Below are 144179 nucleotides of genomic sequence, written 5' to 3'. Positions count from 1 at the left end.
GATTCCATTTTTTTTTTCTTTCTGGTATTATGACACTTATTACCTGTCCGGTGGGCTGCCAATAGTGTAAGTAAGGAGGGGCTTCCCAAAGTATCACACATTATTTAGGTATTCAGCTCTCAATCAAGTGGAGAGGGTTACCTGTCCAAAACACCCCCCCCCTCATTTTTTAGCAAGGGCGCATCAGATGGGGGGATGGGGGGGTGATGACTCTGATAAGGGGACCTTATACTTTAGGCTTTAAATACTCAGTTCCCAAAATGTTATACTGATCTTGGCCAAAAATGTTTGTGTCTAATCTGCTTGCAATGTTGATTTATAAAATTACTAATTTTTGTTCTTGTTTCACTCCACAGTGTCCTTCAACGCCACAGGAATGGCAGACTGCGGCCTCCCACTTTGCCAGTCATTGGGACTTTCCCAATTGTGGAGGTGCAATTGATGGGAAGCACGTCCGCATCATCCCACCACCCAACTCGGGGTCGTACTATTTTAACTACAAGGGGTTTCATAGTATTGTGATGTTGGCAGTGGTGTGAGTTATGACATATGACATATGAGTTTTTGTATGTGGACGTGAGGAAAAATGGAAGGATGTCGGATGGTGGAGTGTTCTCACGGACAAAGTTCTACTGGCGTATCCAGAGTGGCAGTCTAGGCTTGCCACCCCCAGAGGAGAATCAGGAGGGACTCCCGTTCATCTTCGTCGCGGATGAGGCGTTTGCCCTGGCGAACCATCTGATGTGGCCTTTCCCGATGAGGACCCTCACCCCGAACCAGAGGATTTTAAATTTCCACCTGTCCAGAGCCTCGAAGAGTGGTGGAGAACACCCTTGGAATGCTGGCCAGCCGGTTCCGCCTTTTTTTAACGCCTATCCACATGGCGGAATACAAACTAAATCACATTGTGCTGGCTTGCTGTGTTCTTCACAATTTCCTTAAAAGACATTCTGCAAACTATGCGGTCTCAGTTGTCCAAGAAGCAGACTTGCTGGAAAATGATAACCTCACAGGCCTTGAAGCTGCTCATCCTGGCTTGCCCCCCCAAAGCGCCCGTGAGGGTAGAGGGGCCATTGATATGCCAGACAATGTCTGAGCAGCATTTTATGAATACATTTTTCTTGGAAACTCCAATATTTGTTTACATTTACTGCTTGGCTTGGTTTTAGGTGTCTCCTAGGTAAATTAAATTTTTTTCTTGTTGTGCCTTTTTCACCAACAGTGCAAACCCAAGTTGTGAGCGAGATGAGGGGACAGTCTCTTCTTCAGATAATGTTATTATGTTGTGGGTCTGCTACACACACACCTTGTTTTTGGTAACTAATGTATGTAGTGCATTACTGACCAAAATCGTGCTTATTTTCAGCACCGTGGCAGGAAAATGGCATGATTGTCAAAATTAACACATCACTGTGGGTGTTATTTACTAAAGGCACATCCACTATGCACTACAAGTGCACTGCAAAAGTGCACCTGAAACTGCACTTGGAGTGCAAAGTGGAGTTACCTTTAGTAAATAACACCCATTCTCACCGAAAACAACAATTTTAGTCCAAATACATCATTTGCGCAATGAAAAAGGAAGCCACACATTGTTCATAATTTAAATTCTAAATCAAAGCACACTCACATGTGCGTTTAGAAAAGGGTTTTACAGCAAACCAACAAGTTGGGTGTATCAAAAACATTATTTCAGGTAATTTTTGTTTACTTTGTGTTTTTGTGTAAATAGGCATTTATCAAAGCCTAACATACAGAACACAGAAACTTACAAAGTTCAACTTTGAAAAGTGAAGACAATATCAGACATGAGTATGTACAAACTGGACTGATATTGCCTTCATCACATGGGGTGTCACCCCTGGAAAATCCAAATTTGGAAGATGCACAGAGTGTGTCAACATATGCTATCTCCCATCATGGGGGATCAATGTACATGTTTTGGGGCTGCAACCCCTTCATCTCAGCCACTTTCCACAAAACACGTACATTGATCCCCCATGATGGGAGCGCATGTTGACACACTCTGTGCATCTTCCAAATTTGGATTTTTAAAAAATACAAAAGTTGTGCTTTGGGTAAGGTCCATAATTCCCATCATAGTCGGTCCTGTTCAATATGTCCACCATCTCCAACATCTCTCCAAAAGACATATTTGAGGCCTTAAATCTTCTCTTCCAGGATCGGGACGTTTCAGGCTCCGAGCTTTCCTCACCCTCCTCCTCCTTAGTGGAACTCTGATTGCACACCTGCGTTCTTTCCGCCATGTGCTCTCCCCAATGCGCCAAAAGCGAAGGGGCGGGGAATAGTGTAGAAAGAACATCAGGGGCGGGCGGAGTTTCACGCATGCGCACTGTATATAAAACGCAACACGCTTGTGTCGTCCATACGATCTGTGAACAGAGTGAGGAGCTGACGCAACGATCGTGCAAACGAAGGTAAAATTTTGAACTTGGTACATCACTAGACTAGACTGTTTCTATCTAGGCTGATGTTGGGAAAAGATTAGGAGGGTTTATCATGGCATTATTAGTATTTTAGGGTTTGTCTTGTGTTGTGTCTTGCAGAGAAGATGGATCCATTCAAAAACCCAAATTTTATGGGTCTATTCCTGGAACTGTACAGGGAGATGCCCTTCCTGTGGCAGATCAACAACCAGTTTTATTACGACAGAAGAAAGAGGAACGCAGCGCTGGAGAAACTTCTTTCTTTGGTGCGGATCATGGTCCCCACGGCAGACATGGCTTATGTGAATAGGAAAATTGGTGTAATGAAGAGTACATATCTCAGGGAGAGAAAGAAGCACCTGGAGTCCTTGAGATCAGGAGATCCAGATGCCATTTATTACCCCAGGATGGTTTACTTCCAGAGGCTGCATTTTCTGGTAGACCAGGGGGTAGCCAGGCCACCACTCTCCAGTCTTCCTTGAAGGCTTCTTTCACCCCCAGCTGAGGCTTCCAATGTCCAACCTGGGCCTTCCAGGCAGCAACATGTGGTGGGGCCCAGCTTGAGACAGGTATTGCATTGTTGAACATATTTCTTGTGGTACATTTAATGATGTTAACTAGATGTTCTTATTGATCATTAAGTTGTGATTTAACAAAGTGGTTTACATATCAATAGACAGTAGTGACCAAAAATGATTGGGACGAGAATGAAAAATGCTGGGCTCAGAATGATAGTCTGTTCTATTTGGTAACATTCAATTTGCAAAAGTCATGAGCTAAAAATGGTGTGATTGATGAGCAAAAAACTAAAACTATGTCCCATTTTCATACACAGGAAGACCTCAGCCGGGGGGAGGCTGTGGCAAGTGGCAGCCAGGAGGTCGACCAACGCTCTCCTTCTCCTCCTCCTGCCCCAACTAGAGGAGCCCAGCCACAGCCTCGAAGGATGCCTGGAGGGAAGTGCCTAAGGAAGATGAGAGAATGGTGGCCTGGGTTCAGTCTGGTCTGAAAGAAGATGCAGCCTCTTGAAGAACCACATCCTGGGGACATAAATGGCATCTGATTTTTCCTGATCTCTAGGACTTCTGGACCAGACTTCTCTCCCTGAGATATGTACTCCTCAGGCCACCATTTTTTCTTTTTCTAATTAGTTAATGTCTGCCCTGGGGGCCAAAGGCTGCGCCAATGTAACAAGTTTCTCCAGCGCTGCCTTCCTCTTTTTAGTTGTTTGAGACCTAAATAAAGGTTTTTTTTGTTTGAAGAAATACTTGCGTATGTGTATTCCTTCCAAAAGGACCGTTTATTTGTGAGCAGGCAGGTACATTTCAAAAATACAAAGTGAAATGAATAACAAGGGGCACCAACACTAAACAACCTCTTGTAGATTAAAAAAGAAAAAGAAAATATAAAAAAATATAATAATGTTGTTGTGGTAAGTTTACACACAAAACACACCCCAAAAAATTGAAAGATGAGCAAACTGTCTAAAAAGGAGATGTTTATGAAAAAAGACAAAAACAAAATTCACCCAAAAAAGAATAAACAAAAAATAACATTGTGTAGATCTTACGAATTCAAAAATTGTATTGCTGAAATGAGTAAAAAAGAGTCAGGAAATACGTTCAGGAGAAGTGTGTGTGACTATGAGCATAAAAAGAAGCAATGTGCTATATCGATATATCGAACGAATGTGCTATATCGATTACGAGCACTAGTTTTACCTGAGCGAGCACTTCCGTGTCCGAATTGGATTGTGAGCATACGTGGCACCTTGTCCATCGGAGTAGGCTACACATGATCGGAGTATGTCTGATGGGAGCATTTTGTCAGAAAATATTTCCGGCAAGTTGGAAAAGTTGGTCCGTCGGATATCCCGACGGAAACAGTCTGATGCAGACCACACACAGTCGGAATATCCAACAAAACGTTCCGATAGGAAACATTCTGACGGAATCTTGAACCATGTGTATAAGGGCTAATAGGGTTCTAAAGTCCACACGAAGTTTAGGTCTGTTTGCAGGTTCTGGTGCGAACCGAAAAGGGGGGTGTTCGGCTCATCCTTAGTTGGTAGCTGTGCGCTAGCTGGCCATTACTTATCTATGAACCGCAAGGCCCACTTACTCCACCCATCTTCTTACCCTCGCCTTTCTTTAGCTTCCCTCTTTCACATCTTTTCTGTTTTCCTACATGCTCTCTTTGCCACAAATTGGCTACTGAACATAGTTGTTGCGGCAGCTGACGGTTATTGTTTTTCATGGAATGAAGTGACTATGGTCTAATGATAAGATCGATAGATACTGTTCAGTTAATGCTATGGGTCAATCCGCTCTCTCATCACCTATGTTTGATGCCAGATGACCACATTGAGCAGCATATGTATTATTTCTTTTTGGATTACCATACATACTCATGGGCTCTATTATTGTATAAGAAATTGCGCAGCTGCATCTGCTTCCAATTTTGCTGTATCCTTTCTACTTTTATCAATAAAAGCTTTTGAATGTGAAAAAAAAAAAAAAACTTTGCAAAGACACATTCCTAAGTTCAACTGTAATGCACATCAATGGCCCATTTAGACCTTGTTTGGTAGAAAACACCAGTTGCCTTTCACTAGAAAAGTTAGTTTGTTAGTCCAGTCCTGGAAATCTGCATCTGCTTTTCTATTTCCCTAAAAATTGGGTCCCTGCAGCTAGATGCGCACCCGCCGTGTATGTGAGATGCGCAACTGCTGTGTGCAGGGAGTTATGTACCCATGGCACATATCTGGTTCCTGGAAGTGGTGGCCAGCACACAGGAATGACATCACACCCCTACAGGAAGTAGCTTGCACTGCTGCTAATTTCTTCCAACCACCATGCCCTGCAAACTGTTTTCTGAGGAAGTGATGATCCTTATTTGCAAATTAATTCAATTGTTATAAAAGTGCCTATTTAGACTTGATCCAATTTACCTACCAGCATGTTTTAGAGTGTGGGAGGAAACCGGAGTCACAGGAAGAACATGAAAACTCCAGACAGATGGTGTTGCGGGTGTGATTCAACCCTTTTTGCTGCTAGGTGAAAGTGCTAACCACTACAACACTGTGCTGCTCAAATATATATCTATAGATGTAGGTTCTTGTGTCCACCAGCAGAGAGAAGTTGGGTAGATGCCACACTCCCAATAATGGTCTAGCACAGGGGTCTTCAAACTATGGCCCTCCAGTTGAGAACTACAATTCCCATCATTCCCAGTCATGTCTGTGAATGTAAGACTTTTACAATGCCTTATGGGATGTGTAGTTCTGCAACAGCTGGAGAGCTGTAGTTTGAAGATTCCTGATCACTCTAGCATGTCTTGAAAAAAGGTGGTTTCTCATGTGTCTTGTATAATGCCCAAGAAATATCATTAGGAAAATACAAGTGGGTCATGGCACATCTACATTCCAAATTTGGCACTTAAGATGTTCATGCACTATGCAATATGATTGCCCAATCTCTGTACAACTCGATATTGTGGCAAAATAGGTAATAGGAAGACGTACTTGAACAATTAATTAAAATTATAGGAAATAAAATAGGCTTTTGCACTAAATCTATTTTCTTTTTAAGATCTAACCTATTTGCAGTATATGGTCACCTTTTAAAGATCAAGATCTGAAAATATAAATGTATTGGGTTTAGAAACACTTATCTGTTCTTTGTAATGTATTGAAAGATTTGGGTAAAAATAGAAAAAAAAAACACATTTCAAAGATATATTAGAAGTAATAGGAATGAGATTAGTATCAAAAGGGTTAATTAACTGAGAACACCTACTAACTGCCTAACAAGACACATCCAATGAGATTAAATTAACCAACTGTATTGGGCGTGCGCTATTATCAATGAGAAAACAGAAGTAACCCTAGCACCAGTTGCAGTTTACGTATTTATTATCGCTTTGCAATTCAAAGTGGGCCCGGTTCACACGTTCAGTTAATGACTTTTCCAACGCAACAATTAAGGTATGAACTGGCGCAATGCATTCTTTTTAGTAAATCAGCCCCATTGTCCAGAGATTGAAAGATAGATAAATTCAATAGATAGATACATCAAATAAATATTAAGTATTGTACTTTTTGTACACACAAACATTTGTTTTGTTTCTATTTTGTGTTCATTTTGCTGACTCTCTGCAAATTTGTAGCTCTGTAAACAGAAGAGATCAGCAATACATCACTCTCAAGTACAGGAGCTCTCAATTAACTGTGCAAATAACTAAACACATCTCCTACTCAAGGATTTGATATTTGCAGCAGGTCAGCAAACCAACCGTGTTTTTGCAAGCGCTTTGTTTTTTCATAACTTGCTTAATGGATGTAAATTGACAACAAGTGATATGATTTAAATCAGACCCGTTTGTTGTGTTTATGGATGGTCAGATCAGAATATTTTATAACTGTTAGAGATTTCCCAGGAGGCTAAATGAGCCAAGGATTTCTTCCTAGCACAAATCGGATTTACTTTAGCACAACATTTTCAGGTTTTACCTCAAAAATGTATAACAGGGATATGGTACTCTGGTGTGGAAATAGCACCAGATTGTAATGCACTACATTGCTATATTATTCTTTAAAACGCCGTCCTGATTTTTTTTTTTCCTTAACTGCTTATCGACCAGCCGCTGCAGTTATACTGCGGCTGGTTGGCTCCCCTGTGCGAGCCGTCTTAGCTATATATCGGCTCTTTAAGATGCTGTAGCTGGGGAGCGCGCAGGGCAAACGTGATCGCTCATGACAGATCGAGAACTGGGATCTGTGTGTGTCAACACAAACCGGTTCTATCGGGGGAGAGGAGAAAGATTGTGTATTACTACTAAGTAGGAACAAGGTACACCCAAACCTCCATGATACTCTATGCCGCCCAGAACATCTCTGTCTCCTCCTCAACATACCCTACACACCCGTAGCCTCCATGATCCTCTCCCTATGCACCCCACCCTGATGATCTTACCTACACTACACTGAACATGATTTCATTATAACAATACCTCAAATAACCACGACCCTACTACATCAACCACGTACAGGAATGAACCTTGTGAGTAATACAACAGGCTCTGTACAGAAATTATGCTAGAATATACACATGGGGCCGAATATAGCTATACACCTTAACTTGAGCCAACTAACTCACTAATCATAACACACATACCAGACAATAACAAAATGACAGAGGTAAAACTCCAGACCTATAGTCATGCCAAGATCTGAAAGAGACACAAATGATAGGTCAGAGAAAGTGTGCACAACTTGTCTTGGTTTTGAGGGACTAAATGTGATATGGACTTTGAGAATGCCTGTTCTTCCTGCTACAAATATAAAGTTGTCTGTGTAAAATGTATGTTCAATGTACATTGTAACTTTCTTTATGTAAACAATAAAAAAAAAATTGGGAAAAAAAAGGAACAAGGATCTCTCTCCTCCTCTAGTCAGCCACATTCTCCTCAGAGTTAGAACACACATAAGGAACACAGTTAACCCATTGATCGTCCCGTAGTGTTAACTCCTTCCCTGCCAGTGGCATTTATACAGTAATCAATGGCTATTTATAGCACTGATTGCTGTATAAATATTAATGGTCCCAAAAAAGTGTAAAAAATGTCCAATTTGTCTGCCGCAATATCTCAGTCCAGATAAAAATCACAGCTCGACCTCCATTACTAGTAAAAAAAATAATAATAATAAAAATGCCATCAATCTATCTCCATTTTGTAGACGCTATAACTTTTGCATGCACCAATCAATATACGCTTATTGCTATTTTTTTTTACCAAAAATATGTAGAATATATATTGACAGTGAAAACCCTTCTGTCTAAGCACTGTGCTACATGTGCCATTATTTTAAATACAGACCTGCATGTAAGGTATATACTTCCTAAGTCCTTGTGTTGCTTAATTGATATCTAAAACCATTAGTCTTAAAAGGAGTCAACATATTTGATAACATTAAAATGCTTCCTCTCTGTCCCACAGGCACAAGGTGATTTGAGTAAATGGATAAGGGTGTGTTTATAAACACATAACCCTTTTATAGAGCAATCCATGGGGGATAATTTTTTATAGGGCACCTGATAAGTGCCAAAAAGGCCTGTTTTACCCCTAAAAGCCCACAACCTCACTGCCCACCGAATAGGACAGGGGGGGGGGTAATTTGTTGCTGCACTGCCATGAAACACATCACTACCATGACATGTGTATATCTGCATAAAATTACTTTTTCATCTTGGGGGGAGGAGTTTGTTGAGCAGTAAAAACATGGCTCAACCACCTATTTTACTGCTGCACCAACTGTAAGTGTAAAAATAAGCATAACAAAGAGCCCTGATGGTAAAATGGTTTGATAGAGGTATGTCTGTGCCCCTAAGGCTGTAATAGAGATGTGGCTGTTCAGTGTTTGCACATGTGTACATGTGTATTGTCTTGTTGAGTATTAGTGTCAGGAAGCTAGTTATTAGGTAATTAGGACAGGATATAATCCCCAATCCTCATTTAATTAATAGCTATGATGGCAGGTGGGTGTGGAGAGGCGACTCGTTGTACATCTTGCGGCATGTATGCGTTCCTTGATAATCCGATCGAGGGTGAATACTGCTGTGCAAAATGTAAGCTCATTGTTTCCCTGGAAGCTCAGGTTCGTAATCTGGGGAAGCAACTGTCAGCACTGATAAGTCCCTCCATACTAAAGGAGAGCCAGGAACGTACACGGCAGGGGCCAGCACAGAGGCGGGTGGAGACCAAGAGTTTCAGTTACTAGGAAAGAGTAGATGGGTGACAGTCAGGAAGGGCTGGAGCATCCCAATAAGTACGCTCCATTGCGTGACATTGGTGAAACCAGTAAGGGACCAGCACTGCTGGAGCTGAGGGACTCCCCTAGCTGTCGGAGGCAGAACGCCTCCAGTGAGAGTGGGGGGAAGCAGTTAACCCATTGATCGTCCCGTAGTGTTAACTCCTTCCCTGCCAGTGGCATTTATACAGTAATCAATGGGAAAAGAAAGACAGATTCTGGTGGTAGGGGACTCAATTCTTAGAACAGAGAGGGCAATCTGTAACAAAGACCTGAAGAGCCGAACTGTATGTTGTCTACCGTGCGCTCGGATACGGCACATCACAGATCTCGTGGACAGATTACTGGGAGGGGCTGTTGAAGACCTGGCTGTCATGGTGCATGTTGGCACCAATGACAAAGTTAGAGGCAGATAGAATGTCCTAAAGAACGATTTTAGGGACTTGGGAGCTAAATTGAGGAAGAAGACCTCCAATGAAGTATTCTCAGGAATACTATTGGTACATTGAGCCACATCAGAAAGGCATAGGGAGGTTAGGGAAGTAAACAAGTGGCTGAAGAGCTGGTGTAGTGGGTTCCTGGAGGACTGGTCTGACTTCTCAGTCGATAACCAGTATTATAGAAGGGATGGACTGCACCTAAATGAGGAGGGTGCTGATCAGCTGGGAATGAAGATGGCCAAAAAGTTATGGAGGTTTTTAAACTAGGCAAATTATTCTTTACTTACCTTTTATTTCAGATGTTTCTGCTGACTTCCGGGTTGTCCTCCCGTGGGAGTAGGCGTGGTTATCGTCCTCGCAATGGTCCCTGGGAAATTTCTAAGCTATTTCCCAAGAATCCATGGGGGGACAATGAAATTGTGAAATCTCGCGAGATTTCGTTAGGACGCCGGTCACGTGACGAGGGCGTGTCCGAATTTGCCATTTTTAAAGTGGGCAGGCAGCTGTATCTGCCATTACCACTATTGCACACTGAGCATGTGCGAGATGGAGCGGAGCATGCTGGGAGCCGAGCGTCATCGATACACAGGAAGTAAATGCCTGTGGGCTTCAGACGCCCACACTTAAAATGGAAAACGCCAGAGCACTTTTTTAAAAGTCATCCCGAGGAAAAGAATCGTTGCGCCGGGGGTCAAAAAAACGCCGGACGTGGATCCTAAGCGAAGGTAGCAGTCGCCCACCTGTAACACAGGTAAGAAAAAAAAAAAAAGAGCGGAATCCCGCTTTAAGTATAGTAGCAAGTCCTAGTCGAAATCTCGGAACACCTAATAAGAGGATAACATGCAACGGATCTAAACTACGTGGCATGTTCACCAATGCCAGGAGCCTGGAGAACAAGAGGGAACTAGAGATACTGTTGTACGAGGAGGATTTGGATTTTGTGAGAATTTTAGAGACCTGATTCAACAGCTCTCATGATTGGCTGGCAACCATTCAAGGGTATACCCTTTATTGCAAGGATAGAGAGGGTAAAGAAAGGGGGAGGGGTATGCCTATATATATATCAAGAATAATGTGCAAGTGAATGTGAGAGATGAGATCACTAAGGGAGCTAGGGAGGAGGTGGAATCATTATGGGTAGCGCTCCAAAGGGATGAAGCTAAAGGGAAAATACTGGGAGTATGCTATAGGCCCCCTATGGGAAGTGTTATTATAATGGGGGATTTTAATTATCCAGACATAGACTGGGCTGAGGGAACCACACATTCATCTAAGTCTCGCCAGATCCTAAATGTCTTGCAGGACAATTTTATGGGTCAGATGGTAGACGCACCAACTAGAAATAAAGCTTTACTGGATCTGATTACCAACAATACAGACCTGATAACAGATGTGGAAATACGGGGCAATTTAGGTAACAGCGATCACAGGTCAATTGGCTTCAGTATAAATCACACAAATAGGAAACATAAGGGGAATACAAAGACACTGAATTTCAAAGGAGCCAACTTCCCTAAACTACAAACCTTGCTAGAAGGCATACATTGGGATAAAATCTTAGAAACAAAGAACACGGAGGTGAGATGGGTTTGCTTTAAGAGCATATTACATAAGGGCATTATCCAATGCATCCCATTGGGTAATAAATTTAAAAGAGCGAACAAATGTCCTGAATGGCTTAACTCCAATGTAAATGCATATAAAAGCAAAGGAGAAAGCCTTCAAAAAATTCAAGGTTGAGGGATCATCATCAGTATTCAGACATTATAAAGAATGCAACAAGAAATGTAAGGGTGTAATAAGGATGGCTAAGATAGAACATGAAAGACACATAGTAGAGGAGAGCAAAAAAAATGTAAACAGTAAAAAAGGGAGGACAGACCTTTATTGGCATAAAGAATGAGGAAGGACATCTGGTTAAAAAGGATGGGGAAATGGTGAAGGTATTGAATTTATTCTTCTCCTCAGTCTTCATGAGGGAATCGGGGGGCTTCAGTAACCAAAACTGCAGTGATAATCCTCATGACACATCATAGGAAGCGCCTCCATGGTTAACAGAGGACAGAATTAAAATTAGACTTGGGAGACTTAACATTAATAAATCACCGGGACCAGATGGCTTGCACCCGAGAGTACTTGGAGAACTCAGTCAAGTGATTGAAATGGTACCAGCCAATGTAGCAACAATATTTAAAAAGGGGCCAAAATATATCCCTGGGAATTACAGACCAGTTAGCCTAACATCGATAGTATGTAAACTCTTGGATGGGATGATAAGGGACTATATACATCATTTTAGTAATGAGAATGGTATCATTAGCAGTAATCAGCATGGATTCATGAAGAATCGTTTTTGCCAAACCAATTCATTAAGCTTCTATGAGGAGGCGAGTTGCCATCTAGGTAAAAGAAGGCCAGTAGACGTGGTGTATCTGGATTTTGCAAAAGCATTTGACACAGTCCTCCATAAACGTTTACTGTCTAAAATAAGGTCCATTGACATGGACCATAGGGTGAGTACATGGATTGAAAACTGGCTTCAAGGGAGAGTTCAGAGAGTGGTGATAAATGGGGAGTACTCGGAATGGTCAGGGGTGGGTAGTGGGGTCCCCTGGGATTCTGTGCTGGGACCAATCCTGTTTAATTTGTTCATAAATGACTTGGAGGATGGGGTAAACAGTTCAGTCTCTGTATTTGCGGACGATTCTAAACTAAGCAGGGCAAAAACTTTTCCGTAGGATGTGGAAACCTTGCAATAAGATCTGAATAAATTAATGGGGTGGCCAACTACATGCAAATGAGGTTCAATGTAGAAAAATGTAAAATAATGCATTTGGGTGGCAAAAATATGAATGCATATACTGGGGGGAAAACCTCTGGGGGAATCTAGGATGGAAAATTACCTGGGGGTTCTAGTAGATGTTAGGCTCAGCAATGGCATGCAATGCCAAGCTGCTGCTAACAAAGCAAACAGAATATTGGCCCCCACAATAGAGATAAAACTTTTTCACAGAAGGGAGTTTAACAAGACTTTTGGCCACTCATTCAAATGATAAGAAAAGAGGTTTAACCTTAAATTACGCAGAGGGTTCTTTACTGTAAGAGCGGCAAGGATGTGGAATTCCCTTCCACAGGCAGTGGTCTCAGCGGGGAGCATCGATAGTTTCAAGAAACTATTAGATAAGCACCTGAACGACCACAACATACAGTACATACATACAAACATGCATACAATACACACATAGGTTGGACTTGATGGACTTGTGTCTTTTTTCAACCTCACCTACTATGTAACTATGTAACTACTATGTAACAATGGAGTATAATGATTTAATTTATCAGAACATTACAAAGTATGGGATTAACTGAAGAAAGGTATGTGGTAAGGGATCAATAATGATGATGGATTTTTTTGCAAGTTACCTTTGGGTAAAATATAGTATCTGTTCTGTCATGCATATGGCTTTATCATTAACCCCTTCATGCCTAAAACTTTTTCTGACAGTTGTTTCTTACAAGTTAAAATGTGAAAGATGATGTTACGCCAAATAAATAGATACCTAACATGTCATGCTTTGAAATTCCGCACACTGGTGGAATGGCAGAAAACTACAGTACTTAAAAATCTCCATAGGGGACACTTTAAAAATCTGTACAGGTAACCAGTTTAGAGCTACAGAGGAGGTCTTGCACTAGAATTATTGCTCTCACTCTAACAATCATGGTGACACCTCACATGTGTGGTTTGAACACTGTTTACATCTGTGGGCGTGACTCACGTATGTGTTTGCATCTGCACAAACTGTCCCTTTAAATTTTTTTTTTTTTATCACTTTTATTGCTGTAATGCTGTGTACACACGACCGGACTTTTCGAGGGACTAGGTCCGACAGACTTTCGATGGAGTTCTGACGGAGTTCTGACAGAGTTCTGACGGACTTTCTGAATGAACGGACTTGGCCACACACAATCACACCAAAGTCCAACGGATTCGAACGTGATGACGTACGACCGGACTAGAATAAGGAAGTTCATAGCCAGTAGCCAATAGTTGCCCTTGCGTCGGTTTTTGTCCGTCGGACTAGCATACACACGAGCGGATTTCTCAGTAGGAACTGAGTCCGGTGGAGTTCTGGCGGAAAAATTTGAAACATGTTCCATTTCTAAAGTCTGTCAGACTTTTGCAAATCAAAAGTCTGCTGCAGCCCACACACGATCAAATGGTCTGCCAGAATCGTCCCGTCGGACCTTTGATGTTGAAAGGTCCGGTCATGTGTACGCGGCATTACAACAAGGAATGTAAACATCCCTTGTGACAGTAATAGGCAGTGATAGGTACTCTTTATTAACCCCCCTAGCGGTAATCCCGAGTCTGGCTCGGGGTAGGAATATACTCATAGGAGCGGTAACCCTGAGCCAGACTCTGGATCGCTTCGCTCGATGCAGGGAGAGTTACTCACCTTGTCCCCTGGATCCAGCGATGTCCGCCGCGCTGTATGATCGAGCCGTCCTGCGCTCGATTCACAGTGCCGAATGCCGCCGAGCTCTGTTCCCTGCGGCGTTACGGCGCACGGGAGCGGAGAACGGCGGCAAATTCAAAAAAGTAAAAACACACAAAACACACACAGCACTGTAATCTTACAGATTACAGTGCTGTATTAAAAAATACACACCCCCTTTGTCCCTAGTGGTCTGTGCAGTGCCCTGCATGCACTTTTATATTATAAATACAGTTTTTTTCTGCCTGGAATTTGGAGATTGTCCATAGCAACCAAAAAGTGTAAATTTTTCAGTGTTTTTGGATTTTATTACATTATTGAATAATTTTTATTATTCTTTATTATATTATAAACTTTATCATACCCAGGATGTCTGCTAGACTCTGGTTTGAACAGATTTAAGAGCGTTATTCCTAAGAATTACAGGACTACAAAAAATAAGCCAGATTTCCGTGCAAAATAATTGTACCGCTTTCAGCACCTAATTCCAGACTGAATCATACCGCCAGGGAGGTTAAGGGATTTGGGGTTCCTCCAGATCCCTTCTTTGCACTTAAAAGCATTCAAAACATCAAGTTTGGCTGTTTTGAATACTGTAATTATTTTTAAATCTGGCGCCTTTAAGTCTTCAGTAAACCAGAAGTGATGCCATGACGTCACTTCCGGGTTACTAGATCCAAAACCCGATCAAAACCAATTCCGGCCTTTATTGGGTCTCAATCTAAAAAACAGTACCAGGGTAATGCCTGCAGCTGCAGGCATCACCTTGGTACAACCCCTTGAAACCAAAGGTTGCATATTTGCGTTACATTAGCGTTAAGGGGTTAATGTTATTTTAATCATTTTTAAAACCAAATGAATGTGATGTGATGCATGTTCTCCAAAATAACAAGTTGTTGAGCAATATTTTCTGGTCATAAAAATAGCCACATGCTGATCTCTTTTTGTTAGCAGATTTTTTAAACCTGTTTTTTTTCCTTCAGATTTACCAAAACCATATAATATGAGGTGAAACCTTAGGAGTTTCAATGTGTATGCAATCAGGCAGGCCCTTGCACTACATGGTTTTGGTAAATCTGAAGATAAAAATCAGCAGAAAATCTGATAGTGTGTATGGGGCTTTATGCCACGTACACATGATTAGAATTTCTTACAAATGTTTGATGTAAGCTTGTTGTCAGAAATTCCGACCGCGTGTAGGCTCCATCGGACATTTGCTGTCGGAATTTCCAACAACAGTTTAAGAGCAGGTTCCCACATTTTTCGACAAGAAAATTTGTTGTCGTAAATTCCGAGCGTGTGTACACAATTCCAACACACAAAAGTCCACGCATGCTCAGAATCAAGCAGAAGCACTGGCTATTGAACTTCATTTTTCTTGGTTTGTCGTACGTGTTGTATGTCAGCCAATCGGAATTTCCAACAACATTGGTGCGACGTGTGTATGCAAGACAAGTTTGAGCCAACATCCGTCTGAAAAAAATCCACGGTTTGGTTGTCGGAAATTCCGACCTGGGTCCTGCCCCAGGGGATAATAATGCTTAAAGTGAAACAATAAAAGTGAAATATTCCTTAAATTTTGTACCGGAGGGTGGGGGTGTCTAAACTATGCCTGTAAAGTGGCGCATGTTTCCTGTGTTAACACAAAATTAAATTTCTAGGTGACATAACGGAGTGACCACCGCCCCTCTGATGCTACAGGGAAGCCATAGGGATGTCCCCGTGGATCAGAGAGGGTCGAGGTCACCCGGGAACATCACCGCGTGTCCCCGTCCTCAGTTATAACAGAACTGTCACCTGAGAGGACTGTCATTACGGTGGGTGCCTGTGCCTCCCATGGAGGTGGATCAGTGATCATCTGTACAACTGCCCTCTCATTTTTTTGTCACTCTATCAGCTCCGCAGACTATAGCCGGCAGCTCTGCTCTGTGTATTCTGATGGTAGGGAAGTCTCTCCACTATTAGAATACAATCGCACAGTGGGGAGAATTCCACTATTCACATAAAATGGGTGGATGGGGGAATTGGGTCTGCTTCAACCAGCTGGTTGAACGAAAGAAAATGACTGTTGTATGGGCTGCTTTAGAGATGCATACAATTGAAAATGTTAAACAAAGTACCTACAGCAACCAACCATACATTTTCTTAAGTCTATGCTTTTGGGATGAGTGGTAAAGGATTAGAACCTCTGCCAAGTTGTTACTGCTGTCTGGGTCTCCAGTAGAGAGATTGCCCTCACTTCTTGTTATGGTGACAACGGTTTTCACAAGACAGGAAGCAAGGGAAAAAATGCAACAGACAAAAATAAAAAAAATGGTCCTAACTTTCACCCACTTTACTAAAAAAGGCATTTTAATTTAAGTTTTTATATTTATGTTAAAGATTTTCTCTTACTTCCTGTCTGGGGTCTCCAGGGTATATACACATTGGTTTACTGCTTCAGTCCAAAAGTATCTATCCAGCATGAACATATTAATTAGGTGTGAACTGTAAGGCCTCTTGCACCAGTGGTGGCTGGTGCTCCAAATTTTTTGGGGGTTCATAAACAAACTGAAAAATACTGAAAAAAACCCCATCAATTGCAGCCTCACTGTGCCCATCAAATGCAGCAATTGTGCCCATCTTATGCAGCCACTGTGCCATCTTATGCAGTCACTGTGCCCATAATATGCCACCACTTGTGCCCCATCAAATGCAGATACTTGTGCCCCATCAAATGCAGATACTTGTGCCCCATAAAATGCAGCCACTTGTGCCCATCATTTGCAGTCACTCGTGCCCATCAAATGCCGCCACTTGTGTCCATCATATGCCACCACTGTGACCCCCGCCCCCCAGCTTCTTCAGTCTGCTAGGCATCCAATCGGGCGCCTGTGCCAGCAGCCAATCAGGTGATGGGTATTAGACCCACACTACCTGGTGGAGAGGTGATTCAGTATTGGAAAAGCAAATCTTCATTTGCTTTTATAACACATCTGGGTGGACTGTGAGCACAATGCTCTGCACTCCAAGTCCACCATTTTTGAAGCCTATTAGAGCCTATGGCTCTAATCGGGTGCTTCAAAAAACACCCCCGCCACTGGAATTCAGGCATCCGGCATCCGAAAAGGGGCAATTCATGAATCTATCCATTAGTCATAAAGGGGGTGGCTGGAGAGAGGGGACGGCACCTGAGCGCCCTTAATGGACGCCCTTAATGGCCCTGTCTTGCACACTGCTGCCTGAAAACACTCAGTTTTCAGAAAGAAATACTTTTTTTATATGGATCTAAATGCAGCCTATTGTTTTCAATGTGCCTGTACACACAGGTGAGTAAACATGGGCCACATATTGATTAGTAGAAATAATACAAGAGTCTGAATTACCAGTCAGTATTTTTGCGTGTATACTTGCACATACGCACATACTTGCAAATACATGCAAATACATCCAAATGCTTGCAAAGACACACAAATGCCATGCTTCCTGCTTGTACAGTATACGCATTCTCACAATTATGCACAAATCTTCACAAACATACAGTATCTCACAAAAGTGAATATACACCCCTCACATTTTTGTAAATATTCTATTATATCTTTTCATGTGACAACACTGAAGAAATTACACTATACTACAATGTAAAGTAGTGAGTGTACAGCTTGTATAACAGAGTACATTTCCTGTCCCCTCAAACTAACTCAACACACAGCCATTAATGTCTAAACCACTGGCAACAAATGTGAGTACACCCCTAAGTGAAAATGTCCAAATTGGGCCCAATTAACCATTTTTCCTCCCCGGTGTAATGTGACTTGTTAGTGTTACAAGGTCTCAGGTGTGACTGGGGAGCAGGTGTGTTAAATTTTGTGTTATTGCTCTCACGCTCTCATACTGGTCACTGGAAGTTCAACATGGCACCTCATGGCAAAGAAATCTCTGAGTATCTGAAAAAAAGAATTGCTGCTCTACATAAAGATGGCCTAGGCTATAAGAAGATGGCCAAGACCATACAGTGGTTTAACAGGATAGTTTCCACTCAGAACAGGCCTTGTCATGGTCAACCAAAGATGTTGAGTGCACATGCTCAGCATCATATCCAGAAGTTGTCTTTGGGAAATAGACGTATGAGTGCTGCCAGCATTGCTGCAGAGATTGAAGGGGTGGGGGGGGGGGGTCAGCCTGTCAGTGCTCAGCCCATACACTGCATCAAATTGGTCTGCATGGCTGTTGTCCCAGAAGGAAGCCTCTTCTAAAGATGATGCACAAGAAAGACTGCAAACAGTTTGCTGAAGACAAGCAGACTAAGGACATGGATTACTGGAACCATGTCCTGTGGTCTGATGAGACCAAGATAAACTTATTTGGTTCAGATGGTGTCAAGCGTGTGTGGCGGCAACCAGATGAGAAGTACAAAGACAAGTGTCTTGTCTACAGTCAAGCATGGTGCTGGGAGTGTCATACTCTGGGGCTGCATGAGTGCTGCCGACACTGGGGAGCTATAGTTCATTTAGGGAACCATGAATGTCAACATGTACTGTGACATACAGAAGCAGAGCATGATCCCCTCCCTTCAGAGACTGGGCCGCAGGGCAGTATTCCAACATGTTAAGGATGCCAAACACCCCTCCATGATGACCCCTGCCTTGCTAAAGAAGCTGCGGGTAAAGGTGATGGATTGGCCAAGCATGTCTCCAGACCTGAACCCTATTGAGCATCTGTGAGACATACTCAAATGGAAGGTGGAGGAGCACAAGGTCTCTAACATACACCAGCTCTGTGATGTCGTCATGGAGGAGTGGAAGAGGACTCCAGAGGCAACCTGTGAAGCTCTGGTTAACTCCATGCCCAAGAGGGTTAAGTCAGTGTGGGAAAATAATGGTGTCCACACAAAATATTGGCACTTTGGGCCCAATTTGGACATTTTGATTTAGGGGTGTACTCACTTTTGTTGCCAGTGGTTTAGACATTAATGGCTGTGTGTTGAGTTATTTTGAGGGGACAGCAAATTTGCACTAGCACTGCACTACTTTACATTGTAGCAAAGTGTAATTTCTTTAGTGTTGTCATATGAAAATATAGAAAAAAATATTTACAAAAATGTGGAGGGTGTACTCACTTTTGTAAGATAATGTATATACAGTCCATCTTTAATTTTTTTTTTTCTGCCAGGAATGTTTACTCATTACTCATACATCAGTACAGTGTGAAAGACACCTAAAAGTATGAACACCTTACTTTTAAAACCATACGAATCCAGTTAATTTATATTGCATGCATGTTTGACAGCATACTAGCAAACTACTAGAAATCATTGTGTTACGTTTAGATGGCATAGTGTATACTGCTGCACTGTTACTGGTTAATAGTTACAGTAGTTTGAATTTTATTATTCTAGAGACATTTCTGTACATTATGGAAAAACTTTGAGTGTAATGTACTCACTTATTCCCATATAATACTTTTCTTTTCCAGATAATGCAATACTATAATACTTGTAATCTATAGAGTAACTATAATATTTGTCATTTTAATCAACTCCCATGTTTTATATCATAACCTCATTTTATATATATGTTTTTTTTTATGAGAAATGTCTCATATATTTATTAGATGCAATTAATTACACATAATGTTGTTAGCTTCAAGTTGTGACTTAACATTTTCACTACATCTCTATAATATAAATATCTGATTTTGTTTATGCTGCATTTTATATATATGTTCATTGCTGTAATGTAGCATTGTGCTTTTTTAAGACTGTCAATGCACATAAATATATTATGAGAACTGCATATGGAACATTATTGACTACATTGATTATATAGTCAGATGCACCACACAGAGGTGGCAGTTATTGTAAAGAATCAATGCTGTAGAACATAAATGTAATGGGAACAGTTTAGACAAAGTGGGTATTCACTGAGCTGAGCACTATTGTGCATCTTAAGTGAGAAATGAATCCTTGACAATAATGTCACTGTGATTCAATTAAAACTAAAATCTTGGCAAACGGTTCTTACCTTTGTTTCTAAGATGTATACAGCTTTTTTCACATAGTTCAGCTGGGTGGATGTCACCACATACAGCTAATTAATACATTGGTGCCGTCTCCCTACCCTTTCACAAGGGCAGTCTGCCTGCTTCATCAGTTCAGTCACGTTTTTTTGAAGAAAAATACAGATTCAGTTTACATCAGTTTTTCATCAGTTAAGCATCAGTTTTTACATCCACTAGGTGGAGTCCTCAATCACTTGAGTCCTGGAGCCTTTTTTTTTTCAATTGTTTTTAAATTTTCTTGTTAACATGATTCAAAAATAAATGTAGGCCTGAAGATTACTTAAAACCTGAAAATCTTAAATATTTTCTGAAAGCAGACATCCTAGAAAATTTGTGATAGTTCCAATTTTTTTATGCCTTATCATATTAGCGCAACGGTTTCTGAAATGCAACATTTCTGTAAAAAAAATACACTAAAGTTAATTTTAGGGCACAAAAATGCAATTACCCAATTTTTGGGGAAAAATATTAAAAGATGAATTACCCAACACGTCAAGCATTACACAGTATGCACCCGTGAAACAGCAAAAAAAAACCTTTAATTCCCTATATTTTCCATATATGAGGCTTTAAAAGCCCCTACAAGTCATCAGCTTAGAGTTACTCAAGGGCTCTGGGGCTAAAATTATTGTCCTCACTCTGGTGTGCATGGTAATACTTAACATGTGTAGCACAGTCACCATTTTTGTACGTAGGCGCCCCAACGCATGGGTTTTTGTATGTATGCGTGCATATGTGGGGGTGGAGGGGGCTCAAAATTTATTTTTTATGTGTCTTTAAATGTTTTATTTTTGTTTAAACATGACCAATAGCCCCCTGAGTGATAGCATATAGGTGACAGATCTTCGTTATGGCAAAAGGGGAGGGAGCAAGGGGTGTGTGAAAGTAGAGGGGCAGGAGAGGAGCAGTGTTTACAGTAAGAGGCAGTGGGGTTAATTTACTAAAGGCAAATAGACTGTGCACTTTGCCATTGCACACTGTAAGTGCAGTTGCTCCAGAGCTTAGTAAATGAGGTAAAGCTTCACTTTGGAAAGAATGCCCAATCATGTGCAAGGCAAATAAAAAAAACAGAATCTTTGCTTGCACATGATTGGATGATAGAAGTCAGCAGAGCGTCTGCTCATTTACTTAGCTCTGGAGCAACTGCTCTTGCATTGATTTTCATTTTTCATCCGTCGACAGATGGATGAAAAATGGACAAACAGTCCGCATGTGTGAAAAGCCTAATGCCGCGTACACACGATCGGACATTCTGACAACAAAAATTCCGACGGATGTTGGCTCAAACTTGTCTTGCATACATATGGTCACACGGTGTTGTCGGAAATTCCGAACATCAAGAACGAGTTGACTTACGACGAGCCAAGAAAATTGAAATTCAATAACCAGTGCGGCTCTTCTGCTTGATTCTGAGAATTCGTAGAGCTTTGTGCGTCGGAATTGTGTACACACAATCGGAATTTCCGACAACGGAGTTTGTTGTCGGAAAATTTGAGCTCCACATCTCAAATTCTGTGTGTTGGAAATCTCGATGGAAAATATCCGATGGAGCCTACACACGGTCAGAATTTCTCCCATCGCACATTTTCCGCCGACCGTGTGTATGTGGCATAAGGGCTCATGTGCACTGCAGCTCCTAAACTTGTGTTTAGAAGCTTTTGACATTCTTTTGCGAAAGGTCCTAAACTCAACTCCATAAAGCTGTATTCATATTTCAGAGTTTGAATTGCCGGCATCTTTCCCGCAATTCTGCCCACAATTTCAAAGTGCCCAGGTGTGAATGACAAAGCACAGAAGGCATATTTTATATTCCATTCATTTGAATGGAACCTAAAATTGCGGTGCGGTTCTCCCGAAGTTGTTGCAAGATTAATTGCACTGCAATCACGGCAAGCCGCTTCACATGAAGCTTGTCGCCCAAAAGTAGCTCCTGAACTTTTTGGCCGACAAGCTTCACACAATGCATTTTGCCACAGAACTGCACACTAATGCCCTGTACACGCAACCGATTTTCCCATTGGAATAAACTCAGAAGGTATTTGTGACGAGTTACGACAGAATTCCTCTGAAACTGTCTTGCATACACACGATCACACCAATGTCCGATCTTCAATAACGAGGTGACACGTACGACAGGACTAGAAAAAGTAAGTTCAATAGGCAGTAGCCAATAGCATTCCGTCTCATACTTGCTTCAGAGCATGCGTAGTTTTTGGTCCGTCGGAACAGCATACAGACAAGCGGTTTTCCCGTTAGGAATTGGTTCCGTTGGAAATATTTAGAACATGTTCTATTTCTAGGTCCATCAGAATTGAAAAAAAAAAAGTCAGATGAGGCATATGCATCACACGAGTACACATGAGCGGAATGTCCGACAGAAAAAGTCAGACGGAATCTTTTCATCTGTCGGACATTCCGCTCGTGTGTACGCGGAAAAGGTTTTAGGTTTTTATAAGGTGAGCTCCTGCGCTACTATGGAAAAGTAAAAAATGCCTAGATAGGTGCTTCAACACCGTATGAGTCAAACAAATCTCAAAACCAGGTAAAAAGTATTGTAAAGTGGTGTTGCGCTCCTAGCGTGATGATGTTAGTCATTAATGTGATATAATGAATCAATGAATATAAAAGTGGGAAATTACTCAAATATAAAGTGAATACCATATAAAGTTCTAATGTGCTACTAGTTACCCACAATATTCACAGTGATCATAAAGAAATAAAATGGTGGGATAAATAATCAAACATGAAGGTATCAACATAAATAATAAAAATAAATAAATAAACAAGTGTGACACATTGGTATAAAAAAGGTCCGTGATCCACAGCGATTTCACTACATACTGTATATAAACTTTCACTTCAGTAGCACTTGGCACTTTAGATTTGGCTATTGGTAGTATTGTGGATCACTGACCTTTTTTATACCAATGTGTCACACTTGTTTATTTTTTATTTATTTTTATTATTTATGCTGACACCTTCATGTTTTATCCCACCATTTTACCTCTTTATGATCACTGTGAATATTTTGGGTATCTAGTAGCACATTAGCACTTTCTATGGTATTGTGTTATTTAGTAGCACAGCAGCACGTTATATGGTATTCACTTTATATTTGAGTACTTTCCCACTTTTGTATTCATTGATTATATCACATTAATATTTTTTTTGTAAATAGTTTTTATAACATTTTCAGAAGATACAAGTAATATACATTATTAACCAGATAGAGATACAGTCGTACACACCAAGACTTGTGCATAGAACTGCAAATAATATTCTAACAAATAGCATATTAAAGAGATGCAGTCCTCAGGTGAATACACCATCTCTAAATCGGTTGATTAACTGAGGTATGCAATACCAAAGAAAGGAGAAATGTCAGGAAGAGAAATTAGGGGAGGTAGGGAGGAGGGAGGGGAGGGAAGGGGCAGAACTATGGTCTAACCAGTTCACAGGAGTAAGAGTAGGAGTAACCATTCAGAGTTTTGAAGTACTATGAATAATGTTCTAATTATTTCCTTTAAACCATGTTGTCCATACCGTCCATTGACTATCAAACCTTTTCTTGTTACCACTTCTACTTGCCAGTAATGACTCAAAGATATAATGAGTTTGAGTGTTCGCAAGAACTTCTGATACGTTGGGTGCTGTGTCCGCCTTCCAGTGTTTGGCTATCAGTGTCCTAGCTGCTAATAAAATATGGGGGAAAGCTTCAATGCCCACATTTAGTATTGCCAGGCATGGGTTTGGGTGAGTTATAATTCCAGTCATACTAGATATTGATCGGAACACAGAGTTCCAAAAGCTGGTTAGGTGTCTACATGCCCAGTACATATGGAGCAGGTTGCCTGGTATGCCACACTGTCTCCAGCATAAAGGGGAATTCTGTCCTCCAAATTTAGAGATTTTATAAGGCGTAAGATACCACCTAAGCACTATTTTCTGCGACAGTTCCCAATGATTAACACACCTAGAGGCTTTACAGAGCGATCTGAATGCATATTGCCACTGTAAAATTGTAATATCCGTATCCAGATCACACTCCCATTTCATGTAGGGCTGAGATTTAATAAAATCTAGTTTATGTTGGAATAGATTATAAAACAAGGAAATGCCCTTAGGGGGTGTAGGTTTTGTATTGAGAAATCGTCACATCTCTTTAGGGAGATAAATATGATGCGAGCGAAGGGAGCCTAGAAAATGGGCTATTTGTATATATTTGTATAGATCCTTGAGGGGAAGGTTATATTTAGTTTTGAGAGAGGCGAAGGTAACAAGAGATTCGTTGAGGTATAAGTCAGCAATAAAATTAATTCCCTTGTCCTGCCAATCTGTGAGAATGAGATTCGGGATAACATGAGAAAGAATTGCTACAGGTATAGGAATATCTAATAAGTTAGTGGATGAGATAGGGATTTTACATAGTTCCCTCCAAGAAACCAATGAGGCCTGAATAGTGGGTGGGAGACCTCGTAAAGGGAATGGTTTCCAAATATCTAGGAGGAGTGTATATTTCATGTGTTTATTAGGACTCAAAGCACGTTCAATCCCACGCCAGACATCATCAGGCAAAGGATCAAACCATTCTTTAACTTGTGTGAGAATGGCCGCATGGTAATAGTCCTTAATGTCAACTAGTCCCATGCCTCCAGCTGTCCTGTTTTTCACCAATAAAGGTTTAGAGCATCTAGGCCTTTTAGTTTTCCAAATAAATCTACAGAGTAGGGCATTCAAAGCTTTAAGGTGTGTGTTGCGAATCGGGATTGGTAGAGTGCGAAATATATATATAAAATTTGAGGGAGAAGTAACATTTTAAATGCGGCTAAGCGACCTGACCAGGTCAATTGTATGTTGGCCAATCTGTTGGTTTCCCTAGCTAATTTGTCAATAAGGGGCACGTAGTTGACTTCCCCCAATTCTTAAATGTTTTTTGAAAGTTGTATGCCTAAATAAGTGATAGTGGATCTACTCCATGTATAGGGGAAGGAATTAAGTAGCTGGAATTTTAGAGAATTCAAAACTCCCATTTGTAGGATAATTGATTTAGTAAAATTAACTTTATAAAAAGAAATATTGCTGAACTCATTAAGGGTGTCGTGGGCGTATTGTAGTGACGTTCTCGGTGAGGTTAAAAATAAAATATCGTCTGCAAACAAATTTAGGATATGTGACCATCCATGTATGGAAAAGCCCGAAATAAGCGGGTGGGATCTAAGTCTTTCTGCTAATGGCTCTATGAGTAGATTGAAGATAGAGGGGGAGAGGGGGCAGCCCTGTCTCATGCCATTAGACAGGTCGAAGATATCAGACAGAAGGTTAGATGTATAAATTTGGGCACAAGGGGCAGAATACAGTGCCAGTATGGTGGATAAAATAGGACCTGCAAACCCAAACTTCTGAAGTGTGCATCTCATATAACCCCAATGTATCCTGCATTCAAAGAAAGGAGCAGAGAAGGTGTCCGACAGGCCCGGGCATACTGCATGATATTAATGACTCTCCTCGTAGCGTCAGAAGCCTGCCTACCAGTAGTGAAGCCAGACTGGTCAGGGCTTATAAGGGAAGGAAGAATAGGAAGTAATCTGTGAGCTAGGATTTTTGCATAAAGCTTAACATCCGTATTAACATCCGTATTAAGTAAAGATATTGGTCTAAAGTTGGCCGGAGAAGTGGGTTCCTTCCCTGGTTTTGGGATAGTTACAACGTAAGCATCTCAAGGGGAAAAGAGACAGAGGACATCGCGGTTGAGTACACCGCTTGTAAAGTAGGAGCTAAATTAGTTTGAAATATTTTGTAATAATCATTGGGAAGTCCATCTGGACCCGGTGATTTACCCAACGGGAGTGTTCGTATTGCTTTTATCATCTCAGACTCTGTTATTGGAGCATTAAGAGAAACTAGTTGTGTTTGCGAGAGAGAGGGAAGATTAACTTTGAATGAATGAATGAATGAAATACTTGTATAGCGCACAATGCGAACTGAATCGCCTCAAGGCTTTAGCCAAAAATTGTTGGATATTAGCTTCTGTTGGTTGGGGAGTGTTGGAATCATTGTTGAGGTTGTATAATGACGAATAATATTCGGCAAATGAGTTTGCTATGTCCTTGGGATTGTAAATCTTATGCTTATCAATGGGATGAATCAAAAAAGGGATTTTTGACTTGGCTCAAACCGCTTTGAGTCTTTGGGCTAAACATTTGCCCGCTCGGTTGCCAGCGGAGTAGTGGGACAATTTTAGAGCTTGTATATGTTTATCATACTGCTCCAGGAGTAGAAGCCTGAGATCGGATCTAAGTTGGGATAGTTTCTGTGCTACGTGTGTATTCGTGTTGTTTTTGTTTATAGTTTCTAAGGTTTTGATATCAGTCATAAGTTGACTTCATTTTTGCATCCTCCACCTCTTCTCCCATGCTGAGATTTGCAAAATGATTCCCCTTATAAATTCTTTATGAGCACACTATATCAACATAGGGTCAGTTACAGAGTCAGAGTTCAGATCAAAATATTCAGACAAACTATTGGTTATTTTAGTGACATGTGGAGCCATCTGAAAAATACGAGTGTTAGCTCTCCAGATATAAGCAGGGCTTGTAGTGTGCCCCTCCACCACCGTGATTGATACAGGTGCATGATCCATCCATGTAATGTCGTGGATGGTGGAGGAGGACACAGCCTGCAAAAGCATCTTATCAACTAGAATCATATACCTTCTGGAGTAAGAGTTATGTCTAGCCGAATGATAGGAGTAGCCTCTATCTTCTGCATGCAACAGGGGTTGAAGTGAAAGAGGTGGTCATTTCGCTTTAGAAGTGGTGTCCAAAAAAATCGGCGGTGATGTTATGGTCTCCGCATATCACCAGTGACCCTTTTTGAACATCAGTGATCTTGCGATAGAGTCTCCTTAAATGGATTTGGTGAGAGTTTGGGGTGTAAAAGTTAGCAATGGTGTAGAGTTTGTTGTTTTCTCCTATGAGTATGAGATATCTACCTGCTGGGTCTACATGGGTTTCTAGTATATTGATAGCTACAGAGTCTTTGACAGCAATGAGTGCACCCATCTGTTTCAAAGGAGCTGAGGCAAAAAACATATGAGGGAAATGTTTACGGTGGAAACGTGGGGTATTTGAGGCCAAGAAGTGGGTTTCTTGGAGACAGAGGACGTCGGCCTGGATTTTAAGTGCTTCCTTCCAGACTGAGGCTCTTTTGGCTGAATGGTTAAGGCCGTTCACATTGAAAGAAACTATTTTAAGAGCCATAGAAAAAGGATCAGTGAAAGCTTAAACAGTACCTTAGCCGTGTCTTTCATGAGTCGTCTTGCGATTGGTTTCCGGTGAGCAATTCCAGATATCTTCTTCCAATATAATATGGATGGAATGGTTTCCGTGGAGGTCAGACCAATGGATAAGGAGTAGGGTTTCAAGGGGAGAAAAGGACAAACTATAAAAAAAATAGAAGTTCAGTATAAAAACATTTGCAATCGTGACCTTGAGGGCAGCAGATTTGCCCATAACTCGGAGGGGGGTAAATTCGCAACTGTATTCTCCATAGCTCAACAGGAACCTAATTATACAGCCTTATATTAGGTTTTGTGATGGGGTGTTTTAGAGTTGAGCTGTTTGTTGACTTTTCTTCAGTCATACTGGGTATTTAATTTCTCAGGAGGTGAAGGGCCCGAAGGGGATTGTGCAGGCAGAATGTCAAAAGCCCGGAGCAGCTCAAGTCCTTCATCAACATTCGTTACCACTGACGTGTTGCTGTCATGTGTTACCATAAGCTTAACAGGATATCCCCAACGGTAAGGGATGTTATGGTTACATAAGGCTTTAGTCACCGGCAACAAAGATTTGCGTTTCTGCAACGTAAATTGCGACAAGTCCGCAAATAATTGAAGATGTGCATACTTTTCTGGAAGATGTTGGGACTTGCAGAATGCAGAGATTAGTTGTTCTTTCGTTTGATAGAAATGTACCCACATTGAGACATCCCGAGGGATGTTGTCCAGGAGGTGCGATGGCTTAGGGAGCCTGTGTATATGGTTGATAGGGGTTTCAGATGCTAGGATGTCAGGCAGGAGAAACTTAATAAGATTGTGGGCATACTGCTGAAGTTGTGCTGGAAGGATAGTCTCAGGGACCCCTCGGATCTTTATATTATTCCTTCGTGACCTGTCTTCAAGGTCAGCGACCTTTGACCTGAGCCATTCTATCTCACATAGTCACATAGTTAGTAAGGTTGAATAAAGACACCAGTCCATCTAGTTCAACCTGAGTGAGTGTCTACAATTGTCCCTATCCCTGTACATCGCACACTCACATTGGTGCTCACCCTCAAGGAGCCACAATCCAAGGTCCCCATTTATATACTAGGGGCCAATTTTGGACAGAAGCCAATTAACCTACCTGCATGTCTTTGGAATGTGGGAGGAAACCGGAGTACCTGGAGGAAACCCACGCAGGCACAGGGAGAACATGCAAACTCCAGGCAGGTAGTGTCCTGGTTGGGATTTGAACCAGTGACCCTTTTTACTGCTAGGTGAGAGTGCTAACCACTACACCACCAATCTCCTCAGCCTGATCATTGTGGGCATCTATCAATGTGTTGCGGGATGAAGCAAAGTCCCCCATTTTTCCTCTATATGAGTAACTCTCCCCTCTAATGCTCCCATCTCTGTTTTGAAATTATTCACACATTGTAACATATCTGAATGCATAGAGCTGCGAAGGGACACCAGCATGTCCTTAAGAGTAGTGTCAGACACAGGCTTACCCGTCGTGGGGAATGCAGCGAATGGATCCACTAGCTCTCTTGTGTCCTCCATGGTATCTTGGTGAGTACCCTTCTCCTGTGTGACCTCTGCTAGCCGAGGTTTCGATTTTGCTGGGCTGCGAGAGAGGGGAGTAGAAGCGTCCAGGGAGCCATGGGTCAGCTCTGCCTGTGAGCCTGGGCTGGATGCCGCTGACCGCGAGGTGCCGGAGGAAGAAGGCGAGCCAGTGCCATCTTGATTCGGGCCGTGATTCCACGGTGGGAAGAAATCCTGAGGTTTCTTCAGATGTGCCGTACCCTTCTGTTTGCGAGCCATCCGGTGGGTTCGGCGGTGACTTCAGGCTGGTTTTGGGCGGATGACTGGCCAGCTGTGTCTCCCCTAAAGGTGTGGGTTCTGTCGGCTGGAGCGGAGTTTGGAATCAAGCGTCCATCTAGTTGCGCGGTAGCTACGCCCCCCTCACATTAATTATTGACATCATCACGCTAGGAGCGCAACACCACTTTACAATAATTTTTAAAAGATTTTAAGTGTCATTCAAATTAATGGCATCTGAAATATGGCATCTGAAATGTGCCTTCTGTGATTTGTCATTCACACTTGGGCGCTTTGAAATCACGGCTGTGAATGCAGCCTCAAAGCCTATGTTTGCATGTATATATAGGCTTTTAGGATAGTTTAGGATCTGCAGCAGTTAGGGGAGGTTCAACCTTCCTCTCCTGAATGCAGAAAAATAGTGTTCAGGATAGGAACAGTTTGACTGCAGGCAGAAAACATGCAAAAATTGTGATAAAATCATACCACCATTTTGCGGCGTTTTCCGGTTCCCCACGGCTGGCGGTCACAATAACCTAAGTGTACATGAAGCCTTAGCTTTCAATGTAAGCAATAAATGAGCAGGTACAGAGTGATAAGGTAATTTCTTTGCTCACTGTGTTTTCTCCTTCTATCAACACATCTTTGTCAAGACATTTACATACAGCACATCTGGCTGACTTCCAGTCCTGTCCCTTCCTATCCCACTCTCCTCTGTACAGGGTATTTCAAGAGGCTGAAATCAAATGAATTCAGGTACTTATATTAAAAACATACAAATTTTACGAACTCATGGTAAAATACGCTCTACCACAACGGATGGTGTGAAAATAATGGGCTCTGACAAGTCAGAGAGTGTGTGAAGGGAATGAGGGAGTAAGACTGAATACGGAGCTACTCACATTTCTCCAAAATTCACAAGGCAATGACAAAAATCACCATATTTAAATCGTATGTCTCTCCTAGGAATTAATTCATGGGTGGTAATACATTGACAAAAAATAATCAGCTTAAGACACATTAACAAAGCAGATCAGCTAGAAAGGGATGCAGCAGTGTCATCATCTCCCTTTAAAGTGCAACTTAAATTCTGTTGAGAAAAAAAAACATCCTCCCTCTGATCAATGTACATTGCATGGGGTTTTAACAAACTTTATTTCAGATTCCTATCTTTTATGATTCTTAAGAAATAGCTGTTTGTTTTTTGTTTGTGTTCATGTCCCGAGTGAATCTGTATGGGAGTGATTTTATAATTATCAATCAGCTGCTGTATGCTGTATCTTTAGGGCTCTAATGAGGAAAGTGGCAGAGCCTGCATTCCTTTAGATGTGTTTGGGAGTATCCAACCAAAAATTACATTCTTAGTGCAAATAATGTTTAAAATCTGACTTGTATCTTAGTGCAGACTTCTGGGAAAATCAGTGCACCAATCACAAGCAGGAAATTACATTTCTGGGGGGGCGGCTTTCTGTACACCATCTGTGCACAGTATGCCTTCAGGTTGCCATATTGCAGATTGAAAAGGAAAGGTATTTGTTAATAACGTTCAGTTACAATATGACTTGTGTTGCATACGTTATATATGTATATATATTTTTTTTTATTTGCTATTTTTCCCCCACGAAAGTGGAGTTAGCCTTTATGCTAAAAACTCCTAATTGAGCAGTTGTAAAACATTTTTTGGTACCCTGCTTTTTTTTGATACCCTCATGGTTTGAGTACATACACATCCTGAATCCTTTTTTTTTTTTTTTAACTACCAAAACCAAATTCTATACGTAATGTATAATTCCTGGTGTAATAGAGTTTCATACATGTGGTTACAGTAATGTATAAGAAAATAACAAATCAGTTAGACAGCAAACACATCTAAATTACAGGGTTCTGCAGGCTAATGGAACACATTAGATCTCCTAAGTGATATATGCATTTGATTTATATCATATTTGGTCTCTAACTGATTTTATTTTTAGTCTGTACAGCAATATATTGGTTGTTAGATAATGTAAAACCTTGTCATATGGAAATATAGACACATTCAGAAAAATTAGCATTAAGGATTTATCTGTCGACCATAATAAACTCAACACTCCCCACCAAAAGAAAGCTCTATTTCTTAAATAGACGGTCATAAATTACATAAACTTAATTTATGTACAGCTTTGTATGACCACCGATTGTCATTTAAAGTAACGCAGTGCCGTATAGAAAAAATGGCCTAGTCATGAGGGGGGGGGGGGATCTTTCAGAGGTCAAGTGGTTAATAGTAAATCACTGCTTATATGTTACTATTTCCTAGAATTAAATCTAGCAAACAAAATATAAATAGCTTGTAACATTAAGGGGCTCATATATAATGGAGGAAAAATGTTGCTATGTGCTTTCCATTACACACACCGAAGCCCACCCATTCATAATAACCAGGCAGCATTGTATTTCCAGTAAAGCCCCATGGGGCAGAAAGAGCTTCATTTTTAGAGGGATGGTCATACAGTGCCTTGAAAAAGTATTCATACCCCTTGACATTTTCCACATTTTGTCATGTTGCAACCAAAAATATTAATTTATTTTATTTGGATTTTATGTGATAAAACAAACAAAAAGTGGCACACAATTGTGAGGTGAAAGGAAAATGATAAATGGTTTTCATTTTTTTTTTACAAATAAATACCTGAAAAGTGTGGTGTGCATTTGAATTCAGCCCCCCCCCCCCCCCCCCGAGTCAATACTTTTTAGAACCACCTTTCAATGCAATTACAGCTGCAAATCTTTTTGGGTATGTCTCTACCAGCTTTTCACACCTAGAGAATGACCTTTTTGCCCATTTTTTGCCCGGCATACAGACAAACGGGTTTCCCGCTAGGAACTGGGTCTGGCGGAGCTCCGATGGGAAAATTTTAAGACGTTCTATTTCTAAAGTCCGTCGGATTTTTGGCAGGCAAAGATCTGATGGACGCCACAAACGATAAAATTGTCCGATGGATTTGTTCCATCGGATCTTTGCTGTCAAAAACTCCGGTCGTGTGTACGTGGCATAAGTTTTCCATTACACATAGCGTTTTGCATTTAGGTCAAAAAGTTCAATTTTGGTCTCATGTGACCAGAGTACCTTCTTCCACATGTTTTCTGTGTCCCCCACATTGGTCCTCACAAACTGCAAACGGGGCTTCTTATGGCTTTCTTTCAACAATGGCTTTCTTCTTGCCACTCTTCCATAAAGGTCAGTTTTGTGAAGTGCATGACTAATAGTTGTCCTATGGATGATGGATTGAACAGTGCTCTGTGAGATATGTAAAGCTTGGGATTTTTTTTTATAATTTAACCTTGCTTTAAACTTCTCCATAAGTTTATCCCAGACCTTTCTGGTGTGTCCCTTGGCCCTCGTGATGTTTGTTCACAAAGGTTCTCTAACAAACCTATGAGGGCTTCACAGAACAGCTGTTTTGATACTGAGAATAAATTACACTGAGGTGGACTCTATTTAATAATTAGGTGACTTTTGAAGGCAATTGGTTCCACTAGATTTTAGCTAGGGTATCAGAGTAAAGGAACTGAATACAAATGCACACCACACTTTTCATGTATTCTTTGTAAAAACAATTAAGAACCATTTATCATTTTCCTTTCACTTCACAATTAAGGATGAGCCGAACACCCCCCGTTTTGGTTCGCACCAGAACCTGCGAACAGACCTAAACTTTGTGTGAACTTTAGAACCCTATTAAAGGCTATGGGACTCGAACGTTCAAAATCAAAAGTGCTAATTTTAAAGGCTAATATGCAAGTTATTGTCATAAAAAGTGTTTGGGGACCTGGGCCCTGGCCCAGGGGACATGTATCAATGCAAGAAAAGTTTTAAAAACTGCATTTTTTTCAGGAGCAGTGATTTTAATGCTTAAAGTGAAACAAAGTGTAATACTCCTTTAAATTTCATACCTGGGGGTGTGTATAGTATGCCTGTGAAGGGGCACATGTTTCCCATGCTTAGAACTGTCCCTGCACAAAGTGTCATTTCTGCAGGAAAAAAAGTAATTTAAAAGCACTTGCGGCTGTAATGAATTGTTGGCTCCCCGTAATACAGAGAACAGTCATTGAAAGTCATTGATAAAAAAAAACAAGCATGGGGTTCCCCCATATTCAATTACCAGGCACTTCAGGTCTGGTATGGATATTAAGGGGAACACCGTGTCAAATTAAAAAAAAAGACATGGGGTTCCCCCCAAATATCCATACCGGACCCTTCAGGTCTGGTATGGATTTTAAGGGGAACTCCATGCCAATATTAAAAAAATGGCGTGGAGTTCCCCTAAAAATCCATACTAGACCCTTTATCTGAGCATGCAACCTGGCAGGCCACAGGAAAAGAGGGGGGCGAGAGAGCGCCCCCCCTTCCTGAACCATACCAGGCCACATGCCCTCAACATTGAGAGGATGCTTTGAGGTCCCCCCCAAAGCACCTTGTCCCTATGTTGATTAGGACAAGGGCCTCATCCCCACAACCCTGGCCCGTGGTTGTGGGGGTCTGCGGGCAGGGGGCTTATCAGAATCTGGAAGACCCCTTTAACAAGGGGACCCCCAGATCCCAGCCCCCCTGTTTTAAATGGTAAGGGGGTACAAAAGTACCCCTACCATTTCACAAAGAAAGTGTAAAAAATAGTTAAAAAAGACACACACACACACACCATTGCAGAAGTCCTCAACGTGATTGGACGTAACTCTGACAATAACAAAAAACAATCTGTGTCTATTGAACTTATATCATAACAGTCCATTCACCCAGGGACAACACAACTTCCAGCACAACTTTGGGAGGCAAGGCAACTTGGACACGACTTGAGTCTGAATCACAGAGCGACTTACGAGTTTAATGTAAAAAAAACAGCATGGGTTCCCCTTCAAGAGCATACCAGGCCCTTCAGGTCTGGTATGTATATTAAGGGGAACCCTGCGCCAAAAAAATAAAAAAATTGCATGGGGGTCCCCCTCGAAATCCATACCAGGTCCTTCAGGTCTGGCATGGATTTTAAGGGGAACTCACCGGAGCAAGAAGAAGCAGATCGGAGGAAGAAGATGAAGAAACAGAAGGATGAAGAAAAGAAGAAGGAAGAAGACTAGAAGAAAGCAGATGAAAGAAGACTTTAATAAAGTACTTGTCAAAGACTGTCTCCTGTAATTTTTAACACTTTTTGTCACTTTTTTGGTGAAATGGTAGGGGTACTTTTGTACCCCCTTACCATTTCACACGGGGGGAGGCCAGGATCTGGGGGTCCCCTTGTTAAAGGGGGCTTCCAGATTCTGATAAGCCCCCTGCCCACAGACCCCCACAACCACCGGCCAGGGTTGTGGGGATGAGGCCCTTGTCCTCATCAACATGGGAACAAGGTGCTTTGGGGGGACCCCAAAGCATCCTCCCAATGTTGAGGGCATGTGGCCTGGTACGGTTCAGGAGGGAGGGGTGCTCTCTCGTCCCTCCCTCTTTTACTGTGGCCTGCCAGGTTATGTGCTCGGATTAGGGTCTGGTATGGATTTTGAGGGAGGCCCCACGCCATTTTTGGGGGCGGGGTTCCCCTTAAAATCCATGCCAGACCTGAAGGGCCTGGTATGGATTTTGAGGGGACCCCCACGCTATTTTTGTTTTGGCGCGGGGTTCCCCTTAAAATCCATGCCAGACCTGAAAGGCCTGGTATGGATTTTGAGGGGGACCCCCACGCTATTTTTCTTTTGGCACAGGGTTCCCCTTAATATCCATAACAGACCTGAAGGGCCTGGTATGGAATTTTGGGGGACCTCCACACTTTTTTTTTCTTAATTTTTTTTTTCTTAATGCTAATGCTAACATGACCTGTGTGCAATGCAAATAGCCTAAAAAAAAACCATAGAAGTCGTACAACATTAGAATCCTACTATAGTTTGTAGTTGAAATATTCGACCGGGAATGTATGATTGCAGCATCATAAGTGAGTTTCGCTGCTCCGTCAAATCTTCTTTAAACATTCGACAGACACCATAAGCCTTCAATGACAGATTCAACCTTAATTCATTTGGATTTTCGGACTAATGCAATTTTTTTACGAAAAACAAAATAAATAAAAATGAATTTCGGGAGTAACTAAATAAATGTATTTTACGGACGAAAGCGAAATTCCGAAACAAAATATTTTAAGTCTGCACATGTCTAGTACTTGCCCCCCCCCCCCCCTTTCCTGCCCAGGCCAATTTTCAGCTTTCAGCACTGTTGCTTTTTAAATTTTGCGTGGTCAGGCAACGCTGCGCCCCAACAAAATTTTTTTCATTTTGTTCTCACAAATAAAGCTTTCTTTTGGTGGTATTTGGTCACCACTGGGGTTTTTATTTTATTTAATTTTATTGTTTTTCTTTGTTTCTGTTATAACATTTTTTAAATAAGTATGTTTTCTCCATTGATGGGCACCGATGAGGCTGCACTGATGCACACTGATAAGGTTGCACTGATGGGCACTAATATGCAGCACTGATTGGGACTGATAGGTGGCACTGATGGACACTTATAAGTCGCACTAATGGGCACTGATAGGCGACACTGATGGACACTGAAAGGCCACACTGATGGATACTTATAGGGGGCACTGATGGGCACTGATAGGTGGCACTGATGGACACTAATAGATGGCACTGATAGGCATCACTGATGTGGAGACACTGGCAGGCATTACTGATGGGCAATGTCATCTACAATAGGCACTGATTGGCATAATTTATGGGCACTGATTGGCATCCCTGGTGGTCATGGGTGGGCATACCTGGTGGTCATGGGTAGGCATCATTGGTGGGCATCTCTGGGCATGGGTGGGCATCCTGGGGGGCTGCACTGATAATAAATCAGTGTAGATCCCCCTTTCAATAGAGCAGCTAATTGGCTCTTCTCTACTCGCGTCTGTCAGACATGAGTAGAGGAAAAGCAGATACACAGCTTTTCCTGTTTACACTGTGATCAGCTGTGATTGGACATAGCTGATCACGTGTTAAAGAGCCTACGTCAGAGGCTCTTTACCTAGATTGGAGTTGTGGTGTGTCATACTGACACACCACCGATTGTCACGCTGCCGACGGACACGCAATTGCGGCTTATTCCACTAGACATCATATGATGCCTAGTCAGGATAATGCAACCACTTCCCAGACGTCATTGTGCACAGGAAAAGGTAAAATGAAAATTGTATGCAAGAGGTTATATATACTGTATGTCCTAAAGTTTGTTCCAGATGGATCTGTAAACCTAAATATAGAGATAGTTACTGTGGCAATCTATTAATATAAAGGACAATAGAGAATTACAAAAAATCTTTCATCCTTATGAAAAATAAAACATTTATACCCAGAGATGAACATATAGTCCATCTCTGAGGGAAAATTAATTGTCCAGTAGGAAGCAAAAACCTCAAGTTCTAGCAGTAGAAATTCCATTTGATTCAATAGTATAGGGAATCTACATATAAACAGGATTGCACAAATTGGTATCCGATAAACTGCAAAGCAGTAATTCAGGCAAAAAAAATTATATTTTAGTATAATCTGGAATTGTGACATACCTATCACAGTGAGAAAGAAAGGACATATCTCAGTATTCAGCCACTTATAGATTTATATGCTTATCACCTTTGCCCTACCTGTATTTAGTGTACCCCTACTCATTCACATGGGGGGGCAGGATCTGGGGGCCCTCTTAGTAAAGGAGGCTTCCAGATCCAATAAGACCCCCACAACCACCACCCAGGGTTGTCAGGAAGAGGCCTTTGTATTAACATGGGGACAGGGTGCTTTGTGGTGAGGTGCAGAGCCCCCTTTGCCCCAAAGCACCCACTCTCTCCAGGTTGAGGGCATATGGTATAGTATAGTCCAGGAAGGGGGGTGCTCGCTCGTCCCCCCTTTCCTGACCTGCCGGGCTGCATGGTCGGATAAGGGTTTGGCATGAATTTTGGGTGGACTCCCACACCGTTTTTTTATTTTGGTGTGAGAGTTCCCCTTAAAATCCATACCAGACTCGAAGGACCTGATATGGAAATGGGGGAAACCCTACACAGTTTTTTTTGTTTTGTTTTTTGCCATGGGGTTCCCCTTCAAGATCCTCAGAGCACAAATTGCATGCCACAAGTTGAATCAGTTAAGATGATGATCTGACTTGGATGTGACTTAAATTCAAATTAATGGGCTGAAATTGTACACCAAGTAGAACTAAAATAGTACAGGAAACTTTTTCAAAGTTAGACCGACACAAGTCAGACCAGATAAGACGATTCTCATTGGGAACCATTGATTTATACACATGATTTTGACTCATGCTCCCGTATGTCACACCAGTTTGATCCAGACCTCAAGATTAATATTAATCTCAAATCAATGAGTTTAATAAACATACTAGCATTTAGCACACTGCAGACGGGAAAAAAAAATATTTGTAAATATACGTTCTAATGTGATTTCTGAAGGAATTAAGGTGAAGTTTTTCATACATTCTTTCAGACTGGGATCCCAGCAACATTGTTTTCTTTTGGGATAAACATTTGCTAAACACAGAATTTACCTGGGATTTACAAGCATTGAATGATAGGGTCTGTCCCAGGCTTATTGCAATCAGAAATGTGTTAAGCAGATGATAGTATATTTCTATCCACTATCATGTTTTATGCACACAAAGCAATCCCTTCTGCTGCAAACAATTGCCTCCTTCCTACATTGGTTTATGAAAAGATTATTAACTTATTATTTTCTTTGCACATTACTTTTCAGTAAATATCTGATAACTTTTGAAAGAGACTCTGTATAGTGTCAACAATTTTACCCAACTAAAACTACCTTGTAAAATTATAAGTGATCACATTTGTATGCAGTTTTGATAATTGAATCAAATTATCTAAAAAAAAAAAAAAAAAAGTTTGCCTTTTTTTTTCTCCCATTTATTATCTGATTTTGCTTAATATTTTGGAATATTATTATTATTATTATGCTGGAATGTTGAAAAATAGTTTCCAATGAAAAAAAAAAGCGTATAGATGAATGTATTTTTTTTTTATATATATATATATATTTGACGTGAAACCCAAGAGTTGAATGTTGTGCATTGGATATTACCCACGTACACTATGATGATTCTTGATCTTAAAGCTCATATCTAATTAAAAAAAAAAAATTTGACCCACTACACCAACTGCTAGTTGCTCACTAGTTGTTATTTGCAAAAAAACTAACTAAAAGTCATAATTACTAGCATAAAACTACAACCACATGACAGACTGGGGCACAAATATGTTGCCCAAATGATGATTTAATATTTTCTTGATATGATTTGGTAAATGAGAGTTCTTGGGCCATGAGTGAAAGCTTTAACACAACAACAGAAAATTATTGGTAAATAGTATGAAAGTCTAACAAAAAACAACCTATCTACTTACATAAAAGAGACATTATTAAGAGAGCTCTAACTTACTAAATACAAATAATGAGAGGGAAAAGATATAAGACAAATATTAGCACCTGCATTTTGCCCCTCTGCCCAGCCCACCCAAGTGCAGTATCGATCGATCACTGTCACTTACAAAACACTAAACACATAACTGCGGCGTTCCCAGAGTCAGGCCTGATCCCTGCGATCGCTAACAGTTTTTTTTGGTAGCGTTTTATACAGTCGCTGACAGCCTAGGTGCTTTTTTACCTGTGAATCTCACTAGTGTACCACTAAATTTAGAGCCCAAAATGGCTAAGCGAAGGTACACTAGTGAAGAGGTCTACACATTTCTGAGCATGGCAGATAGTGAAGAGAAGAGGAAGTCACTCATCTGTCAGATTCAGGCTCAGTGAAATAAAAAATTAATGCCCTTAGAAATTCTGAAGGCGGTGCTTGGTTTTCGGGGTCCCGTACGTGGCCAGGCTCCCAAAAAGTCCCCCACATGTGGTATGTCCATATTCAGGAGAAGCAGCAGAATGTATTTTGGGGTGTAATTTCACATATGCCCATAGCATATGTGAGCAATATATCATTTAGTGACAACTTTGTGCAAAAAAAAAAGTTTGTATTCCCGCAACTTGTGGGAAAATATAAAATATTCCATGGACTCAACATGCCTCTCAGTAAATGGCTTGGGGTGTCTACTTTCCAAAATGGGGTCATTTTGGGGGGGTGTGCTATTTTGGCATTTTATGGCCTTAGAAACTGTGATAGGTAGTGAGGAGTGAAATCAACAATTTGCACCCTTAGAAATCCTGAAGGCAGTGATTGGTTTTCGGCAATGGCGGAATTATAGGGGTCGCCACGATTGCCATGACAACCAGGCCCCTTGCTGCAGGGGGCCCTTGAGGACCCCCTGTACTCTTCGATAGGGGGGAGGCTGAGAGGAGCTCCCCTGATCATCAGCTGAACTGAAATCGTCACTGTGCGGGGACCTCCTCACATTAGGCTAAATGAAAGCACAGTGTGCTGTGCCCTTTGTCTCCCCCTACAGTGCAGTACCCGGCAGGAAGAGCAAAGGTAAATGTCTGGCGTTTTTTCTTTTTTATAAGACTAGCTACTGCATTTGCCTTTATATGTGTGTGCCTGCATGTGTGTGTATGTGTGTGAGCATGCATGTGTGTGTGTGTGAGTATGCATGTGTGTTTGTGAGTATGCACGTGTGTGTGTAAGTATGCATGTGTGTGTGTGAGCATGCGTGTGTGTGAGAGCATGCATGTGTGTGTGAGTATGCATGTATGTGTGTGAGTATGCATGTATGTGTGTGAGCATGCTTGTATATGTGTGTGAGCATGCTTGTATGTGTGTGTGTGTGTGTGTGTGAGCATGCATGTGTGTGTGTGTGAGTATGCATGTGTGTTTGTGAGTATGCACGTGTGTGTGTAAGTATGCATGTGTGTGTGTGTGAGCATGCGTGTGTGTGAGAGCATGCATGTGTGTGTGAGTATGCATGTATGTGTGTGAGTATGCATGTATGTGTGTGAGCATGCTTGTATATGTGTGTGAGCATGCTTGTATGTGTGTGTGTGTGTGTGAGCATGCATGTATGTGTGTGTGTGTGAGCATGCGTGTATGTGTGTGTGTGTGTGTGAGCATGTGTGTATGTGTGTGTGTGTGTGTGTGTGTGTGTGTGTGTGAGCATGCATGTGTGTGTGTGTGAGTGTGTGTGAGCATGCATGTGTGTGTGAGCATATATGTGTGTGTGTGTGAGCATGCATGTGTGTGTGTGTGTGTGTAAGCATGCATGTGTGTGTGAGCATGCATATGTGTGTGTGTGTGTGTGTGTGTGTGTGAGCATGCATGTGTGTGTGTGTGTGTGTGTGTGTGTGTGTGTGTGTGAGCATGCATGTGTGTGTGTGAGCATGCTTGTATGTGTGTGTGTGTGTGTGTGTGTGTGTGTGTGTGTGTGTGTGTGTGTGTGTGTGTGTGTGTGTGTGTGAGCATGTATGTGTGTGTGAGCATGTGTGTGTGTGTGTGAGCATACATGTATGTTTGTGTGTGTGAGCATGCATGTATGTGTGTGTGTGTGCGCTTGTGAGCATGCATGTATGTGTGTGTGTGTGTGTGTGTGTGTGTGTGTGTGTGTGTGTGTGTGAGCATGCATGTGTGTGTGTGTGTATGTGTGTGTGTGAGCATGCATGTATGTGTGTGTGTGTGCATGTGTTAGCATGCTTGTGTATGTGTGCATGTGTGAGCATGCTTGTATGTGTATGCATGTGTGAGCAAGCTTTGTGTGTGTGAGCATGCTTGTATGTGTGTGAGCATGCTTGTATGTGTGTGAGCATGCTTGTATGTGTGTGTGTTCATATATGTATGTGTATGTATGCATGTGTGTGTGCATGTATGTGAGTGTGCATGTATGCATATGTATATATTTGAATGTGCATGTGTTTATTAGTGGCGGTGCATCCAAAAGGCACACAGGGACCACACCCTCTCTCCAGCCACCCCCTCTATGACCAATGGATAGATTCATGCATAGCATAGCATGAATCTATCCATGGCCACCGCTGCCACCCCCATATTTAGGTGTACAGTCCCTTTTGGGGTGCCAGGCGCCTGAATTAAAGCAGCAGGGGGTGTTTTTGCAGCACTTGATTAGACCCATAGGCTCTAATAGGCTTTAAAATAGGTGAACTGCGAGCACCATGCTTTACGCTCACAGTCCACCCAGGTGTGTTAGAAAAGTGAATTAATATTCACTTTCCTGACACTGAACCGCCTCTCCACCAATCAGGTGTGCGGGTCTGTTACCCGTCACCTGATTGGCTGAAATGATAGGCACAGCTATTGGACGCCTATCAGGAGGAGAGGATGGGAGATGAGGATGGCAGGAGATGCATGGAGGAACCCGCTCATGGCCGTTACCCGCTGCCCTACCAAGACAGGGTAAGTGGCAGGCAGACAGCGAGCAGGTGGTGGGGATTCACAGTGGCAGCATTTGATAGGCACACCAACAGCATTTGATGTGCACAGTGGCGCCATTTGATGGGCACAGTGGCAGAGCTTGATGGGCACAGTGGCAGAGCTTGATGGGCACAGTGGCAGCATTTGATGGGTACACTGGCGGCATTTGATGGGCACATTGGTGGCATTTGATGGGCACAGCGGCAGAGTTTGATGGCACAGCGGCAGAGTTTGATGGGCACAGTGGTGACATTTGATGGTACAGTGGCTGCAATTGACGGGCACAGTGGCTGTGATTTATGTTTTTTTCTGAATTTTTCAGTTTGCTTGCGCCCCCCCTAAAAATTTTGAGCACCAGCTGCCACTGGCTTATATGTGTGTGCATATGTGCATTTACATATGTGTGTGTGTTTTTATATATGTGTGTGTAAATAATATATATATATATATATATATATATATATATATATATATATATATATATATATATATATATATATATATATATATTATAATTATGTGTGTGTGTTTACATGGATGTATGCACATTTTATGTAAAATGCTGTTTCTCCGAAAAGAGATCCATGCTCAGATCGCATTTCAGAGGCATTTGACAGCCGGTAGAGAGGCAATATGTTCCCTACTGACCACCTGTTTTAACCCCTTAAAGGCATTGTCACTATGCTGCAACTGCATGCAATGCACACAGTTGCAGGGGGGTTGCAGTGCAGCCCCATTCACCTAGGGGTGTACTTCAAGGGTGCCCTGACTGGAAAAAGATTGTGAAACACCGACATAGAGGAACCGGTCTCTCCATTTTCCTCCTGCAGCCGCTGAATGCCTGTGGGTGGGAGAGGAGGAGAAGTGGGGGGGAAATGGAGAAATCGGTTCCTTTATATACAGCCACCCACTTGGGACCGGGCCCTGGTGTTCCACCATCGGGCTCTGAGAAAAGAGCCCTGTCCGGAGGTCGGGGGGGGGGGGGTCCTCCATGGTTTCTTGTATCGGGGCCCTGAAGGTTCTAGTTACGCTACTGGTTTTTGGGGTGTAGTATGCGGCTAGGCTCCCAAAAAGTCCCACATATGTGGTATCCCCGTACTCAGGAGAAGCAGCAGAATATATTTTGGGGTGCAATTCTACATATAACTATGGCATGTGTGAGCAATATATCATTTAGTGACAACTTTTTGTAAACATTTTTTTTTGTCATTATTCAATCACTTGGGACCAAAAAAAAATATTCAATGGGCTCAACATGCCCCTCAGAAATTTCCTTGGGGTGTCTACTTTCCAAAATGGGGTCATTTTGTACTGCCCTGCCATTTTAGCACCTCAAGAAATGAGATAGGCAGTCATAAATTAAAAGCTGTGTAAATTCCAGAAAATGTACTCTAGTTTGTAGACGCTATAACTTTTGCGCAAACCAATAAATATACGCTTATTGACATTTTTTTTTACTAAAGACATGTGGCTGAATACATTTTGGCCTAAATGTATGACTAAAATTTAGTTTATTCGATTTTTCTTATAACAAAAAGTAGAAAATATATTTTTTTTTCAAAATTTTCAGTCTTTTTCCATTTATATCGTAAAAAATAAAAATTGCAGAGGCAATCAAATACCATCAAAAGAAAGCTCTATTTGTGGGAAGAAAAGGACGCAAATTTCATTTGGGTACAACATTGCATGACCGCACAATTACCAGTTAAAGCAGTGCAGTGCGAAATTGTAAAAAGACCTCTGGTCCTTAGGCTGACAATTGGTCCGGGGCTTAAGTGGTTAAAGTGGTTGTAAACACTTACAACACACTTTCACCTACAGTTAAGCCTAGATTAAGGCTTACCTGAAAGTGCTGTAAATATCTCCTAAACCTACACGGTTTTGGGGATATTTACAATTCCCCGTACGAGGATTCCTTCTGCGCATGCGCCGATGTATTCGGTGCATGTGTCCTTTTCATTAAAGGACATGCCGCGACTGGCGGCTCCCGGATGCATGCGCATGAGTGACGTCATGCAACTCTGGCCAGTCACAGAGCTGAAGTCCTCCACCCTGGAAGGAAGATGGATGCTTCCAGCCAGCAAGGAAAACGGGGATATCGCAGGCTCCTGTGTCAGGTAAGTGACACATAATGGGCTACTGTGCGATGCATAGTAGCCCATTATGCTTTGCTTTGCAGGGAAACAAAAAGGAAGTAAACTCATCAGGGTTTACTTCCTCTTTCACACACTGTAACCAGAGCAACATAATGTTATCATAAAAACATTGTAATACTCTGGGGAAGTAATCAGTATTTTTTTTTCTACACATTATGATTGCTTATAGAAATGAATTTCATTGCCATAAGCAAGCATTTTTCATTCACTTTGTTTTGTCTGATTAGCTGTGATTGACCACACCTAATCACACGGTACAGATGGGCTGTGATTGGCCCAGTCTGTACCATGTGATCACTGTGACCAGTCACAGCTAGCAACTCAATTGTACACAATCGCCCAGAACCGAACCCATGTATGTTCAGATCATTACAGGTTGTGACTAGGGGACAAAATGTCAGGGGAATAAATCTCCAAAAAGAGACAGAGATAGCAATATATTCTAAGCGAGAAAACAGAAATACAGAAATGTAACTACTTTCTGTCTGCCCACCCACAGTAGTTGTACTGGGAGCTGACAGCTGCAGGATGGGCAACATACCTGTATGTCGTGGCTTTTCTTCTGGGTACCGCTGACAGGTGCTGTGATTGGACACAATGATTTTAAAGTCAGCTGATTGGCTGCAGGCAATCACAGCACAGAGTTCTGTCTTTATAAAACAAGAACTCTGTGTACTGTGAACAGTAATCTGGCTGTTTTTCTCCATGCAAACCAGAGAGAAAAAAACAGCCAGATAGCTAGATAAGTAAAAGCAACACACATTACACATATTACACATTGTTAGTCCACAGAGTTAACCCCTAGATTGCCCCTAGATGTTAACCCCTTCCAGGCCAGTTTCATTAGTACAGTGTCAATGTACAGTATTGACACTGATAACTGATTTGGTGTCACTAGCGATGTCAGTGTCAATTAGTGACCCTCCCAGATGTTTCTGTTATTGTCAGATTATCATCTATAGTTGTGTGAAATCCAATAAACAGTATATACACTAGTTCTTAGATGATATAACTTCCACACAAACCAAATATTATACACGTATTTGGATTTATTTTTTTTACCAACGTCATGTAGCAGAAAAAATTTTGACCTAAACCTTTAATTCTTTTTTTTATTATTGGATATGTTTTATAACGGAAAGTAGAAAAAAATTTTTTTTTTGTTTTTTTTTTTAAATGTTGGTCTTTTTTCATTTATATTGCAAAAAATTAAAAACCCAGTGGTGATCGAATACCACCAATAGAAAGCTCCTTTTACGTAAAAAAAATTAAAAAAAAAAAAAAAAAATGCCTTTTAAAGTAGCACAGTGTTTAATAGAAAAAAAATGCTCTGGTCATGAAGGGGGTGAAGTGGTTAAATAACCATATTTGAAATTTTCAGTCACTCAAAACTCAGTTTTGGATAGATGTTAAGTATTTTAAATGCCCAGTAGTTTTATATACTGTCTCATGTGAGGCAGTGGAAATATATTTGAACCTGAATTTTTAACACTATCCACATGCCAGGTCCAAAATGGAGAAGGGGGGGGGGGGACATTCTCCCCAATTGGAACTTCCATTAATACAAAACAAAAAATAAGAATATAATGTGAATAAGAAGAACAGAGAGGTATGGGTGTGAAGCTCAATAGCTAAGGAGTAGGAAAAATAAATTACATAACGTATTATTTCCTGAAAAATAATACATGGGGACAGTATTTTTAAGCCCACCAAAGCTTTCTGTAAACTGTTCGTGTAAACTGTTTAAGTTGAACACCGAGCTCACCCCTACTCATGATACCTCCCCTTATTCCTCACACAGCGAGATGGTTGGAGATGAGTTTGTCAGAGGCTTCGAATTTGCCTTAGTTTTACCATGGATTAAAGCGGTCAAAGAAGCCCCTTAAGTGGGAAGACACTGCCACTTCCCCGGCTAAACAAAGGAAATTCCCTAAGCATCCAGGGCTTCAATTTCCCTGTCCTTTTATAGTTAAAGGATATAATTGTGGAAGCAAGGTAGACAATGAAACGTCTTTGTCAAGCAAAAACTCCAGATTAATCCACTTCAAGGCAGAGGAAGTGTAGCATCTGGAAAACGCTCCCCTGATAGATGCAGTATTGATGCTATTAGCTAAACATGCCACTCTTCCTTTAGAAGACTCTGTATCCTCTGAAGACAAGCTTAATAGAATGGATCAAGACTTTTTGAAGCTGGCAGTGGTCATCCTGGGGGAAGCTTCTGTTAACCCGATCTGCCTGTTGGCCCGGACTGTGCTGTCTACAGTTACGTTAGGCTGGTCTTACGATTACGCTCTTAGCTCATTGATCTAGTACCTAAGTGAGTCTGGTGTAGGATTCCCCTTTTAGGGCCTTTTTTTGGTGACAGACTGGTTAGCGCCATAGTCCGGGCCACGGATGGGGGGGATCAGGCTTCTTGCTCTAGGGTGGGTGTCTGCTCAGCCAGAAGAGGCTCCAGCGAAGAAGACTCAGTACCAAGCATTCAAGAGAACGCGATTTTACAGGCTCGGCCTGGGTTTCAGCTGGGATTGGAACAAAACTAAGAACATCCTTCCAAAGTGCGCTAGGAGCCAGGCGTCCAGCGGACACAAGCCGGCTAAAGTCGTTGTGAGATTGGGCCCGTCAAGTGGGTCAGGTGGGGGCATGTCTGCTTCTCTTCATGCATGTCTGGGTGGCCTAAATCTCAGATTAATAAACTGTCAAGATGGTCTCTTTAGGCCACGCATGGTCCTTCACCAGTACTCCTCCCCCCAGTTTTACTTCTACTCAGCAGGTGTCACTGTCCTATGCGGATTCACTGATGACACAGGGAGCCAGGGTGCCTGTTCCCCGAAGGGGGAAGAATTCCAAGGGGTGTACTCCCTTCCCTTATTGGTGCTAAAGGAAAGCAGTTTATGGTGTCATGTTATAGATAACCTACCTAATCAAGTTTGGAAAACATGAGAGACTTTCTGACTATCTGTTTATCCTGTACTCCGACAATTACAAGGGAAGCGAGCTTTGACCAGATTGATCGCAGCCCAGATTGTCCAATCCATCCAGTAGGCTTCTAGGGCTAAAGGGCTTGGCTCCCCCAGAAGCGGTGATGGCTCATTCCACCAGGGGTATGGCGGCTTTGTGGGCAGCAGCCTGGCGAGTGGCTTCTGATGTCGTCTGCAAAGTGGCCTTGTGGTCCTCCATTAATACCTTTATGTCACAGTATTGCATATAACCTGCTTTCTATCTTCTGTGAACTTTGGTTTAAGAAACCTGTCGGTTGACGGGTCAATTTAATCTTTTTTATTCAAACATACCCACTCATGTGGTTTGGCTAGTTATTTACCATCCCTTATTATCAAATACTTACCATAAGTTTCCTTCCCTGATGGACTCCATGGCAGATGGAGTTCCCACCCATTGGTCAAGAGTTGGCTTGTTACAGAACGCAGTCTCTAGCATTGAGCTCAAATTTATGGGAGTGGGGTCCTATAGCATTGGAAAGGGGGTGGGGTTAACCCCCGCATGTAGTCTGGCATGCAGTCCGTCAGAAAAGGAAAATTACAGTAAATATTTGATAATGATTTTTTTTTTTTTCAAAAAATTTAGGAAAAAATAAAAAACCCAGGAGTGATTAAATACCACCAAAAAAAACTATATTTGTGTGAAGAAAATGATAACACTTTCACATGGTTACAGTGTAGCATGACCACGCAATTTTCATTCAAAGTGTGACAGCTCTGAAAACTGGAAAATGGCCTGTGTAGAAAGGGGGTGTAAGTTCCCTGTATTGAGGTGGTTAAACAGCGCACCAAAAGGGCCGGTGCTACCACGGGCAAACTAGGCAACCGCCAGAACACTGGTTTCCCTCCATGTCTGCCTGCTCTGTAGGCTGCAGCATGTAACTAACTCAGTCTCAGGCAGCTGCTCCGTCTGATTGGTAGTGTAATTAGAGGTGCAGTGCAGAACTGGAGCCATCGCTAGAGGAAACAGAGCCAATGATTCCTGTATAGCGCCACCTCCTGTCACATGGGCAGGGCAAAAAGGGTGCAGTTAGGGGTGGAGCCAATGCGGACGGCAAAATGAGATTTTGCCTAGGGTGTCAAAAGTTCTTGCACCAGCCCTGGGCACCAATGCAGACTTTTCTTTTACATGTATGAAGACATTCTGACACTAATGCAGAAACAGTAAAAACACAGAACATATAAAAAATAAAGAAATCAAATTTATCTGAGCTATTGTGCTAAAAAGAAATATATAATATTGTCCTTATAAATCCAACTTCATAATTTTAGCCTATTAGATAAAAGTGCATATTCAGTATTTGGCCTACAATTCTGTTTCCATGGAAATATACTGCACTGACATATCTGAATGTTTTAGAAAAGTAACAAGTAGTGTAGAAAATATTTTTAAATATTTTTCTAGTTCAATACAATCATTTAACAGGGAAGCAAGATGTTTATACTGTTAGCAACAGTGTTGATTGACTTGGATAAGTGCCATTAATTAAATTGTCCTAAAGTCTTTGTTCATGGCTGTGTTCTTGAGTCCACTCCCTTGGCTGAGAAGCAACGCCACACATGAATGGTGTCAGGATGCTTTACTGTTGGCATGACACAAGACTGATTGTAGCAATCATCTTTTCTTCTCTGGACAAAGTTTTTTTCCAGATGCCCTGGACAATCGGAAAGGACTGCTAATGTATCAGGAGGCATCAACCATGTACAGTCACATCTGGCACTCCCAGGACGCCGGCACATGGCTCCGCAGTGTGGGCTTTTTTTAACGTGTCCGCTGCTGACAATAGTGTTGCCATCTGCAGCCTTTGCAGTCAACGCATAAGTAGAGGTAAGCCCAACACTCACCTAGGGATGACCGCCTTAAGAAGGCACAAGAGCTGCCATCACCGAGCCCAGTGGGAGCAACGCCATCAGAATCCACAAAGCCACACTCCAGGCTCTCATGTCCAGCCTCTTCTACTTCTCCTCTCTCCTCAGAATTGTCATCCACTCCACCTTCCATCATGCCGTCCTCACGTTTTTCTGGAAAAGGCAGGCTTCCGTGGGCCAAAAGTTTGAGCTTAAAAAAATAATGACGCCGGATAACCCTCTTGCCCAACAGTTGACCGCTGGCTTGTCAGAACTGATAGCCTGCCAACTACTGCCATATAAACTGGTGGACTCTGAGGCCTTTTGAAAATTTGTGGCCATTGGAAAACCACAATGGAAGGTCCCAGGAAGGAAGTATTTCTCACAGAAGGGCATCCCAGAGCTATATGGCCATGTTCAGCGGCAAGTGAATGTATCTCTGGCACAAGATACATCTGACCACAGACACGTGGTCTAGAAAACATGGGCAGGGAAGGTATATAACTTTTACTGCCCACTGGGTGAACCTTCTGACGGCCATCAAGCATGTAACCCGTGGCACCCTTGTAGATTTGGTTTTACTGCCACGGATTGCATGCAGGCCTGCCTCTTCTTCTCCTCTTCCTATTCCATCTTCCCTCTCCTCCTCGGCTGACTCCTCCTTTTCCACTGCTAGCGTCTCTTCCACTGCGCCACCCAAGATCCCCAGAACCTATTCGACATGCAAGGTGAGACGTTGCCATGCTGTGCTGCGTCTGTTGTGCCTGGAAGCCAAGAGCCACACTGGCCCTGCACTCTTTTCAGCTTTGCGTTCACAGGCAGATCAGTGGCTAACACTGCTCAATTTGACAGTTGGTAAAGTGGTGCCAATCTGCTTAACACATTGAAACAGGGCAAAATAACACATGTGCCATGCATGGCACACGTCTTAAACTTGGTCGTGCAGCAATTCGTTGTCAAATACACTGGGGTCCAGGACATCTTGCGGCAGGCAAGGAAAATCTAGGCCCATTTCAGATGATCTTACAGTCCATGGCTCGCCTTACTGACATTCAGCGGCGACACAATCTGCCGGTCAAGCGTCTTATTTGTGATTGCCCAACGCAATGGAACTCAACCTTCTATATGCTTGATAGGCTGCTCCAGCAGAAACGTGCAGTTAATGACTACCTGTACGAACTCTGCAGCAGAACAGGTTCTGGGAGCTTGTTTTTTTTTTTTATCCGCGCCAGTGGCTGCTCATGCACGATGCATGCATGAGATCACCAAACTGGTCAGTCGCAGCCATAGCACCATCAGTGACATCGTACCTTACACCTTCTTTATGGAGCATGCATTGCATCGTGTCATTGATCAAGCCATGGAGGAGCAGGAGCAGGAAGATGAGGAAGTCGCTGGATGAATTCCCAGGGGGGCTACAGTCAACAACAGGAGTCTGAAGAGGAGTCAGAGGAGGATGGTGCCGGGGCGGATGAGGAGGTGCAAGAAGATCATGCTTCAAACCTTTCTGGGATCCCTGTTGTCCGTGGATGGGAGAAGAGAACGAGGAGGACGACATTATCCTGGATGATGAGCAGGAGCCAGGCCACCACACCGCTTCCAGTTTAGTGCAAATGGGGATCTTCATGCTCCAGTGTTTTAACAGGGACCCCCGTATAAAAAGCATAAAGGTCAAGGACCAGTACTGGGTGGCAACGTACTTAGACCAAACGGTACAAACACAAAATGGTGGAAATGTTACCACCATCACAGAGGGCTGTCAGAATGGAGCACTTCCAGGCTTGCTTAGAGAAATTCTGCATTTGCGTGCGCTGGCAGAGGAATTCCCACTGCCAGAGAAAGAGTTGTGGGTACCAATCCAACAGTGCCTGCAAAAAGAGGGCAGTTTGAAGATGTGTTGGTCACTTCTGATATGAGATCATTCTTTCAGCCGACCCATCGACAGGTGTCATCCGGATCCAGCATCAGGGAATGCCTAGACCGACAGGTGTCCGACTACATTGGGTTAACGGCTGATGTGGACACTCTGAGAAGCGATGAACCCCTGGACTACTGGGTGGGCAGGCTTGACCTCTGGCCAGAGCTTGCACAATTTGCAATGGAACTGTTGGCTTGCCCCTCGTCCAGTGTCCTGTCCGAAAGGACGTTCAGCGCAGCAGGGGTGACCGATAAGTGCACTTGCCTAGCTCAAGACAGTGTTGACTACCTCACATTTAGTCATGGATCTCGGAGGAATTCAACACTTGTGACCAGTAGACCATGTATATACAAAACTCTATAAACGATTTATATAATCTAGAACACAGACCTTTTTTCTACCATTGGCTCACTTGAAAAAAAATAGCACACCGTACTATATGCCCGTACCCTCCTGTTTGAAGAGGTTGAGCGGTGTCATATTTTTGGGTCCAGCAGCAAGTTGCTGGTGTCAGTGCTCTCTATCACAGTGCTGGCGTCAGTGCTCTCTATCTTGGTGCTGGTGTCAGTGCTCTCTATCTCAGTGCTGGTGTCAGTGCTCATTCTCTATTGCTGTGCTGGTGTCAGGGTTCTATCTCAGTGCTGGTGTCAGTGAGGGAGATAGCAGCAGTGAAGCCAATCAGCAGGCAGTGCCAGAACCATGGCTGAGGATCAGCACTGGACTGGCACCTCAGGACCACCGCAGTGGAGCCCTGCATAGGTGGGGGTAAGGGCCGGGCAGAGGAAGGGGTCAGGGGCTCAAGCACAGGTTGGCACACTGGCACAGGACTGCGCTGCCCTGACTGTGGCACTGATTATCTCCTGCATCCCCTTCATAGCCTGGCCTGACCTTGCCTCTCACCCATGGCCTTCATGCACTCCTGAATTGACAAAATTTCAGAGATAAAAAAAGATTGCTTGTTGTTGTCGATCTCAGATTCACTTAATACTTCTGGTATGTCAGTGTCCATGTTGTGAGACTATGTGTGCACAGCTAGTAAGTATTTTGTGGCTGAAAATATGACCTGGAGGTTTTTAAGGTTCGCCTGCTATTAAAGTGAATGGGGCCCGCCGCGAACCTGTGGTTCGCGAATGTTTGGGCATGTTCGCGGATCACATTCGTGAAACGTCCCGTCGGAAGTTCGTCCATCACTAATCCTATGGAGAGGTAGGCCAATGAGAAGGGAGTTGCAATAGTCAAGCTGAGAGATAACAAAGGAATGAATGAGTGAGTAGCTTGGTAATTTCATTAATTAAAAAGGGGCATCTTTTAAAGATGTTATGAAGGTGAAGTCTACAAGCTTTTACGTCGACAGAAGGGCTCGTACAGGCAGAATCACATACCTGTACTTTGTCCTTTAAGAGGTGGCCATGTGCCTGCGGCAAGCTCCCTGAGTCAGGTCGCGGGTCCCACGGACTCGATTGCCGTGGGGATACCCGCGATCACCTCACAGGGGGGAAGAACGGGGAGATACTAATGTAAACAAGCATCTCCCTGTTCTGCCTAGTGACAGCGTCACTGATCTCTGCTCCCTGTGATCTGAGCAGAGATCAGTGACGTGTCACACACAGCCACGCCCCCCAGAGTTAGAAACACACCCCAGGACACACGTAACCCCCACACTGCCACCTAGTGGTTAACCCCTTCACTGCCAGTGTCATTTACACAGGAATCAGTGCATTTGCATAGCACTGATTTCTGTTTAAATGACAATGGTCCCAAAAATGTGTCAAAAATGTCCGATGTGTTCGCCATATTGTCACAGTCAAGATAAAAATCGGTGATCGCCTCCATTTAAAAAGAAAATATGTATTAATAAAAATGCAATAAAACTTTCCCCTATTTTGTAAATGCTATAACTTTTGCGCAAATCAATCCATAATCGCTTATTGCGATTTTTTTTTTACCAAAAATACATAGAAGAATTCATATTGGCCTAAACTAAGGAAAAAAAAAGTTTTTTTTATATATATTTTTGGGGGATATTTATTATAGCAAAATGTAAAAAATAATGCGCTCTTTTTTGTTTATAGCGTAAAAAATAAAAACCGCAGGGCGTGATCAAATACCACCATAAGAAAGCTCTATTTGTGGGAAAGAAAGGACGCCAATTTTGTTTGGGAGTCATGTTGCATGACCGGGCAGTTGTCAGTTAAAGCGACGCTGTGCCGAATCGCAAAAAGTGCTCTGGTCAGGAAGGGGGTAAATTCTTTTGGTGCTGAAGTGGTTAACAACGATTGGATTTGGGGCTGAAAGGACAGGTCAGAGTCTAGGATTACACCTAGCACCCTGGCATGAGGGGAGTGATTAATGGTTGCATTATTGATTTTGATAGAAAAGTCACGGCAAGGGTAGGGGGAAATATTATCAGCTTGGTTTTAGAGAGATTTTGTTTAAGGAAGTGGTGTGACATCCATGCTGATATGTCAGTAAGTTAGTCAGTAAGAATGTGAGAGGAGACTGGAGTGAGGTGAGAAGTAGACAGATAGATTTGGGTGTCATCTGCATATAGATGGTATTGGCATAAGACGGGACATCACACACCAAAGACAGGCTAACCTCTGAATGATAAACAGCCTCCACCTGTCATTTCACAGGCCATTCCCCTCTGATGCATTTTGCCCCGCACATGGGGCTAAATTCTAGAAGCCTCACAATACACAAATACACGTCAGAGGCCTGGGAAATACTGTAGAAGTAACAAGAGATGTAATACTCAAAATAAAGTGTACACATAAAAAATAAATAAAGCTAAAGTCCTGAATTTATAGTTGGTGAATTTCTTCTTTCACATACCATACTGCATTGTCTTAAACATTTAACAAAATGTCAAAAAAGTGCACAAAACATGTAAACACTACAACACCATATCTAAATATGCTTCCATTTGCATATCATTAATTATACCCAAAATATTCAAAATATACACTTCAAGTATATATTTCATAGAAAGAAAAAGAAGGTGGTACTGTGATACGGATATATAAATGTCCCAAAAGGTCTTTTACATATGCTAGGGGGTTGTAGCTGCCCCTACAAATTACTTATACCCATAGGTAGAGTAAAAGATAAGAAAGAAAAAAAGTAGAAATGTTGAGTAATAATATTAAGGCTAATTTTTAGGTTCACACATTAATCACCATTTAACTATTTGTTTTAAAAGCATTTGATCACAACCATAGAAACAGGCTTTGTCCATTACGGGTTTTTTAAACCCCAATATATTATTATTTCACTTGGTAAATTCAAATATTTTTGGTTCGGTATTTTTAATTTCTAGCACAGAGGGTCAAACACAAATTATATTTTTAACGCAAATGACATTTATTTTTTCACACATGGTACATTTTGGAAAAATAAAGAAGGCAATTTCTGGGTGAAATAAATACGTTTATTTACACCTTTCACAGGGTTATATATAACCCAGTTCACCAACAACCGACAGAGGGTTTAACACAGCACTTTGGTGTAAGACACCCGTAAAAATACCCTTTTTCTTATTTATCATTTTTATTTAACTTTAATTTATTACAAGCATGCAATATCTTAATAATATAATTTATTCAGTATCTTTTCTCAAATTAGGGGGTAAAGCAATTTGTACTTTTTTCTTTTATATGTTTCATAGAACTTGGTTAGTGCCAGGACAGTACAGTATGCAAGCATGAATAGAAGGTAAATAGAGAGAGCTATGCAGTGGGTCCCTTTTTCAATCTGCTGCCAAGAGTACTGTTTTGATCTGCAGCCTCTGCCTGCAGCTTATCAGCCATGATAAAAGTAAAGGTTATTTAAGTAAGTGAGCTGGCATTGGACATCCACAATTGTCCTGTTTTTGAAGTGAACCCCCAAGTAGCTGAATAATTATTTTCAATTCTCATCACTGTACAGATCAATAATTTGTATTTTACACTTATATGTGTTGTATGATCCGTGATAAATAATACATGATTTGGTCAGTCTATGAGAAGCTACGCAACCCCCTTTTTAAAGATTGCTACTTAAGACAGGTAATAAAGATAAATTAACCTTTACAAATCTCTTATAAACATCCAATCTTGATTTTTGCTCCAAGCTTGGATTCATAGGCACTTTATATTTTGACCATGCCACAATAATAGATTCAAAACTGGTAAAGGCTGCCCACAAAAATTCTATGATATGAATGATTTCACAATATAGTTAGGCCATTGTGATGTATATGGTTGATGTAAAGATTAGTAACTCCAGTGCAATTGTTGGTTAGTAGGGCTATTGCAAATAATTCCATGCTTTGGATGGGGTTCAAGATGTTTCAAAGCCTGTGAGCAGGGAAACATACATGGTTGCTATACCAGTAAAATAGAGGCAATTCACTTGACAAAGTAACTATTTACTTTGCAAGGTGAATGTTAGTAAATAACGTTAAAACTGTGTTCCCTTTATTTAATCATGTGATGGCAAAAATGCAGTTAAATTTCCTTTAACCTCCCTGGTGGTATGATTATTTCGGATTTTAGGTGCTAAAAGCGGTACAATTATTTTGCATGAAAATTTGGCGTTTTATATTGTAGTCCTGCAATTCTTAGGAATAACTCTCTTAAATCTGTTCAAACCAGAGTCTAGCAGACATCCCGGGTATGATAAAGTTTGAAAAATGAAATCATAAATTATAATATAATAAATAACTATAAATAATTATACCAAATAATAATATAACAATAATAAAAATTATTCAATAATGTAATCAAATCAAAAACACTGAAATTTGCTCAGTTGCAGAATTGTCACTGTCATTACTTTTCAATATTTGATGATGGATCTCACCACAAATCGCTATCGCTCAATTCTGCGAGTGATTCCAATTTATTATCGCTGTTTTCTAGCTGGTCTAAAATCATTTTTGATGTAAAGTGGCAGTTTTGCTTGCTATGGACAATCTCCAGTTTCCAGGCATAAAAAAACTGTTTTTATAATATAAAACTGCATGCAGGACACTGGGCAGATCACTAGGGACAAAGGGGATGTGAAATAATTACACACAGCAATGTAATCTGTAAGATTAGATTATACTGTATGTATACTGTGTGTTTTACTTTTTTGAATTTGGTGCTGATCTCCGTCCCCCAACGCTCGCAGGGAACGGAGATCAGCTCCGTGATAGATCCGGCGGAGGGCCAGCTGGGGACATCGCTGGATCCAGAGGAGAAGGTAAGTAATCTCCTCCTGTATTCAGGGATGCGGTCCCGAGTCTGGCTCGGGGTTACCGCTTTTGGTACAAAACTTCCACCCCGAGCCCGACTCGGGAACACCACCAGGTGGGTTAAATAATCAAGTATTTAAAGTGAAAACCGGTCTTATTTACCAACATTCACAAGTGAACATAAATTTTAAGTGAATTGTAGACATGTGCAATTAGTTTTGATCTGAATTCCTTTTTTCAGTGAAATTCGACAATCTAGTTAATTCGGAAATGTTCGAATTAACGGAAACCTTTCAACAAACTTTTCAGAAAATGAGAAAATTTGGAAATTCAAAATTCAAAAATTTGAAAATTTGAAAATTCGAAAATAAGAATGAAAACCTGAAAATTTGAAAAGCCGAAAATTTGAAAATCCAAAAAATAACTAACTAATAATAATAACTATTCATATTCAATTATAGGTATTGAAATTTCCTTTCAAATTTGGTTGTTAGTAATAAATACGAATTTACCCGAAGTTTACGAATTATCCAAAATAATGAATGCCACATCTAAACAAATGGAATGTAACAAATTAATAATAATAATAATAATAAATAATAAAAACGTGTTATTATTATCATTATTATTATTTATTATTATTAATTTGTTATGTTTCATTCGTTTAGATGCAGCATTCGTTATTTTGGATAATTCCTAACTTCAGATAAATTCATTATGTTCACTAACAGCCAAATTTGAATGGAATTTCCAATACCTATAATTTATTAGTTATTATTAGTTATTTTTTGGGGTTTTTGAACCTTCAGATTTTTGAATTTTTGGATTTGTGCTCTTTTAGAATTTTCAGATTTTCATTCTTATTTTAGGATTTTTGAATTTTTGTATCTTCAAATCTTCAGAATTCCTGAATTTTCATATTTTTGAATTTTGGATCTTTTCAGAATTATCGAAATAATGAATACTGCATCTAAATGAATGGCACATAACAAATACGAATTTATGAATGTATGCAAAATAACGAATTTCGATCATAACTACTGACCCAAAAAATGAAAACAAATAAAATAAATGAAACTAAAACAAATTTTTTTTTGGCAATGCACATGTCTAGTGAATGGCATTTAGTTTTTAGTAAATCATGTAAATGTAATGAATATACATTTTTTCTTTAATATCTTCAGCTGCGTTTCTGAACCTTTTTTCTGTCAAGGAAAATTCTGCACAATCTTGAGGCAACTTTTTCTAAAATGTAAAAAAAACAAAACTTTTTTTATTTTACAGAACGCAGCGACATCCACAAATGTAGGACACCCAACATTAGAGGCGATTTTTTCTTCCAATGCATATACACCTTTGCACACTAGTATTGACTAGTATTTCAGGGTTTCTCCCTTAATCTCTCTCTTGATCTCAGCTAATGTGACCCCAGTGCTGATGGAGAGCGACAAAGGAGGGGCAAACAAGGATGCCGTGCAGATACCCGAAATCCTCCTCATCAAAAACCGATTATGTCATTGGTGTAGGACACCAGTGGCTACAAGGTCGTAATGGTGCACAATGAAAACGTATGGCTTTGGGTAACTAAGAGGCAGGCTAGATCAACCAGCTGTCTTGCATAAAAGTTTTTAGACAATTTTAGGCATTTTAAGAAGGCACCCCTAAAGAAATCTGAATACACCCCATAACTTTATATTTGTAGATGAATATACAATATTGCATATACATATTTCATATTCCCTATTTCCAGCCAGCAGGTGGAGCTCTAGGCTCCTTTTCAAATGTACTGTGTACAAATCTAATATACATGCTTTGTTGGAAAAAGAAAATTATCGATGTCATGGGTAAACATAGCATTAAACATTTTTTGTTGTTTATATAATAAAACAAATACATAAATTTAAAGACTTGCAAACTTCTAAAAAGTAGTTCCTAATCTGCATACTTGTTCTGTTTTAGTAACTCAGAAGGGGTTGAAGCCATTTGATCAGCATGACAGCAAAGCAACTAGCATTTTCAGAAGGGAAGGTCATCAATGGCACTTTCCATATTTCTTTTTATACAGGCTTTTTTTTTTATCATGAATGCATTATTGTTTGAACTATATTTTAGCTCTTAAATTTTTCACATGCGGAAATGTTTTGTCAGTGGTACTGATAATTCTAATAGGATTAATTTCATTATGTTTAACAGCACTCTGAAATGCTTGGACTAGTGTGTATATCTTTGATGCAGCACCATGCAAACTGTGGATTGTTTTCTGTGGTTCTCTGCTGTGTTTTTCTTCAATCCGCTTATAGACAGGAACACTGCTGATAGCAGAAAAATACTCTCCCTATAAACTGCCGCCTCATCCAAAATATATTTACTCAGTATAAGACTCTTATGTATCAAATAACTTGCACTTAGACTGATAAGAAGTTTGGAGGAGCTTACAAAAAACATATTATATTTAGTAAGATATTTACATAATGCTGACGTAAGCCGTAGCAAGCAGTTTTATAGAAAGCGCTAATGATGCTTTTTACTGGAGACAGTAGAGTTTCAAGTAACCTGCCGCTTAAAGGACACCTCTGCCTTATAGTATGAAGAAGTGGTAAATGAGTGGAGTGTGTAAATTGCAATAGCACTCTCGCCTAGGTACACTGCAAATTTCCACATACTTTAACTTTACATGGCAATAGATTATTTCTACAAAGTTGGTCACAAACACATACATCTATCTATAGAGCAGACCTTTCCTTTCCTATACTTTTTTAAATGAATTGTGTACTTTCTCTTCTTGAAAAACTAAACACACCTGGAAAATGTAGGGTCATATTTATAATGATAAATAAATTATTGCTTTCCTAATGATTCACTGCTGTGGATACATTACTGTACTTATAATGTACTCCCAATGCCCAGATGATAACTCCATTGATTCCTCACATCTGGATGGCTGCAACTGTGCTTATTCTTTAGAAAACTCGGAATGTTTAGCAAAACTAGTGTCATTGGTGTATTAAAGGTTTATATAATCTTAGGGGCACACTGAAAAGAACATTTTGGGACAAATGGTGGGCATTGCTTGATATAACAATGGCATATCCTTATAAGGGGATTGTTCAAGTATTTTATTAAAGATTATCAAAAAACATTGAATGTAATAAGTAAAGAGAAATTGTTTACACAGTAACATTAAAGCGGAGCTCCACCCTAAAGTGGAACTTCATCGGAACCCCCCCCCCCCCAGCCGGTGCCACAATTGGCACCTTTCAGGGGCAGGGGGATGCAGATACCTGTGTAATACAGATATCTGCACCCACTTCCGGGCATAGATAGCCGCAGAATCTGCGGTTATTTATGCCACTTCCCTTCACCCCCCCACTGTCTGCTGGGAAACACACAGATCCCAGAGACAGCAGGGACCGTCTGTATTGCGCAGAGTGACTCGTGCATGAGCAGTAGGGAACCCGGGAAGTGAAGCCGCAAGGCTTCACTTCCTGATTCCCATACCGAAGATGGCGGCGGCAGCACCCAAGGGCCGATCGACAGTTCGGCTTTGGGTGCCGACATTGCGGGCACACTGGACAGGTAAGTGTCCATATTTTAAAAGTCAGCAGCTGCAGTATTTGTAGCTGCTGATTTAAAAAAAAATAAAAACGGTGGAACTCCGCTTTAAGATAATCTTATTACAGGAAAGTATATATCTAGTCATATATGACATTATATTATTGTTTAGTTAAGAATTAAATTAAGATAGATCAATGCAGTAAATTAATAGTTATCTATCTAAACAAGAATCTACCTTATACTGTATATATACATTTATGTAGCGTCGCTAGTATATTTGGTGCTCTTTTCAATAGTGGAACATTAGGGTTAATCTACTGCTGATTTTGGGCCTACTATCAGCATAATGTTATGGTATGTCAACCCACTATAATGGAGTTTACCTGAATTAAAAAGGTAATATGAAAAATAAGGAGGGGAAGGGGTTTACAACAAGGATGGGAACAAAAGCAAGTAGGAAGATGGAGGGATAGAAGGTCTCGAAGGTAAGTTACTCCCAGAGGATAATGATATATCTTCACATTAAATCCTCATCTATAAGGGGATTGTTATAAAGAACCTAAGCTTATTTGATTTACACTCTGTACATGCCACATTCTTTGAACCAACAAACTATGAGGTTGATTTACTAAAGGTAAATCCACTCTGCACTACAAGTGCACTGCAAGCGCACTTGGAAGTACAGTCGCTGTAGATCTGAAGGGAAGATCTGACATGCTCATTTTATGCTGATTTTATCATCCAATCATGTACAAGCAAAAATGCTTTTTTTTTTATGTTCCTTACATGTTCCCCTCGGATCTACAGCAATTGCACTTCCAAGTGCACTTGCAGTGCATTTGTAGTGCAAAGTAGATTTGCCTTTAGAGAATAACCCCCCCTCCCCCCCTGCCTTACACATTGGGGTTGATATACTAAGGGCAAACATACTTTGTACCTGGCAAAGTGCAGTTGCACTCTGCAAGAGCAGTTGCACCAGTGATTTGTAAATGAGCAGAAGGGCTGCTTCTTTCCATCATCCAATTATGTGCAAGCAAAAATACTGTTTTTTTTTATTTTCCTTGCACAGAATTGGGTATTCTTTTCAAAGTGAAGATTTACCTCATTTATTAAGCTCTGGAGCAACTGCACTCGCAGAGTGCCACTGCACTTTTTAAAGTGCACAGCCGATTAGCCATGAGTAAATCAACCCCATTGCGTAGAAAAAAATTAGCCTCACAAATGCACAGGGATATGCACTGTGTAGTGATAAGTGTTCTCTTACATTGATAGTCAGTAGTAGGTACTTAGCCCTACAAAGGCAATCAGTGGTAAGAGCCCCTTTACCTGATAGTAGTGCCCCTTTCTTTGGTGGCCAGTGGTGATGGTCACTTTAATCTGCTGGTTAGTGCCTCATTTTGGTGATGAATTTGTTGATGGTCAGTGGTGACTGGTCTCCTTAACCATGTGCTCCGTGATAGTTGCTCATTTCGTTTGGTTATTGGTGATTGACTTTTAAACCAAGTAATCATTTCTCCTCTTAATCTGGTAGTGAGTGCCCCTTCTGTTGGTGGTCATCAGAAATTCGGTAACAGGTTGTTGGTGTTTAGTGGTTGCACATCTAACTGAAATGTTGCACAAGTTTTTGCCTGAAAAAATAAATAAAACAAATCTATGTCTGATGGTTACATAGTATACTGCATTAAAAGTGTAGCATGTCACCACACCTAAATTTCTATAAGGCCGCGTACACACGGGCGGACTGTTCGCCCAACTTTGTCCGCTGAACAGTGTTTGGGCGGACAGTCCGCTCGTGTGTGGGCTTTCAGCGGACAGTTTCAGCGGACAGTTTGACGAACAAGGTTTTTCGGAAATTCCGTAAAACTGTCCGCTGAAACCTTGTTTCAGCGAACAGTCCGCTCGTGTGTAGGCTTGTTCGTCAAACAAAGTTGCACGCATGCTCAGAAAGGATTTTCACGCCGAAAGTTATAATGCAGTGTATATGACGTCGTATTTTCCGTCCCGTCGTACGTGCCGTTCACGTCATCGCGCACGGTTTCAGCAAACTGTTCGTCCGTCGTGTGTGGCCATGTCCGTCCATGCTAATTTTGAGCGGACTGTTTGCCGAAACTGTTGGACGGACAAAGTTGGGCGAACAGTCCCCGCGTGTGTACGCGGCCTGAGTCTCATAAAGCACACTGATGTAATAAAGCCTGCATTTACACCTGAGCAGAGCCTAGACAGAGCATATGCTTGGTGATTTTTAAGTGTGTTTTTCAGGTGTATGTCAGGTACGGTATATTACAAGCATTTTACAGGCAGTCTTGGACATGTATTAAGCTTGAGTGGTTTGTTTCCTGGACTCGGCAAGGGAGGAGAGAAAATCTTCATGCATAATAACACACGCAAAAATGCCCAAAACACACATATCATTCATTTACAGGTGTTCCCACTAAAGTCTATGGGACTAAAAACACTAGAATGTACTAAAGAAAAGTCCACATACTTTTTTGAGCATAGGGTTGTAGAGCATAGGTCGGTGATGGCGAACCTTGGCACCCCAGATGTTTTGGAACTACGTTTCCCATGATGCTCATGCTGTCTGCAGTGTAGTTGAGCATCATGGGAAATGTAGTTCCAAAACATCTGGAGTGCCGAGGTTCGCCATCACTGGCATAGGTCAACTGAGCATACAAGTGAGAACCGGGATAATTTCAAAGAATGGGATTCTGCCTAGACAGGTGTAGTAGACTGTCATACAATTTTCTTGTACAATTTTCCTTTAGATTGATCAAAACCATATAGAATGAGGTTAAACTTAAACACTTTCAATGTGTATGCAATCAGGTAGGCCCTTGCATACTATACAGTAGTTGAAGGTAAATCTAAAGGAAATTAAATTAGAAAATTGGGGACAAATGAGGGGTACACAATATGGATAGGCTGAATTGAATAAAACTAAGGAGCTTGGTGTACTAACTATGCTTGTCTGAGAGCGCTGATTGGGTGCCAGTTGGTAGCTGTTTTTCCCGCATTCTCGTATGACAGAAACTGGAAGTTTGACCGGCCGACATGTGACCCGTCAAATGTTGGCAGCTTCAACTGAATACTGCCCAACTCGAGTGCACCAGGCTTTAAAGCAATTATATACCCCTGTAGGTGATTTTTACCTACAGGTAAGCCTATAATAAGTCTTACCTCTAGGTAAAATGAATATCTCCTAAACCTGTACAGTTTAGGAGATATTCACCTTGCATGTAGCTGCTGATGTGCATGCACTCTGAATGTCCAGTGGACGCTGACAGAAAATCAGAGCCCCTTGCCAGAAAGAGGACTTCCACATGCATGCGGAGTGACGTTATGGCGGCTTTGGCCACTCACAGCACCAGAGCCGCGAACCTGGAAGAATCGCCTAGGCAACATGTCAGCTCCTTCAGCGGTGACTGGGAGGTGATACTGGTGTGGCATTCTAAGGTAAGTATTTCATATTGTGAAAAAAAATAAAAATGTGGCAATACAGCGCTGTCTATTAAATATCACAAAAAATAAAAGATTGGAATAAACCATGACTAGAAAACAGAATATTGAAAATAAAACCACTAAAGTGAAATGTAAATAAAATGAAATGTGTTAAAAGCTGCAACTCAAATGTGAGATACACATAATAATGTTCAATAAAGAGCTGCGCTGCAATATGTGAGTAACTACATAATATCTAGCTCATATAGTGTAGAAATAAATTAATAATAGTGTAAATAAACCTTATTCAATTACCCATATAAAATTGTATATATATAAAAAAGATTAAAACTTCAAGCAAAAGTCCACTAAATATCTCATCTGAATCTTATTATGTATGGGGCATATTCAACATTATAATTTAAATTGTGTCTAAATGTAAGTATGAAATGAAAAAAAAATAACCACGATAATATTGAAAATAATAATAATAATAATAATATTGATAATATTGAAAAAAGGAATGAAAATAGAAATAAAAAAAAAATAAAATAAAAATATATATAAAAATAAAAATAAAAATAAAATTAAAAATAAAAATAAAAATATAAATAAAATTAAAAAAAACAAAAATCAACAAAAATAAAAATAAATATAAAAATAAAAATAAACCAAAATAAACAAAACTAAATAAAAAAAAATTTAAAAATGAAAATAAAAATGTAAATGAGAAATAAACAGAAAAAAGATACAAATATATAAAAAAAATGATAAATATGTATCTAAATGTTAGAAGGTCACTCAATAAAAAAAGCTAAGTATCACTAATAAAACAATTTATATCGAGTTCGATATTCAAGCCCTTTGGATTTAAAACGTCTGTTAAGTATATCCACTGGGTTTCCCGCTTTGAGAGTTCACGGACCAGGTTAATGCCCCTCCAATGGGCCTAACCTGCTCAATCCCCCAAAAGCGCAATCCGGTTGGGTCCCTGTTGTGTTGAAGTTTAAAATGGAGAGATACGTTATGATCTTTATAACCTATTTTAATGTTATGTATGTGCTCTGCTATCCTAACCCTATGCTATCATAGTGTATCAATGCATTTTAAGGAATGTCATCAACAGGACCCAAGCCTCTTGCAGTTTTGTGGCATAGATCACGTCCATCCCTCTTGGAGGGGTTCAAACCGAGTGAGGGATCTTTCCCAGAGGGAAACAAAATGGATCTTTCTGATGAGAAGTTTGACACCAATGGGAATGAATATCGAATTGGATGTCAATAGCTTTATTAATAATTCTTGATACCTGAATAAATGTTTTAGTGGGGGGAATAGGGGTTGGATTCTTAATTTGGGAATGATGCCCTTATCAGGTTGTGTTACTGGCGCTGTGAGATCTATGGGAGAAGGGCCCCTATAGTTTTGACCTCATTCTTGGTTAGCCTGGGGTTGCATATTAATAGGGATTCAGGATAAGGAAATCTGTATTTTAGACCATTAGTAATTGGGGGGTCAGAATATTGGCTTTTAATTTTTGTTCATCTGTTCCAAATATAAGCTATTAGAGAAGTTTATAAGTAACCGTTATTATATTTAATTGTGCTATATATATGTGTGTGGAGGGATGTGCCTGTGCACACTCACATTGGTGACACAGGGATACGTTATATTTCTTAATATATATTTTTAATACATTTTTTATTTTGATGAGGATATGGGAATCCGCTCTATTCCTTTAAATAGCACTCAGTGTGAATCTGCATATATGGGGGCTTTAATGTAATAAATACGATAAACCTTTTGGCATAGTGCTAACATATTAAGGAGACATATGTTCTCATGTATGGGATTTGATAAGGGACTTACATAGCCACTGATACATGGGGAGGGGCTCTCTGACAGTGATGTTTATTGTTGCTAAACCTGGGAGATGCGCTACCGCTGGGTGAGCCGCCTCTAGGAAAGGGAGGGTCTGCCTGCTTGTGTATCTGCGATATGTGGCTGGTTGGCGGTGGGGACTTGGAGGATGTTGCTGCCATCCATACTTGATGTTTAAGGTGAACTGCGCATGCGCGATCGAGCGGGGTTGGCGATGATGGGGAGGGAGCTGAGAGCTCTGTTGCGTCACGCTGCCCTTAGGTAATACAATGAGGGGGATGGCGCTTGCGCAGTATGGCACGCACTGAGTGGTGAGGATTATCAATGGGAAGTTGCGAGGCTCTGCACATGCGCGACCGAGGGAAACGTACATAAGGGGGATAGGTGATTAGTGGCGGGATCCTGGGCGTCACGCTGGTTCATTGCAGTGTACACGTTCGGTGAGTGAACCTGCGCAGACGTGGGTGGGATGTGCCGGACGCTGATTGGCTAACTAGACTGTGCGGGCACCCAATAGTATGCGATGGCGGAGGCGTGGTTAGCCTTGGTATTATTATGGGATGGTTGCCATTAAAATTAAAATAAAAAGGCTGAACTGGGAGCCAGATAGCCAATCCCATGATTAAGTCTTATGACGAAACATGTCGGGGACGTGTCTATCTGGCAACTATCTTTAACATACTGAGCATTACAGCCGAGGCGGAAGGAGGGGTCTGATACAGGAGATAGGACTGGGGGACTGTGGCGCTGGATTCAAACTGTGTGCTTCGCTGTCAGGTACCAAACAGCAGAAAGTAAGAGTGAGAGACAGTATTTGTGCTGCTAATCTAACCAGTATCTATTGTGACCACCAATGCCTTGGAGGAGAGTGCGCTGTTGCTGAGGATTTAAGTGATTTTGAAGTGCTGTCGTTCAAGTTGTGTTCATGTGAGTGCATTAATGAGTGGTTTTTATTGAAATTAAAGATTTTTTACAGTGTTGCACTATGGAAGGTCTCTCTTTTTCTTTGAGGTGATTTGAGGGGCAACTCCATTGATACCTTAAGGGAGATTGTATAGTGATTGATTGCTGAACATCTGCTGACATCATTTAAGAGATCTAAATGCCTATTCAGCCTAGCACGAGAGTGCTGAGCGCTGCAGTTGGTGAGTGCTCCAACGAGGGGGGTCACGAACACCGAGGGTGTGGTGAAGGCTTTCATTATATGGACACTGACTAATATTTGCACAAGGAAAAGACTTCTTATCTTAGGATTTCTTCCTATGGACTATTTTGTTTCTCCCTTTTTTTGTGATATAGGAATATAAACACTTGCATTTATATTTTGTTGCTTTATGATAACTATATTTAGTACAGTATTCACAATTTTTTCACAAAATAACTTAATTTATCCTTTTAAGGAATTGTACATGTTTAAGCAATTGATTTTGTGCATGTGGACCTATATAGATTCCGAGGTAAAACACGGTATTTTGGTTGAGGGGTAGAATTATTTTTTCACGAGTCTAGCGCTACAAGGTGGTTTTATGTGATAATTTTTATTCTTTAAATTATATTCACCTTCTGGTTTATTTAGTTATATATTTAAGTGGCGGCTGGGGGAGGGTTGTATTTGGTGCAGTGATGATACACGTAGTTGGCGAATTTTGAAGTGTGTATCCAGTTTTTTATATTATTATTATTATTTATCTGATCTATTTGAATAATTTTTGGGGATCATAATCATTGGTCCAAGGGTTTTAGTGGTGTTAAACTCTTTTAAATTATAACTCATCCTGAAGCGCTGAGTAGTGTGCTATTGTAGTTAGGGACGGATAATTTTCAGCACGCAGGCTTTGCTTATTCAATTACCATATAGCATTAACCCATGTGACATAAATTAAATGCATAATGGTGAAAAATACATACAAATGCAGATTTTTTTATAAAGGCATAGACCGTAACTGTTAAAGTCTAAAAAATTGTCTCTACAAAACACTCTATGAATGAAGGGTTAATTAGTCCACTCTTCGAATTAAACAGTGTTTCATAGAACCTCCACTGTGATGTTAAACACAACACCCACGAAGAAGTGCCACAGGAAAGTAAAGGGATCCTCCACCAATGACAATACTGCCGCTCACCAGCTGCTTTGATCCCTTATAAGAGATCTGATGTCGCCTGTGGCTTATCACCCAGCCAGGGTCCCTGTATCAAAGAAGGCAGGCACCGTTTTCCAATGCTCCACTTATGCAGGCAATAATTAGTCTCCTGTGCACACACCGCTCATTTCCCAGCTCCTCCTGGACACAGCTGGGCAAGGCAGATTGATTGGCTTTGTCTGGGATCCTCTGAGGTTGTCTTGTCTTGTCTTGTCTTTTGTCTGCTCCTTCTTTAGTCCTCTTTGTCCTCCTCCTTCCATCCAGCTCTTCCTCTCGCCTCGTCTGTCCTCACCCTCATCCCCTGGTGTCTCCCTGTACTTGTAGGGCACAGCTTGCTGTGTTGTCTTTGCTCACTCCTCCAGTCTGGGATGTGTGTGGAAGGAGTAATTAAATATCACATATTGCAGCGCAGCTCTTTATTGAAATTGAAAGTATTTCATATTGAGCTAGTATCCGGTGCATACTAGCCGATTATGCCTTTGTCTAATGCCCCGTACATATGAGCGGAATTTCCGTCTGAAAAATCTCACATGATTGGATAATTAGGGCTCATTCACATGGGCAAAAAAAATGATGCGTTTAGATGCATAAAATATGTGCTCAAATACTTGCGTTTATCCACATTTATACGCATTTCTGCACATTTATACACGTTTATGCAAGTGTGTGCATAAAATCTGCAGATCTATGCCCTGCTGCCCTGCAGCTGTGTCCTACTTTTTTGTTCATGACTAAACACAATGTCAAAAAATGTGCTAAAAACAATAATTCTCGCCAACCCCTATAGCACACTACTCTGCGCTCTTGGGTGTTTAGCTACAATATTTACTCAATATATCATCTATTAGACAGCTGCTGCTTTAAGAACAAAAACATATCAAAAATACACAAAACATGTAACTCAAACTAAAAAGTCCACTTTTTATGTATAGCAGCGCATGCACATTTTTTTTCAAAACATGCGTAAAAGTTCAATTCAGTGTTCAGGAGACAGGGTGCTTTGTTCTATCCACTTGCTTTGTGATTGAAACACAGCTTCCACCATATAGATCACCACTTGTGGAACAAAGGACGACCCCCTATGGGGATGCACTCACCAAACATATGAAACCAATAAGCCTTCAAAATGCCATTGCAGTTTTCTCCTTTTACCACCAGTTATCTCCTTTGTTGGAAATCGGCTTTCACATATAGGAAACAAAAATGCCCAGACATAGCATAATACTGTATGACAATATTTATTATGTAAAAGCAAAATCTGTATATGCGTACCAAGTGGAAAACTGTTTAAGCGTTTAAAAATACTGTGCCTTACTCCGCTGAGTCGAATCCGTCCGAGGAGAAACGATCGTTTTCAACGTGCACCTAAAAATGTGTGCTTCCGTATTTCCTCGGATCGTTGAAAAATCCCCGGGCATTTGCCAAATTTCAACCCTTTTATGGCATCCAGAAATTCTGGTTCTGCCAAGGGCTTATGCAGATCAGAGGACTATTTTGGGTAAGGCTGTTTCCGCAATGTAGGCCTTCACATTGTCCGGGAGGGGAATCCAGGGCTACCTGAGTCGCCAGATGGTAAGTTATATAGCTGGGAATAAAACTGAAATGGAATGGTGAGGGGGCCTAGGGTGGATAATACATGCTAAGAGTTGAACACACTTGTTGGCCATGGAGTAGTGGTAATTGCGACCCCTATTACTCGCTATCAAGGAATGAGAGTCCAACAACTGAACAATTTGGCGGGCATTAGAAATAGTGACAAAGGTGGAGGGTTCCAGTGTATGTTTATGGGTGGATTCAAGGTCTGCGATGATAGCTAGTAGGTGACGGATGTCATCCATTCTGATCTTTTACAAGTGAAATCCGTTTTGTATAACTACACCCCTAACCACACATTTCAGAGCCTCCCATTGGATAAAAGGAGGTGGTGGAATTATTTGAATGATCAAATACAAATTTTGAATCACTTTGGTAAATTCACCTGCGCACACGGAGTCCCGTAGTAGCTTGTCGTTGAGCCGCCAGGATGCGCCTCTACAAGATGGCGGTGGGCGGGCGAAGGACAAGTAGACAGGGGAATGATCAGACCAGAGGGTATGCTCCATAGAAGATTGTAGCTGGGTGTCTAGTAAGGATTGGAATGTGAGGAAGTAATCTAATCTAAAGTGAAGATAATGTAATAAGGATCTGATGCATGTGAGAGAAGATGTGGACATGGATAACTTACCAGAGGAAGTGTCGGCAGGCGGGGAAAGGGCAACATTAAGATCACCACAAACATTGATGCAGGGACCTTAAAGGAAGACAGTCTAGTGAGAGTGAAGGAAAGGAAGCAAGCCTGGCCCATGTTAGGAGCGTAGATATTGGCCACTTGTTTTAATTTGAAAAATATAGAGCAACCACTATCATCAATGTGGAATCAAGAACTTCAGGGTTAAAAGATTTATGGAAAGCAATGGAGACCTCTTTTGATTTAGAAAGTGGTTTAGAACTGTAAAAACCACATACGATAGTAGCGGTTGTGAAGTGCTGGGATGGATCCTGAGCGAAAGTGCGTCTCCTGGAGTAGCAGATTATTAGATCGCATTTTGTGGAAGTGGTAGAGGATTTGGCTTTGCTTCTCTGGTGTGTTAAATTCCCTACAATTATATGATGCTAAATTAAGAGGGTGTGTGTACGCCATACTGGTTTGTGCGGGTTATAAGGGGAAGGGAGGAGGGTAGGATAGGCCAATTGTTGGCCAATATCTCGTCTCCCAGCAGAGAGAGGAGGAAAAGATAAAGAGAAAGAAGGAAGAAAAAGTGAAAGGAGAGTAAAAGAAAAAAAGAAAGCAGCAGTTGTAGGCAAATAAATAAAGAGAGACGTCTCTGGCCCCAGTGTCAAAGTTGTAATAACAGGGGGAATCATGGTACACCCAACAACTGAAGGCAGAGACCTGGGGATCAGAGGGGGGGGGTGAAATTACATGAACATGCCACTAGGTGATGCCATAGAGTCAAAAACAAAAAGACATAACATTGGACTAAGTGAGACATTTCTGGACCAGAAACAGTGGCTAAAATTGGCACCAAGTATACCTGGGGGGGTATGAGGGAGACATGGAGTGTCTTCCACATCTCGGGCTCCACAAGGCAGGAAGCTAGGCAGGAGTATAAAAATATACTATGGGAAAACAGTAATAGGTAACAGTTTAAAAAGAAATAAAACTCCTTATATACTGTATATATGTATATAAACATCTTGTAACAATAGGTGACATGGGGAGACGAGGGAATCATGTCATTAGAGCAGCCTATAGGTCTATATCTATTGGTAAAACATACAGGCATCTTCCTCAGGGGAGGGAGAGGCAGAAGCCTAACAACGGGTAGTATGGGAGGGGAAGACCTAAATAACAAGTAGTAAACTTCAAAATAAGCCTTTAAACGAGTGTATAATTATGTCAGGGCTGGGCTCAGCCCTTCCTTCTCTGAGCTGGCTGCTCAGCTGTCAGCTAATTGCCATCTTCCATCTCTCTCCAAAGTTACTCAGCTGTTGATGATATCCTGCTCACAGTCCTGTCTACTTAAGCCGTCCAGTCCTGAGGAGCGCTGTCTTAACCTCGGTCAACATCACAGAAACTTTCTCCTGTGATCCTGTCCGAGACTTGCTTTGCTGACATCCTTTCTGGCTCCAGATCCTGCTTGCTGTTCCACTACATTGATCCCTGACTTCTGGCTTGGCTTACTATCCATTCCGTTTACTGATCTTTGGCTGTGTTTTGACTATGTTTGTTCTTTTTACTTTGATTATTAAACAAGTGGGATTTTACTGTACTTCTGTCATGGCCTTATTTCATGGTTTCTGACAAACTACAGGAGAACTTGGTAGCAGGCATATACTAATGGATTGTCCATAAGCAATAAACGGCTAGAGGTAGCAAAACACTGAACAGTACTCAAAACAGAAAAAGAAAGGTGGTGAACAGCAAAGGGATATACACAGGACATCATGGGAAATCGCAGGAATATATCCTGTGACAAACGGCCGGCCCATCAGGGGGAGGTCAATTGTTGGGGTCCTTGTGTGAGGAGGATCTGAAATGCCTTGTTTTTGCCACTGTGGTAGGCAAGGCAGGCCAGGAGTAGTAGGATTGAAGGGCCAATCAGGCAGGGAAATGCACGGAAGTTCCAAGGTGCTGAGGAATGCAGGCATGTCTCCAAGTGTGCGAAAGATGGCCATCTTGCCCTCATGGTTCACACCTAGATGGAAGGGAAAGCACCCCTGATATTTCATCTTGTGTGACTGTAGAAGCTGTGTGGGCTTTCCTCATGGTTAGGGTTTGACCCGAGAAGTCTGGGAGAAGCATCACTGGGGTATCATTGAAAAGGATAGTGTCCTGTGTGCTGGCTGCACACATGATGGCATCTTTTATGTTATAAAAGTGGACCCTACAGAGGTTGTCACGCACAAATGAGGGGTCAGATTTCCTGGGACCAGAGGTCCTGGTAACACTAGGGTTTTCTTTGAGTAATTGCAGCAGCTGGTTGAAAATGGCTGTCACGGCCATGGATAGATCTTTGGGTTCCACAGTCTCAGGTATCCTACGTATGCGGATGTTATTGCGCTTGTTTCATTTCACGATATTATCCTGTTGATAAGAGAGGTGCTGCAGCATGACCGTGTGGGTGTTGCAGATTTCTTTGTGCGGCGGCACGACCACATGGAGGTCCTCGGCAGTGCGTTCTATATCCTCACATCGATCCTCTATGTCTTTTTAAGCTCAGAGATCTCCTGTTTGTAGGTTTTTTTTCAATCCGCCTGACACACTGTTCAAAATCTGCCTTTGTATGTAGATAGTGGATGTAGTTATGCTGGAATTTCATCTGGGATTCTATGTCCCATCCATCCTCAGATCCCAGGGAGGAATTGGAGAGGCTCCCGGAACATCTTGAGGAGTGATCCAGGTCTCCAAAGGGGGGGTGGTGGGTACGAGAGCTTGCCTGTGTGTCCAGGGCTGGCTCAGAGCAGGCCGGGAACTGAGTCGCTGGCGCCACCTTGGATCCAGGTTGGCACTGGGCCACGGCCAAAGAACTGGTGAAGAACTTTCCTAAATCAGCCCCAGTCCCCTTCTGCTCTTTATATGTATCCTTCCTCATGTGTGTGGTGGAAGCGGAGTTTTATGGAGGTGAGAAGCCCTGTAAAGCCATGGGATCCGGAAGCCGAAACACTGCATATCCTACAGCTCCATTTGGCAAACTAAGCGCACCTATAGTGCTGCATTTAGAGGCATACAAAAAAATCTGTTATATGAATCTAAATGCATTTGTTTTCTGCTTGTGTGAATGATCCCTTAAAGTGAATATTTAAACAATTTACTTTTGTGAACAACCACAATTCATTTAGTACATCATTTACCTTTATTCTTTTTGACAAGTCTATGTTTGCTGCAGTTTTCTGCAGTAGCTAACTGTGTTTTACTGCTGGGAACTGCTCAGATATGAAAAAAAACTCAAGGAAGATCACTGTGGAGCATTACAAAGCAGAAAGTAAAGGCTAAATCAAGTACCTATAATTATTATAGCAGCGTTATCATAACGTTTTATGATCAGCTTTCTTGTGTATGTAGTACACATAAGTAGTAAGTTATTGACAGATGATGTGAGAAGACAGCCCCAGAAACCGCAGATTGAAATCTTGCTATGTTGTATCAAAACACCCCACCGCAATCTGCAACGCGCTCCCATTTGGAGTTTACACTCACCAGAGGGTTGTATGTATAAGGCATGGACTGACAAACCACAGTATAATGCCCTGTACACACGATTGGACTTTCCAACAACAAAATTCATCTGATTTTTTCTGACGGATGTTGGCTCAAACTTGTCTTGCATACACACGGTCGCACAAAGTTGTCCGAATTTCTGATTATCAAGAACACGGTGAAGTATAACACGTACAACGGTACTATAAAAGGGAAGTTCAGTAGCACGTGCGTCACCCTTTGGGCTCTTTCTGCCAATCTCATGTTTATCACGTGTTAGTAGAAGTTTGGTTAGAGATGATTCACGCTTTTCAGATTTGTTAAATTTTGTTAGGTAATAGCAGAATGTAAAAATGTGCTTCCATTTGTTCAGTGTGTATTTTTATTTTTGGATTATGACACTTCTTACCTGTCCAGTGGGCTGCCAATAGTGTAAGTAAGGAGGGGCTGGCCAAAGTATCACACATTATGTATGCATTCAGCTCTCAATGAAGTGAAGAGGGTTACCGGTCTAAAACAACTCCCCTCCCCTTTCAATTTTTGCAATGGGCCATCAGATGGGGTGAGGAATCTGATAAGTGGACCTTATACTTTTGTCTTTAAATACTCATTTCAATAAATGTTATACTTATGTTGGCAAAAAAATGTTTGTGTCTAATCTGCTTGCAATGTTTATGTGCAAAATGATTATTTTTTTTTCTTGTTTGACTCCACAGTTTCCTTCAACGCCACAGGAATGGCAGACTGTGGCCTCCCACTTTGCCACCCATTGGGAATTGATGGGAAACGTGTCCACATAGTCTCACCCCCCAACTCGGAGTCATACTATTATAATTACAAGTGATGGATGAACTTCTGATGGGGCGTTTCGCGAACACAAATTGCAAACGCGGCCAAAAGTTTGTGAACCGCAAAGTTTGCAGCGGATCCCATTGACTAATGGCAGGCGAATCTTAAAAACCTCCAGGTCATATTTTCAGCCACAAAATACTTACTAGCTGTGCACACATAGTCCCACAACATGGACACTGACATAACAAAAGTATTACGTGAATCTGGGATCGACAACGACAAGCATTCTTTTTTTATCTGTGAAATTTTGACAATTCAGGAGTGCATGAAAGCCATGCAGGAGAGGCAAGGTCAGGGCAGGCTATGAAGGGGATGCAGGAGATGATCAGTGCCACAGTCAGGGCAGCGCAGTCCTGTGCCAGTGTCCCAGTGGGCCAAGCTGTGCTTGAGCCCCTTCCTCTGCCCGGCCCTTACCCTCACCTATGCAGGGCTCCACTGCAGTGGTCTGGAGGTGCAATTCTAGTGCTGATCCTCAGTCATGGTGCTGGCACTGCCTGCTGATTGGCTTCTCCGCTGCTATCTCCCTCACTAACACCAGCACTGAGATAGAACACTGACACCAGCACTGCGATAGAGACTGAGCACTGACACCAGCACCGAGATAGAGAGCACTGACACCAGCATCGAGATAGAGAGCACTGACACCTGCACCGTGATAGAGAGCACTGACACCAGCACTGTGATAGAGAGCACTGAGACAACACCAGCGCTGAGATAGAGAGCACTAACACCACAACAGCACTGTGATAGAGAGCACTGAGACCACACCAGCACCGAGATAGAGGGCACTGACACCACACCAGCACCGTGATAGAGAGCACTGACACCAGCACAGAGATAGAGAGCACTGACACCAGCACCGAGATAGAGAGCACTGACACCACACCAGCACACTGATAGATAGCACTGACACCAGCACCGTGATAGAGAGCACTGATACCAGCACTGTGGTAGAGAGCACTGAGACCACACCAGCACCAAGATAGAGAGCACGGACACCACAACAGCACCGAGATAGAGAGAGAGCACTGACACCAGCAGCGAGATAGAGAGCACTGACACCACATCAGCATCGTGATAGAGAGCACTGAGACCACACCAGCACCGAGCTAGAGAGCACTGACACCACCCCAGCACCGAGATAGAGAGAGTACACTGACACCAGCATCGAGATAGAGAACACTGTCAGCAGCACTGATACCAGCAACTTGCTGCGGGACCAAAAAATAAGACACCGCTCAACCTCTTCAAACAGGAGCGTATGGGCATATAGTACGGTGTGCTTTTTTTGTACAAGGAAGTGAGCCAAAGGTAGAAAAAAGGTCTGTGTGCTCGATTAAATAAATAGTTTATAGAGTTATATATACATGGTCTACTGGTCACATGTGCTGAATTCCTCCGAGATCCATGCCTCATTGCTGAACGTCCTTTTGGACAGGACACTGGACGAGGGGCAAGCCAACAGTTACATTGCAAATTGGGCAAGCTCTGGCCAGAGGTCAAGCCTGCCTACCCAGTAGTCCAGGGGTTCATCACTCCTCAGAGCGTCCACATCGGCCATTAACCCGATGTAGTCGGACACCTGTCGGTCTAGGCCTTCCCTGATGCTGGATCTGAATGCGACCTGTCGATGGGTCGGCTGAAAGAATGACCTCATATCAGAAGTCACCAACACATCTTCAAACCGTCCTCTTCTTGCAGGCGCTGTTGGATTGGTACCCGCAACTCTTTCTCTGGGAGTGGGAATTCCTCCTCTGCCAGCGCATGCAAATGCAGAATGCAGCATTTCTCAAAGCAAGGCCTGGAAGTGCTCCATTCTGACAGCCCTCTGTGACGGTGGTAACATTTCCACCATTTTGTGTTTTTACCGGGGGTCTAAGTACGTTACCACCCAGTACTGGTCCTTGACCTTTATGCTTTTTATACGGGGGTCCCTGTTAAAACACTGGAGCATGAAGGCCCCCATTTTCACTAAACTGGAAGAGTTGTGGTTGCCTGGCTCCTGCTCATCATTCAAGATAATGTCATCCTCCTCGTTCTCCTCTCCCCATCCATGCACAACAGGGATCCCAGAAAGGTTTAAAGCATGCTCTTCTTGCTCCTCCTCATCCGCCCCGGCACCATCCTCCTCTGACTCCTCTTCAGACTCCTGTTGTTGACTTGTCTGAGATAGAGTAGCCCCCCTGGGAATTCATCCAGCATTGCGACTTCCTCATCTTCCTGCTCCTGCTCCTCCATGGCTTGATCAATTGTACGACGCAATGCACGCTCCATAAAGAAGGCATAAGGTACGATGTCATGGCTACGACTGACCAGTTTGGTGATCTCATCAAATGGCTGCAGAAGTCTGCAAGCGTCGCGCATGAGCAGCCACTGGCGCGGTGAAAAAAACCAAGCTCCCCAGAACCTGTTTTGCCACAGAGTTCGTACAGGTAGTCGTTAACTGCACGTTTCTGCTGGAGCAGCCTATCAAGCATATAGAAGGTTGAAATCCAATCACAAATAAGACGTCTGACCGGCAGATTGAGTCACCACTCAATGTCAGCAAGGTGAGCCATGGCCGTGTAAGATCTTCTGAAATGGGCCGAGATTTTCCTTGCCTGCCGCAAGATGTCCTGGACCCCAGGGTATTTGACAACGAATCGCTGCACGACCAATTTAAGACATGTGCCATGCATGGCACATGTGTAATTTTGCCCTGTTTCAATGCGCTAAGCAGATTGGCACCGTTGTCAAACACCACTTTACCAACTGTGAAATTGAGCAGTGTTAGCCACTTATCTGCCTGTGAACGCAAAGCTGAAAGGAGTCTAGGGCCAGTGTGGCTCTTGGCTTCCAGGCACAACAGACGCAGCACAGCATGGCAGCGTCTCACCTGGCATGTCCAATAGGTTCTTGGGAGCTTGGGCGGCCCAGCAGAAGAGACGCTAGCAGCAGAAAAGGAGGAGTCAGCCAAGGAGGAGAGGGAGGAGGATGGAGTAGGAGGAGGAGAAGAAGAGGCAGGCCTGCATACAATCCATGGCGGTAAAACCAAATCTACAGGGGTGCCACGGGTTACATGCTTGATGGCCGTCAGAAGGTTCACCCAGTGGGCAGTAAAAGTTATACCTTCCCTGCCCATGTTTGCTAGACCACGTGTCTGTGGTTAGATGTATCTTGGCACCGACACTGTGTTCCAGAGATACATTCACTTGCCGCTGAACATGGCCATATAGCTCTGGGATGCCCTTCTCTGAGAAATACTTCCTTCCTGGGACCTTACATTGTGGTGTGCCAATGGCCACAAATTTTCTAAAAGGCCTCCGAGTCCACCAGTTTATATGGCAGTAGTTGGCGGGCTATGAGTTCTGACAAACCAGCCGTCAACCGTTGGGCAAGAGGGTTATCTGGCGTCATCATTTTTTTACGCTCGAACATTTGGCCCACAGAAGCTTGCCTTTTTCCAGAAAAACATGAGGATGGCATGATGGAAGGTGGAGTGGAGGATAATTGTGAGGAGAGAGGAGAAGGAGAAGTAGAAGATGAGGCTGGACGGTGAGAGCCTGGAGTGTGGCTTTGTGGGTTCCGTTGCACAATGGAATGCACTGCATAGAATATCAGCTTATGTTTATTTGCTGCTAGCAGTATTTGCACAATGGAATGCACTGTATAGAGTATCAGTTCATGTTTATTTGCTGATATTTTTTCTTTGTGATATATTTGTGTGGTTTCATATTTTGCACATTTTTCACTTGGCACTTTTTATTGCATTTTTGCACATTTATGGTTGCTGCTATCAGATATTGCTCATATGTATATTGGGTTTATTATATTATTATCCAGATACATTTTTGGGATCACTGATATATTATATATGAGGTACACTATGCTCATTGTGGAGCATATATGCTAAGCCCAAGAGGTGACTTTTGGCACTAAGCAAATTTGGGTTTATTATATTATTATCCAGATACATTTTTGGGATTACTGATATATTATATATGAGGTACACTATGCTCATTGTGGAGCATATATGCTAAGCCCAAGAGGTGACTTTTGACACTAAGCAAATTTCGTTTTTATCCATTTATACACCCTTACATCACTATTTCTGCTTATATTCTGAATATATAACTCTCCTGTTCACTTTATTTTCCTTCACCCTCCCTCTCCCTTCTCTTTAATATCTGTATATACTGCGCGGGACTATCATTTACAATTATCCAGTTATTTGGGGAAGGAAAACCCTCTTTCAGTGTACGCAGCAGTCTTTCCACTTCTTTGTTTGATTGGCTGGCGCAGAGGTATTTTACATACCAAATTTTGAATAGGCACACAAATTGTGATTCAAACTGGGAATTTTCTTCCTGATCCCATGCCTAATGTCAACATGTGCTATCTCCTATCATGGTGGATCAATGGACGTGTTTTGGGGGTGCAACCCCTTCATCTCAGTCACTTTAGTAGCGAGGAAGAGGATGCACTCACAAAACGTGTACATAGATCTCCCAAGATGGCAGATAGCACATGTTGACACACTGTGTGCATCTTCAAAATTTGGCTTTTATAAAACTTTAAAACTGGATTTAAAAATCTCAAATCAATGCTAGTTATTTTTGTGTGTTTTAGATTCTCCCTAAACCATCAATGATGTTCTTCATTTTTTGTTGAACATCATTGATGTTTGTCTTTAGATTTTCAAAATCGCAATTGCACCCCATTATGTCCCCGATGAGGATCTGTGCACTTTGACTGGTAAAATGAGATTCTTCTTCCACAACATCTACATCACCTACAAATAAACAAAAAAACACACCATGTATTATAAAAATGCAGGCATACATCTATTTCCTGAAGCTGTGGTCTCAGACATTAACCACTAACCTGTTGTGGTGCCAATTTCGCCAATTTCAACAAGCTCTCCTTCCTCCTCCTCTGCTTCTGGTGTTGGGATTTCCCCTTCTTTGGGAGGTGTGGGGTCCCTGGTGTCCTCAGACGTCCCAGGTCTTCTCTCCCCTATGAGAATGTAAAAAAGGAATACTTAGCACACCGATATTTGAGGGCAGAAATAGGAATATGAAACATTGCTTGGAAGTGTCGTACAATTGTCTTTTTTGGCAGAGTTCCAAGCTGAAAACATTATTTTTACACTTTCTAAAGCTGGAATACTTACCTGTTTTGTGCAAGTTTCACAGATGGAGACACCCCTATAGTATTCATTGGAGCACATGTGTGGGACACCTAATAAAAAGGGTGTTATGGTGTCCCACAATAGTGCTCCTGAGTCCAGCTGTGTAAACAGCTGTTGAGTGTCCTCTCCTTTACACTGAATTAAGTTTGCATTCCATTCTAGTTACAAACCCATCTAGACAACAATCTGCTTTGAATAGAAATAGGGCTGAAGAAATGTACTTAACTGCAACTGCAACTTCCCAAAACATCGTATTTTAGTGAATGAACAATGTTTCCTATGACCGATTGAACCTGTGAAAATTGCCATTTTAAAAACTGTACAACAGTAAAGAAAAACACATGGAGCAGTATGCATTAATAATAATAATAATATGAACACAGGACAACTACTTACTTTTTTGAAGAACTTGCTTGATCTTTCTGTACTGATCGTGCTCCCTCTGTTTCAGGTCTGATCAGCATTTCCTCAGTTGATCAACTTTAGTCATGGCCTTTCTCACATTTGGGTTTAGGTAAGGTCCATACTTCCCATCATAGTCATCCCTCTTCAAAATGTCCACCATCTCCACCATCTCTACAAAGGACATATTTGAGGCCTTAAATCTCCTCCAGGATTGGGACGTTTCTGGCTCTGGGCTTTCCTCGTCCTCCTCATTGCTGAAATTAGCACGCACCTGCTGTGTCTCCGCCATGTGCTCTCCCCACTGCGCCAAAAGAGACAGGGTGGGGAATAGACTAGAAAGAACATCAGGGGCGGGCGTAGTTTCGTGCATGCGCAGTGTATATAGAACGTAACACGCGATGGGTTTAAAGATCACAGCTTTCTACCAATCTTCATTGACAAGTACAGGGAGCTGCCCTGTTTGTGGCAGGTGAAACATCCACATTATAATAACAAATTAAAGAGGCAGGCAGTGCTGGAGAAACTGGTGGAGTTGGTGAAGCTGGTGGTCTCCCATCAGCTATTTAAAAGCCAAAATTGGTGGCCTGAGGAGCACATATCTTAGGAATCACAAAAAGGTCCAGGATTTCATGAGTTCAGGAGCTGCATTTATGTCCCCAGGCTGTGGTACTATGAGAGACTGCATTTTCTGTTAGACCAGACTGAAATCAGGGAATCTCTCTCAACCTTTCCTTCCATGCTTCCTTCCACCCCAGCTGAGGCTTCCGATGCCCACCCTGGGACTTCCAGCCAGGAAGAAGTGGAGGAGCCCAGCTTGAGCCAGGTATAGTATTGTTCTACATATATTTTTTGTAAAAATGAATGATGTTAACTAGATGTGATTATTGATCACTGCTGATTTAATAAAGTTTTTTACATATCAATAGACAGTAGCAGCCAAACATAATTGGGACAAGAATAAAAAATGCTGGGCTCAGAATGATAGTCTTTTCTATTTGTTAATATTCAATTTGCAACCGTCATGAGCTGAAAATTGTGTGTGATTGATGAACCAAAAACTAAAAGTATGTCCCTTTTTCATGCACAGGAAGACCTCAGTCAGGAGGAGGCCGTGGAATGTGGCAGCGAGAAGGTGGCTGTGGAATGTGGTAGCCCGGAGGAGGCAGGGGTTAGTGGCAGCCAGGAGGTGGGAAGGCCTAGGAGCCTCACAGATTCCCAGGTCCCTCCCCTCCGCCTTCCAACCAAAAGGCCCAGGAAGGGGAGATAGAAGAAGTCAGCACTCAGGCTAATTGGGGAGGCGTCTGTTACCCTCAAAACCACTTCCACACTTCAAGAGGCCTTTGCCTCCATGGCTGCATGCAAAATGCAGAAAATGGAGGAGGGGAATGCCTTATGCATGAAGAACTCATTTATCACACATTAAATAAGGGGCTGAAGGGACAACTCACCAACAAAACCCACCTGTTTGAGTTGGACCATCCTCCCCCTCCTCCTCCTTCTGCCACACCTCCAACACCACAGCCACAGCCTGGAAGGAAGCATGGAAGGAAGACCAGAGAGTGATGGCCTGGGTCTGACAAAAGATGCAGGCTCTTGTATGACCACAGCCTGGGGACATATATGCCATCTGCTGCTCTTCCTGATCTCTTGGACTTCTGTACCAGATTGTACTCCCTTATATATGGACTCCTCAGGCCACCAATTTTGCCTTTAAATAATTGATGTGTGCCCTGGGGGCCAAAGTCTTCACCAATTTCAGCTGTTTCTCCAGCGTTGCCTTCCTCTTTATTTGGTTATGACATCTAATAAAGGTTTTTTTTGTTAAAGAAATACTTATGTGTTTTACTTCAAAAATTACAGTTTATTTGTGAGTAGGCAGTAGGGATGAGCCGAACACCCCCCGGTTCGGTTCGCACCAGAACTTTCGAACGGACCCCAAATTCGTACGAATTTTAGAACCCCATTGAAGTCTATGGGACTCGAACGTTTGAAATTAAAAGTGCTAATTTTAACGGCTAATATGCAAGATACTGTCCTAAAAAGGGTTTGGGGACCTGGCTCCTGCCCCAGGGGACATGGGTCAATGCAAATTTTTTTTTAAAAACTGCCGTTTTGGCGGGAGCACTGATTTTAATGACGATTAAAGTGAAAAAAAAAGTGAAATATTCCTTTAAATATGGTGCCTGGGGGGTGTCTGTAGTATGCCTGTGAAGTGCCACATGTTTCCCGTGTTTAGAACAGTCCCTGCACAAAATGACATTAAACGGAAATAACACCATTTAAAACTGCTTGCGGTTTTAATGTTATATCTGGTTCCTGCAATATGGTTGAAAATCATTGAGAAAAATGGCATGGGTAGCCCTCCCTGCCCATTACCAGCCTATTTGGGTCTTGTACACATATTAAGGGGAACCCTGTACCCATATTAAAAAAAGGAAATGCGTGTGGCCCCCAGGGCCTATATACTCAGAACAGCAGTATACAGGCGGTGCAAACAAGACAGGGACTGTGTAGGTTTGTTGTGTTAAGTTGAATCTGTTTGTAATTTTCAACTGGTACATTTTTAAAGTGTAGCTCCAGTCAAAAAAACTATTTTTAAGCTTTTTGGAAAACATAGGGAAGGGTTATCACCCCTGTATAATTTGTTTTGTCGTCCATCTTTTTTCATCTCACTTGCTGTTGTCTCCTTCCGTTTGCAAGTAGGAGATGTTTGTAAGTTGGATGTTTGAAAGTAGGGGCCTGCCCTATATGCTCTGCAGAAATGGCGGAACAAGGTGTTGGTTTTGGCACAACATTGTAAGCCCTCAAAGTGACTCTTGGTGGGCGCTGGAGCGCCCTGCTGTGAACGATTATATCAAGAATTGTAATTACATGCCATTGTTGAACAGTGGTAGAAAAATTGACCTTTGGTGGTTGTGGTGCTGGTGCCACAACACTATAAGTCCTCACCGTTACTCTGGGTGGGCACAGGAAGGGGCCCTCCTGTGAAATATTATATTAAGAATTGTAATTACATGTCCCTGTTAAACAGGGGCAGAAAAATTTGGCCTTAGGCACTGGTGCTGGTGCCACCACACTGCAACCTCTCCCATATACTCTAGTTTTATTGCAGGAATTAGCCCTGCTGCAAAGCATTGCATCAAAAATTGTAATTAAACGCCCCTGTTAAACAGGGGCAGAAAAACTGGGCCTTAGGCACTGGTGCTGGTGCCACCACACTGCAACCTCTGCCATATACTCTAGTTTTATTGCAGGAATTAGCCCTGCTGTTAAGCATTGCATCAAAAATTGTAATTAAACACCCCTGTTAAACAGGGGCAGAAAAATTGGGCCTTAGGCACTGGTGCTGGTGCCACCACACTGCAACCTCTGCCATATACTCTTGTTTTATTGCAGGAATTAGCCCTGCTGCAAAGCATTGCATCAACAATTGTAATTAAACGCCCCTGTTAAACAGGGGCAGAAAAATTGGGCCTTAGGCACTGGTGCTGGTGCCACCACACTGCAACCTCTCCCATATACTCTTGTTTGATTGCAGGAATTAGCCCTGCTGCAAAGCATTGCATCAAAAATTGTACTTAAACGCCCCTGTTAAACAGGGGCAGAAAAATTGGGCCTTAGGCATCACCCAGAACCAGAACTGTTCTTCCAACATATCAGCGGAGGAGGAAGAGGATAGACAATCAACATAACAGGACAGTCACTCAGCATCAGCATAGGCAGTCTTGAAGGGATGTGATATTTCAGAAAAAATTATTTGGTTACATCAGCTTCAGGTGCTTGGTAGCTGTGGGTGATCCAAGACTGATTCATCTTGATGAAGGTCAGTCGATCAACTGATTCGGTGGACAGGCGCACCCTGTGATCGGTAACAAAGCCACCAGCAGCACTGAAGGTGCGTTCCGAAAGAACACTGGATGCAGGACAGGCCAGTAGCTCAATTGCATACTGTGCAAACTCTGGCCAGTGATCCATCCTCAAGACCCAGTAAGCCAGAGGATTTTCAGTGGGAAAGGTGTCCAAGTCTGACCTTGCCCCTAGGTATTCCTGCACCATGTAAATCAGACGCTGGCGATGGGTGCTGGAACCGATCATACCTTGGGGCTGCGGACTAAAAAATTGTCTGAGGGGCGTGGCTAACCACCGAGCGGTATGGCAGCTTGATTCCTCAGCTCCTGCACCGAACGGAATAAACGGACTGATACAGCACCGATCGAGATACCGAAATTATCTCAGCGGATCCTCACACCCGGGGGAACCCGACCGGAGGCTCTTGGAAACGAAAGGACCTCAAACCACCGAAGAAACTGACCGAATTCTTTGCGCTCCCTCATGGAGAAAAGATCCAAGATGGCGCCCGCGGCTCCTCACAGCACGCAGGCTCACAACGTTCGGCGGCTTCTTACACAGACCTCCCGGACGCAACGGACGATCTCACGGCTCCTCCACGAGAATCTGCCAGTTCCCTGCCTTCTTCGGGGACATCTTCTACCTCAAACAGCCCTGCTAAATCGCGGATCCGTTTAGAACCTTCGGATCCGGACCTGGAGGTAAGGCCTTCCCAGGACCAACCACTGCCTTTACCCTCCCCTGCTTCCCCCATAGCTTCTTTCCCCACTTCTAATCAACCAGTCATAGATACTATGCTGAAAGAGATGCTGATCTCCCTGCACAGCTCCCTTCATCATGACATCTCCTCTATGTTCACTGCCTTTCAAACCGAACTGCTTCACACAGGCCGCAAGTTAGACAGAGTTGAAACCCAAATGGGAGCTATGACTGAAACGGTGAATGACCTAGTTGATGCCTACGATCACACGAAAGATGAGCAAAAATGGCTGCGGGCCAAAATGGCGGACCTCGAGGACCGCTCGAGGTGCAACAATGTAAAAATCAGAGGCATACCTGAATCCATACTTCCTACTGACCTGAATTCATATGCCCGGCAGCTCATTTCCACAATTTTGCCTGATCTACCACAGATTGAAACTATAGTCGATCGCATCCACCGCTTACCAAAACCGCCACACCTACCGCCTGAGGTACCTCGCGTCACCTTGATGAGAATCCATTTTTATCATACTAAAGACATGCTACTTGCTCAATCCAGATGCATGGGTCAACTCCCACCCCCCTATGCGAAGCTCCAACTCTTTGCTGATATCTCCCAATATACTCGGCAGCAGAGACGACAACTTCAAACCATAACCAAACCACTCAACAATCACAGGATTCCCTATCAGTGGGGTTTCCCTACAAAGTTGGTGGTTACCAAAAATGGTACCCGCCACAACAAACACACAGTGGAAGAGGGCATCAAACTGCTCCGCACCTGGGGCATACTCCCAGAGATCGCACCTACTGGCTCACAGCCATCTGCACTGTTCCCTCAGAACTACAACGACCATCAACGATCCAACATGATCCAATGACTGCAAGATCGGTGCTGCACCACCTCTACTGGTTATTTGCAATCCGCTCGGTGCCTCCTCGTTGTACTTAGTTCACTGACTTTTCCCCCGGTTTGATCGGCAGTCCTAGTCACACTGCTGATCCCTCCTTACCTCCCCTCAGGTTTCACCACCGGTTATCTCTCCATCAGCTCATTCTTTGCCCTTAACCATCTCCTTTTTGTTTTTCTTTTTGTCTTCCACCCCCTCCTACCCGTTCTGTTGTATTAGCAAGACCATCTACCTTGAACCTCTACGAAGGACTACGTCCTCATCCTCTATACGCAATCCGTGAGATCCAGGACCATTTTTACTAGTAACTGTAAGTACTGCTTTATTTGCATATACCACCACTCTCCCTCCACACTATGCCCAAATTTTTGTCCCTTAATGCTAAAGGCCTCAACCATCTGGCCAAAAGAAAGTCCCTCTCGCGTACGGCTCGAGACTCTCACTGTGATGTGCTTTGTGTTCAAGAAACACATTTCAAAAACTCTGCAGAACCTACTTGCTCCCACAGATCATTTCCCCACATCTTCAAGGCCTCTGGTCCTGAAAAAAGAAAAGGGGTGTTGATTGCCATCAATAACACTTGCTCATTTACCCTTCATGACACCATACAGGATCCAGATGGCAGATACCTAGCAATAGCTTGTGACTTAAACAACACCAGATGCACTATTGTTACTCTGTATGCTCCAAACAAACGACGAATCCGCTTCCTCTCTAAATTAATGAAGAAAATCAACAGATTCAAGCAAGGCCAGTTGATAATCTGTGGAGACTTCAATCTGGTACCCGACTCCTCCATAGACTTCTCTTCCCAATCCAACAGGTTGACCTCCCCTATGGGTTCTTTTATTCGCTCCCATGATCTTTTTGACGTCTGGCGATGCCATCACTCCACTGAAAGAGACTACTCTTATTTCTCCCCCCGTCACAACTCCTACACCAGGATTGATTATTTCCTAGTTGACAAATGGACCTTACCTAAAATTTCCTCATCTACAATAGACACCATTACGTGGTCAGATCACGCACCAGTTACCATTTCCCTAGAAGACTCATCTTCACGCTCTCGAACCAGACTTTGGAGAGCTGACGCGGCGATCATCGCTTCTCCAACCCACTCCTCTTACATCAGAGACTGTCTAGTCGAATTCTTCAATAATAATGTTGGTACTGTTACTGATAATACTGTCCTTTGGAATGCCCATAAGGCATTCATTCGGGGTATACTCATACAAATAGGTGCTAGAGAGAGGAGGAAGAGATCACAGCGTCTAAGCCTACTCACTTCAGAAATTAGCAAGCTTGAACACCTAAACCAATCCGCTCCCTCCCCAACAACTAAAGCTAAATTAGATGCCTTCAGATTGGAGCTCAGATCCCACCTCCTACAGGCGTATGAGAAAGCCCACAATTATTTTAAAGCAACCCACTATTCTACGGGAAATAAAGCGGGCAAACTTATGGCAAATAGAATTAAGGGACACCATGCTAAATCCAAAATTACCCATCTATTCCACCCCACTTCCAAGCAAAAACTACTTGACCCCCAATCTATTGCAGATGCGTTCAGTCACTATTACAATACCCTCTATAACTTAAAAGACGACGCCTCTGTTGTCCAACCCTCGCTGCCAGACATCCAATCCTTTCTTCAGGAAATTAACCTACCAAAATTATCACCAGACCAACTGGCTTCCTTAAATACCCCTTTCACAGCCTTGGAAGTCGAATCCGTGATCAAAGCTCTCTCGTCCAACAAATCACCTGGCCCAGATGGTCTTACTAGCAATTATTATAAACAATTTAGCTCCACTTTATCTCCCTTCCTAACTTTAGTATGTAATGACGCTGCCTCTTCCTCCTCCCTCCCACCAGAAATGTTACAAGCCTTAATTGTCACTATACCGAAGCCAGGCAAGGAACCAACCCAAGCACAAAACTTCAGACCAATATCCCTTTTGAACATAGATACAAAAATTTACGCCAAGTTGATTGCCAACCGATTGTTAGAAGTTATGCCCCTCCTGATCCACCAGGACCAGTCTGGTTTCACCAAGGGCAGGCAGGCATCTGACACCACAAGGAGAATTATCAATATTATTCACAAAGCCGAGACTAGTCGAGCGCCTTCTCTGCTCCTTTCCTTGGATGCAGAGAAGGCGTTTGATAGGGTCCACTGGCTATATCTCCGAGCCACTCTATCTAAATTCGGATTTCAAGGTCCGATCCTCTCAGCCATTATGGCCCTGTACTCCACCCCCTCTGCACGGGTATATACCTCTGAAATGCTATCCACACCCTTTTCCATTTCAAATGGCACACGCCAAGGCTGCCCACTATCCCCCTTCATCTTCAATCTAGCTATGGAACCCTTGGCGGAGCATGTCCGTCAAGCTCACTCCATCTCCGGTTTTAAAATTGGAGAAATCGAGCATAAGATAAATTTGTTTGCAGACGACATAATATTGATGATCACAAACCCCCAATCCTCCCTGGCTTCGATTCAACTCCTTTTGCACAGATTTAGTAATGTATCTTATTATAAGGTCAATGAACACAAATCCTACATACTGGACCTGGGCATAGATGCTATCACTAGCAATATCCTACGCAACATGTACCCTTATCCTTGGGCTGATAACGGTATCCCGTACTTAGGGATTACACTAACCAGATCCACTAGATCTCTCTTCTTGTCTAACTATACAGAAGCAAAGCAAATGCTCCTCTCTGAATCCAACAAACTTACTAAATATGAATTCTCCTGGGCTGGCCGCCTGGCAGCATTTAAGATGATGATCCTGCCAAGACTCCTCTACATCTTTAGGGTACTCCCCATCCCACTCTCAGCCTCATACCTTACATCCCTGCAATCTATCTTGAACCATTTTGTATGGCAAGGAAAGAACTCTAGATGCAACCTAGCTAAACTTATTAAACACAGATCTAAAGGTGGGATGGGATTCACAGATATAAAAGATTACTACTTGGCCACAATTTTATCTCAGATGAAAGATTGGCTGCTGCCCTCCCCCACTACGCTTTGGGGATCCATTGAGAATGCAGACACACCAGGCCCGAACCTCCGAGATTGGCTATTTAGCACAACCTCCACTACTACCTTCTCACGACACTATTCCCCTCCTATTCAAGCTTCCATCAAAGCTTGGAAGTTACTACATCTCACCACATGGTCCCAACTCCCGACCAAACAAATTCACATCCCTCTCAACACTCTAAAACACCTCACGCCAGACTTAATAATTCCAATAGAGGTTACATCTAAAATGTCCTCTACCCTGGAGCTTCGCTCCGTACTACATAACAAATCCTTCCATCAAATTAGCTCAGCTCTCGGTGCCCCCACCAAGGATTTCCTGACATATCATAGGCTACGAACATGCCTTTTAACACATCCCTCACTAGAAGGAGCTATTCCTGTGAATATATGGAAATATTTTTTTTCTCCTAATTCCTCTACCAAAGGAGTCGCCCTCATCTACTCCACACTGCAGGAAAAATGCACCTTTCACAAATTCAAACCCCTCCTTGACTGGCAATCTGACTTACAACTCCAATTCTCAGACCAACAATGGATTGCTGCAATAAATTCTGTATACAAGGCCACTTCATGCACCGCACTCTGGGAACTCTCCCAAAAAACACTTATGAGATGGTACCTGACCCCCCATAGAATTGCCAAATTCCACCAACCCACCTCCCCAAATTGTTGGAGAAACTGCAGTGACTCAGGCACCCTACTACACATTCTTTGGTCCTGTCCCCTAATTCGCACGCTCTGGGAAGACATTCAAGCCTTGCTCAGAGAACTTTTACACTTTTCTATTGTTTTATCTCCCCAACTAGCCATTCTTAACCTAACGATTGAAGACCTGATTCCAGCCCATCGACATGTGCTCACTCACGTCCTCTTAGCCACAAAACTCCTTCTGACTAGGAACTGGAAAACGAATAACACCCCAGAGCCGAAGTTATCAATCTAGTCCAAACTCACTTTATATATGAAACCACTCTCGCCAAGTCTACGACCAAACACTCCTCTGTTACACACCTTTGGTTCCCATGGTCCTCCTGGTACAATGCAAACTGTAAATGTTGATGATTCAACTGTCTATTTCCTGATGATCTTGCTACTCTTCCCCCCCCCCCCCTCCTCCCCTATCTCCTCTTTTTTTTTTTTTTTTACCCCCCCCCCTCCCCGAGTTACCCCCTTGTCTTTCTTTATCCACCGTTGTCCACCAACGACACTCCTTCGAACTGTTGCTTCCTTTGAAGCTGTTTTTTACGATTTACATTATTAGTTGTTATTTTAACTACACTTTCATTCCCTGTGCGTACTGTTTTGGTTAATTGTGACTCATGTCATTCTTTTACGTACTTGCTATCTATAAATCTATTTCTCTGTCACTGTATAACTTGTACACTGTGAAAATTCAATAAAAATTACTTTGAAAAAAAAAAAATTGTCTGAAAGCATCAGTCAGACGGCCACCTTCTCCACCGCTCCTTCTGACCGATGCCTCAGCAACACGTTGTCCAGGACCAGGAGTTTGTAACCTCCCAGTCTCTGGGAACGTGTTGCACAGACCTTTCTGCAAGGCCTCCCGGAGATGTCTCATCCTCTGCTCCCTCTGCGATGGCAAGATAAGGTCGGCAACCTTACCCTTGTACCGTGGATCAAGGAGAGTGGCCAGCCAGTAATGGTCCCTTTCCTTGATCCGAAGAATACGAGGATCCTTCCGCAGGCTTTGCAGGATCAGGGAGGCCATGCAGTGTAGGTTAGCTGAGGCATTCGGTCCGGAGTCCTCTGGGTCACTAAGGACAACATGATCCGCAGCTACCTCCTCCCAGCCACGTACAAGTCCACGTGTTTCTTGGGACTGTAAATCATCCCTACAAGACTGCTGCTGCTGCTGCTGCTGCTGATGCTGAGTTCCAGCCTCCACCTCCATGCTGACACAATCATCCTCCTCCTCCTCTTCCTCCTCCTCATCCTCTTCCTGTGTGATGGGTGGCACAGCAGGAACACTGTCTGGATAAAGGGGGCCTTGAAAGGGAAGGAAGTCCTCCTCTTCCTGCCTCTGTTTTGCCTCAAGTGCCCTGTCCATTATTCCATGCAGCGTATGCTCCAAGAGGTGGACAAGAGGTACAGTGTCACTGATGTATGCACTGTCACTGCTCACCATCCTTGTGGCCCCCTCAAACGGTGACAGGACAGTGCATGCATCCCTGATCATGCCCCACTGGCGTGGTGAGAAAAAACCGAGCTCCCCTGACCCTGTCCTGGTGCCGTAGTCGCACAGGTACTCATTGATGGCCCTCTGCTGCGTGTGCAGCCGCTGAAGTATGGCCAACGTTGAGTTCCACCTGGTGGGCATGTCACATATAAGGCGGTTCTTGGGCAGATTCAACTCCTTTTGGAGCTCAGCCAGCCGAGCACAGGCATTAAATGATCGGCGGAAATGCACACAGACTTTCCTGGCCTGCTTCAGGACATCCTGTAAGCCGGGGTACCTGCCCAAGAACCGCTGCACCACCAGGTTAAGGACGTGAGCTACACAGGGCACATGGGTCAGTTGTCCCTAACAGAGGGCGGAGAGGAGGTTGGTGCCATTGTCACAAACCACCATTCCTGGCTTAAGCTGGCGTGGCGTCAACCACCTCTCGGCCTGCCCCTGCAGAGCTGACAAAACATCCGCCCCAGTGTGGCTCCTGTCCCCCAAACAAACCAGCGCAAGCACGGCATGGCATCGTTTTGCCTGCGTACTTGCGTAGCCCCTGGAACGCCTACGGAGCACCGCTGGTTCTGAGGACAGAGCACTGGAAGAGGCCATGGAGGAAGAAGAAGAGGAGGGGGTGGAGGAGAGAGGTGTGTCACAACCAATAGTAGCATTTTGGAGGCGTGGTGGCGGAACAACCTCCAACACTACCGCATCTTGTCCTGCATCCTTCCCAGCTGCCAGAAGAGTGACCCAATGGGCCGTGAAAGACAGATAACGTCCCTGTCCATGCCTGCTGGACCATGAGTCAGCGGTAATATGCACCTTACCGCTGACCACCCTGTCCAGCGAGGCAAGGACATTGCTTTCCACATGCCGGTAGAGAGCCGGAATCGCCTTCCATGAGAAAAAGTGGCGTTTGGGGACCTGCCACTGAGGAACCGTACATTGTACAAACTCGCGAAAGGGGGCCGAGTCTACCAACTGAAAAGGCAGCAGTTTAAGTGCTAGCCATTTAGCCAAGCTAGCATTCAACCGCTGGGCATGTGGATGGCTGGGAGTGAACTTCTTTCGCCGGTCCAGCAGCTGGGGCAGGGACATTTGCCTGCTATAATCGGACGTGGGTGTACCGCTAGCAGAGTTCCCGGAAGTACTTGGCTGTGACACACCTAATTCTACACCTTCATTCATCTCAGAGCAGGTTTCAGAGAGGACTGAAGGTCTAGTGGGGTTGGAGATGCCAGCTGATGAGGAGCAAGGAGAGGTCCACTTTGTTCTTTGGTGTGGGTCTTTGAGGTATGCTTGCCAATGAGCTGCATGGCAGGCCAACATATGTCTGGTCAAGCATGTGGTGCCCAAGCGGCTGATGTTTTGGCCACACGAGATACGCTTGAGACATATGTTGCAAATAGCAGCGGTGCGATCTGATGCACTCGTCTCAAAAAAGCCCACACCAAAGAACTTTTAGAATAACGCGCAGAGGCAGCACCCTGCACAGGCGGAGCTCTGCGGTGTGATTCAGTCGGTGTGCTGCCCCTAAGCTGGCCCCCGGAGGGCATTCTGCCTCTTTGGACATGTGCCTCCTCCTCCTCCTCCTCCTCTCTCCTTCCAGGCACCCACGTGGAGTCAGTTCCCTCATCATCCCCTCCCTCTTCATCGCTGTAGCAAACCTGGCAGTATGCTGCAGCTTGTGGAACATGACTGTCAGATTGCTGTCCTTCTTGAGCATCCCCTCTCTCTGCGCTCACGCTACTGCCTTCCTCTAGCTGAGTGTCATCATCAGAGCCCACAAAACACTGGGCATCCTCCTGGAGCATGTGCCCAACACTGTGCTCAAAGAGTTCAGGAGACTCCTCAGGAGGACGTGGTGGGTCTAGGGAAGGAGTCACTGATGATGAAATTGAGACGAGGGAAGACGATGCGTTGGCAGCTGCTTTGCTAGTACCCTGAGACTGGGTGAGAGAGGATGAGGAGGATGAAGAGGGCTTGGTCATCCACTCTACCAAGTCGTTGGCATGTTGCGGTTCAACATGTCCAGCTGCCGAAAAGAAGGACAAGCATGTCCCATGGCCACGTGCTGATGACAATGCACTGCGTCCACGACCAGCACTGTTGTCTCTAGACACAGAGCCTGCTTGCCCTCTTTTATCGGCTCGTGCCTGTCTGCCTGTCCTTGCTGGCCTTCCAGACATGGTAATGGCCTGAAGGGAGTTGGGTAAAACAGCAGTGTAATGGAGTCACACAACACCCACTAAGCCCTGCAGATGGCTCTATTAGAGAAAAGCAATAAACGGTAGATACAGGTGTATATTGTGCTGGAGTCACACAACACCCACTAACTCCTGCAGATGCATTTATTATAGAACACCAGAGATAAAGGGGTATACTGTAATTGAGTCACACAACACCCACTAAGCCCTGCAGATGGCTCTATTAGAGAACAGCAATAAAGGGTAGATACAGGTGTATATTGTGCTGGAGGCACAAAAAACCCACTAACTCCTGCAGATGCCTTTTTTATAGAACACCAGAGATAAAGGGGTATATACAGATGTATACTGTGCTGTGCTGGAGGCACACACAACTTCCAATAACTCCTGCAGATGGCAAGTGGGCTCAAATAGAGAAGAGCTATGTAGGTGGATATAGCGGTGTGTACTGGGTACAGAGCACGCAGACAGCCCGCACAAGCTCCTAACACTACTGACTGCAAGCTCTATTATAAAAGATAGATCACTAGCTATATAGGTGAGGTGAATATAGCGGTGTATACTGCGGTCAGGGCACACAGACAACAACCACTACACAACAGCAAGATCGAAAATCGGCCGAAAACGATCGGTGTGTACTGTGTTGAAGGTACACAGAACACCCACTAACTGCTTCAGACGCCAACACACTACACAAGGCCACCGCGCTGGCGGCCTTATATAGTGTGGGGCGTGTACTACACAGCCTGAGCTATGATTGGCCACAGGCATCCTGCCTGTGGCCAATCATGGCTCTCCTCGCTGCTGGCGCTGTGATTGGCCAAGCATGCGGGGTCACAGTGCATGCTTGGCCAATCATGAGCCAGCAATGCACTGCGATGACGCAGTGCATTGTGGGCCGTGAGCGCCACACGAATTTGGCGCGAACGGCCCATAACGTTTGGAAATTCGCCGAAGGGGCGAACAGCCGATGTTCGAGTCGAACGTATGTTCGACTCGAACACGAAGCTCATCCCTAGTAGGCAGGTACATTTCAAAAATACAAAGTCAAATTAACAAGGGACACCAACACCAAACAACCTCCTCAAGATTAAAAAATAAAACAATAAAATAAAAAGATAATAATGGTATTGTGGTAAGTTGACACACAAAACACACCAATTATGGAGATCACCAAAATAAAAAAAGGAGATCTTGATTAAAAAACAACCACAACATTTTTTTTAAATATTAAAACATAAAAAAAAAATGATTTGGGAGATCTGACAAATAAATATATTATATTCATGAAATCAGGAGAAATAATAAAGAAAGAAGTTTGTGAGATGTCTGTGTGAATATGAACAGCAATGCAACTTCATTACATAGTTAGATAGTTAGTCAGGTTGAAAAAAGACACACGTCCATCCAGTTCAACCACAAAAATAAATAAATAATATCATACAATCCCATATACCCAATTCGATACCCGCAGTTGATACAGAGGAAGGCGAAAAACCCCAGCAGAGCATGATCCAATTTGCTACAGCAGGGGAAAAAATTCCTTCCTGATCCCCCGAAAGGCAATCAGATTTTCTTAAAGCAATCTACTGAGCTGGCCAGAACCACCTCTGCAGGGATATTCCACATTTTCCCAGCTCTTAGGTACGGTTCACACTGAGGCAGCGCGACTTACAGCGCGACTGCCTCAGGCGACCCAGACGCGACCGCTGTATAGAAGTCAATGCAAGTCGCCCCCAAAGTCGTACAGGAACCTTTTTCTAAGTCAGAGCGACTTGTGTCGCTCCGATTAGAACGGTTCCATTGTACAGAACGGGACGCTACTTGTCAGGCGGCTAAGTAGTGTGAACCGCCCTTACTGGGAAGAAACCTTTCCGTATTTGGAGATGAAATCTCTTTTCCTCTAGACGTAAAGAGTGCTCCCTTGTCCTCTGTGCTGACTGTAAAGTGAATAACTCAACACTAATGTCGCGTACACACGTATCAGACTATCCGGCGGACTTAGTCTGGCGGATTGTCCGCCGGACTGTGCGCCGGACTTTACGAACAAGCTGCCTGCCCACACACGGTACCTTTGCGGTGGACTATCCGCCGTACTTTTGAAATGAACGGACTCGCCCACACACACGGAGGAAAGTCCGCTCATTTTGAGCACGGCTCCAGGTATCCGAGACCAGTGAAGGAAGCGGCACTGGCCCCGTCACCTGGTGTGGACTTCGGCATAGGGAATCGCTCTGCCGAAAAAACGGCCTGGGGGTCCCCCCCTAGGTCCATATCAGATCCAAGCATGCTACCCGGCCGGCCAGGAAAGGGCGCCCCGCCTCCTGAGCCGTACCAGAGGATGCTGGGACTGTGACATCATAATGGGCGGGGACATCGCCCAGCGATGTCCCTATATAAGTCGCCGCACACCGCGTGTCCTGTTATAGTGACTGGAGACAGCGACGAGGCAACATCTCCAGAAGAGAAGAAGAGAAGAACAGAAGACGGTGACAGCGGCAGCGACGACACCAGACCGGGCCACTGCTTGTAAAAGAGCTAGAAGAAGGCGCGGTGGCCCAGCAAGAAGAACCGAAGAGGGGGACAAAACCCCCAAAGAGGGGGACAAGACCCCCGAAGTCAGAAGAAGAATGCCGGGCTCCTCCGCTAGTAAAAAGAGTTAGCAGAAGATAGCTGAGGAGTCCGGCAAAAAGACCCCCAAAGACAGAAGAAGACCCCCGGAGCTGTGCAATAAACTATTTTAACCCTTGTGTGTTGTGTTTTTTTTTTAATTTTCACAGGTGAATGGGTAGGGGTACATTGTACCCCATACTCATTCACATAGGGTGGGGGGCCGGGATCCGGGAGCCCCCTTATTAAAGGGGGCTCACGGATTTCGATAAGCCCCCTGCCCGCAGACCCCAAAACCAACGGTCAGGGTTGTCGGGAAGAGGCCCTTGTCCTCATAAACATGGGGACAAGGTGCTTTGGGGTGGGGGGCCGTGCACCCCCCCATATTGAGGGCACGCGGCCTGGTACGTCTCAGGAGGGGGGGCGCTCGGTCGTCCCCACCCCCTTTCCTGGCCGGCCGGGTAGCGTGCTCGGATAAGGGTCTGATATGGACCTAGAGGGGGACACCCACGCTGTTTTTTCAGCGTAGGGATTCCCCTTTAAGTCCATACCAGTTGACGGGGCCAGTGACGCTTCCTTCGCTGGTCCCAGCTACCTGGAGCCACGCTCAAAATGAGTGGACTTTTCTCCGGGCGGAAAAAGTCAGTTCATTTCAAAAGTATGGCGGACTGGCACACACACGGCCGTACTGTCCAACGAAATGCGAGTCTGGTGGACAGATTGATGTGCAAAACTCCAATCTTAGTCCACCGGACTTTGGGGTAAAAAAAGTCAGCCGGAGCCTACACACGGGCGGATTGTCCGGCAGACTTGAGTCCGCTGGACTTTTCCACTGGATTGTTTGATCGTGTGTATGCAGCATAAGTTTCCTAGATGGACCCCTTATATATTTGTACATGTTGATCATATCCCCCTTTAATCTCCTCTTATCAAGAGTGAATAAATTCAGTTCCTCTAATCTTTCCTCATACAGTAGGTGACCGCGATATTGTGTCAATCTTGACGCTTTTATCAGTGAGATTGACACCCTGCGAGCCCCGTCGTGGGAGCCAGCGCCGAACCGGCTCGCATCGGGAAAGGAAACATGTTTCTTTTCCTTTCCCGATAAGCGATGAGCATCACTGACATTGAGGCCGGGTTCACACTGGTGCGGGGATCCGAATTGGATTCCCGCCAATACCAGGCACTGTATTTGGTATGAATCCTAAGGGAGAACTCCACGCCAAATTTAAAAAAAAAAACGGCATGGGTTCCCCCTCCAGAGGCATACCAGGCCCTCGGGTCCAGTAGGGATTTTAGGGGAATCCCCTACGCCAAAAAAAACAGCATGAGGGTTACCCCAAAATACATACCAGACCCCTATCTGAGCACGCAGCCCGATCGGTCAGGAAAGTGGATGGGGACGAGCGAGCACCCCCCCTCCTGAGCCGTACCAAGCCACGTGCCCTCAACATGGGGGGTGGGTACTTTGGGGGAAGGGGGTGCCCTGCGGACTCCCCACCCCAAAGCATCTTGTCCTCATGTTGATGAGGACAAGGGCCTCTTCCCGACAACCCTGGCCGTTGGTTGTCGGGTCTGTGGGCGGGGGGCTTAAGAAGGGGGCCCCCAGATACCGGCCCCCCACCCTATGTGAATGAGTATGGGGGTACCATGTACCCCTACCCATTCAACTGGTGAAAAAAAAGTTAACAAAACACAACACACAAGGGTTAAAAATAGTTTATTGCACAGCTCCGGTTTGTTTTCCGTCTTGGGGGGTCTTCTTGCCGCTAGCCGGGGGTCTTCTTCCAACTTCGGGGTCTTGTCCCCTCTTCGGTTCTTCTTGAAGGGCCTCCGCTTTCTTCCTTTAGCTCTTTTACTAGCGGAGGCCCGGTCTTCTGCCACCGTCGCCCCCTCTTCTGACTTCGGGGATCTTGTCCCCCTCTTCGGTTCTTCTTGCCGGGCCACCGCTTCTTCTTCCAGCTCTTTTACTAGATGTAGCCTGGTCTTCTGTCGCCGCCGCCCCCTCTTCCGACTTTGGGGGTCTTGTCCCCCTCATCGGTTCTTCTTGCCGGGCCACTGCTTCCTCTTCCAGCTCTTTTACTAGCGGTGGCCCGGTCTTCTGCCGCCGCCGCCACCACCTTCCGTTCTTCTGCTCTTCTGCTCTTCTTCTTCCTTCTTGAGATGTTGACTCGACGCTCTCTCTGGCCGCAATGCCAGGGACGCGGTGTGCGGCGACTTATATAGGGACAAGGAGCAGGGTCACCGGTTGATGTCACATGGTGACCCCGCCCCCTTATGTCACAGCCCCAGCATCCTCCGGGACTGTGACATCATAAGGGGGCAGGGTCACCATGTGACATCAACCTGTGACCCCGCCCCTTGTCCCTATATATGTCGCCGCACAGCGCGTCCCTGGCATTGTGGCCAGAGAGAGCGTGGGGGATTCCCCTTAAAATCCATACCGGACCTAAGGGCCTGATATGCCCCGAAGGCATGCAGGCTTCATTAGTGAGGCGACATTATCGCTGCTCTCTCGCTCGCTACTATTGGAAAATTACATTTTCCTATTGCAGCCAGCGCGAGAACCAGCATGACGGGATCGCGCTGATTAGAGAAGCCTGTTGCCAGGAACCAGCGCAACAGGATCCCGCTGGAAACACAATATCGGTGGCACATACTGTAGCTGAACTCCTCCATGCCTCTTATCAGTTTGGTTGCCCTTCTCTGTACTTTCTCCAGTTCCCCAATATCCTTTTTGAGAACTGGTGCCCAAAACTGAACTGCATATTCCAGATGAGGTCTTACTAATGATTTGAACAGGGGCAAAATTATATCTTTCTCTTTCTCTTATATCTTTCTCTTTGGAAACCGCAGCTTTGCATGCCATTATTGAGCTTGTGATCTACCAAAACCCCCAGATACTTCTCTATTATGGATACCCCCAGTTGTATGATGCATGCATATTCTTAGGCCCCAAGTGCATAACTTTACATTTATCAACATTAAACCTCATCTGCCACATAGTCACCCAATTAGACAGAGCATTGAGGTCAGCTTGTAAATTGAAGACATCCTGTAAGGACATTATTCCACTGCATAGCTTGGTGTCATCTGCAAAGACGGAAATGTTACTTTTGATCCCAGACCCAATATCATTTATAAAGATATTAAAAAGTAAGGGTCGCAGCACTGAATCTTGGGGTACACCACTGATAACCTTAGACCATTCAGAGTAAGAATCATTAACCACTACTCTCTGAATTCTGTCTTTTAGCCAGTTTTATATCCATTTACAAACTGATATTTCCAAACCTGTAGACTTTACCTTACACATGAGCCATGTGTGCGGAACTGTATCAAACACTTTTGCAAAGTCCTAGGAAACCACGTCCACCGCCACCCCTCTGTCCAAGGTTTTACTTACCTCCTCATAAAAAGAAATCAGGTTTGTCTGACAACTTCTGTCTTTAATGAATCCATGCTGTCTGTTGCTTAAAATATTTTTTTTCCTGCAAGAACCCATCTATTTATTAATCACTCCAGTATCTTCCCAACTATAGAAGTTAAAATAACAGGTCTATAGTTACTTGGTAAAGCCTTTTTCCCTTTTTAAATATAGGCACCACATTGGCCCTGGGCCAATCCAGTGGTACTATTCCTGTCATTAATGAATGCCTAAAAATTTGATACAATGGCTTTGAAATTAGAGCTCAATTCTTTTAGGATCCGTGGGTGGATGCCATCAGGTCCAGGTGCTTTATCCACCTTTATTCTGTCTAAATATTTCTGGACCATATCACTTTTGAGCCATTGTGGATTTGGGGCTGTATCACTACCACCCCCATTATGGACATGAGCTTCCCCATGCTCCTTTGTATACACAGAGCTGAAGAAAGTAGTTAATAAATTAGCTTTCTCTTTGTGTCACCCACTCTAGATTATTTTGTAAAGGGCCTACATGCTCAGATTTGACCTTTTTACTATTAATATATTTGAAGATATACTATCTTTTGTGATCTGTTTTTCGTTTTTGAATTTGTGCATCCTTGATTTCCTTTTTACATATTCTGTTATATTCTTTGTAACATTTAAATGACACTAGTGTCCCTTCATGTTTATATTTTTTAAAAGCTCTTTTCTTATAGTTTATAGATTTTTTAACTTTGGCTGTGTCAGAAACCATGAATCAGACTGAGACAGAAGTGCAATTAAATCACACTTGTTTATTAATAAAAATAAAAAGGTAAATAGAGTAAGCGCATTCAAAGCATAGCCAGAGTCCAGTAACCGGATCAAATAGTCAGTCAGTCCAGAGTTCAATAACCAGATCGGGTAATCAGCAGTACCCCCTCCTCAATGACCCCTCTCCCTCTGAGGGCCACCGGGCTTGAGGGGAAAACATCTATGGAACTTGCGGAGGAGGACAGGGGCATGTACATCCGAAGATGAAACCCAGGAGCACTCCTCCAGACCGTACCCCTTCCAATGCACCAGGTACTGTATGTGCCCACGGAACCTATGGGAGTCAACAATGGATTGTACCTCATACTCCTCATGGTTCTCAACCTGAATAGGGTGAGGACGTGGCACCGAGTTACAGACCAACGGTTTCAATAAGGAGACATGAAACACATTTGAGATGCGCATACTAGGATGAAGGTCAATGCATAAGCCACTGGGTTAAGCCTGCAAAGGAATTGGAAAGGCCCAATAAACCGAGGTGCAAACTTCAGTGAGGGAACGCGAAGCCGGAGGTTGCGAGATGACAGCCAGACCCTGCCCCCAACCTGGTAGGTAGGCACAGACAGGCGTCTGTGGTCACTCAGCATGGAGTCTGTACCTATCATTAGCATTACACAAAGCCTCCTGGATTTGTACCCAAGTGGAACAAAGATCATGGAGATGCTCCTCTAAAGCAGTAATACTCTGCGGAACAAATGAGTCAGGCAACATGGAAGGTTGGAAACCATAATTCGTCATAAATGGAGACAATCGGGAGGCAGAATTCAAGGCACTGTTGTGAGCAAACTCTGCCCATGGTAATAGGTCTGACCAGTTGTTATTGTGTTAAGAAATCTAGAAACATAGGAATTGCTCCAAGGACTGATTGGCTCGCTCTGTGGCCCCATTAGACTGCGGGTGATACGCAGAAGAGAACACAAGCTGGATTCCCAACTGTGAACAAAAGGCTCACCAGAATCGGGAGACAAACTGACTGCCCCTGTCCGAGACAATCACCTTGGGTAGCCCATGTAAGTGAAAGATCTCCCGAGCAAAAATGGAAGCCAGTTCCTTAGAGGTAGACAACTTCTTAAGTGGAATACAATGACACATCTTTGAGAACCGGTCAACCACCATAAGGATAACAGTGTTGCCTTGGGAGTTGGGCAACTCCACAATGAAATCCATTGACAGGTGAGTCCAGGGCCTCTCTCCATTGGGTATGGGTTGTAGGAGGCCCACTGGAAGGTGTCGTGGAGCACACACGGAAGAGGCAGCTATGAAGGCAGTAACATCAGCCCATAGACTACGCCACCAGAATTTTGGGAAATGGCCCAAATGAGTTGATTCTTCCTAGGATGGCCAGCTGCTTTGGGAGAATGGTAAGTCTGGAGCACAGCAGTACGGAGACTAAGCAGCAGTCACAAGGTTTCTCAGGAGGAGCATGGACCTGAGCAGTAAGAATTTTGTCACCCAAAGGAGAAGTAAGACTGGTGTGAACCATAGCCAAGATACGATCAGGAGGAATTTATAGGAACCAGAACCGACTCCGACTTGGAAGTGGAGGAAAATTGTTGTAACAAGGCATCGGCCCTTACATTCTTAGTACCGGGTAAGAATGAGAAAATGTAATTAAAGCTTGACAAGAAAAGAGCCCATCGCGCCCTTCTGGGAGAGAGTCGCTTAGCCACAGACAAGAATGTAAGATTCTTATGGTCAGTAAGAATAAGAACAGGCACAGTGGTACCTTCAAGGAGATGTCGCCATTCTTTCAGGGCTAAAATGATCGCCAACAGCTCTCTGTCACCAATCTCATAATTGCACTCAGCAGGTGACAATTTCTTGGAAAAGTAGCCACATGAATGCATAGCACTCTCAGAGTTAGGACGTTGAGACAGACGGGTGCCAACTCCAATCTCAGAAGCATCAACTTCTAGGATAAAAGGTTACGTAGGATCAGGATGTGCCAACACAGGAGCAGAAACAAAGGCAGCCTTAAGAGTCTCAAAGGCCTTAATGGACTCCGGAGACCAACTCTGTGGGTTAACGTCCTTTCTGGTCATATCAGTCAGGGGCTTGAGCAGAGACAAGAAGTTACGAATAAACTTCCGATAGTAGTTAGCGAAACACAGGAAACTCTGCAGAGGATGTAAACCCATGGGTTAAGGCCACTGTAGGACTGCCGAAACTTTCTCTGGGTCCATTGAAAAACCAGCAGTGGAAATTACATAGCCCGGGAATGTAACCTGTTCATGATGGAACTCGCACTTCTCCAGTTTACAATAGAGATTGTTCTCTCTTAGTTTCTGAAGCACATGACAGACAACTGTGTGGTGGCTCTCCAGGGACTTGGAAAATATGAGGATATCATCGAGATAAACCACCACACATAACTGCAACAAATCTCGGAAGACATTGTTAATAAATTCCTGGAAAACTGCCAGGGCGTTACAAAGGCCAAAGGGCATTACCAGGTATTCATAATGGCCTGTTTTGGTATTAAAACGCAGTTTTCCACCATCGCCCTCCTTAATGCGCACGAGATTGTATGCCCCTCTTAAGTCAAGCTTCGTGAAAACCGTTGCTCCCTTGAGGCGGTCAAATAACTCTGTAATCAATGGAATCGGGTAGGCATTCTTAATCGTGACACGATTGAGACCCCTATATTCTATACAATGTCTCAGTTCACTGCTCTTCTTCTTCACAAAGAAGAAACCAGCACCAGCAGGGGATGAGGATTTGCGGATGAAACCTTGAGAAAGTGCGTCAGCAACATACTCCACCATGGCCTTATCCTTCAAGACTGACAAAGGGTAAACCCGGCCATGAGGAGGTATGGCACCAGGTTCAAGGTCAATTGCGCAATCATAAGACCGGTGTGGAGGCAAACTACCGGCTTGACCTTTGTCAAAGACATCGCTAAAATCGCGGTACTCCTCTGGCAGGGAGGGTAGTGAAGAGGTCACAGGCAGGGCCGGCGCTACCACTAGGCAAACTAGGCAGCCGCCTAGGGCGCACTGCCGCCTAGGGCGCCCGGCCGCTGGTGAGCCCACTCCCTCTCTCCCTCAGCAACTAACTCAACAGGCAGCTGCTCTGCTCCCAAGTCCCTCCATAGAGTGTCAGAGGCGCTGGCACAGCAGCGGCGGAGGAATGTAGGAAGGAGGGAAAACATCCCCTGCGCCCCTGATCATCACAGTGCCACTGCCAGTGAGTGTGACCTGTGTGTGTACCACCGCGCACAGTCACGTCATTACCGCTCAACACCGGCCTGTGTCTGATGTACCGCTCTGCCTCCGCTACAGCCAGCCACCTCTGCCTCTGTACCTTTGCCTTTCTACCCAGTGCTGTGTCCATACGTTGCATGATCCCCCCCCATCCTGGAGGCCGCTCTCTTTTCCCTCCTGTGTACACCGCGTGCAGGAATACTGCTGCCCCCCCATCCCCATCATGGAGGCTCAGGCCGCTTTCCCACCTGACCTGGCCTATCCTCCTGAACAATGGCAGGCATCATTGAACTTAATGGCAGCACTCCGGGCTTGGTGATAGTTGGAGCCTTAGCCTGCCTGGACTCACAGAGGCCTGCAGCGTTTAACTGGCAGTGGCAGGGTCAAGTTGTCGGATGCAGAGAGAGCTGCAGAGGTGAGTAGATCATACAGCTGCAGAGGTGAGCCCCAGTCACAGTCAGACCAACGCCATCACCTGGTGAGTAAAAGTTTTCACTGACATGTATACAGATATAGTATACATTGTGGGTGCTGGTGAAGTTGCACATTATGGGTGCTGGTGAAGTTGTACATTATGGGCACTGGTGAGGCTGAACATTATGGACACTGGTGAGGCTGTACATTATGGACGCTGGTGAGGCTGTACATTGGCTGCACATTATGGGCACCGGTGAGACTGTACATTGGCTGCACATTATGGGCACTGGTGAGACTGTACATTGGCTGCACATTATGGGCACTGGTGAGGCTATATGTTGGCTGCACATTATGGACGCCGGTAAGGCTGCACATTATGGGCACCGGTTGAGGCTGCACATTATGGGTACTGGTGAAGCTGCACATTATGGGCACTGGTGAGGTTGTACATTGGCTGCACATTATGGGCACTGGTGAGGCTGAACATTATGGACGCTGGTGAGGCTGTACATTGGCTGCACATTATGGGCACTGGTGAGACTGTACATTGGCTGCACATTATGGGCACTGGTGAGGCTGTACATTGGCTGCACTTTATGGGCGCCGGTTGAGGCTGCACATTATGGGTGCTGGTGAAGCTGCAGATTATGGCCGATGGTGCGGCTGTACATTGGCTGCACATTATGGGCACTGGTGAGGCTGAACATTATGGACGCTGTACATTGGGTGCACATTATGGGCACTGGTGAGACTGTACATTGGCTGCACATTATAAGCACTGGTGAGACTGTACATTGGCTGCACATTATGGGCGCTGGTGAGACTGTACATTGGCTACACATTATGGGCGCTGGTGAGACTGTACATTGGCTGCACATTATGGGCGCTGGTGAGACTGTACATTGGCTGCACATTATGGGAGCTGGTGAGACTGTACATTGGCTGCACATTATGGGCGCTGGTGAGACTGTACATTGGCTGCACATTATGGGCGCTGGTGAGACTGTGCATTGGCTGCACATTATGGACGCTGGTGAGGCTGTACATTGGCTGCACATTATGAGCACTGGTGAGACTGTACATTGGCTACACATTATGGATGCTGGTGAGGCTGAACATTATGGGTGCTGGTGAAACTGCACATTATGGGTGCTGGTGAGGCTGCACATTTGCTGCACATTATGGGCACTGGTGAAGCTGCACATTGACTGCACATTGACTGCACATTATGGGCACTGGTGAGACTGTACATTGGCTGCACATTATGGCCACTGGTGAGGCTGCACATTATGGATGCTGGTGAGGCTGCACATTGGCTGCACATTATGGGCACTGGTGAGACTGTACATTGGCTGCACATTATGGGCACTGGTCAGACTGTACATTGGCTGCACATTATGGATGCTGGTGAGGCTGCACATTATGGGCGCTGGTGAGGCTGTACATTGGCTGCACATTATAGATGCTGGTGAGGCTGAACATTGGGTCACATTATGGGCACTGGTGAGGCTGCACATTATGGGCGCTGGTGAGGCTGAACATTACAGGTGCTGGTGAAACTGCACATTATGGGCGCTGGTGAGGCTGCACATTGGCTGCACATTATGGGCACTGGTGAAGCTGCACATTGGCTGCACATTATGGGTGCTGGTGAGGCTGTAAATTATAGGCGCTGGTGAGGCTGTACATTATGGGCGCTGGTGAGGCTGTACATTATGGGCACTGGTGAGGCTGTACTTTATGGGTGCTCTTTGAATTATTTGATCCAAAAGCTGGTTTGGGGGCAAAACTGTAAAATTTCTACAATTAGCAGGTCTATCAAAGTGTTGCATGCAAAATAGTAGCAGTCATTAAAAAGGTGGGGTATACATGGGCAGGGGTGGAGCCAAGAAGGGGGGTGGCAAAATTAGGTTTCGCCTAGGGTGTCAAAAATCCTTGCACCAGCCCTGGTCACAGGACCTTGGAAACCTTCAGGACTCATGTCTCACTGCATTGTGGAGACCAGGAGAGAACCTCAGCACAAAGACAATCAAAAGAGGGGTTGTGCCTCTGTAACCAAGGATAACCAATAACCAGCGGAAACCTGGGTGAGGAAATAACTTGGTATTGAATTATCTCATGGTGAAGAGAACCCTACAGCCATGGACAATGGAACTGTCTCATGAGTCTTATGGGTAGGCTGTAAAGGTCTCCTGTCAAGAGCCTCAATGGCAAGTTGAGTGTCACGCAGCTGCAGCAGAATTGAGTGCAGCATTAATGAACAGGCCTGCAGCCCCAAAGTTGATTAGACCCTGTATCTCGATGGATGACTCAGCCCAAGAAAGGGTGACCGAAACCAGGGGCTTATCCTTCTGGATAACTGGGGACGAAACAATGCCACCTAAGGTCTGTCCATGACAGGACCTCAAGGTTCGGGCGTTCCCTGGAAGGGTAGGAGAAGACTTCAAAAAGTGACCTGCCTGGCCACAATAAAGGCACAATCTCTTCCTCCTCCTAAAGGCTCTCTCATCCACAGAGAGACCTGTGAAGCCCAGGTGCATGGGTTCATCTTCACCTACCGACTCGGTACCAGGAGGCATGGGAGGTGAGGGAGGCATGGGTGGGACTACAAAGCTCGGAGGCAAACATACAGGAGGCTTCCGCAAGCGTTTCTTAAGAGAAAGTCTTTCTCTGAGTCTGGAGTCAATGAGGATAGCAAACAAGATCAAGCTCTCCAGCTCAATGGGTATATCTTGGGCTGCTATCTCATCCTTGATGGAATCTGAGAGACCATGAGAAAAAGCAGGCACGAGAGCCTCATTGTTCCAAGCAACCTCTGCTGCCAGAGTACAGAATTCAATGGCGCAGTCGGCAACAGTTCTCATACTCTGTTTGATGGACATGAGGCACTTGGCAGCATAAGCGGAGCGTACAGGAACATCAAATATCCTTTTAAAGTCAGGGTAACTCAAGACAACAGGTTTTTGCCATAGAGGGTTAGCCCAGGCCAAGGCTCTCTCAGAAAGCAAAGATAACCTACTTTGCTTCTGTCCGAGGGAAATGCCTGGGGAAGCATCTCGAAGCATATCTCAACCTGATTGAGTAACCCTATGTATTGAACTGGATCACCCCCAAATCGCTTGGGAAGTGGAGCGGAACCAGACATACCCCTTATAGAGGTAGTACTCGAGGCGGGTGCCTACACAGGGACTGGCACAGGAGCAGGGATGGCCTGTGACTCAGGCTGTACCGGAGCAGCCACAGTGGGGGATTCCAGGTGAGCCGCGTGACTCAGGAGTGTTTGTAAAGCCAAGGCAAACTGATCCATGCGGTGATCTTGCTCATCCAATCTGGAAAAAAGTTACCAACAAGTGGATTGACTGTATCTTCTGAATTCATGGCCTTCACCTACTGTCAGAAACCATGAATCAGACTGAGACAGAAGTACAATTAAATCACACTTGTTTATTAATAAAAATAAAAAGGTAAATAGAGTAAGCGTATTCAAAGCATAGCCAGAGTCCAGTAACCAGATCGAGTAGTCAGCCAGTCCAGAGTTCAATAACCAGATCGGGTAATCAGCCAGGCCAGAAGTCAGGGATCCAAGTGGAGCAACAGCAAGCAAGATAAGGAACCAGAAGGCATGTCAGCAATCCAATCTTTAACCACTAGAGATCCGCGCTATAGCCAAATGATGGCTACAGCGCGGACCACCTTTGCCGGGACTACGTCTATTGACGTCGTCCCATGCACGAGCGGCCTGCGCAACCCCTGAGGGGTGCTCACGGCGCGCTTTGTGATCGGCGAGTCTATGAGACTTGCCTGATCACGGATCCGAGCAAGGGGTCGATTCCGACCCCTTACCACGTGATCAGCTGTCAGCCAATGACAGCTGATCATGTGATACAACGGAGCCGGCGACATCAGTCCCGATCACGGCCAGCTTACTAGTGCCCACCTTCCCCCTGCCAGTGCCACTTCAGGAATAAATAAGTGCCCCCGTCAGTGCCACCCAGCAGTGCCCATAGTGCCACCCAGCAGTGCCCACAGTGCCACCCATCAGTGCCCACAATCTGCCTCAACAACGGTGCTGCACCCCAGTGCCACATATCTGTGCCCATCAGTGTCATCTACCAGTGCCCATCAGTGCCGTCCATCAGTGCCCAGCAGTGCCACCTATCAGTGCCCATCAGTCCCATCTATCAGTGGTACCTATCAGTGCCCCTTAGTGCCACCCAATCTGTGCCACCCATCCGTGCCATCTTATCTGTGCCCATCTTTGCCCATCAGTGCCACCTTATCTGTGCCCATCAGTACTGCCTTATCTGTGCCTATCGGTGCCACCTTATCTGTGCCTATTAGTGCCGCCTTAACTATGCCTATCAGTGCCCACCAGTGCAGCCAATCAGTGCCGCCTCATCAGCGCACTTCAATGAAGGAGAAAAATGACCTGTTTGCAAAATTTTATAACAAACTATTAAACATGATTTTTTTTTTTTTTTGCATTTTTTTTTGTTTGTTTAGCAAAAAATAAAACTCCCAGCTGTAATTAAATACCACCAAAAGAAAGCTTTATTTGTGGGAAAAAATGATAAAATTTTCATTTGGGTACAGTGTTGTATGCCCACGCAATTGTCATTCAAAGTGCATCAGCGCTGAAAGCTGAAAATTGGTCTGGGCAGGAGGGGGGTTTAAGTGCCCAGAAAGCAAGTGGTTAAACAAAACCGCAGGAGATGATTTCTTGTGATGTGACCAAGGCAAAGGCAGATATGAAGTGAGCTGGACAGCTTTAAGTAGACAGGTCAGACGAGCTGGATAAGCAACTGTGGAGAGAGATGAGAGCTGGCAATTAGCCAACAGCTGGGCAGTCAGCCCAGAGAAAGAAGGGCTAAGCCAGCCCTGACAGGCCGTGAGCCACATAGGTTTCATTTTTAGCCTTTTAAACGTATTGCCCATGGGAATATACTTTGCAGTGAGTTCACAAACAGTCTATTTGAAGAATTCCTATTTCTGTTCTGTGCCAATTGATGCCAATTTTCTCTCCCAGTCTAAGTCCTGGAGAGCAGCCCTCATCCTTGGAAAATTTGCTCTCTTGAAATTTAGTGTTTTTATATTTCCCGTATGTGATTTTTGCTTACAGTTAACATCAAATGAAATCATGTTATGCTCACTGCTACCCAGTTGTTCCTTTATCTGATACATTCATTAGTAATACACTCTGCATGGTTTGAGATCACCAGGTCCAACAGAAAATCATTCCTGGTTGGGGCCTCAACAAACTGGACCATAAATAAAAAATGTAAATAGGTTTATAATATAGGTTTAAACATTTTTGCCCTGTCCCAGCAGAGCCATTACTCCAGTCAATTTCTGGGTAGTTAAAATCCACCATTATTATCACCATCCAGCCCTTGCTGCCCTTTTCATCTGTGCAAGGAGCTAAGTCTCCACCTCCAACTTAACATTGGGTGGTCTATAACACAATTCCAATGATTAACTTTGAAATATGCACATCTGTATGCAGTTCCACTCATAATGCTTCAGACTCATCACACTCTCCATTCACCAGGTCCTCTTTCACACTTGCTTTGAGATTACTTCTCACATACAGAAAGACCCCTCCATCTTTCCTTTTTACTCTGTCTTTCTGAAAGCGTTCATAGCCAGGAATATTAATATCCCACTCATGTGAGGAATGAAGCCAAGTTTCAGCAATACCGATTATATCTTAGCTCTCCTGATGCACCAGAGCTTCCAACTCACCTATTTTGCTTGCCAGACTTCTAGCATTGGTGAACAAACACTTAAATGCATTAATATATTTTGACCGGTCACATACTATCCTCTTGGGTGTTCCGAGATTGCAACTAGGACTTGCTACTATACTTACATTGGGTTTATGTGCATTGGTTACCCTACCACTAATGCCCCTAATATTACTCTCTGGAATATGTTCCACGGTGACTATATCTATCTCTGGACCCTCCCCCCCTGTCGCCTAGTTTAAAAACCCCTCTAACTTTTTGCCCGTCTTCATTCCCAGCTGATCTGCACCCTCCTCATTTAGGTGCAGTCTGTCCCTTCTATAGTACTGGGTATCGACTGAGAAGTTGGCCCAGTCCTCCAGGAACCCAAACCCCTCCTTACTACACCAGCTCTTCAGCCACTTGTTTACTTCCCTAATCTCCATCTGCCTTTCTGGTGTGGCTCAATGTACCGGTAGTACGGTAGTATTCCTGAGAATACTAGCTTGGAGGTCCCTTTCCTCAATTTAGCTCCCAAGTACCTAAAATTGTTCTTTAGGACACTCCATCTGCCTCTGACTTTGTCATTAGTGCCAACATGCACCATGACAGCTGGGTCTTCCCCAGCCCCTCCCAGTAATCTGTCCACGAGATCCGTGATGTGCTAAACCCGAGTGCCCGGTAGACAACATACAGTTCGGCGCGCCAGGTCTTTGTTACAGATTGCCCTCTCTTTCCTTCTAAGAATTGAGTCTCCTACCACCAGAATCTGTCTTTCCTTTCCCTTTGCTTCCCCCCACTCTCACTGAAGGAGTTCTTCCCGCGGCAGCTAGGAGAATCCCTCAGCTCCAGCAGTGCTGGTTCCTAACTGTCACCAATATCACTGCTCGAGCCCTGGATCAGCCTCCCTGGCACTTCCCCCTCTACCCTTCCTGACTGTCACCCATCTACTATTTTCTCTTTGTCTCTACCCACCTCTGTGCTGGCCCCTGCCAGCACCTGCCGTGTACGTTCCTGGCTCTCCTTTAGTGTGGAGGGTCTTCTCAGTGCTGACAGTTGCTTCCCCAGATTCAGAACCTGGGCTTCCAGGGAAACAATGTGCTTACATTTTGCACAGCAGCAATCGCCTTCAATCAGATGATCAAGGCATACATGCCGCAAGATGTACACCAAGTCGCCTCTCCACACCCCCCAGGCATCGTACCTATTAATTTAATGAGGATTTGAAAATATACCCAGTACAGATTACCTAACAACTAGCTTCCTGACACTAATACTCAACAAGAGAGTACACAGGTACTCGCAGACCAGCGTGCACCCACAATACACAAGTACTAAGTACTTAATTCTTCTGGCATTATAAAGAAAAAGAGAATGCGCTGCATTAAACAATTTTTAACATTGGAGCGTGACGAATGTGCTATATTCATTATGAATGCTAGTTTTACCAGACTGAGCGCTTCCATCTCGTAATTTATTCTGAGCATGCATGGCACTTTGTGCATTGGACTTGACTACACACAATCGTAATTTACACGATCTGATTTTGTTGACGTAAAAATTTTAGATCCAGCTCTCAAACTTTGTGTGTCGGAAATTCTGATGGAAAAAATCTGATGGAGCCTACACACGGTCGGAATTTCCGACAACAAGCTCCGATCGTACGTTTTCCGTCGGAAAGTCTGACTGTGTGTACAGGCCATTCCTCAGCGACAAGGGCAGGGGCGGACTGACAACTCATGAGGCTCCTGGGCAATAGGAGATTATGGGGCCCCCCAGGCAATCAGAGATTATGGGGCCACATAGAAGACACAAACACACACACAGTATACAATCACACAGTATACACAGACATGTTTCTATTGGCTGAGAAGGTACTGGAGAGGTGGGGCAGCTATAATCTCAGATATAAACACACATTTTTACATACTGTCCCTGGTTTTACTGAGGCTGGCAACCCTGATGGGGCCCCCTAGTGGCATGGGGCCCTCAGGCAGTGCCCGAGTGGCCCAATGGTCAGTCCGCCCCTGGACAAGGGCGGTATCACAGCATATCCATCGGTTCTTAGGGTAGAAGAAATTTCCAATAGTATAATTCAGTTTTCTCACTTTTATTTATTAAAAGTATTTCCATGCATCTTCATCAGTCACAGCTTATCCAAAAGTTATTGTAGGCAAATAGACAGGCAATCCTCACAGCTCTAGGAAGGGGCGATTCACGTTAATACAGGGAGCAGTGTCCACTGCTTGCTTCCTGGTGTGTCTTTTCCTTGCAGTGGAAAGCACTGGTCACGTCCGGTCGTCACAAGGTCACACTAGCAAGGTACCCATATAAACTGCATAATTAATATGTAAATAAAGAAATATTTCTAAATATTCCAAAAAATTCAGAAATTCTTCCAAAATCTATGTATCTAAATGCGCTCATTTTCCGCTTGTGTGTATGGCCCCCTAAAGTGAATATTTAACTGCTTGCCCACCGCCTCACGCAGATATACTGCAGCAGAAGGGCATGTACAGGCAAACTAGCTTACCTGCATGTTGCCCTTTAAGAGACAGCCTGCAGGCAAGCTCCGTGAGTCAGGTTGCGGGTCCCGCAGACTCGATGTCCGCGAGGATATACCCAAGATTGTCTCCCGGAGAGGAAGAATGGGGAGATGCTAATGTAAACAAGCATCTCCCCGTTCTGCCTAGTGACAGTGTCACTGATCTCTGCTCCCTGTGATCGGTGGGGGTTAAGTGGTTAAACAATTTACTATGTGAACAACCACAATTAATTTAGTACATCATTTAACTGGATTTTTTTTTTTTTGACAAGTCTATGCTTGCTGCAGTTTTCTGCAGTAGCCAACTGTGTTTTACTGCTGGAAACTACTCAGATATGAAAAAAACCTCAAGGAAGATCATTGTGGAGCATTACCAAGCAGAAAGTAAAGGCTGTATATGAAACAAGCAACAATGGCTGCCCTATTGTACAAAATAATTAAACCTCAATTTTGATACTATTAATACACAATGATTAGATTATTCACACTAAAATGACCACAAACACATGCTGTGAATTGAAAAGCATTTTAAAAAAATGAATATTTTATTCGTTATTATCAGAAAACCCAACATTCTTTGCAAATTTAGGAGCATGTTTATAAATATTTAAAACATATATAAAAATTGCTTTGAAAAAATTCACAGCAGTTAAGATAATCCACTGCCCAGATCACCGTGGCACAGGTTCTCACTATCCTATTCTTCAAAGGGAAGTCCAGATCTCAGTAAAATTTGCCATTTTTTTTTAATACAGATAATAAAAAATTGGGTTTTTATACTTTCTGTGTGAAGAGGTCAAGTCACAGATTTAATCTATGATTTTCCCCACTGATTCCTAAGGTAACCTGCAGTGTATGCTCTAATTTATGTGAGGAAAAGTGCCCCTGGTAATAAGACATTTTAGAAGTATAAAGTAATGTTGAGTCTCTTTCTTGCCATAGTGTTATTAAAGGAGAAGTCTAGCCTGGGCTTGTTTGGCTGGGCTTCTCTTAAGGGTTTTAGGAGTGCAATTCATTTTGGACTCCTGTGACCCATTTCAGCAGAGTGGTCTGAAGTCTGCTCTCTGCTGACATCGCCAAATTCAGTCCAATCACTGTGTCATCCCGACTTCGGAAGTCTGGATTCGCCAGGTGCCGGTACTGATGGCAGTCTCGGCCTCTCAGCGAGCCGCTGAGACAGCTGCTCCCCTCCCCTCCACAGCTCAGCAGTCCAGTGAGCATGGAGGAGCAGAGAGGAGAGAGACAAGAGCACTTGCTCCAAAGCTTAATAAATGAGCAGAAGCTCTGCTGACTACCATCATCCAATCATGTGCAAGCAAAATGTTTTTTTTATTTTTCTTGCACATGATTGGGTATTCTGTGAAAAGTGAAACTTTACCTCATTTACTAAGCTCTGGAGCAACTGCACTTGCAGAGTGCAAGTGCACTTTACAAAGTGCACAGGCTATATGCCTTTAGTAAATCAACCCCAATGGGTTTGATTTACTAAAGCCAAATAAACTGTTCACTTAACAAGAGAAATTGCACTTTGCAATGGTAATTTTCCAAAGAGCTTTGTGAATGTGGTGGATTTTCACTTTGCAAAGAATACCAAATCATGTGCAAGGAAAATAAAAAAGTGCATATATAAACAACTCCCACCCACATACAAAGCCATCCACGCATGGTTCACAGGCACCTGCCACCTCCCATGCTATACCCCTCTCTCCTGTGACCCGCAGCGTGGAACAGTACATAGTCCACATCTGTCCCAGCGCGGCTGTGACCTCCCGCCCAGAGCTTGCATCCCTTGCCTTTGCACCAGGCAACATGGCGGATGGGTCGAATGTGGGGGTGGGCACAAATCCTCAGAAAATGCTCAATGCCTCTGCAGGCCCCCTAGATGAACAATACAATAAGATGGCACAGGCTGTAGCTGCACTGCTATACCCAACCATTACAGCAGCAGTAGACAGGGCGGTAGCAGTGTGTATTACACAGCTTAGAAAGGAAATGGAAGAACATCCCAATGGTTATCAGAGCTGGAGCACCACCTCTCAGATCTGGAAGATGAGGTCCAAACTTTCCAGGCAAGTGACCAGCAACATATCCAGACTCAACAATACATATTAGAAAAGCTTGATGACCTTGAGAACCGTTCCCGTTGGAACAACCTGGGAGTTAGACGTCTCCCTGAATCATTCAATGCCAGCATATTGCAGGACCAAATCCTTTTTATTATTTTATATGAAACCAATAGTGACAATACAGACAAAACCACAAAAATAGAAATCACACAAAACCAAACCCCCCCCCCCCAAAAAAAAAAACCCAGACTACCCTCCTTCAACAAACCACGGCCATCCCACCACCCCCCACTCACTCACAGTATATATGACACACAAAAAAATGAATAACAATATCCAGTATTACAAAGTACACAGTACCCATTGGTTGACATGATACCTAATTCATAGATTGAAGCCATCTAGACCAGATAACATCAAACCTATTCAAGGAGTTCCTTAGGGAATATGTATGCTCTTCAAAGAGAATGATCCTATTGAGATCTACAATCTACAATCTACAATTGGACACAGTCGGTGGATGTGGAGAGGTCCACTTAAGAGCTATCTGTCTATGGGCAACAAAAATGTGTGTGCCTTATAGTATTACCAGTAGGGAAGGTATAGATAGAGTTATCACAGTAATTCAATATACATATAACTGGTTCAACTGTAATGTTAATATCCAATACCCTATTTAAGATACCAATCAACTCCACCCAGTATCTTTGGAGTTATGGACATCGCCACAAAAGATGTATTAATGTACCTGTGTTACCTTATCTAGCATGGGCTGGCTCAGAATTCAGTCCAGTTCTATAGACCCTATGGAGAATAAAAACCTGGGTCAGTCTGTGTGATGGAGAAAGAGACACCCTGGATGGGGACCGGAGGACATTATCCCAAATCTCCTCAGAGATGGGATGGATATCTTTCTCCCAGCCAGCCCGAAAACAGATAGGGAAGTTCAATAGGAACCCATCTGACAGCACCCTATAAGTAACCGAGGTAACACCCTTTGTGGATCCTGCCCGTACTATTTTATCTAAGACAGAGATAGAGGGGAAAAATATCTTAGCAGAAGAAAACTGGGCATGTAGAGCATGTCTTTTTCCACACTCAGGATTGCATTGCAGGATCCTGGTGCGGTATTCTTACCTTGTCCCCAGGATCCTGTTATGTCCCCCCGCTGTGTCCGTGGGCTCTGTCCTCTGCCCGATGCCTCTCTGTGGCGGCTCCATTCTCTGCGAGCGTTGCAACGCATGGGGCGGAGCTTGGCAGCAAATTCAAAATAATGAAAAAATCATAATACATACAGTACACTGTAATCGTACAGATTACATTGATGTATGAAATTATTTCACATCCCTTTTGTCCCCAGTGCTTTGCCCAGTGCCCTGCATGCAGTTTTATATGATATATACTGTTCTTTCTGCATGGAAACTGGAGATTATCCATAGCAACCAAAAAGTGTACATTTACGTCAAAAGTGATTTTAGACCAGCTAGAAAACAGTGATAGTAAATTAGAACACTTGCAGATTTGAGCAATAGTGAATCGTGGGGAAATTTATTTTATTATTATTATATTATAATTTTTTATAATTATTTATTTATTATATTATAATTTATGATTTTGTATTTCAAACTTTATCATACCCAGGATATCTACTAGACTCTTTTTTGGACAGATTTAAGTGTGTTATTGCTAAGAATTACAGGCCTAAAATGTAAAACGCCACATTTCTATGCAAAATAATTGTACTGCTTTGAGATGCAAAAATCTGACATAATAATACCACCAGGGAGGCTACATGAAGGAATTGGTAAAACCAATTGGATTCTATGGAGAACTCTCCCCTCAGATCTTCAAAAGATTTAAGTAAACCATTCTGATATAGCTGAGCTAAAGTTATTCCTAATTTTGCCCATCCCTGAAAGCCTCTAAGAGCTGAAATTTGAAAAAGTCTATAATTTTCCCATATGGGAGTGCATCTAGTGGGATATGAGACATCCAGCATTTTTTTAACTATACCCCATACTTTACAGATTAACATACAAGTAGACATATCAGCAAGCAAGACACCCCCTCTTGCACCATCAAGGACAAAGATTGAAGACCGACCCTCAAATGCAAAAGAGAATAATCGTCGAGCAGGAAAGGATATCTGTTCAGACTCCCATCTAGCAAAATACTGTAATTGGGAGGCGAGAAAATACTGTATAGCCTTGGATTAGGAACTGCCAGCCCGCCGGCATTTGTGGAATGCTGTAAAGTCTCCAGTTTGATATGAGGGGTTCTGTTCCACCATATTAATCACCTACATATTGTGTTTACCTAAATAAAGATCTGGATAGGAATCCAAATTGGGGCATTATGTAAAAAATAAAGGAGCTGAGGCAGCCATATAATTGATACTACCTATTAGTGATAAAGGGAGCATAGTGCAGGTTTTACTCTGATTTTGAAATCTAATAAGTAATGGAAATATATTATCCACAATAAATGACTGTAGGGAGTTCGACATAGGTATACCCAAGTATTTTATAGATGATACAAGCTTAAAATGAGAAAGTATGGGTGGTAGTGGATCCAGAAGGCCATCAACATGGATTTCTCCCAGGGATGAACAGACATTGGACATGAAAAAGTGAAGATCATCCTCATATAGTGATATCCAGAAACATCAGGAGAGGCCCTAATAAAGGCTCTATGGCAGGGGCAAAAAGCAGAGGAAACAACAGACAAGAATGGCCCACAGATATGGCTATTCTACACAATCAAATGCCTTGATTGCGTCTAATGCTAAGAAAGCATGGTTTGAAAGGCCCGGGGCCGGAACCTGCATATTTAAATATGCACGTCTAATATTAAATGGGGTTCATTTGTGGGACAAATATCCTACCTGATCTGGATGAATAATACTGTTAATATCGTTATTTAGTCTAGTTGCAAGTATCTTCGCAAGAATTTTAACGTCTGTAGAAAATACAGAACTTGGTCTATAAGGTTCAGGGTGTAGCAAATTTTTATCCTTTTTGGGTATGACTACTATTACGGATTGTCCCATAGAGTCTAGGAGCTGACCCATATGAAAAGCCTCAATTAGTGTGCTAAGAAGAACGGGAAGCAATTCTTTATTATATTTTCTATAGGTCTCAAAAGGGAGACCATCGATCCCTGGGGCCTTGGCATTGGGAAAACTAGCCATTGCATTTTCCACTTCCATTAAAGTAAGTGGAGCATTGAAAATTTCTCTCTCCTCTATTGAAATATTCAGACCGTCAATACTGGCCATGTAACTATATATCTCTGCAAGGGTGAAATCCTCTGGAAGTATATAAATCTTGATAATAGGACTTAAAGATAGATATAATTGAACTGGTCTGGTTAAAAACCTCCCCCTCTACATTCATTAAAGCTGAAACATGTGTAGGGTTAGATTGGGACCTTACTATTTTAGCCAATAATCTACCGTTCGCTTCTCCGTCAACCCAGGTAAGTCTTTTCTGAAAAAAATTGTTTATTCCTGGTCCTAGATTCCAATCGTTCGTTCTTAGTGCTACACATTTACCTCAAATTATGGGGATAATGGTGCCGTGTGTAGTAGAAAGAGCACACCACATGGGGACACCTTCAAATGATTGCCGTTCCCCTGTCCGGTTATCGTCCACTACCTTAACTACATGGACAAGAGTAGCCTTTCTCAGATCCTTCCAGCATGCAAAATCCCTTCAACTGGATGGTCATAAATTGCTAATCTTCACAGATTACTCTCAGGAGGTTTCCCACAAGCGCAAGGCCTTCCAACCCATCTGTGCAGCACTCTTCCAGAAAGGAGTGAAATTCACACTAGCCTATCCCGCTGTCTTTCGTTTCATTGACCCGGCTGGCGATCCAAAATTTTCTCAAACCCTGAGGAAGCAGCGAACTACCTACAATCTTACCTCCATACTCCTATGGATGCACAGCCCATGTCTGCCCCCTTTCTCTCTCCTGGCAATAGAGATCTATCGCAGCCCAAGAGAAGACTCACCGAAGACGGCCTGGTATTCCAACAAGCCCCGCTGATACTCTAGCAGCAACTGCCTATCAGCTCATTTGCTGGTACTAGTTTATGTTGAGCCCATGCGTTTCACCCCAATGGTTTCTGATACTTTAACTATATAATGATTCAGGTTGCTTAGCTATTTGAGTTATCTTTTGTTTTTATTTTTTTTATTGTTGTATACCTACTGCCTTACTGGAGATTTATTTTCCATACATCGCTACTGCTATTCGTAATCCTGGGCATTGAACCATGCCCTACCAGATAAAGCCCCCCTCAGGGGACACTCATCTTACATGCGAGCAAGTAGTCCTCACATCTCCAGTAATGTTGTCCCAGAAGAAGTATTTCCCATGTAGAAGAAAGAGAAGTCTGTTTATGTTTATCTTCCCTTGTTAACCTCTCTTGGGTCAGTTACCTTTCCACACCTCTCTCTATAGGACACAAGCACCCCCTCCTCTTCCACCCCCCCACCGGGCGGCATCTATTGGCATCATCCACATTGTGATTTACCTACACCTTCATCCTATTTACTAAGTCCCCTATAATGCCCTGGCAGGAAAGTAGTGTCTTGGAATGTCAACGGGTTACGGTCTCCCCATAAAAGAATGGCTATCCTACGCCACCTTAAGCGGCTCAAGACAGATATAGCCCTGTTACAGGAAATCCATCTTCCTCTAGAAGACTTTAATCGCATGCGCAAATTGTGGGTAGGTCAGGTCTATGGTTCTGTGTCGTAAAAAGGGAAAGCTAGTGTGATCACTCCATCCACATCCATAAAAATCTGCCCTGTGAAATCATATCAGTGGAGAATGATGAGGATGGTCGGGTTGTCATAATCAAGCTGAAATTATTCTCTAGGGAATGAATTCTATCCAACATTAATACCCCAAACGCCCCCTCCAAACCTTTCTTTCAAGGCTTTGTCTCCCGTTTAGCTCCCTACATTCATCTTCCTTTGTTAGTCGAGGGTGACTTCAACTCGGTAATGCACCTCCAGGAGGACAAATCCAGAGGCAGGACCCCCACAGATACCACATCTCAACCAGCCAGCACCCCTCTAACGCATTTTGTAGCTAGTCTTCAATTAGTAGACTTCTGGAGACAATTTTTTCTATAATTCTCCACTATTAAAACACACTAAGGATCCCCTCATACATGAGATAGCAATTTCTGATCATACACTGATCTCAGTTAACACAGAAACTGAATACAGAATACACAGAATACACAGAAACTAACTTCAGCCACAGAATATACCTCAACCTATTTTGGGAGGCCATGAAAGCTGTGCTTTGAGGTAAGATCATAGCCTTCTCTGCAGCCTATAAAGAAAATGTCAATAGTCAGTATCACAGAGCTAGTGATACCCTTGGTAATGCTCAGTGTCTCTTCACACAACAGAATTCCCCAGAACATAGGAAGGCTTGGAGAGAGGCAAAGAACCAGTTTGATTTCTGAGCTAAGGCCCAGGAGAGAATTCATCAGTCACTATTGGATCTGCAATATCACAAATTTGGCACCAAGGCAGGGAAGTTGCTGGTACATCTCTGCAGGAGTTTCTCGCACCCCTTCCCACATATCTGATCTGAAAAACCCAAATGGCATCTCCTCCTCCCCTAAAGACATTAATTCCATCCTATAATATTTCTAGGCCAACCTGTACAGCCCTAATATTATGGATCCCACAGCGGGACAGGCCTTTCTTGACCAGGTCCAGCTCCCCCGGATAGGCCGCTCACTTCTAACCCAGCTCAACGCCCCCATCACTATTACTGATGTGACAACTGTGATAGCTTCATTGGCTTCGGGTAGAGCCCCTGGCCCAGATGGCTACACCTCAAATTTCTTCAAATTGTCTGCCCAGTTTATTGCTCCAACTCTAGTATCCATTTACCAAACGGTCCTTGATGGGGGCCAATACCTTCCTTTAAGCTTTCAAGCCTTCATTAGGTTGATCCCAAAAAAGGCAAAGACCCCACGGAGCCAGGCTCCTACCAACCGATCTCACTGCTCAATCTTGATTCAAAGATTCTGTCCAAGGTCATGGTCAACAGGTTGGCATTAATTATGCCATCACCAATCCAACCCTCTCAGGTTGGCTTTACTCTGGGACGTTCAGCCACAGCCTATATCCCTAAAGTCCTCATGGTCCTAGAACAAGCAAGGGCCGATCCCACCAGTGACTTAGCCTTTATCACTGTAGACACCAAGAAGGCCTTTGATAATGTCAGCTTCCACTGGTTGCGATTGGCTCTTCAGAGATTCGGTTTTATGGCCCCTTCCTTCACTTGATTTCTGCCATGTACTCAGCTCTTACCGCCAATGTGGTAGCTGCGGGCCATATTTCAAATAGCATACCTCTACATAAAGGAACTGGACAGGGATGCCCCTTATCCCCTTTCCTTTTCAACTTGGCACTAGAACCCCTATCAGGTTTTCTACTTTTTTACTCCAATCTCCATGGAGTCACGATTGGCCAGCAGGAAATGCGTACAGCCCTCTTTACATTTTCACTTCAGACCCAAAGTCAGATATGATCCATATCCATGATATCTTCACACCCTTCCGAGCCTTCTCGGGACTCTGGATTAATTTCTCCAAACGTGAAGTTCTGACCCTATTCTGCCCCAACCTTTACCTAGTATGTGGTCCTGCACCTCCGGGTCTGGGGCGCTCATGCACGCAGGTGAACCACTGTGATTATACACAGCAGGAGCTGATCTGCGGTAACTGTGGTCTCAATGTCCACCAGCACCTGCCGATCATTAGGAAGAGAGCCAGAACAGTAATCGACCTATGTAAACATGGCAGATCGCCGTTATGTCAGTAGGGAAGGTATTGATCCTGTTTCTACAAAGCAGCAACATAGATCAATGCCTTCCCCCTAGTAAAAGCACCTCCCACACAGTATACAAGCACTGGCTAGGCACACAGTTAACCCTGTGATCACCCCTGATGTTAACCCTTTCCCAGCCAGTGTCATTAGTACGGTGACAGTGAATATTGTTTAGCGCTGATCACTGTATTTATGTCACTGGTCTCCAAAAAGTGTCAGCAAGTGTCTGATTGTCTGGCACACTATCACAGTCCTGCTATAAGTCACTGATCACTGCCATTATTAGTAAAAAGTTAATAAATAAAAAAATAAAAATTCCATAAATACATCACATAGTTTGTAGACGCTATTATTTTTGCACAAACCAATCAATACACTCATTGGATTTTTTTTTTTTTTACCAAAAATATGTAGCAGAATACATATTGGCCTAAACTGATGAAGAAATTTTATTTTTTTAATTTTTTTATTGGCTATGTTTTTAGCAGAAAATATATACAGTGGTGTGAAAAAGTGTTTGCCCCCTTCCTCATTTCCTGTTCCTTTGTATGTTTGTCACACTTAAGTGTTTCGGAACATCAAACCAATTTAAACAATAGTCAAGGACAACACAAGTAAACACAAAATGCAATTTGTAAATGAAGGTGTTTATTATTAAAGGTGAAAAAAAATCCAAACCATCATGGCCCTGTGTGAAAAAGTGATTGCCCCCCTTGTTAAAACATACTATAACTGTGGTTGTCCACACCTGAGTTCAATTTCTCTAGCCACACCCAGGCCTGATTATTGCCACACCTGTTCACAATCAAGGCATCACTTAAATAGGAGCTGCTTAACACAGTAAGGTCCACCAGAAGATCCTTAAAAGCTACACATCATGCCAAGACCCAAAGAAATTCAGGAACAATTGAGAAAGAAAGTAATTGAGATCTATCAGTCTGGAAAGGGTTATAAAGCCATTTCCAAAGCTTTGGGAATCCAGCGAACCACACTGAGAGCCATTATCCACAAATGGCGAAGACATGGAACAGTGGTGAACCTTCCCAGGAGTGGCCGGCTGCCCAAAATTACCCCAAGAGCGCAGCGACGACTCATCCAAGAGGTCACAAAAGACCCCACAACAACGTCCAAGGAACTGCAGGCCTCACTTGCCTCAGTTAAGGTCAGCGTTCATGCCTCCACCATCAGGAAAAGACTGGGCAAAAACGGCCTGCATGGCAGAGTTCCAAGGAGAAAACCACTGCTGAGCAAAAAGAACATCAAAGCTCGTCTCAATTTCTCCACAACACATCTTGATGATCCCCAAGACTTTTGGGACAACATTCTGTGGACCGATGAGACAAAAGTGGAACTCTTTGGAAGGTGTGTGTCCAAGTATATCTGGCGTAGAAGGAACACTGCATTTCATAAAAAGAACATTATACCAACAGTAAAATATGGTGGTGGTAGTGTGATGGTCTGGGGCTGTTTTGCTGCTTCAGGACCTGGAAGACTTGCCGTGATAAAAGGAACTATGAATTCTGCTGTCTACCAAGAGATCCTGAAGGAGAATGTCCGACCATCTGTTCGTGTACTCAAGCTGAAACGAACTTGGGTTCTGCAGCAGGACAATGATCCTAAACACACCAGCAAGTCCACCACCGAATGGCTGAAGAAAAACAAAATGAAGACTTTGGAGTGGCCTAGCCAAAGTCCTGACCTGAATCCTATTGAGATGTTGTGGTATGACCTTAAAAAGGCCGTTCATGCTCGAAAACCCTCTAATGTAACTGAATTAGGACAATTCTGCAAAGATGAGTGGGCCAAAATTCCTCCAGGACGCTGGAAAAGCCTCATTGCACGTTATCGCAAACGCTTGGTTGCAGTTGTTGCTGCTAAGGGTGGCCCAACCAGTTATTAGGTTTAGGGGGCAATCACTTTTTCACACAGGGCCATGATGGTTTGGATTTTTTTTCACCTTTAATAATAAACACCTTCATTTACAAATTGCATTTTGTGTTTACTTGTGTTGTCCTTGACTATTGTTTAAATTGGTTTGATGTTCCGAAACACTTAAGTGTGACAAACATGCAAAGGAACAGGAAATGAGGAAGGGGCAAACACTTTTTCACACCACTGTATAACGTTTTTGAAATTGTCTATCTTTTTGTTGTTTATACCGCAAAAAAAGAAAATAATGCAGAGGTGATTAAATACCATCAGAAGAAAGCTAAAAAAAAAAAGAAAGCCAAGCACGACCACACAATTGTCAGTTAAAGTGATTGTAAAGGCTCATTTAAAAAAAAAAATAACAAACATTATATTTACCTCCTCTGTGCAGTTGGTTTTGCACAGAGCAGCCCAAATCCTCCTCTTCTCGGGTCCCTCTTTGCTGCTCCTAGCCCCTCCCTCTTTTGAGTGCCCATCAGCCAGCAGCTTGCTACAGGGGGCATCCAAGCTGAGTCAGAGCACCGTGTATCCATTCAGACACGGAGCCTTGACCTGGCCTCACTCTCTCTCTCTCTCCCCTGACTGGATGACTGACTTTGATTGACAGCTGTAGGAGCCAATGGCACCACTGCTCTGTCTCAACCAATCAGGAAGAGTGTACTGGATGACTGAGGGGATCATAGACATCACTGGAGAGAGAAGGAGCTCAGGTAGGTAATTGGGGAGTTGCTGGGGGGGAGGGGGGTCTGCTACACACAGAAGGTTTTTATCTTAATGTATAGAATGCATTAAGACAAAAAAAAATTTCTGCCTTTACAAGTCCTTTAAAGTAACACAGTGCTGTATCGCAAAAATGGTCTGGTGATGAAGGGGGGTAAACCTTCCTATTAACTGTTTGGATTATGTTCATACTCATGTCTGTAGTTATTTTGATCATCAATCTGTCACCTCTGTTATAGCCTGTTGGGAACCTGATCTCTATGCCCAGCAATCAGCCTGTTTACTCTGCTACTGTCTGTTGTTGCTGTGAGTATCTCTCTAAAGACTTACACTGCTTTAGCATCTGTCCTGTCTGTTGTTGGCTGATGAATTTGGCTACACTGAGGGTTGGCAGACACTACCATCCTGCTCAGCTACTATAAACAGCTAACGTGTTTCCAGAGAAGTTCAAAAAGTGACTCTTATCCAGAGTAGCACATTGTACAAAAGAAATCCCCAGTACTGAATCCACCATTAACATTGGCTTACACTTAACAGTTCACTTATTGCTGTTCATGTCTTTCTCTACTTTTTTTTTTTTTTTAAATAAAGGCAATGTCACTTATTTATTTATGGCCCCCCATCCATGCTGAATTGCTGCATTGTAAAAGAACGGAACCCTATAAATAAAAAAGCTAGCTAATAGCTAACCCCATTTCTGCTTGGGGCTCCTAGGAGAGGGTGACATCTCTATACTTCCAAGAAGGTCACTGGGGATGTTTTGTTTTCTAAATCTCACAACTTAGATATTGCTCCTGAACAAGGAAAGAGTGTATTTTTGCAAGATTTGGGCTATTTGGTATTCCCGGGGATCTCGCTGCAAGGACATTGATATCCTTCCTAGGAACAATGATTGGTAAGTATATTTACTAAATTTTTTTAACCATTTTTTTTTTGTATAATGCAGCATCTTTGGCATGTGGGAAGGACCCTTTGTAAATAAATGGATCTTGCATTTTTAGTGCAAATAAATTATTCAGTGTTGGCACAATATATATCAGCAATACATCTGGCATGATTCTACTGCTTTACATCTTTTACATTTTTAGATATGTCCATAATCATAATTGAAGCTGTATTTTTATAAATCATCTGAAATATTCTAACGTTTCATTTCATTAGTTTGAATAATTGTATATGTCATTTTGCAGATTTTCCTTTTTTTATACTTTTAATGCATACTTGGCGAGTTTTCCAGGACATTATTTTGTGGTTCCCATACCGAGCATAATTATGCCCATGACACAAGTGCTTATATTTTATTGCTCATAATTTTAATTACAGCCATTTGATGCAGTTTACTTGAGCACAGGGCACATGTGGTTGGCATGCAGTGTATAATTATACTTATGACATGACATCCTTTGTGTTAGTACCTGATTAAATTCATTAAGATATTTCATTTACTTTTTCTTTTTTGCAGTTGATGCTCTACCATTTTATAAAATGAAATCACTAACATCTCAGAGCAAACATGCCCAGAAAGATAATTGATTAAATTGGAATTTTGTTGTGTTTCATATACTTTAACTTATTGAGATATTAATATTGGTTTATTGGCATATTGGTGATTGTATTTGATTTTACTCCATGAAACATTAATTGTGCACATAGTTTCTAATCCATTAATTTTGGATGATTGGCAGAAAAGCTGCATTAAAAACACTTCATTCTGTACCAATGCAAAAAAAAAAAAAATTACATATTTTATTTAAATAAAGTAAATTGGAAAGAAAATTAGGGAAAGCCTAATTCCCCTTCAGGATATGTTGAAATGTATTTTATTACCATGTATCAAAATAATAGTAATCCTTGGGCTACACAAAATTATTTTATTATTTGTTTTGCTACTTAAAGATTTTGCTACTTAAAGATTTACCCAGTTGTTAGTTATGATTTCATTTGCAACCTGCTGAAAAAAAGATGCACAGCCAATTAAATGATTGTCACTTAATGTGTACTAAGTTGTAGACAAACAGCTAAATATTCAATTTCAGGGGGAATCACCCAAGACTGAAACATAAGCTCTGATGCTCCCCCACCCCCAAAGGCGGGGTGGGCTTACCAGATTTTGAGCTCTACCATACATCTACAGTGATCTCCCAAATTCTAGAGAGGTTCCCCCGTCCCCTGGTCAAAGTATCCACTTTAGAAGAGCAAGACCTATCTACGGTTGATCTCCGAGCTCTCCCCTGGCTTCCTCGCCAAACTTTCAAGATCAGAATTGCGTGCTTTATTGTGTGAAAAATCTTCATCCAAAATAATATTTCTATTATCCATATATGTGAACACTTCCATAGTGGCAGCAAAGGAAAAAAGTGTCAAAACAGTAAAATAAAAAGGAGGGGCCTTCGCACTACTACGTGAAAAATACAAATAGGGTATAAAAATACCTGTTCAACTGATCAATATAACATAAAAAAGTAATAAATAATCACAAAGTGCATGTGCAAAAATAAGGTGCAAAAATTGCAGCAAGACGAAGATAGTGAACACAAACTACCCTATAAAGTAACAAACGTGAAAAAGTCCTGCGCAAAATATGCCAGAAATATATAGTCCTGAAACTGCTAAGTGCAAGAAAACGTGTAAATAGATCAATATACGTGTAAATAAAAAGTCCATATAATCATAAACACCAACGATGAAGAATAAAATGATGAACAGACGGTGGTATAAAATCCCAAAAGTAAGGGCTCTCAGAACTCTCACCTTAAAAAAGAGAAAACCAGGCTCATCACAAAAACAGGGGGTATCCCACTTCACTCCTCATATTCAGCCACCAGAGGGATCCTTTACTGTGCCATATTAGAGATGATGGTTTCTATATCCAGCCACTAGAGGGCCATTAGTAGCACATGTACTTATAGTGATAACCCAGAAGATATTATCCTTAGTGAATGACTCAAAATAAGAGGGGGGGGGGGGGGGAGAGAAAGGAGGCTCCAATGGTGTAGTATTTTAAGGGTTAAAAAATCAATTTATTAATGTAAAAGCAAATCGGACTCTCACATTTTAAGAGAAAAAAACACAGCAAGAGAAATAAACAAATTGGTGGTGTGGCATCTTCCGCCAGTCCTACTTTACTTCCGGTACGTCCTACGGCCACTCCCTACGCGTTACGTCAGACCACGTGACTTCTTCATCCCCATGAAGTGCCATCCACCCTTAGGATCATTTTTTCATCAGTCACCGACATCTGCTGGAGATGTAATTCAGCGAAAGGTACGTACGGCCACATCTGGTGGGAATGTGATGTGCTCCACCCATTTTGGATGCAAGCCTTTCAAATCTACACAGAGATATATGACAAACCGATCACACCCTCCCATTCTATTGCCCTCCTTTCCATACTGCCCGGGACTGTCAAATCACAAAAAGCACAGCCTCCTAAAATTTTTCCTCAGTGCGGGTTGCCATGTGATCCCTAGACACTAGAAAACTACCTCCCCCCTATCCCTTATAGAATGGGTAGGCAAAATAAACAACATCATGCTTATGGAGAAGATGCAAGTCCCTAGACAAACCAGCAACATTTTCGTTCACCTGGAATATTTTGAGGCATTACTCTACTTCAGATAAACTGAAGCAAAGACTGTCAACAGCAAACAACCCATAAGAAATGAATAAATCCCTCAATTTGACTCGTACAACCCTGATTGATAAACCCCCAACAGGACGAGGCCCGCTGTCTCCCCCACCTCCTTCCGTCTTCCTTTTTCCCTTTTCACCCCAATAACCCTCCTCCTCCTTAGCAGACTTCTTCCCTTTACTATTGTTTCTATTTCTCTCTAGCTTCTCTAGCTTCGGTAATGGATATCCATTACACTAAACATACCCCTAGCCTATACTAGGAGTACACCAAGCTCCCAAAAGAAGAGTAAACTAACACTGGAGCTCTGATATCTAACAATGTTCAACCTAGATACACTTATTCCCTCCGATTCTGACGCAGCAGGTTCCCAGAGGGGAGTCCAGAATGCTGGAAATCGCACCCACCCGAAAGTCAGCACTTTGTTTAAACCAATACCTTAAAAGATTTATCCCCAGTTCACCTATACGTATGTAATGGAATGCAATATATATATTTTTGTTTACATAATGCAAATTTATTTGACCAGAACGCCTTCTGTCAGGGACCTGGCCCTGTTCTTGCTCTTTTTCTTATTTTTGTTTAAATATATGTTAAAAAAAAAACAATAAAAACATATTGAACGTAAATATGCAATTTCAAAACATATGTGGGATTGCCAAAATATCTTTAATTCAATCATTTATATAGGCAATCTGCCAGACAGCATAGCCAGGCCTGACCATCTACATTTCTCCACTACAGCCAAAGCATTACAACTAGGTGTATGCTGTGATTTGATATGTAAGGAACAACAGTTCAGCGATGTGGTCATCTCTGTGCTCTTTTCTTCAATCTGCAAGTTCCATTTGTTAAATTCGTAGCACTGAGCAACGCAGTAAAGTCTGACCTTCACAGTCTAAATGTCATTTGGAAGCAGGTACTATTTAACCACTTCAGCCCTCAAAGAATTTACCCCTTAATGACCAGGCCATTTTTTTGCAATACGGCACTGTGTTGCTTTAACTGACAATTGAGTAGTTGTGCGACATTGTTCCCCAACAAAATATATGTCCTTTTTTCCCCACAAATAGAAATTTCTTATGGTGGTATTTGATCACCTCTGCGGTTTTTATTTTTTGTGCTATAAACAAAAAAATAGCGACAATATTTTGTACTTTTTGCTGTAATAAATATTGCAAAAAAAATGTCTTCATCAGTTTAGGCCAATATATATTCTTCTACATATTTTTGCTTAAAAAAAAATCACAATAAGCATATATTGATTGGTTTCCTCAAAAGTTACAGCATCTAAAAAATAGGGGATAGAGTTATGGTATTTTTATTATTTTTTTTTTCTAGTAACGGCGGCAACCTGCAATTTTTTTTATTGGAACTGAGACATTGTGGCGGATAAATCGGACACTTTTGACACTTTTTTGTGACCATTGACATTTACATAGCGATCAGTGCTATAAATAGGCACTGATTATTGTATAAATGTCACTAGAAGGGAAGGGGTTAACACTAGGGGGCATCCCTAAGCCATGAGAAAGAAACTTGGCTTCCACAATGAAATTGGAGCAGCCTGTGTACTGGTGTAGTAGATAAAATGTATTGTAGTGCTACCCCCAGGGGAACTGCTGAATTGTTTTGTGATTTCTCTACATTTCTGAAGATGACACACCTTTCTCACCCACCACTTATGCTGGGGGTTAAAATTGCGTCCAGTGAAACCAATGTTGGGGGTTAATATGGCATCTGCTGACACCAGTGCTGGGGGTTAATAGTGCGTCCGCTGACACCAGTGCTGGGGGGAAGGACAGTTTGCACGTGGCCCCCATTAGATGTGAAAATTTGTCATGTGGCCCTCAGGTAATTTGAGTTTGAGACCCCTGCTTTAAACAGTGGTGAGATACAGATCATATAAATATTGATCAAAATTTTTGTTCCCAAAATTATAGGTGTAGCTGGTTTTATTTGGGCTTACCGTTACCTCCTTGTCTGCTTCTCCGTCTTGGGGTTCCCGTGGTAGATGGCCCAAAGAATGTGCAAACTGACACTGAATCCTCTTTTGGGTTATTTATTTAGAACAGAAACTGAGTCTTTCAATAAAGGGTAGAGGGTTAGGAGTGAGTTCAGGTACTTGGATTGCAAAAATGGAAGTTTTTAGAGAAAATCCAGAGAATAGAGACCGTTTCATAACTGGATTTAACAACCCCCGGATAGACCTCTCTCACTAGGCCTAGCAGCCAGTGGGTTGCTCGACAAAGTCACTGCCACAGACTTGTGAGATACACTTAAGCGTTACTGAGGGATGTGGACAAATTTAAAGAACAGACATATGGTACCAGGTTCTCTCACCCAATCCGGTGATACCGTATGAGTGTTGATCCAGGTTGCGTCCTTCAACTAAGCCTCCAGGCTCCTTCAGTCCTCCCCTGGGGTTCTTCAGTTCCTGGCCCTCTCCCATCAGATGAGATGGCACCGGACCACCCTTGAATCAGTAGGCCCCGAAATCCACTCGGGCATGTCCCCTCAGTTTCGTCGCCTCGGGCCAGCCAGCCCCGAGACTTAGAATGCATGGTTGCACACCCCAGGCCAGGAGGGCCATGGGACTGGGTCAGGAGGACCAGCAGAACTGGACAGAACAGGACAGACACAAAATAATCTCACAAGAACCCCGCCAACGTGGCGTCGGTACCTTAAATACCACCCCCCAGAATGCACAGCAGGAAAACACTCCCACTGGGCTGGTTCTGAGAGAATAGTGGCATTCAATGCAGCCAGCTTCTACTCTTGCCGGCGGTGACAGCGACACCTGCGGTCAAGGAGAACTCAGTGCAACCCAGCTAGACTGGTATTGAAACCAGACATTTAGACAAATAGTCCCTAAATCCAACTGAGGCTTCAGGCAAATGAACTTTTTCAAAAACCATAGCGCCTGCTCATCAGGAGCCATCGCTACATAGGAATCATATTTTACGGTTTATATTTTAATCTTATCAAGTACTGTGTCAAGGGTAATTTAGTATTTAATAATTGTCCCATGTTATTGGTCTTGTTGTGTGCTGAAGACGTTTGTGGGTGAAATTAGCATCAACCTGTATTGCAACTAATTTGGCTATTGTGGTCTCAGGGAAATTATTTATTACCCAATCCAATTTTTTAGCCCTGTTAAAGTAAGACTTCTTTCAAATTGATAATATATGTCTGTTGGCACTGCAAGACATATTTTGACTTCCTTCCTGCCTGAGAATTCATAAAATTGTCTTCTGAGTGACTAGAGATGTTGTGTTTTTGAATTTAAGGCACAGTTAGCCACACCCTTTTTAACATAGTCGATTGGGGCTACCCTAGGTTTATTTGTCAAATATTAAGGAAAATTGTTTTATTGTTGCGTTGATGTCTTTGGTAATGTGTATGAAATATTAATCACCAGAAAGTCCAGTTTTGTATGAAGTTGTATAATTATACGGTACTTAAAATTAATTTACTTATTAGTAGGGATGAGCTTTGAGTTCGAGTCGAACTCATGTTCGACTCGAACATTGCCTGTTTGCCTGTTCAGCGAACAGTGAACAATTTGGGGTGTTCGCGGCAAATTCGAAAAGCCGCGGAACACCCTGTACAAGTCTATGGGAGAAATCTAAGGTGCTAATTTTAAAGGCTAATATGCAAGTTACTGTCCTAAAAAGTATTTGTGGACCTGGGTCCTGCCCCAGGGGACTTGTATCAATACAAAAAAAGGTTTAAAAACTGACGTTTTTTCGGGAGCAGTGATTTTAATAATGATTAAAGTGAAACAATAAAAGTGTAATATTCCTTTAAATTTCATACCTGGGGGGTGTCTATAGTATGCCTGTGAAGGGGCACATGTTTCCCATGCTTAGAACTGTCCCTGCACAACGTGTCATTTCTGCAGGAAAAAGTCATTTAAAATCACTTGCGGCTATAATGAATTGTCAGCTTGCGTAATACAGAGAACACTCATTAAAAGTCATTGATAAAAAAAAAAAGCGTGGGGTTCCCCCAAATTCAATTACCAGGCCCTTCAGGTCTGGTATTGATACATGTCCCCTGGGGCAGGACACAGGTCCCCGAACACTTTTTAGGACAGTAACTTGCATATTAGCCTTTAAAATTAGCACTTTAGATTTTGAACGTTCGAGACCCATAGACTTTAATAGGGTTCTAAAGTTCACATGAGGTCTGTTCGCAGGTTCTGGTGCGAACCGAACCAGGGGGGGGTGTTTGGCTCATCCTTACTTATTAGTTTAATTAGGAGATATTTATATTGGTAAGAATTCCCAATAGATTAACAAACTCAGTAAATTATTGTGGTATATTACTGATTGCCTGAACAGCGTTACCCATTTTTTTAATTAACTGCCATAAGTGGCTGGAGGCACTGCAATTTATTATACGTGGATTCAGACATTACCCTTTTATTTATCGTGTACCGTTCGTCAAAACACTTAATTTATTTATTTAAAATTTGCCATACTTATTATCATTAAATTTACATATCACACTAACAACAATTCACCCAGTCTTAATGCTGCAAAAAAAGGCTAAAGTAAAGGCAGATTGAAACAGCAGGACCTCGAAGGGAGAAAAACAGACAACCTCAAGAACTGAGATGAGATTACCCAATAAATCAATTTATATAGGACGTTTGGTGTCCAAACTCAGATTGGATTTCTTGAAACCCTTCAGAACCTGCACAATTTGATAAAAGAATGTTAGGCTAGGAAGGCCAGAAAATTTCAGGAAAAATTGTTATGCCTGCTAGTATTTTATGTATTGAGGAGGGACTGAAATTAGAATGCATTAAAAAGGATACAAAAGGGGGGGCGTGGCTACCGAGCTACTGCATGGACGCGTAGGCAGTTAGCTCCGTGCTAGAGTTCGGGAAAACATCGTTCTACGGAGAGCATTCCAGCTCAACTTTGCACCATCGGCCTGGGAAACATCCCTCACTCCTTCGCCATGGCCAAGAAAAAAAATGAGTCTCGCAACTGCAGAAACTCCAGCACTTTTTCCCGCAGAAAGATCGCGGCCTACTCAAAGATGGCGCCGGCGGCGCTTCGTCGCCTACATCCAGCGGATCCACGGCATCAACGCCTAGCCCGGGCTCCCAGACATCCGCTCGCCGCGATCCTCCGGAGATCTCTACCCCGCTGTCCCGAAGCCCGGCGAAATCTAAACCCAGGCTGACGACGGACGCAACCGACGACAAGGTGAGCGGGGACCATGACGGCCTAGACGACACCAGAAAACTAGCCGAAACGCTCCAATCCTTTCCCACTACCAACCAGCCGGTGTCCGACACCACGCTGAAGGATATGCTAGTATCCCTTCGCAGCTCCCTCCACGCGGACTTGATGGACTGTATGAGGAGCTTTAGGTCAGACATGGGGGAACTAGGCGAAGAGTGACACATGTAGAGGAGAAAATGGGGAATATGCTACCTCATACAACTCACTAGTAGATGCCCATAATGAACAGGCTGACGAGGTGACTTGGCTTAGGTCAAAGGTCGCTGACCTCGAGGACAGATCCCGCCGCAACAACCTTAAAATTAGGGGAGTCCCTGAAGCGATCACCTCAGGTCAATTGCTGCAATATACTCAAGATATGATGAAATCCTTCCTACCGGACGCAACTAAATCAGACTTGGTGATCGATAGAATTCACCGTATTCCCAAGCCGTCGCATTTACCAGACAACATCCCTAGAGATGTTCTCATGCGGGTGCATTTTTACCACGTCAAAGAAAGTTTTATGTCTGCTTACCGCAAAAACAAGCAACCGCCTGAATGTTATGCAAACATCCAACTTTTTGCAGATTTGTCCCAGTATACCATGCAGAAACGCAAAGCCTTGTTATCTGTTACTAAGGCCCTGCGTAACCACGCCATCATATACCGCTGGGGCTATCCAGCTAAACTACACATAACCAAAGATGAGCAGGTGACTGTAGTAAACTCGTTGGAAGAAGGATTAACACTGCTCCGTACTTGGGACATCCTCGCAGATCAATCTGAGACACGTGCTTCTCCACCGCCTTCAATAGATGTCAGCAAAACCTGGCAGGTTGTCTCTAGGAAACATAAAGCTGCCTCCTCTAGGAGACACACCTGATCTCTCCCCTGCACAATTCCACTGAAGATATACATACCCGACTCTTAAAGCACGCAAGCCACTAAGTGTTTATACACCCCATGACATTCAGTGCAGTACTTCTGCCACGGGCCTATGTGAAAGGCCCTTCTCTTTTTACTGAGCAAGTTATGACTCTAATCTTTTTTCTTTTCTCTCCTTGCGTTTATTTTGGTTTTGTTTCCCCCTGCTTTTTGTTTCTCTTATTTCTCGCCCCATTCCCTCCCCCTCTTCTCCCCAGGATGGACCCTGCTACATCACTCGGAGTTTCTGCTTTGCTTCTGAGGATCACTTCCACTACTGAACATCGGATGGAATCTGTATGCTCTATTGAACTCTGGTATGCCAATTTTTATCTTTCCCTTGTGATTTTTGCAAATGATAAAAGTAGTCACCTTTAATGCACATGGGCTTAACCACCCGGCTAAAAGAGCTGCCCTTTGGAAGGAGGCCAGCAAACTGAGGGCCGATGTCTTATGCATACAGGAATCGCATCTCACCCTGCAAGACCAACACAGACTCAAACATAGGAAATACCCCCATGTTTTTCAGGCCTCGGTGACACATAAACACAAGGGTGTCGCTATTGCTATTAGTGACTCGGTAACTTTCACCCTCAAGTCTTTTCTCGCTGATCCAGAGGGACGTTATGTCATTGTCATTGGAGAAATCAATAACAAGCTCTATACAATAGCCAGTCTTTATGTTCCCAACTCCCATCAGCTACGATTTTTAAAAAGGCTATTGAGGAAAATTGCTGAAGTGAAACAAGGTGTTCTACTAATCGGGGGCGATTTCAACATCACCTCAGACTATACCATTGATACTACAACCAAATCCAAGAGGCCTCTATCCACAATCCAATCCACTCTTCATTCTGAAGAACTGTATGACGTCTGGAGATGTCAACACCCTGGAGAAAAGGACTTCTCATTTCATTCGGCCAGGCATAACACATATTCTCGTATTGACATGATCATTGGTGATAGAAATTTGTTAAGGGCAACATCCTCCTCCGCCATTCACGATATCTCCTGGTCAGATCATGCACCGGTTTCGGTGGTGGTGGCAGAGAGGGATGCCCCTATGGGAGACTTTGTGTGGAGAGCCGACTCGAGTCTGCTTCGGATACCCAGTTATGTGACCTCTTTGACAAATACGTTGCAGGAATTCTTTGACATCAACACAGACTCTGTCTCCAACCCTACGACCTTGTGGTGTGCCCACAAGGCGTATATGAGAGGCATATTGCTACAACTTAGCTCCAAATTAAAAAAACAGAGATCTGCTAAGTTAGATTCTCTGCTTCAAGAGATTAAAAACATTGAAGTCCAAAATAAGGTCACTCCTGGGGCTCCTCTGGCGGACAAGTTGACGACTCTCCGCTACGAACTGAGGGGACTACTAGATACTCATGACAAATATATCAAAGCTTTAAAACTTAACCATTATGCCTATGGCAATAGAGCTGGGAAATTACTTGCTAACAAACTGAAAGAACACAAAGCCCGAGCTAGAATCCCCTTTAGTAGAAATACACCTGAAGGCGCCAAAATTTCAGACCCCAGAGGTATAGCTGATACCTTCGCCACATACTACTCCTCTCTCTACAATATAGATAAGGACCCCACTACGGATCAACCCTTGGAGGATGATATTCAGGCCTTCCTACAAAACCTTAATCTCCCGACTCTTTCCCACGCACAATTGACAACTCTTAACGCCCCTATTTCAGTGAAAGAAATTCAAACAGCTATTCACACATTACCCTTAGGCAAATCTCCTGGCCCTGACGGCCTTCCAAACGACTACTATAACATATTTATGACAACACTGTCTCCTGCACTACAAGCCGTTTTATCCAGAGCAATTTTGAACGCCTCCTTCCCTCCAGAGATGCTTAGAGCATATGTGGTTACTATCCCTAAGCCTGGTAAAACTCCAGATACTCCTCCAAACTTCCGCCCTATATCCCTCCTAAACACAGACGTCAAACTCTATGCCAAAATATTAGCCCTCAGACTTTTAGATATTCTCCCTTCCTTGATCAGTCCTGACCAGTCAGGCTTTACAGCTGGCAGACAACCCTCGGACGCAACTCGTAGAGTTATCAACATAATCCAGCATGCCAAATCCTGTTGGACGCCTTCTCTGCTCCTCTCTTTGGACGCGGAGAAGGCGTTCGACAGGATACACTGGGGGTACATGATACATGTCCTTAAAAAATTTGGTTTTACTGGGCCCATATTGTCGGCTATTCTAGCTCTCTACTCGTCACCTTCTGCCCAAGTATATACTTTAAACACATTATCCCAGATTTTTAAAATTACAAATGGCACGAGACAAGGATGTCCGCTCTCTCCTTCCATCTTTAATTTACTTATCGAACCCCTAGCGGAAAAAATTAGATCACACCCAGATATAATTGGCTTCACCTTCCAAAACACCTCCCACAAGATCAATTTATTTGCGGATGATGTCATCTTATTTTTGAACTCTCCCACACACTCTTTACCCTCCGCTCACTCTATTTTACAAAACTTCAGCCGAATCTCATATTACAAAATACATTTTACCAAATCTTTAATCCTCCCGATCAATGTCCCTCCGAAACCTTAAAACTACTTTACAAAGCTTATTCCCCTACACCTGGAACGAGGTCGGCATAACTTACTTGGGTCTCAAGCTGGTTGCTGACCCAACTGAGTTGGCTGATATAAATTACCGCCTGCTCTCCGACCATTTGCTTAAAGAAACTACTCGACTATCTAAAGTGGAGCTTACGTGGTCGGGGAGACTGGCATCCTTTAAGATGCTCCTTTTGCCACAAGTCTTATATGTTTTTCGTACACTACCTGTACCTCTTTCATCCACGCACTTAAGAAAACTAGACACCATACTAACTAGATATGTCTGGCAATCCAAAAGACCTAGATGCTCAAAATCTCAACTACTGAAACACAGAAATGCAGGAGGTGTAGGGTATCCTGTCCTTTTAGACTACTACAGGGCATCAATACTTGTCCAACTTAGAACGTGGCTTCGGGATACAGAGACTTCTTCATGGGGATCTATTGAACGAACATTGGGCCCTACTAGAACATTGTTGTCTATGCTTTTGCTAGACATGTGGAAACCTTTTCCACTTAAGATGTTGCCTTTGACTATGCAGGCCTCTTTGCAGGCTTGGAGAACTCTCTGTAATACCCCTTCACCAGGTGATAATCTAATTGACATCCCCATACCTCTAGAAATATTGGCAGATATTATTCCGAATGTGCCCCTTAGAAGATGGAGGGATAGGGGGATTGAGATTGTTGCTGATTTATTTCACAATAATTCCATGAAGTCCTTCGATGTTCTCGTCAAACAATATGGGCTCCAAACTCAGGACAGATACCCCTATGGTCAAATCTCCCATTTTTTTGGGTCGCTTCAATCCCACAAACTGTATGTCCACGAAATAGCGTGGAAATATCTTACTTCAGCACAGACCCACAAGACGGGAATATCTATATTCTACTTACTTTTTCAACAAAAGACGGTGTTCTCTAAAACATCATCTCACATTAAGTGGGAAAGAGACCTGGGGACCACCTATACCATTCAGCAGTGGCAGTCCGCTTTTAGGACTCTGTACAAAGCAACTAGAAGCATTAATCACTGAGAGCTTCACCAAAAAATCGTCCTGAGATGGTATTTGACACCTTACCGCCTAAGTAAATTTTCTCATAATCACTCACAGCAGTGTTGGAGGGGTTGTGGTGAAATTGGTAACCTTAAACATATTTTATGGTCTTGTAAGAACCTAAACAGTTTTTGGAATTCAGTGTTTCGCTTGATCTCTTCAGTCACGGGGATGATCACCCACCCTAAAATAAGCCTAGCTCTTCTGAACTTGGGCATAGAACTTTTCCCCCCAGATCTCCGCACTGTGGTTATCCATATACCTTTGGCCGCTAGATCGCTTATAACAAAACAATGGAGGAGCGATGTAGCGCCAAACATATCTGATTTATACCATGTCATTCAGACTACCTCTACGTATGAAATCCTCCTTGCCCGGAAGCGGGGATCGGAGGGAAAGGTTACACGTTTGTGGAAAATCTGGTCAGAACAGCTCCCTGTATAAACTCCCCCGAATAACTATTCTGATGACTATTTATTATAATTTAGTAATTTTCCCCTTTGATATATTACCTATTAATGACAGGTCCTTTGGTGTATATCCGAATGAAATAGTAATCCGATACCTACCCAAGCAACTCTCTATTAGTCTTCTCCATCCTTCCTTGTCTTACCTTTCTCTTTTCCCTCTGTCTTTCTTCTTCTCTTTTTTGCTTTTCTCCCCCTTTCCACATACGTTGGAATTTCTACGCACCTAAGTGTAATTTGTTTTAGTGTAATTTGCAATAGATTAATGCTACATTCTACCCTAATACTAATGATACCAATGTTGACTCTGATTTAATTGTCTAACCCCTCATTCGATTGTTACACGTAGTATGCTTTTTTCTTTTGCTATACCATTTTCTAATGTGTGTATCATTTATGTTCTTTATTACTTAAAAAATTTCTCAATAAAAATTATTGTGAAAAAAAAAAAAAAAGGATACAAAAGATAATGCCACATACACATCTATTTTTAAAGGATTGATAGACATATTGGAACAAAAAGAAGACCATTTGTACTAGGAATTCATGTAATTCTCCCAGGTCTTGACTAAAACAGAATTTTTGAGGGTAGCAGAGACCAATCCCAGCTCAAGCCCCAGAGGAAATCTGGGCAAGGGAAACCGGTCATATCTGCCTCTGGAGCCAGTTCTCGGAACCTATAAAACTGGAAGCGAGATAAAGCATCCGCTATGTTATTCTCGACTCCATGAATACATTTTGCCTTTAAAAATATATTAAACCTCATACAATATACCAACAGAAAACTGAGTAATTTAACAACTAATTCTGATCTAGAGAATAACTGATTAATTGCATATAATGCCCTGTTATTATCTGTGTGCAAGAGAATGCACTTATTAACATTAGTTCCAGTAAAACTAAATGATGTAGAATTTCTGAAGTTCTGCAAGTCTTGTACCATTCAGCAGCACACCAGTGGCCTTGCAGAAATGCACCAAAACCTATAGAACCGGAGGAATCAATGAAAATTTTTAGGCTAAAGTCACATCAGTCAATTCTTCCTGCCATATAGTAGAACCATTAAAACTGCTCAAGAAAATATACCAAATCTTTAAGTCTTCCTTAATTTGTTTAGAAATAGCAATGTACACAAATGGGGTTTTGCATACCCCTTGTAGCAAGAGCCAATCATCGAGAAAATATTCTAGCCACTGGTATCACCCTTGCTGCAAAGGTGAAAAGCTCAATAAAGGATTGAATTTGATGCATGGGAAGCCTGAACTCCACATTATAGGAATCAATAGTAATTTCAAGGAATTCCAACTGTGGTTGGAAACACTGTCTTTTCCTGTGCCAGCGGGACCCCAATTGATTTACAAATATTGAAGAAACAGGCTAATGTATCATAACAGATATGCTTCCATGGGATTTTTCAGACGGATGTTGGATCAAACTCGTCTTGCATACACACGATCACATAATGATGTCGGAAATTCTGAACGTCAAGAACGCAGTGACGTACAACACGTACAACGGCACTAGAAAGAGGAAGTTCAATCTCGTGTTAGTAGAATTTTGGTGAGAGACAATTTGCGCTTTTCAGCCTCGTGCTTTTCCGATCATTACGGCTCTTCAGTTTGTGCTCGTGGGTTCCTATTTATATTACATATTTGATTTTCAGTGCTTTCTTGTCTGCTCATTTCTGATTTTCAGCTCCGGCCATAATGTTTTTCAGTACTTTCTGTTCGTTTGTTCTGACCAGATGACCATTTTGAAGCCATGAGTACTCTCACTCCAGACCAGAGGGTTTATAACTACCATCTGCGCAGAGCCAGAAGAGTGGTGGAGAACGATTGCAGGATAATGGCCAGCCGGTCCCGCCTATTCCTTACACCAATCAACATGGCGGAATATAAACTTAACCAAATAATCCTTGCATGCTGCATTCTACACAACTATTTAAGGAGAAATTCAATGAACTAGGTGGCCTCAGTTGGGCCTGAGGCTGAACTTCAAGAAGAAACCCTGACAGAGCTTGAAGCTGGCCATCCTGGCTTGCCCCCCCAAAGCACCTGGGAAGTAATACAGAAGTATGTCAAGTACTTTGCGGGTAGGGGGGCCACTGATATGCCAGAAATGTTTAAGAAACATTTTCTCAATTTTTTTTTGTCTTAAACTGAAATAAGATTTCCTTTGATTTACTGCATGAGTTTCTTTTAGCTGTCTGCTAGGTTCGCCAATGGGCTTTTCTTTTTGACCATTTTATTCAATAGTGCAAATGTAATTTATTTGATACATGAGGTGACAATCTCTTCTTCAGCTAACTATAATTATGCTGTGGGTCTGCTACACACACACCTTGTTTTTATTGTTAATGTATGTAAAGCATTACTGAGAAAAATATTCATAATTTTTAGCACTGAAAGGGCACTTGTAGTGCAAAGTGGATTTGCCTTTAGTAAAGAACCCCCATTTCAGCTTAACCACTTGCCGACCGCCGCACGACGATGTACGTCGACAGAATGGCACGGGCAGGCATAAGGGCTTACATGTACGTCCTTGCCTGCCCGCCGGTCGGGGGCCCGATCAGGCCCCCGCCCGGTGCCTGCGGCGGTCGGTATTCGTTCGGGAGCGATCCCGGATGAGGGGACGGCCATTCATTCATGGCCACCCCCTCGCGATCGCTCCCGACGAATGAAAATGTCCCGTGACATCACTTCCTCTCCTGTAATGTAAACACAGGAGAGGAAGTGATGTATTCTCTCCTCCGTGTCGGTATTTTTCGTTCCGGCACCGAGGAGAGAGCATCGGTAAGTTGCACAAGCACTACACTACACAGTAGAACATGCCAGGCACACTCACACCCCCCCTTTACCCCCCGATCACCCCCCAATTACCCCTGCCCCCCCAGTCACAGTGACACCAATTGCTTTTTTTTTTTTTTGCATTGGTGTCATTTGTGACTGTAATAACTGTTAGGGCAGTTAGGGTTAGCACCCTTTAGTTCTAATGTGCCCCCCTAACCCCCCCAATAAAATTTTAACCCCGTGATCACCCCCCCTCGCCAGTGTCACTAAGGCTGGGTTCACATTGCAGCGGTTTATGAGAACGAATGTGATTCGCACCGCACTGCAGTGCAAATCACATCCGATCTCTGTGCGATTCGAGTTCAGCCATACAGATAGTATGGCTGAATTCGTGTCGCACCCGCCGCACCCGCCGCAAATTCGCACGGGACCCTTTTTTTGGCCCGCAGCAGAATCGGATCGCATGGGTGTTCACACCATGCGATCCGAGTTTGCAGATCGCACTGCGATATGCGAACTGATCTGGGGGTGTCATTAACATTTCACTGACACTCCCAGCAGTTCGCATAGGGCAGTGTGAACTGCCGCCGGGAGGCATTCGATGCGGGAACCCGCCGCGGATTCATGGCGTTCCCGCATCGCTCCAGTGTGAACCCAGCCTAATAAGCGATCATTTTTCTGATCGCTGTATTAGTGTCACAGGTGACGCTAGTTAGGCAGGTAGGTATTTAGGTTCGTCGCAGCTTTTTATAGCGCCAGGGACCCCCATATACTACCGCATAAAGCCCCCTGATTTCCCCCTAGTTAACCCTTTCACCAGTGATCACCATATAACTGTTACAGGTGACGCTGGTTGGTTAGTTATTTTTTTATAGTTTCAGGGCACCCGCCATTTATTACCTAATAAAGGTTTAACCCCCTGATCACCCAGCGGGTGTCATTTGTGACTGTAATAACTGTTAGGGCAGTTAGGGTTAGCCCCCTTTAGTTCTAAGGTACCCCCTAACCCCCCCAATAAAGGTTTAACCCCGTGATCACCCCCCGTCGCCAGTGTCACTAAGGCTGGGTTCACATTGCAGCGGTTTATGAGAACGGATGTGATTCGCAACGCACTGCAGTGCAAATCACATCCGATCTCTGTGCGATTCGAGTTCAGCCATACAGATAGTATGGCTGAATTCGTGTCGCACCCGCCGCACCCGCCGCAAACTCGCACGGGACCCTTTTTTTGGTCCGCAGCAGAATCGGATCGCATGGGTGTTCACACCATGCGATCCGAGTTTGCAGATCGCACTGCGATATGCGAACTGATCTGGGGGTGTCATTAACATTTCACTGACACTCCCAGCAGTTCGCATAGGGCAGTGTGAACTGCCGCCGGGAGGCATGTGATGCGGGAACCCGCCGCGCATTCGTGGCGTTCCCACATCGCTCCAGTGTGAACCCAGCCTAATAAGCGATCGTTTTTCTGATCACTGTATTAGTGTCACAGGTGACGCTAGTTAGGCAGGTAGGTATTTAGGTTCGCCGCAGCTTTTATAGCGCCAGGGACCCCCATATACTACCGCATAAAGCCCCCTGATTGCCCCCTAGTTAACCCTTTCACCAGTGATCACCATATAACTGTTACAGGTGACGCTGGTTGGTTAGTTATTTTTTTATAGTTTCAGGGCACCCGCCATTTATTACCTAGTCTCACTAGTGTACCCCTAAATTTAGGGGTGTCTACTTTCCAAAATGGGGTCATTTGGGGGGGGTTTGTGCCATCTTGGCATTTTATGGCCTTCAAAACTGTAACGCCCTTAGAAAGCCTGAAGGCGGTGCTTGGTTTTCGGGGCCCCGTACGTGGCTAGATTCCCAAAAAGTCCCACATATGTGGTATCCCCGTACTCAGGAGAAGCAGCAGAATTTATTTTGGGGTGTCATTTCACATATGCCCATGGCATGCGTGAGCAATATATCATTTAGTGACAACTTTGTGAAAAAAAAATAAAAAAAAATCAAAGTTTGTAATTTTCCCGCAACTTGTGGCAAAATATAAAATATTCCATGGACTCAAAATGCCTCTCAGCAAATAGCTTGGGGTGTCTACTTTCTAAAATGGGGTCATTTGTGGGGGTTTTGTGCCATCTTGGCATTTTATGGCCTTCAAAACTGTAATAGGTAGTGAGAAGTGAAATCAAAAATTTACGCCCTTAGAAAGCCTGAAGGCGGTGCTTGGTTTTCGGGGCCCCGTACGCGGCTAGGCTCCCAAAAAGTCCCACATATGTGGTATCCCCGTACTCAGGAGAAGCAGCAGAATTTATTTTGGGGTGTCATTTCACATATGCCCATAGCATGTGTGAGCAATATATCATTTAGTGACAACTTTGTGTAAAAAAAAAAAAAAAAATATTTTTTGTCATTATTCAATCGCTTGAGGCAAAAAAATAAAATATTCAATGGGCTCAACATGCCACTTATCAATTTCCTTAGGGTGTCTACTTTCCAAAATGGGGTCATTTGGGGGGGTTTTGTACTGCCCTGCCATTTTAGCACCTCAAGAAATGAGATAGGCAGTCGTAAACTAAAAGCTGCGTAAATTCCAGAAAACGTACCTTTGTTTGTAGATGTGACAACTTTTGCGCAAACCAATAAATATACAATTATTGACTTTTTTTTTACCAAAGACATGTGGCTGAATACATTTTGGCCTAAATGTATGACTAAAATTTTTTTTTCAAAATTTGCGGTCTTTTTACGTTTATATCGCAAAAAATAAAAATCGCAGAGGCAATCAAATACCATCAAAAGAAAGCTCTATTTGTGGGAAGAAAAGGACGCAAATTTTGTTTTGGTACAACATTGCATGACCACGCAATTACCAGTTAAAGCAGCACAGTGCCAAATTGTAAAAAGACCTCTGGTCATTTACCAGCAAAATGGTCCGGTCTGAAGGTGGTTAAACACCAACTTAGTCCAAAAAATTATATTGAGCCTTGAAAGAAGAAGCCACACATTGTTGAGTAGAAAACATTTTACTCTGTGCATATTCACACGTGCGTTAGAAAATGGTTTCTGAACCAACTAACATATTTTAGAAAGAACATTTTTGTTTTTGACAGTACAAATAGCCTTTTTTGTGTTTAAAACAGGCATATTTCAAACCATAAAATAATACACAACTCAGTAACTTACAAAGTTCAACTTTGACAAAGTGAAGGCAATATGATTGTTGATATTGCCTTCATCAAATGGGATGATGTCACCCCTGTGAAAGCCAAATTTTGAAGATGCACACAAATTGACAGTCAAAATGGGGAGTTCCTTCCTGATCCCATGCCTAATGTCAACATGTGCTAGCTCCCATCATGGAGGATCAAAGGACGTGTTTCGAGGATGCAACCCCTTCCTCTCCGCTACCATAGCTGCGGGGAAGGGGTTGCACCCCCAAAACATGTACCTTGATATTCCGTAAATGCAGATAGCACATGTTGACACACTGTGTGCATCTTCAAAATTTGGTTTTCAACATTTTGGAGAAAAGTTTTAGAAAAATAGAAACAATTTTAGAAATGTTGGAGTGTTTTCAATTCTGCAGAAAACATCAATGATGTTTTTGACTATTTTTTCAACAACATGTCTTCCTTGATCTCCTGTAAATCACAAATGCAGACCATGATTTCCCCGATGTGGATCTGTGCACTTGCACTTGTGAAATGAGATTCTTCTTCCACAACATCCAAATCTAAAATCTAAAAGAAAAAAAAAAAAACACCATGTTTTAGGAATATGCAGGCATCCATCTATTACCTGAAGCTGTCGTCTTAGACACTCACCTGTTGTGGTCACTATTTCTCCCACTTCATAAACCTCTCCTTCCTCCACATCCTCTGGTTGTTTTTTGGGATTTACCCTTCTTTAGGAAGTTGGGGATCCCTGGTGACCTCAGACGTCCTGAGTCTTTTCTCCCCTATGTGGATAAAAAAAGGTATACTTAACACACAGATATGTGAGGCAAGAAATAGGAATAAGAAACATTGCTTGTAAATGTCATAAAAATGTCTGTCTGAGTTCAAACCTGAAGACATGATTTTTTTCCCTTTACAAAGCTGTAATAATTACCTTTTTTGTTAAAGTATCACCCCTAGTACCCACTGGAGCACCTGTGTGGGACACCCTAAAAAGTAATGTTATGTTATGGTGTCCCACACTAGTGCTCCTGCATCCAGATGTGTAAACAGCTTTTGAGTGTCCTCTCCTTACACTGAATCAAGTTTGCATTTCATTCTAGTTACCAACACATCTAGACAACAATGTACTAAACTTCTTTTAAGACAAATAGGCATGACCAATTGTAGTTAACCTGGATCTGCCAAAAACATCGACTTAGTGGGGCGAATGAACGATGTTTACTACAAATAATTACTGTGTCCACGAACCTGAAACTTTCCATTTTATACTGTACAACAGTAAAGAAAAGCACATGGAGCAGCACGAACGTAATAAGAAGAATAAGAACACGTGACAAAATACTTACTTTTTTTGCAGCACTCTCTTGATTCTTCTGTACTGATCCTGCTCCCTCAATTTGAGGTATGCCCATCATTTCCTCAGTTGATCCTTGGATCTCCGTACCCCAGAATTCTTTGTCAGACTTTTCACCACTTTAGTTATGATCTTAGCCTTTCTTACATTTGGCTTTGGGTCCATGCTTTCCATCATAGTCGACCCTCTTGAAGATGTCCACCATCTCCACAATCTCTATAAAGGCCATATTGGAGGCCTTAAATCTCCTCGGGACTTTGTGGCTCCAGCCTTTTGTTGTTGCTGCTCTCTACTCCATGCATCTGTTGTCTCTCTGCCATGTGCTCTCCCACTGCACAGAAAGACAAGGGGCGGAGAATATATTAGAAATAATGTCAGGGTCGGGCAGAGTTTCACGCATGTGCAGTGTATATAAAGCGTAACACGTGTGTGTCGTACGATCTGAGAGTAAAGGAAGGAGTATCGGATTGAGGCCTATATTGGGACAAGATTAGGAGAGTTTAGCCTGACATTATGTTTTGTCTTGTGTTGTGTCTTGCAGAGAAAATGGATGTTCAATGATGAGGACTTTATCCCCATATTAATTGCTATGTACAGGGAGCTGCCCTGTCTGTGGCAGGTAAACCATCCCCTTTATACCAATAAACCAAAGAGGAAGGCAGCACTGGATCAATTGCTGGAATTTGTGAATCTGGTGATCCCC

Source organism: Lithobates pipiens, unplaced genomic scaffold, assembly GCF_037356315.1.
Source record: "Lithobates pipiens isolate NorthernLeopardFrog02 unplaced genomic scaffold, aLitPip1_a1.2 Scaffold_13, whole genome shotgun sequence".
In the NCBI taxonomy this organism is placed as follows: domain Eukaryota; kingdom Metazoa; phylum Chordata; class Amphibia; order Anura; family Ranidae; genus Lithobates; species Lithobates pipiens.
This window is presented reverse-complemented; position numbering follows the sequence as displayed.